The sequence below is a fragment of the Epinephelus moara genome, chromosome 14 (genome assembly GCF_006386435.1).
Source record: "Epinephelus moara isolate mb chromosome 14, YSFRI_EMoa_1.0, whole genome shotgun sequence".
In the NCBI taxonomy this organism is placed as follows: domain Eukaryota; kingdom Metazoa; phylum Chordata; class Actinopteri; order Perciformes; family Serranidae; genus Epinephelus; species Epinephelus moara.
The window spans coordinates 19958984-20095706 of NC_065519.1; the positions used below are offsets into that span (position 1 = coordinate 19958984).

Consider the following 136723-nt stretch of genomic DNA (forward strand, 5'->3'; position numbering starts at 1 on the left):
CACAGATCGACATTTTTCACCATTTTTCAACATTTTCTAAACCATCGACTAATCAATTAATTGAGAAATAATTGACAGATTAATTGACAATAAGAATAATAAAATGGTTTCAACATTACGGCCTATATGAGGGTGGGATTTACTGCAGGGCTCCTGTATTAGACTGCATCAGTTTTTGTAGGAGCTCATCCACACTCAGAGCTTTAAATGGTCTGCATCCTGTCGTGATTTATCTCTTCAGACCTGCCTCACTGTCTCTTTTTCCCTCTCCCACTCCCTGACTTTGACTGTTGCCATGGAGACCAAGCGTGGTAAAAACAAAACAAAAAAAAAAACAGATTGACATGCTCGCTGGCATCCCTGTGTGATCTCTTGGCAGTGAGGTCATGTGGTGCATACAACACAGAGAGAGACAGATGAAGAGAGTCAAACACAGACGGAGACAGACAGGATTTGGGGGAGAGGTGGGAGAGCAGACAGAGGGAGGATGCCAGCAGAGTGTGTCACCACCGACTGGTCAGTAATCTGGCCGACACCTGGTACTACACACACAAAGGAAGGATGACAGAATAAAGGATGAGTCTGTGTCTTCATTGTGGCTTCTGGTGTGAACAGAGGGTTTGTATTTTCCTGTCTTTAATCGTGACTCTTTATGTGACTCCATCAGTACTGTTTACATTCCAACATGACAGCTGTACCAGGGCGTTAACTGGGATGATAACTGGACCGCAGTGTGCACCAGTAGACACAATGAGAGAAACCAGACAGAAACCAAGGCAGGAAGGTGTGTGTGGGAGGTGGGGTTTATGAGCACAGGACAAGCAAACTAAGTTGTATAACATATAGTTACATAAATACCACCAAATTACAGTTACACAGACAAGCAGTGAGAACATGGAGCAACAAAGATCTTGATGACTTGAATAAATGCAAATAGAAAATGACACACAGGTACTGTTTTTGAAGTTTTATATGTATATTTTCGAAAATACAAAAGAGCAAACATTTTATGTTGTAGAAAAGGCATATAGTGGATTTGTTGGTAACGTGGCTTGTTCATGAAACAAATAAAAAACATCTAGTTTGACTTTGGCCGGTCTTTATCATGGTTTAAATTGGAAAGGCATGGGTGGGCCATGATTGGATAATTGCAACATGTTCTCATTACAAATCATAGACTGTAAAATAAAGATGGATGACATGACAGCTCCCAAAAAGTTTTTTTATTTTTTATTTTTTTATTGACAAATTTACAATACAATTTGGCATAGAACAGTGTTATACAACCATATAGGCTACAGGCAAGCCTCAAGATGGGTTTTAACAGTACAAATAGTCAAAATGTCACAGTAAAAGTTTACCCAATTACTGAGAGTAAAGAAAATAAATACATAAGTAAATTAAAAAACAACAACAACAACAACAACAACAACAAAAAAAACTTATTAAGTAAAGAAACAGGAAATAAAGGGGAGAGAGCTAGGGGAACTCTGTGAGGTTAAGCTCCTCTACTAAATTACGAAGCTTCACAGCCGTCTTTTTCTCCATGCATTTTAAAGATGAGAAATAACGACACAACTCCTTATGAAAAACATAGATTTGGGGTTTTGTTTTCATGAATTTGTTCTTATGTATAAAAAAAATTGCAAGGATGATGATTGTATTAATTCCCAGATCATGTATTGGATCTTTTACAGGTATGCCATATAAAATATTCTCTTTTGTTAAATTAGAGAAATTTGGGGAATAACCAGTCATGTAAATCTTCCCAAAAGACATTAATAAACTTGCAATCATAAAATAAATGTTCTGTGGTTTCAATTTCATCATCACAGAATGAGCAATTGTTATGCTCAAAACCAAAACGACATCGTAAAAATTCAGCAGAAGGGTATATTATTGCTCCCAAAAAGTGAAGCCAAACCGTGTTGATCGCCCCCTGGTCGCTGGCTGCAGTGTAAGTCATAAACCCCGCCCCCTAAATTTTAATACTCAAAGCACTGTTTCTGTACCCTGGAAATCCAGAGTTCTCGCGAGAGCGCAATTTGAATTTGCTCAGTGAGTCACTCTGGCAATCAGTAATGATGCTCATTACCCATGCTGTTGGAGCCGAGCTGCACCAATCACATCGGTGTATCTGATATAGGCGGGCCAGAGGTGAGCTAAACAGATGACGACAGCGCTGCGACGGCGAAGTCTGGAATCAGTCAGTAAACATTGCAAGATGGCTACGGATGAACACCAGTTGTTTGAGACTTGGCTTTTTCTCGACCGGCCGACCGGATACGGCAAGAGTCTAATCTATCAGTTAGCTCCGCTCAGTTATCTATCGCTCTATCCGCTGGTAGCGCTCTGGATACGTCACCCCGTGTATTGTTGGTCGTAGTGTTATCCAATTGCGTGCAGTGATATTTTCAAATGTATGCTTGGTGCCGCCCCTCGAGTTGAGCCATTTGCATTACTCATAGCCAGACCCTAAATCTTTCTAGATTTGGATCTGGATTTCCAGGTTACTGTTTCTGTCATCTTCGGTAGTTCTTATCATGCGTTTGTTTTTCAGATAAGTCCAGTTATTTGATGCTATAAAAAGGGGGTGTGACATCATGAGTGACAGTTGTGTGTACCAATCACCATGCTCACCAACAGTGGCACTACTCTCGATTGGTTGAATAGGTGTATGATGATAAATGTAATTTAAAAGGTATTTTCTGACTTGTATACCAAAAAAAATCAACACAAATGCCCCCCAAAAAGTGTATGTTTGAGTATGTGAGTGTTTGGAATGATACAAATATTTTGAAGTTTATAAAATTCAAATATTAGATTGGATGAGAGATGATGATAGCATCATCTTGGGGTGGCAGCAGCTCAGTCCATAGGGACTTGGGTTGGGAACTGGAGGGTTGAGTCCCTGTCCAGTCCAAATGGAAGACTGGTAGCTGGAGAGGTGCCAGTTCACCTCCTGGGCACTGCTGAGGTCCCCTTGAGCAAGGCACCAAACCCCCAACTGCTTAGGGTGCCTGTCCAAGGGCACGTGCAACAAAAATACTATGAATCTCAGCAACTGGGCTGCTGGGACACCTAAATAGAAATGTATTTTGACAATCAAACAAACAAAAAAAAACTGTAGAAAGTGTTTTCCAGAGTACTGTCTTTCTGTCTGTCTTAGTTCAGTTGTCATGAAGGTTGTCCAAGGAGACAAGTGAGCAAACTCTATCCACAGAGGACGACCCTGAGATAAGAAGCTCCATGAAAAGCTATTAAGTAGACCTTAGAGTTTTCTATTAAACTTTCCAAGATAAAGAAGAAGCTTTCTCATACCCAGCAGGACTTAAGATTTTAATATCACTAACCAAGGCAGGAAAAACGGCATTTACATACATGAATATGAAACAAATGGCCGTGATGATGAAATTTTCTCATCTAAGACAAAAAAGTTATTCATTATTAGGCCTATTATGAGAAATTTACATATTAGTTGTACCCTGTTTATTTAACAGAGATGATATAAATAAACATTTCTACATTGGAAGGAACACAGTAGATATAATGTCCATATATTTCTGGCTGTTGAAGACATTGTCTCTCTTAGAAACGTGTCACTCTAATTGAGTTTATAATACATCCATGTGTGCTGTGAGAACAAAAGAAACGAGAGGAGATGTTATTCTTGGACTCAACTAGTTGTGTCGACCACCCAGCGCTCCCCTCGTCATGTGATGAATGCAGCCTCTCCAGTGGGTGGGACAGTCCCCCTTCTTTTTTTCACTCTGTGATTCTTATGAATACATTTTCAAGTGGGCCCGGCATGCAGCAGTTTCCATGGTTACCAGCTGCACGCCAACGTTTTACAAGTGGAGAGGATTGGGAGGGTTAGGAAGTACATGAGAACATCTGTGTGTGTGAGTGCATGGTGAGGAGGAGGAGGAGAAGGAGGAGGTGGAACAGCAGGGGAGGGATGATGTTGTTGCTGCACTTCCCGTCTTGATATCCTGTTTCCTGTTTCCTCTCCTGTGTAGAGGGGAGAATCTGTCCATCCTCCATCTGTCTTGTCATATATATGTCCTACTGCTTTATCTACCTCGGTGTGTGTCTGGAAACAAGCAGCGCACAGTGGATTTCCCCTAATATAGATGTTTGAGTGTGGCAGAAGCCATTTTCAGCTTGGATGGATTACTGAACAGGCCTAGTGAGCACAGGACCAGCGCCCCCCCCGGCCCGCACCTGCAAACTGTCAGTCAAATTAACATGTACTGACCAGGAAGAGACACAAAATGACCAAAGAGACACACAAAATGAATTCAATTAGGCACAAAATGATGACAAAAAGAGACAATAAAAGACCAAAAAAGACACAAAATTACCTCATAGAAACACAAAATGACCTTAGAGAGACACAAAACAACCACAAAGACACGCAAAATTAACTCAATTAGGCTCAAAATGACGACAAAGAGACACGGAACAACCAAAAAGATGCAAAATTACCTCACTGAAACACAGAATGACGACAAAGAGACACAAAACAACCACAATGAGGCACAAAATGAATACAAAGGGACACAAAAAACCCCAGAAGACACAAAATTACATCAAAGAAACACGAGGTAATCTTAATGAGACAAAAAATGACTATTAAGAAACATAAAACAACCACAAGGAGACACATAATGACTGCAAAGAGCCAAGAAAAAGACGCATATTTGCCTCAAATAGACTCAAAACAAGCACAAGAAGGCACACAACAAATACAAAGAGACACAAAATGACCAAAAAAGACACAAAATTACCTCAAAGTGACACAAAACTGCCTCAAAGAAACACAAATTGACCTTAGAGAGAGACAGAAAACAACCACAAGGACACACACAACATCCACAAGGAGGCACAAAATGAATACAGAGAGACACAAAACAACATAAAAAACAACACAAAATTACATCAAAGAAAGACATAGTGGTCTTAAAGAGACACAAAACAACTATTAAGGCACACAAATCAAACACAAATGACCACATAATGACTGCAAAGGGCCAAGAAAAAGAAACAAAATTACTTCAAAGTGACACAAAATGACCTTAGAGAGACAGAAAACAACCAAAGGCGACACACAACAACCACAAAGAGGCACACAACAATTACAAGGAGGCACAAAACGACTATAAAGAGGCACAAAACAAACAAAATGTAACAAAATTACCTCATATAAACACAAAATGACCTTAGAGAGACACAAAACAACTACAAAGAGACACAAAACCACAACAAGATGCATAAAGACTACCAAGTAGAAAACCCCACAAAGTCTTGCCCCTAAGTAGGAGAGGCGGTGGAGATTTTCACCTCATTATCAGCCCATGGTTTTCAGATACCAGAAGGACAGTTTCAAGTAACAGACCCCTGAGTGTTTGGGCAGCTCATTAGTCATCAGTGTTTGCGGGTGAAATAATCTGTGATAATAAATTCTGTTTTTTTCTTCTGCCAAACAGATCAATACCAAACCCCCTCCTCACGCTCATCAGGATGAAAGAGCAGGAGAAAGGAGGGGAGAAGAAGATGAGAGAGGAAGAGTATGTTGGAGAGTGAGGCAGCCAGCGAGAGCAGAAACTCAACAGGGGAATGAAAATGGTGAAATATTCATGAGGGAGAGAGACAGGAGAGCAGAGAGGACAGAGACAAAGAGTCAGACACAGTGTGTGTGTGCATGTGTGTGAGTATTACTCCTAATAGGAGGCCTCCCAGCTCAGAGGCCTTATATATCAAACATTGTCTTTTATCTGCAGCGTCAGTTACAGCCCGCTGCTAATTTCCATAGACAAGAGCGTCTATACGCTGTCCCTACAGGAAGACATTTGCATAAAAATAGAGGGGTCAGAAAAGGCTGCGAGCACATAGAGCCCTCGTTAGCTGTGTGAAGTTGTGTGTTATATGTAGTGGTGCAGATGTGTGTGTCTGTGTGTGTGTGTGTGTGTGTGTGTGTGAAGCTCAGTTTCTTGCCTGAAGGCAGAACAGGACAGGAGGCGTGCTGGAACAGATCTTTGAAAAAGATCAATGTTATACAACCTGTTTCCTTTTACAGCAGAGTGAGAGCAGTGGGTTTGATTGCTGTGTGTTAATCTCACATAATGTTATCATATGCTGCCCTCTACTGGCCTTTAGCTCACACTGCGGCACTGACAAAGATGGTGCTGTTTCCTGTGAGCGCAGAGAGACAGTGATCATACTGATGCTTTGTTTCTAAAGGTCTGGTGTCTGTACAGTGGCAGTCGGCTCAGAGATGCACTCCAAAAAAACCACAATGTTCTGTTCAGTCTGGATCAGTTACCGTAAATTGTACTGAACTGGTCACGTCTGATTTCCAGTTAACTTTTAAGAAACATACTTACCTACGTGTCATTCAGTTCTGTTATTCCAGTGAAGAAACAGTGCTACACTGCACCTCCTCTGACGTTTCCAACCCCTAGAACAAATCATTAGTTTGCTGTCTCCTCTCGTCTTGACCACTGTGCTGCACTGTAGTTCTCTATCAGCCACAGATCTGTGGCACTACTGACAGTTGTTCTAAATTCTGATGCAAGATTAGTAAGAGTCTGGCGCGATGAAGTTTGGGATTGAAAGTTTTAGGGCATAACGCGACCTGGCTCCAACATATATCTATAAACTGTAATCACTAATCAGAGATGACATTGGCCTGGATTGATTTGATACTTTCTAGACACATCGTATTAAAAAGTGACTTTATGTACATGTTGGAAAAAGTGCCAGCACATATATGGTGAAGATTTCCTGGAGGACTCAGAAGACACCTCCCTCTCATTATTTAGAACATGTGCATCTGTCCCCCCCAATAAAAACATGAAAGTAGCAGAGGACTTTTATTTTGAGAAAATTAAAGACATTTACACCATAAATTGATGTATAAAAGGCAAAAAAATTGGTGCATAAAAATTCATCAGAATGTAGGAGATTAAGTGTTTGGTGCTCAGAATTTTCTGGCAGTGGGTAGCATTGTCGCCTTACAGCAAGAGGGTTCCAGGTTTGGATCCCCAGGGTGGGGAGCCTTCGTGTCCGGAGCCTGCATGATCTCCCCATAGGTACTCCGGCTCCCTCCCACAGTCCAAAGACATGCAGGTTAGGTTAACTGGTGTGAATGTGAGTGTGAATGTTTGTCTGTCTCTATGTGTCAGCCCTGTGATAGTCTGGTGACCTGTCCAGGGTGTTACCTCGCCTGTCAGCTGGGATAGGCTCCAGCTCTTCCACAACCCCCAAATGAATGACAGTTCCTCTCAGGTCATCAGAACACTTTTCGCTTAGTTCTACTGACTTCGCTGTGCATTTGTAGCCTAGCTATTTGAGTGCCTCTTCAAAATGTCCTAAATTCATGCCTGGTCAAGGATCAAGTTTAGTCTTTACAGGACTGTAATTTACACCTTGGGTGACCCAACCCTGCAGGGGGGTCTAGGGTGAATTCCCCCCCGAGACATTTTTACAGACTTGACAGCTTAACTGTCCATTTTGGAGCATTTTGAAACGAAACATCATAGATCAGGGATTCTCACTTTTGATGACTGAGCGCCATTTTAGGGAGCCAGCATGTGATTGGAGACCGCACAGGAAAAGTGCACACACTATGACTTTTTCAACACTTTACTTCAAAGAGAGACATTCACACATCCAACTGTCTCAGATGCAGATGCATTGGAAAATATCACTTGAGTCTTTGAACAGAAAATCCTGCACACTCCTCTTACCAGTAACACTAACGATTCAGTCCTCCTGGACCTTCGTCAAGAGTATTCAACACCATTAATTACAACACTGAGCTTGAATAGAAAATGCTCCACCCATTAGTTTCAACACTTTACAAAAACAATAGCAGTCAACAGTGATATAGCTTACATTCATCATAACACTCATATTACATTATAGTTTTCCACTTTTTGATGCCTTAAAAAGTAATGATATAGATGGACAGTACAGTGTTTGACATTTATTCACCACAGCAGTTAAGCAGCAAGCATGTACAGCAACATTTCCCTCCAATATTTATCATAATTACTGCCTAGAATCTTAATGTCTCGACAGTTCAGTTTATGTTTGGAGCAACTACAACAGACATGATCACTTAAAAGTCACTTACAGAGTTAAAAGACACACACACACACAAAAAAAACATGTCACAGACTTTCAGGATTTACCACAAGAACACACAGTTCTGTCTTCCTGTGCATGTGTGTGTGCTCATGCACTCCTCACATCTCTGTGAACAAATCTCAACAGCTCACAAACTGAAACTCTGACCCACATTAATAAAAACAAAGGTGACGGTTAGCCTAACCCAGCTTGTCAACCGCAGTGATTTCTCTGCTCCACCCAGGGATGGACCAGGGACGGAGGTGCTGCTGGTTTGACTGGTCTGTGGATCAGCTAACAAAAGACATCCATGTAAAGAAGTTGTTTTAGCAGGAATTTCACACTCCCTCTGACCTCTGGGCTCTGCGCACACAAGGAAGCATCAAGGAAGTGACAATGGAGCAGATTTGACTGATGCAATCAAATTGTTTATTGACGACATAGATTATATAAACTGCAAAACTTTTATCAGGTACAATTCAGTTTGTGAATAATGTTGATATTGTTTCCCATGACAAAACACTAGCTACATACTGAGATCATGATTTACATCTCACAGTTTTTAGTAATTGGATTTCTCATGTTATCCGGTGAACTGTTCAGCTGCATTTTCTGTATTTGCATATAAGCAAAACCACTTTGAATAACCTCTATCTTAACCTCTTCATCCCCAGACTCATGCTGTGCAGCCAAACATAATTTAAAACTACAGAAGTTTCCAAAGACATCAAACATGCCAAGCTGAATATTTGGATAAATGTGTATAAAACAATGCAAAAACATCCATATTTGCATGCAGTCTTGTGTTTTATGTGTGATAATGTCAGACATAGTTGAATAAGACAATTTGTTTAAAGCTTTAAGGGGAAATAAACACGTAAAAACTTGATTATAAGTGTTTAAAAGCCTGCCTTAGAGCATTTTCTTTGCTGTACCTACATATTACATGCTGCATTTCTTTCCTGGAAATCAAAATATGGCTGTTTTATTTCCCAACAAGAGGCTGTAAATGTCTAAAAACACGTATCCCTGCATGCTTCCAGGAATAACAATTTGTCCGAGCAATACTGACATCTTTATTTATTCATTTATTTGGTCTAAAATCAGTCAAGTTTAAATGCACCAAGTGCACTGAAGCTCATACATTTCTGCAGATGAGGAACTTCCCTACTGTCTTCTACTACACCACCAATCAACTTAATATTTTACTGTAATTGCAATGTGTTACGGAATATTGTCCCAATCTTCCCAGCTTCTCATCCCCCTCAGGCTCCAAGCTTTGGCCCCGGTTCAAGTGAAACTCCTGTGTTTTCTCCCGCTCTCTATCGGGGCCTTGTCATTTGCCTCCAACCTCCTTTTTTTTGTAGTTTCTCAAGTATTCCCCAAAACCTTCCCATTCAGGATGAGGCAAGCCCTTCGCCGTGTTGCACCACAGTTGATGCTTTTCTGTATGTTACAGGTTGAACGGGTGGAGAGGACGAATGAGTTTCACTACAGCGTCTCCTCCACAATATGAAGATCGCCAAAAAGTAACGGTTGGCTTGAAGACAACAGAAACTCCTGCAGGTTTACACATGCCCTCTGAGATCATGTTGACTGTATCGCCACAGAGAAATCAAATCTGAGACTCTGTGTGTGTGTGTGTGTGTGAACATGTGTGTGAGCATGTGGGTGTGTGTTGTGATAAATCAAATCAATAATCCCTGAGTGAAACTTCTATGTGTCTTGCTCTTCACTGCTCTGTTGTCATCTTGACATCCTGTAATTACTGTGAACGCTGATTAAGCAAACGTGTCTTTATTGTCACTTTTTGTGTGTAAAATCTCTACACACAGGTGTCAACTTTTTTTTACCCTTCCATGTAAAAACAAGGTTATGTTTCTAATGTTTAGGAGGAAACAGTGGAACAAAAAGAAGGCCGATGACACTTCAGGCAGAATTGCAACGTCTCTTCCAACAGGCAGGAAGGAGGAACTACATCATGTCTGTGCAAAGTCTCCTCAGTGATTTTAAACATCATATGTTTTGCATGTGGTGTGTCAGGCTGTCCTCATGCACTGTTCATATGTATATTTATGAAAAGTTATGCACCAGAATTCATTTGTAACCATGTGCCAGTAATTTGTATAGAACCAACATAATTAGGAAGGCAGCGATCACATGACCAATGACAGGAGTAAAGAAGGAAGTAGTATTAAGAGGTAAAGTCAGCGTAAGGAGGCCGTAGATTTTAATAATAACAAGATACGGACGCCAAGATGGAATTTGGGGGGGCAAGTGTGGCACCGACTTATGCAGGGGTGGCATGAAGTACAAGCACTGCTGCGGGCACAAAAGTTGGCATAGCTTTGAGTTACTATTTTTGTCTCCAGTACCTATACCTGAGTTAATTACTGACATCGCAGGGTCTTATATTCCTGTTTATAGTGTAGTTTAAAAGATGAAAAAAGACCCACGAATCACAACACGACAGAGTGACATCACACAAATGTAAAATAAAGCTTTTTCAGGAGCCATGGTGAATAACGAGAACAGTGTAGCTCGGAATCTCAAGAGACTTCTTGTCAGGCGGACCGCTCACCACTGGCTCAGCTCCAAATCAAAACAGATCTCACTCTTCTGTGGCTTTTTGGCAGGCAAGACACTCTTGGGCACATTCCTGCCTCTCAGATTTAAGACTGAATTGCACCTATAAACGAAAACTCATATTGGTCCGTGGCACCCCAGGCCACTCCCTAGACACACCCCTGTTACAGATGTGTCTTCTATAATGGTGGCCTGAAGGGGAAATGCTTTTTGTTGCAATAGTGCAAGTGGCCACTGGGAAATATGTGCTGCAAGGCTGAGTGGCCGTCCTGCATGGGGGCCTGAAGGAGACACAGTGGGGTGGTGAATGACTTGCCCCCAGGGAACAAGTGTTTATGTCCTATGTGAAACCAAGTGAACTTACGTTAAGTATGTGACATGACAACGCCCAACGCCCAACGCCCAACCTTTTCCCAAAAACCTACTTTCCTAAACCTAACTTACGTAATTTTACATTGAGTACGTAACATAACGATGCCATTAGTGGGGTGCTAATTTCTTAGATATCATACAAATCGTTATGGGAGGATACGTTGGATGTTTATAAATCAGGCCCGACCCATCGTGTCAGTTTGATAGCTGTGAAAGTTACAAAAAATACTTAATTAATCTAAGAGATGTTTTACTAAACACTACAGGAAAACATCCAACCGAAAGAAACGACTGTGAGCGTCGACCTGTTGTTTGAACTCAGTGCATTTTCTTGAGACATGTAAGATTTTGTCTTTGTTTCCTGCTTCCTCTTGAAGACACATTTCAGGTTTGACAGCAAATCTGTTCAGGAAGGATTCCTCTCTGCTGAGCGGTGTGACTCTGAGGGTGTCACGCAAGTGTGCTTGTTTGAGGGTGAGAATGAACGTATGTATGCCTGAGTACATGAAGGTGACACGAAGGCCCACAGCATGCAGAAATCCAGCTTTTCCTTTCTCTCCTTTAGTTTTTAATGGCTGGAAAAAAGGCAAATTCCTCAGCATAGCCGCTCTCTGGGATGACACGTGACTTTTATGCAACTGTCTACTTCTAGTTCACCACATGCCAGAAGCACTTGTACTTTTTATTCCACATTTCTTTGGCTACAGTTACTTTGCAGATGACGCTTTTTAAAACCCTTCGCAGTGTCCTGAACATTTGGATATTTGCAGTCGAGTGTGTACAAAATTTAATTGTACATGTTTTCCTTAAATTGTGATGTACATACATGTTTTTTTATATGTATTCATAATTTTAGATTTTTTCCTATGCTTTAAACACCTAGGGTTATGAAATAAGACATACAACCTTTGGATTAAATCTCTGGAAAAGAAAGCTACCACAACTAAGAATGCCAGATGACAGCTGTTTGTCTTTGTAGTAGAGGTAAGTACAGATGGTACTGTTGCTAAAATTTATTTTTACACTGTATTATTGCAACATTTACTTCAGTAAATGTGACCTGACTACTTCTCCAGTGCAATAAGAAGTGAGGAGGCTGTGATTGCTGCACATGCGGGTGTGTAAGACTCAATCACAGACAGACACAAAACTGGACTGGGAGGCTGAACCAGGTGACAAGTGGCAGAGCTTGTTTGGTAGTCTCCCACGCTTTCCTCAACAATAACCGCCTTTAGTCACAAGTCACCTCATCCATAAAGCTCCACCGCTCTGCCCAGCTCCCATGTGACACATACATAAGGTGCACATTGTTGTCTTTATGTTTCTGAAGTCACAACACCACAATGAGTAAAGGCAGGGCAATTATCAAGTAAAGAAAAAAGGTGAAAAGAAGATTTTGTTTGATTATGCTGAACCTCAAACTCTGTGAGACTGAACATTGATATTATGAGACATGTGAAGGTTGTAAACATCCAGACAATCAAGCAGATCCAGACAAACCACCCCTTGAGTCTGTGGCCTGATGAGAGATTGAGGGATTTCAACTGATGAGATCTCATCTGATTGGGATGTTACAACAGCACAGGATGATTTACATAATCACACTTAGACACCACTTTGCTAAAAACACACAGATGAGTGCAGGATCGTACAAGAGCGGATTTGCATTTGACAGCATGATCCAAACTGAACAACAGGGCTGACTGTAGACCTTTAAGAGCCCTAAGTATAGGGTTTATTTTGGGGGGCTCACTCATTTTAACATGTTCACATAGCACTGAACCAACTACAGTCAATGCAGTGTCAGTCTACTGCCCCCAAACCTCATAAATATCCCTTCTAAGGGCCTTTTGCTTGATCTGGTCAAAGTTTGATGCATATTTTAGTGTTACATAGTCATTTTGAAAAGGCTGGTTCACCTGTCTTCATGTATAAGATGCCCAAATTTAGAAAAGATTCAATACAGCCAAAAAGATATGATGCACCAGGCAACTATCTGGTGATGAACATACATTTATTACAAATAGCTAATAACACTTTGCAAAGTCTGGTACAGGAATCAAATGAGAAACTAAGACAAAAGGAGCACTGTTTGAATAAAATGTTTACATAAAACGTCCCAGCTGAGGGCAAAATTTCCAGGAACAGGTAAACCATAAATCCACATTTAGTTTGGAAAACTACAGGCAAGTAGTTTAGTCTTATTCCTTGATCATTATTACAGTCACTTTTCACATACTAGAGTTTTTTTTGGGATCCTCATGAGCAACTTCCAAATATAATCATTTGCCAACTCATCAAATACTGATGCTTGCCCTCAGCGTCAGACACCGATGCACTGAGGCTCCCGTTAGCAGCAGTATGGGGCGCATCAGATGGCAGCATTTTTTGACACTCCGAGCAGCTGCAGTAGAGGAGCAAGACAGTCTGCATAGGATGGGTAGGAGGGGAAGCGGATGCGTCAAACAACCTCTGGACCTTCAGCCAGGACACCACTGTTCATGTCCTGTGTGAAACCAAAAGTCAGTTGGATATTTTATTACCAAGTTGTCTGCTAGCATGTGTAGCATACTATGCTACTGATGTATGTCACCTGAGGTCCGTGATAAATGGCACGTGATGCTACATTAATAATACATTTTTTATAATCATTTTGTAGCAAACGTACTTATTTAAAGCCAAACCATGATGTTTTTATTTAAACCTAACCAGGTGCTTTTGTTGCCGAAGCCTAAGAAAGTAAAATCAAAGTGTTTTACCTACATTGTAAGTTTATTTTGAAAGAGAGAGAATATATGCATTTAGCAAGCAGAAACTGTGCATTTCCTGTGAAAACTGAAGTTTATTTTGAGAAGACACAATGCATGTATGAAGCATGAATTGACATGCTGTCCCGACACATTCTCACTGCGACCACGTCACGTATTGACGGTTTCCACGTCCACATACGACGTGCAAGGTACCCTGGGTTCGTTGTTTGTTGACGTCCTGGGACACAGTGTCAAGTTCTGCCTGTTACATGCATTGTCTTGTCATGCATTATCAGGGGAAATTTAATGTTTACATACAGTGTCTTTCAAAATAAACGCAGGAAATTGGTGGTTTTTTTTTCTTTTTTCCTCCCCCAACAAATATCGCATGTGGTTGGGTTTAGGCAACAAAAGCACTAAGTTAGTTTAAGAAAAAAAGAATGGAGTTTGGCTGTATAATCTCACGGGATGTGAACACTGGCCTCTCATCGGATCAAAGTTGGTGTGAAACGTTTGTCCTTGTCCCGTGGCATTTCCCCCCCAATGCTGCCGGTCGCCATTAAACTGTAATGGCAACGGGCCGTGTATCATGCCGACGTTAAAGGATGCCTTTGTTCGTTGGTTTCTGACACCGCAAGTCGCTGCCCAAGCATCAAAAACTGATGCAGGAGGGGTACCCAGAGCATCATAGTTTGACTTGGGGCCACTGACCAAGCGTAGGTATTTTTCAACATCCTCCATGCAGGCACATTAAGACATAACATAGTTGTAGCTAGCTAAGAATTACAGCCTACAACTTTCTTAAAGTGGCCTCTAGATGTAGTTTGATTTAATTTAAATCATGGGCTGCAGTGCTGGTAAACATTCAAAGAATATGTGATGATACCTATCCCAGTTAGTGCTGACTTTCGTTTTTGTTGCATTCATTCATTTTGCTTAACTTATCATGTCTAATACAGCCCAAATTTTATTTATTTATTTATTCATTTTCACCACAGAAAGCTGGAAGTGCCTGTTTTGTAGGGGGACAGTAAATTACTTACTTAGCCTCTTTTAATTGTACATTTTGCCCACTTCCTAGCTCATTGTTTGTCACTATTTGCTGGTAGAAAATGGCACAAAATGTTGTCAGTTTTTGTGAAGGAAGTTTAATTTCTATTCCATTATTGTCTCATGTTTATTTAAAAAAAAAAGTTTTCTAGGGGCCCTAAGCAGCTGCTTGTATTGCTTGATGGTCAGAGCTCTGCTGTTGAGCAGTTTGTTTCTCTGCAGGTGAATCGAAAGATATCTGTCATCGTGTTCTGAGACTCTGTGTGTGCTTTAATTGAAGGTGACAAAATTTCCCATGGACTCAAGTCTTAAAATAGTGCATTGAAGCGATCATGATCACGCAGGAATGTTGTGCGTTCTGTTCGCCTGCATTCCTCAAACCTAACTCACCTCACTCACCTTGCACTTATAGGTGACTGTAAACACAAAAACAGTTAGTACAGTGTCACCTCTAACAGGAATTAAACATGAATCTGAACAGAGACGTACCCTGATAAGATAAAGGCACACACACACACACACACACACACACACACACACACACACACACACACACACATTGTCTTCCAATAACTGTAACAAAATATGTTTTGAGTGTAATTTGGGTATATGCTGACTTCTACGTCTACCCATGGAAATGTCTGGGCCTGTAGAGCTGCTCCACAACACAGCGCTCAGGTTACTGTTAGTTTTTTTACGCTAACGGTTCACAGATGATCTCACCTCTGAATGAACTGATAGGTAAATGAAGCTGAGGTCGCACAAACACAAGGACATGGAAGGATTCATTTGGTTTGCAGTTTTTCTGCAGCAGATGTGTCTGTTGTTTTACAGTATGAGGCACAGGACACTGGAGGGCCTTTGTACGGGCTTTTGTGTGTGTGTGTGTGTGTGTGTGTGTGTGTGTGTGTGTGTGCGTGCGTGTGTTTTGTTTATTTGTTTATTTTTTATTTCTAGGATCCCCATTAGCTGATGTCATGACATCAGCTATTCTTCCTGGGGTCCACAATGCAATTAAAAAAAAAAAAAAAAAAAAAAAAAAAGACATAGTACATACTCACATTCATCACTCAGATCACTGTAACACATCCTTACATACACAAACAACAAACTGTCTAGTCTAAAACTACATGATTAGGTACAAAGAGTACACCAGACATCCCATTACATTACCAGAACAGTTCAACCCACAAATAATTCCTACAATAATTATTCTGCGTTATATTTCTTATTCATTAAATTTACAATTTATTTAAATAGTCTATTACTAACTTTTTAAAAAAGGAGGGGAGATTGGTGGGTGTTTACGGGCAGACAGATCCTTCGCTTCTCTTCCTCCCTTTATATTTATTTATCCCCCCCTTTTTTTTTTTTTATTACTATCATTATGACGATGATGATGATGGCGACGACGATGATGATGATGATTATTATTATGTGTGTGTGTGTATGTATATGTATATATACTTCTGTTATTATAATTATTATTATTATTATTTTATTTTATGTATTCATTTTGTTTATTTTTTTAAATTTTTCTTTCTATTCACATATTTTATTTATTTGTTTATTTTCTATTGTCGTCTCCCCCCTTCAGTGCCTATGATGATAATGTTGTTGTTGATTATTACTACTTTTTATTATTATTATTACTATCATTACTATTATTGTTATGTATGCTGACACGCACGCACCCACGCACTCACGCACCCACGCACTCACAGTCACTAATTGTTGTTTCGTCATGTCGTATGTCTCTTTATGTATGTATGTAGCCTTTTTTACGTGTCCTTACATGTATCTTGTATTGTTTCACAATAAAAATAAATAAATAAAATAAATAAAAATAAAAAATTGTTTTGAATTAATATTTTTGATGTTATTGGGTAATGTGTTCCATCCTATAATGGCTCTATACATTTCAGTATGTTTTAAAAAGTTTGTTCTTGGTTTAGGTGTAAGTAAGTTATCATATCTTGATGTGATGTGATGTGTCTTGGTGTGTGTGTGTGTGTGTGCGTGTGTGTGCTTGGTTGATTTGTGAACCTAAAGACTTCCCAAAGGTCTTTACAAGATTAAAATGTGAAGTTTTCTTTTACATTATAACATCGGGATCTTCATTTTGAGTCTGAAACAAGTGGAAGTTTATTGATATGCGACTATTGATATTGATATATGCTGTTCATATATACGTGATAGATGATGGCATGTATATGTTTAGTGGAAAAAGTGATGATAAGTTGCAATGAGAAGATGCAGCATCCCACATCGTGTTTATCTCTGCCAGCTAAATCTCTTGACACCAATCTACAGCCTGTAGATAATAGATAATAATTATAACCTTTCCACACCCACGCAGCATCTTGCACTTTATTCCATTGACTCATTTGTACTGTGACAAGCAATGCTACGATGTGTTTATATATGCTTTGGGTGGTGCTTTTATATCTTTGGTACTGCTGCTCGGGAGACATTTCACTGCAAGAGAGGATAAAGAAAATAAACTAGAATTTCTTGCATCTGCACTTTTACAGTAGCTGACTTTTTATTTCAACACAGTTTTAAGAGGTTTGATATTTTCTTTAAACTATAAAAATACGATTATATGATGAGGAAAACATGACTCAAAGTAAAGTGATTTTACAGTTAAATTATATTGATCTAATTTAACTAATTCACCTGCTGTGCTCGGCCCATGAGGACAAACTATTAGAATTGCAACTTTGAATTTGCAGTCACTTATTTGGTCAATCAGAATTCAGAAAATGGTGAAAAGCCTCCAAGTGTCTTCATATTCAGGGTTCTTACAGATCCTTTAAACGTTTTAAAAGGTACTGAATTCAAAAATTCTTAAAAAATAAGGCCTTATTTGGTTTTAAAATGTATTAAATCAATATTTTAAAAGCCTAAGAAATGCTAAGACGTGGAATGTAGGAATTTATGAATCATTTTTTCTGATGCTGCATTGTAAAATCTCAGAATATTTGGTAACTTTTTTTTTTTTTTTTTTGTTAAGAATCAACCAAACTCTCGCATCAAAGCAACACTTACCTTTCTGGGAATTTTACGCTTTTCTTTGTTTAGGTTAAAATGCTATTAATAAGCTGATGGCACACTAAAATGTAAGTGAATTCCACCAGAGATAAAAACTCATAATTATACCATTCTCATATGGTTCTAACAAAATGGACTGAATGCAATGATTGGCTGAGCGTCCTGTCTGTCTTCCCTACGTGGAGGCCTCCGACTGACGTAACCGCTCGCGTAACATTGTTGAGTTTTAAAACTCTGGGGTTGCGTTTAACTGTCTTGGTTGTAATGTTACACTCGCTCTCCTCTTCCGTGTATCTAACGTTACCTTGCCAACGCCTACGTCTATCATAGACATAATGAGGACGTAATGGAGGAGGGGGGAGTAGGCCTTTGGAGGGAGGTGGAGTTGCAGGAGAGTGATGGGACTTGTGAAAGTGCTGTGTGAAATGCAAGAAAGGTAAGAGTAGCTTTAATGTCACACAGATCAGGATAGCGGAGACAACAATGCTCATATTTTGTTTCCAGCTGAACTATGCCCAACGCGGAAGAACCACTGTCTGCTGGCTAGCTGTCACTGCACCCTGGGCGACATGCGGAAGTGCAAGTTGGCAACACTGTCTGCCTGATTTTAAAGCTGTCATAAATACAATGATGAATGAGGCGGTTGGGTCTTGAAATTGTGTGAGGTGTTCTACATGTTACTGTGAATCTTTTATGTATTTTTGTGTGGTTGTTTGACTGTAATTTATTGTGTGCTGCTGTCTTGGCCAGGTCTCCCAGGTAAAAGAGATTGTTGATCTCAACGGGACATACCTGGTGAAATATAGGTTTAAAATAAATAAAAAAATCAACAACTAAAGGAGGCTATTTAATCAACACCACGCAGCATGGCTGAAACTGGCAGAAAGCAAAGCATACGAGGCCTGGTGTATTTTACGGAAAAGTTTTTTAAACCCATGATGGGGATCAAATCATTGAAACCTCCCAACAAATGGCAGGTATTTCCCAGTTCTGTTCTACTCTCATCTCTGCCATGAGACAAAAAAAGTCATGTTTTATGTTAAATATTTGGGCAAAATTGTCCTTAACCCTAAGTCATTTATGTAAGTTCATGTTTTCTTCGGTTTTGGTTGTCTTAAATTTCATTACAATCAGCATTAAAACGTCGTGAAAAGTCTTAAATCTAACTTGTCTTAAATTGTAGGAACCCTGATACAACTTCTTTTGCTCAGCATTCCAATATTTTATTTACACTGATTGAAAAAATACCTAAAAAAGGAAATCCTGACAACGGAGAAGCTGACATGACCATATGTTTTGCCTGAAAAATAACTTAAATGATCAGTCATTTATTAAAATAGTTGGGCATTAAAATTCCGCCAGATGACTAACCAATTATGACAATTATAATTATTAAGTTCTCTGCACCATCCGCTTCTTTCTGTGAATAATAACGGTCCCTTTAATTTGGCTGAATGGTCAGTAACATCCACAGCTCAGGGCTAAAACATCAGCAGTGTTGTGAAGCAAAACACACAAACACTCCATCAAGAATCCCAGAATCCCATAACACCTGGAAAAAAGCACTGACCTGTTTCTTCCTGTGTGTGTATGTGTATGTGTGCTCGTGTGCGTGCATTAACTTAAGTGTTGCAGGAGTTTTGGAGCAGCATGCGGGTCTGCCGTGCCCTCAGTGTCTGTGACTGTTTTTACTGTCATCAGTGGGAATCGTATGATACCATCTAACCCCGGCCTCAGCAAAACACTGAAACACACCACGGAGAGAGTCCCAACTGATGAGGACTGTGCAAGCAAATGAAAACCACAGTTAGTTACACGGGAGCAATGACAATCCCACAAAGTCAATATATAATATTTGTGGATCAGACTCATGTGTCATCCAGGAAGAGCTGAGCAGATGTAAATAATAATCCTACGCATCATTCATGATGCCTGTTAACATGTAGTGAGACAACGGCCAGCAGCCTGATAATGATCTTCAAACACATTACAGCACTGTTTCATTGTTCATATAGGCTCTTCCGCTGTTTACCCAACAACAGCAAGATTCGCTGTGAGCTCACTGACTTCAAATCAGCACTGACGGTCCAGTATGACTCAAACAAACCTCAAAACAGTTACAAGCGTACTCGCCCCAGACAAGTGCTCACATGCTAGAAAAGTAGGGATGGATTTGCATCTTATTTCCATCCCGGTTAGATGCCTGGAGTGAAGCGGGACAACGTTAAAAGCCAACTGTCTTCTAGGAGGCGGGAGGTGGAAAAGATGGGAGAGAGGACGAGGGGGGTGAATCCCACTGAGCAAATAGACAAAGGTGACACAAAGAATCCTGGAGGGTTTGAGTCGTTAGAAAACTGTTGGGATCTGCCTCATGTTGCATCCAGGGTGCACTGACACATGCTTGGATGTCCACTTGTCTGTGGTTTATTGCAGCGCCTTTCATTTCTCTCGTGTCTCTCTTGCAAACAGTCATGAGATCATCTCTTTGCCTCGGGCTGTTGAACACCAGCAACTACTGCAAGCCTGGCCTGGGTGTGGGTTCCCTTCTGTTGGAGAGCAGACTTTAGTTAACACAACTACAGCAACAACAACAGAAAGGCTGGCAAATAAGTTTTTATTTTGCCTTTAAACAAAAGTGGATATCAAGATCTTTCTTTCTCTTCAAGACAGGTCTTATTAAGATGGGCTTTCTTTCTCTTTTGGCAGGGTTTTTAGGGTTTTTGTTGGTAGGTCATTAAAGAACAGCTTCTAGGTCAGACATCACAAAGTGTTTTAAAGCTAAAAACAAAACAAACAATGAAAAAGAGGACCTGCTTTTAAAAGGTGTCCAAAATGTCCAAAGGGTTAAAATCCAACAGGAGAGAGTTGCAAAAAAACTTAGAGACATTCTGGTGATTTAAAACTGGAATAGCACTCCGCACCATTTGCTAACGGTTCGTGGAAGTCTAACTGACATAAGACAGGTGAAGAGGGAATTATAGTAGTCTGGATGGGATGAAATAAAAACACGCACAACAATCCATCTCAGTTTGAGACACAGTAGGCTAAGAAAAGCAAAATTCTTCAGCTGGGAAAAAACAGTAACGAATCCCACACTTCAGGTACTAATCAGGAAATGAGTGACCAATCACCAGAAAAAAATGTTGGCAATTGCACGTTATTATGTGGCGGATACGTTGACACTTAACGTTTCAACAAAGCTGTGGTTAACGTGATCAGATTTGGGCACAAAAACCAGTTGGTTATGGTTAGGAAAAGATCATGGCTTCAAATACCTTGTTTGGGGGGTACAATCCTGGCAGGCAAAGCAGATATGTGTCGGTGAAAAACAAGACATGACACTATCCCCACTGACAGGTTGCTACACAACACCCATGATTGAAGCCTAAAAAGCTACTAGAAACAGTAATGACTCACTAAAACACAAGCGGTTTTGTTGTCTGGTCTGCAGTTTGGCAGCCATCTTGTATCAGTGTCACACCATTCCTTCCATCTCCCAATGACTAACTCATCTCATATATTATGTCACTTTATAAATGTTGATATGATACATATGTGCATATGTGCAAATGTAATGTTTTACAGGTTTGCAGAAACATATAATGCCAGCATTTTCTTCTAGCGACTAAGCTGGGTGACAAGTGATACCTAAAGAGGGAAGTGCCATTTTCATGTAACCCAAGGATAAGACCAGCAGGGACACCATTTTATTAGCATTTGTATCAGCCATCATCATGATGTGTTGAGAATTAAGAGAGATGTAGACTGAACACCATCTGAATAGCAGTGATCAGATTACAACTGTTCTTTGATCGTTGCATTGGTTTCCAGTTAGTTTCAGAATGAATTACACATTTAGTCTATAAATATGTTCCTCTCTATCAGAGGTGTAAGGCCACGAAAATCAAATGTGCTAATGCTTTGCCTGTTTGACTGATATATACCTCTAAAACTTCTTAATATGTGTACACAAGGTAAACAAGACAGCACCCAGAACAGGACCTTGGGGCACACCACAAGGCAGAGGTGCAGATGAGAAGTCATAAAACTCCACAGAGATACTTATCAATAAAAGACATTTTCAGACCAGAGGAACTTTTCATAGCTCTAAGAACCCATCTGTTACTGTGTCTGCAACTGCAAGATTTGGCAGCAATTGTAGTTTTTGAATGCCATTTTGAGGGACACTTTCAGCTCTAGAGGAACCCTGAGTGAGGCAAGTGTACATTGATTGGATGAGCACGAGCCACAAGCAGCACTGACAACTGCCATTTTTAAAAAGCTGTTAGCTGTGTAAACAACAAACAACACAAAACACAAACAATGTCTGGTACTTAAAAAAAGGAAGAAAACATAGACAAATGGACCAACAGTGACGTCCAGGCTTTGCTGAGCATATACTATGTGACAGGTGAAATACAAAAACACCTAATGTTATGTTCATCTAATCAACTACTTTTTCGGGTTTCTTTGTTTTTAACACTACCACAACAATTTATTAGTTACAGATTTAGATTTTTTAAGATTTTTTATTTTTTTTTGGCCTTTAATGGATAGGATAAATTTTAAGTGAAAGGGACATGTAAAGGGCCATTGGTTGGAATCAAACCCTTGGCCACTGCAGGAAGGACAAAGTCTTTGTGCTTGGGGCACCCGCTCTACCTAATGAGCAACTGGGTGCCCCGACATTTTTACTTGTGACCCCTTATAGAAAATTAGTGTCTACTTGGGACACGTTGTTACATTTCAAATGTGTTAGCATTTCCACCAAAGATACATTTCCCCTAAAACTTCTCAGATGGTTTCATTGACATAACTATTTAAAATATTCAACCTTTTAGAAATTTAACAAAGAAAGGAAAAAAGTAAAAAAGCTGAATACTAACATGTGTCGCTCCTTATTCTTTCCCACCCCATTAATCATCTCCCAACCCTCCAGATTTATTTTGTGACCCTTTGGAGGGGTCCTACCCCTGGGTCGTGAACCCCTGGAGTTAACTGTAAATTTACTGTAAATAAAGTGTATAGAGTAGTTTAAACTAGTGCCACCCTGAGAAGCCACAACAATAAAATGCCAAATGGCTGCATGTGTAGTGATAGTCTCATAATGTTATATAATACATCAGTCATACTGGCAATTCGTCTACAGACCGAGTACTTTTACTTTTAGGATTTGTATCGGAGTATTGTGTTGTAGTATTCATGCTTTTACTCAAAGGTCTGCTGTATCTTCTTCTTCCCGAGAATATCTCAGCAGGTCTTTACTCAGGTTTGATCCCACGCTTTGGTCCGTACTCGTTGTCTTTTGTCTGTTTTCCCCCGTAGGTCTCTCGTCTCTTTTGTCGACTCAGCACCGAGTCAGACCCACCATCAGCAGTCCTGGCACACATTTCCAGCCTCACGCAGATACAGAAAACCACACAGATCCACATATCCCTCCCTCGCTGTATTATCCCATGTCCACAGTGCAAACACAAACAAGCTCCAGGAGAAGCAGGTGTCCTTCCACTGGGATAAATAAACAGTAAACCAGGATCCAGGAGCAGGAGGTTGTCTCTGTTTGAGAGGGAGAGTGGAGTGGGGGGAGGGGGAATTACTGTTAGTTTCTGTCTCAGTGTCTGTTTGTGGGGAGAAACTTTGAATATTGCTGATAGCATCTTTTAAGCTTCCACTGTCTCTAACAAAGCTGTTTGTTTTCACTCAGGGTGTTTCTTTTTATCTCCTGTTATTGGGTTTTAAGGTTTTATTGTTGAATGCGTTTTTGTGTCCCAATCATCACAGCTTGTTGCAGAGGATTATGAAAAGTAGAGGCAAATACAGTTTGTAACATTAGCTCAAAGCAGCTTAAAATACACTGTAGATAGATAAACTTGTTTAAAGTTGGCACCTTATTGTTTTTATTTTTAATTTCAGACTTCTACAGAAAAACTCTGCACTGACAGTAATTTGCTTCTACTTGCTGTAGGATGCTGTAAGTTGTTAACCGTTAAGAGTGGCCCCCCTGATTTGGTTGCATGTTAATTCGTCGTTTCATTTGCACCCTTTGATGATTCTATAGGTTTCAGGACTAATTTGCCTGTTTCTTACCTGCAGCTGTGCAAGGCGATGGTAATCTGTCCTCCAGGAGAATGTAAACAAACTTTCTGTGTCATCATCCGCGAACAGTGACACAGGTGGGAGTATTTCTTTATAACTGAGGATAAAGGTTGACTTACAGTTAGGCAGGATATAAACTGACTCACAGCCATGGGAATACATTTTTTGGAGAGTTTCAGTCTTTTTCTGGGGATGTAATGGAGGAAAGCAATCCTAACCTTCACAGTTCACCTACTTTTACATTATATTCTACTTCATTTCATTAATTTATTTACTGAAGTAGATTTTTTCAACTTTTCAGGCACACAGAATGCTCAAATATGTAACCAGACAGGTCTAACCTTTCAGTATTTAAAGGTCCCGTGTGTAGTTTTTAGGAGCATCTATAGGCAGAAATAATGTTCATTACAATGATCTTATTAGTTTGTAATCACATGGAAATAAGAATCATTGTGTTTTCATTACCTTAGAATTAGAGATGTCAATGGTTAACCAATAATCGGTTGACCACAGGGATTATTTTTGACTGCTAACCCATGTTGATCTGTAGGTTTATTTTGCTTCCCTTGACTTTATTGCACTGCACACCTCCTGGGTCTTGTGGGCACTAACGTAAGCTGGTGGCACCACTAATTCAGCTATGACTGCTTGTAATGCTGTCCAAGTAAGTGGTCTAGTTTTAACCTGCGAACCCCCTGTAGCATTGTTAACTGTGTTACCACTGTTAGCTTTGTTATAAGGAAGTTAAAAAGAGGAGAAGTCATTGCGTCATATCACATCATACCAGTGGGGTAAAACACATGTGCAGTGAAATCTGGTCTGCGCTTTCTCAAAGACTCAATACCTGGCACACTACAACATGGAAATGACTGATCTGTTTTACTAAGATGTACGCATTGGGTCAGAATATTTTTGTACGAAAAGTAGAGATATACAATTCTGTAGTTATTGAAAAAGTCTGTAATAAAAGACCATAAACAAATGCTTTCTATATGCAAACATTCTATTGTGTATATCGGCCCCCATCAAATTGAGTGTACCCAAAAGTTCTGTTAGTGCATCCAAGAGCACCTGAGCGGACACCGTCACTTGCTGTAACCCTCCACCCTTGCATTTCCAGTTACATTGCATGTGTCATAGCCCATAGATCCCACAGGGTTACAGAGTGTGTCCCAGCCTCCTTTGATTAGCCTTGCCCACACAGTTAACAATGCTAAAGGGGTTTTATGGCTCAAAATGAAGTTGGTTACTTACCTGGGCAACCTGGGGGGAGCCTGGAGGGTGGCCACCATGTTTCCGCAGGTTACCGTCATTAATTGCGAATGAGCAGCTCCATTAGCTATCTCCACCACTACTAGACCTTTAAATACAAGTATTTCTAAAACCATAGTTGATGGTTTATGATATTCATAACTAATGAACTCAAGTGATCCTGCATGTTCTAAAACTTTTAATTAGAGGTGGAGAAAACAATCTCACCACAAGGTCCATTCAGTAGGGAAACTCTCTGTGTAGGAGCTTTCGACTGTGTCACAGGATCTGTATCAGTAGATGGAGTTTGCCCAGTTGTCATAAATTTGTGGATTTCAGATTTAGATTTGTTCTTGCAATTAATTGTGATGAAGTTGCTATAAAGTCACAGTTTATCACCGCAAACACCATAAATTTCTATAACAGTATACAACATGTTCATGGCCATGGTCAGAAAGTTTCACATTTGAAGTAGTGAAGCACCGACCTGATACACCAGACTAGTATTGATGCCGATTCTGACTTTATTAAGCAGACCAAGTATCGGCCATGACGATGAAAGGATACAGTTTTTTTAAGTCTCTCTCTGAATTTCGCACCAAAATAACTAATAATAGAAGATACTCACTTGACTTGTCAAACTTCAGATAAACCCAAGAACATATTTTGTAACTAACCTGTGGATTTTGGCCCCCCATCTTTGAGATCTGAAACCCATACGAGAGGGATTTCTTCATGGCCACAGCAAGTTAAACCTGTTTCATTATTCATGTGGGCACCTGATGAAAAATGCCTATCGTTCTTTGCCTGTTTCATCATAAACATGTTGGTGTTTAGCATCATGTTAACTAACATTAAAAGATATACAGATCTGACATTTGGGGAAAAGTATCGCATCAGTACTTGTTACCTGCAGATACACAGATTTTTTTAATAGTAATAAACTTTATATATACAGCGCATTGAAAAAAAGTTACAAGGTGTTTGACATGGTTGAAACAGAAGTAAAAAAAACCAAAAAACATCAGGATGGCAATGTAATTAAATTAAACAATTGCAACAATAGTTATCAGAGCCAGACCCACCCATTAAGCGATATAAGTAGTTGCTTAGGGCCCCTGGCCTCTGGTGGCCCCTAGAATTTTTTTAATGAACTTGAGACAATAACAAAATAATAATTGAACCTCCTCGACAAAAACTGACAATATTTTGTGCCATTTTTGCCAACAAATACTGACAAAACATTGAACTTAGAGACAGGAGAAATAAACAATTTGAAGGCTGAGTAATTTGCTGTCACCATGATACTGTGGTACCAAAAAAAAACAAAAACCATTGATGATTTCAGTTAAATAAATTACATTTGGAGGTCACTTTAAGACAGTGGTATACTTCTTTACATATTGCATCAGCTACATATTATAATGAACATAATGGATGTTTCAACCGGTCTAGAATTTACTGTCTCACTATGAATTATTATATTTAGAAGTTCCTCTAAAGAAATCTAGCACAAATGTACTTTAAATGTAAAAGTATATGGTATAGTCATATACAAGGTCACTGTAATAAGAACAGAAAATAAATAAAATAAAACAACAAACAAATCCTGTGTAGGACCCCCAAAAGTCTAGGGCAGTCTAGGTCTAAGTGAAATAAGATATGCAAATATGCATATATGAAAAATAAGGCAGTAACATTAATCAGGTCATAAGACATATTGGAAATTAAATTGTGTGCTCACAGAAGTTTTTTGTAAAGATAAGTTTTAAGAAGAAGATTTTGTTTCTGCAAGTCTATGAGTTTTCTTTTTATTCTCTGCAGTGATTGTGGCCAAAGTCTGGTTTCCTGCTCTTCCAGTTCTTAAATTAGCAGCACACTGCTTGCTTGTAAAACATAGATTTTATCCAGTGCCTTTAATAAAGCTTCAGTTGTGATTGTGACTGTTAAACTGTTGCATCCTTAGTTTTATGTTCCTTCTTGTCCTTTTTATCTTTTCATTGCCTTTTCTTTTCTTTTTTTTTTTAAAGAATATAGTTTGAAATGTGATTATTTATCCTTATTAATGACCCATGATGATAAAATCACAGCTGTTAAACCCTGCTCCTCCTCTGGCTCACCCTGAATCCCTCCACAGCTCGCAGGTAGGCCACCAGCCGAGCCAATCACAACCCCACACAGGGTAATTGACAGTGTGGCCCCGCCCCCCCAGTCCACCTGTAATCCAATCCGCGGGCCTGTCACAGGTAAAACCGGCCTTAATTTCTCAGCATAGCCCCAAAAAAGCGAGAAAAGCCGACAAAACCCGTTCTCTCAGTCGGGGACACCTTGTTTGTTGCCGCGGCCCTCATCCAGCGTTAGCGGCGGAGTTTACCACGGTAAAGAAGACGGATCGGATTTTCAGTACCAACTAGAAAGTCCAGTTCGACCGACCGAGATGTCACAGGAGCATGACAAGTAAGTTGTCCTGACTCTCCACTTTTAGCCTGCACCAGGAGCACGAGACACTTTATACTGACTCTAAATATCTTTTGGGGATTTTTACACTTACTTTATAAGCTCATTGCGCACAGGGATTTTAAAAAGAGGCGCACTGTGATGCACCTCTCACCTGCAGCTGCTGACGTATATTTTTCACCTGTATAATTTAATCATCATTATTTATCATAGCTTCTTTTGTTAAAGGGTGAGTTTACTTTAAGACTTGGCTGCCAGGCTGTAGAAGCGATTAGATCTCATAGTTTCCCATGGAGTAACTCCGCTCTCTTCACCTGTCATGTTCAAGCCTGTACAGGTGTATCTCCACCTGTCGTGCGAGCACAGGCGCCTGTTAGAATAAAAACTGTCCCGTGATAGCGATGGGCGGTTTAGTGTTTGATTTTGCTTTAAGCTCTAACAGTTATGTGGATAGTCTTAATGATGTTTGTTCAGGAATAAACATGGAGCTCAGCAGGGAGCTGTCAGCCAAAGAAAAGTGGCTCTGCGGGTGGTTTTATATCAATGTAGGAGTTTTGATCAGTGGCTTTACTCAAATGTGTTGAAATAAATTATTTTTTAAATGCTGATATAAAAGCTTTTACTATGTTGTGGTTTTTTTTTTGAGGGCAATGACACGCAGACTTTTGAGGGGAGTGAAACTGTACACCTGTTAGGCGTTGGCTCGACTTTACTAACACAGACAATGTAAGCAAGCACAGGGCCATATGAGGTTTTAGTGGATTTTACTCTACATGATACAAATGTTTTGGCTGTCAGAAATGAAGGACTGCATGCACACTTCTGTAAATGTTAAAAAAATGTGTGTGTTTTCATGCTCTTGTGCATTAAAGGTGAGATATGTCGGTGAATTCATGCTGCTCCACTGACTGTATGTGAAATCTAATTTTAATTTCTGCCTGAAAACAAACTTTTCTTTCGTTGTTTTGTTGTAGTAATTGGTTACCCTTTCTCAGAGTTTGATTGCCAGTAAATACAGGATCTTATCAGGTTGCCTTTTATGAATAGCACAATTAGATATAGGATTACTAATTATCACTTTGCCTTGACCATTGAAGGGAAAAAGAAGCTGGATTTGTTGTAGTTACTCAGCGTGGAAACTGAGCCAGTCCGTTTACACTTTATCATAATTGCTTTGTTGTGGCAGAAAATCAGGCAGATGGATTTGGTGACAGGGTGATTGTAGGCGTATTATACAGGAGTGTAGTCTCCAGAGTTTGACAAGGAGAGCTAATGACCGAGATGAAACTTTAATAACAACAGCTCGACTAATGACTTTGTTTCAGTCGTTAGGATTAATACGTCTGTGTAAACAGGAGCTGAGTAAACATTAAAATTGACTGTAAATAGGCCAGTTCAGCCCTGAAATGTTTTAGTTTTCACTTCTCAAAATTGTATCTTTATTTCCATTTGAATTAAAGCTCTTTACCTGAGTTCTATGAGCTTAAATTAACACATTAATACCATTACAAGCAGATGAGACACACAAAAACACAAGCTGCTGTGTTCTTATTGGCCCAACTCAGTCCTGTTTACAAAGCAGTGACTCTTAAGGCGTTACAAGATGGAAGAGGAAGAAGAGGGAAAATACGCACACAGTGACTTAGAATAACAACTTTAGCTTCCCTTATGAAAGACAGTAGCATGGCGCAGGAATGTGGCAGGGTCAGGTGCGTCACTTGTGGTCAGCTTCCCAACCAATGAGAATTCCCCGAACCAGAGTTGCCACACCAGACGAGCCTGTAGAGCATCTTTCGCTGGAAACACTTCGGTGGTTCGATGGCTGAGATTTGTTGCACAATCATTGAAAAGCTTGAACAACAGGTCTTACCATAAAGAACATCTACATGGTTGATCTCTCGCTCTTATAACCTGTTTGTCTGTTCTGAACGAGGTCGTGATTGCAGGTCTTGGTTTTGTGAACTCGTGTGGAGTCAGTGAGGAGAGTCAATCTGGAGATCTTAATCCTAGAGGCCATATCTGCTCTTTTAAACATGTACAAGCACTTTCCTTACAGTGTATTTTAAATAATGTCTTTAATTGTTGACATCAAACAAAATATTTTAAATGACATTATCAGATCTCTCCGTTAAAAAAACATAAAGTAATAACTGAAGAATTGCATGTAGATAAATGTGGGTTAAGTCACTATCTATCACAGAATTAGGAAACACGACGGTGAGCAAAGCCCTTGCATTGGGTGTCTGTGGCCAAGGGTATAGGTTTCATTTTAACACTCAGGGGAGCATACATGAAATGTGGTGTTTGGGGTCCTCTGCCAGATAGTTTTGAGCATCAAACGCTTCATTTCCTGCATTCTGGTGAATTTTTATGTCCTAATTTCTGCATTTTCTGCATCAGTTTTTGGTCTAAATGTCTTTAAAGCTGTCAAAATAAAAGTCCTCTGCTATTTGCATGTTTTTTAAATGGGAAAAAATCTACACCTATGTCTGTGGCGACAAGTAGCGTACAGTTAATGACACATATTTCAGCATCCAGCAGTGGTTGCTCCTCCAGAGAGTGTAGGCGGAGCTACATAACAGACTCTTCAGCTCACTGAGTGTGAAGTGGTGGACTGTCTTTTTCTGGTCTCTGCTTGACTTTATGTGTGAATGGTTACTTTGGCTGAACAGTCAAAGAAAAGAGTGAAACTTAAAAAACAATTGAAACTGAGGTGCCATGCCATTGTTCCAAAGCCCATTTGTCCAATAAAAGTCCCACTGAACCTAAAGCCTATTTCTCCAACAGCCTGTTTTCATCAAAAACAAACATCCATTGCTCCGAAATCCCGAGTCTCCAAAAAACACACTCCCTGTAGTTGGTTTCAGTTTCCCTGCTGTGTTTGAGCCACTGGCCCTGGGTATTTTTACTGACCCTTTGCAGCGTTTCTCAGGAGCATTTGAGCCACCAAATCCAGATGTTTTTCGGCGACCCATCCCTGATTTTCTTGCGACTATTGTTCCACCAAACATGGGTGTTTTAAGCCAAAATATGATCTTCTGCTAAGGCTTTTGTGCCTAAACGTAACTACGTCTTTACAACGTCGTTGTTGACAGTTGTAATGTGTCCATAGTTTACAGAGACGTACAATGCAAACATTTTTTTCTGGCGATTATTTTGTCTCACCACACTGAGAATATATTCTTGGAAAAAACAGGACTTCAGAGCAATGGTCATTTGTTTTTGGTAAAAATGGCTGTCTGAGAAATGGCCTTTTGGTCCAATTAGACATTTTTTGGACAGGGCTTCAGAATTTTCAGAACAATGGGCGGTCCCCAAAATGGAAAGAGAGATCCTAAAAACCCACCTGCAGTTACTGGATATTGACATAGTTGCCACCAAAGCGAACAGTCAAGGAGATCTTCATGAATGTAACTTTGACTTCTTATTCATCTGGATAATACACGGTAACTTATGACACTTCTTCTTCTGTTTACAGTAAACGTGCGGTCCTGGTTCTCCAGAACGAGCCAGGCTACGGCAGCCAGCGTCGCTCCTTCACCACAGAGGATGAAGCTTGGAAATCCTTCCTGGAGAACCCGCTGACAGCTGCCACCAAGGCCATGATGAGCATAAACGGAGATGAGGACAGCGCCGCAGCTCTTGGCCTGCTCTACGACTACTATAAGGTAACAGAAAACTTACTTAGGAATTACTGTGGGAAACAATTCTCCATCTTTCTAAGCTCATCATGAACTTGCAGTGGATCTGTACACAATCAAAAGCAAAATCTTGTATTAGTTACCAAATCCTTTCAGGCTTTACCTATATGGTCTTTCTCCATACTGACATCCGACCATGAGGCAACATCTGTGAGGCAGAGCTTATGTCATGTAACTGATCTATAGACAGCGTGATGGACCCAGCTTGTTGGATGTGATGTGGTCAGACGCTGAGCGGCTGTGTTTACCCTCCCATACAGGTGCCCAGGGAAAAGAGAACAATAACCCAGAACAAGCCAGAAGCCTTGGTCTGTGATGTGGATCCCAACAAAAGGTAGGCAGCAGCCCTCACCTAATACCACCCCCCTTTAAAAAATAAGAGCATGAAATGCAGAGGGGAACCACGGCGTGAAGGGAACGGAGGGACATGAGCTGTTTTTGCATTCTCTGAATTTTGTGTAAATTTGCATATATATATGAGGAAACGGTACAGAGTGCAGCCTTAACCGCTCGTTTATTAAAATCTATTTAAAACTGTACACATATACATCATGGAGGAGAACCTGGTGTCTCCAAAAAGTCTTTTCAGGAAGAACAACAGCCTTGTTTTTCATTTGAACCCAATTTATGGGTAACCCACTAGATTTGTTCTTCATTTAAAAGGGGGTCCATGATGCTCATTTATTAATGTCTCACTTGTATTTTCTGTTTCTACAAGGACATTTTTAAACACTTAAATGTAAAAAAACACTTTATTTTTTCCCCCACTGTCTTCGGAGGAACACCTGTATTCACCCTGAGTCAGAAATGCTCCGTTTTAGCAACTGTCTTTTTAAGCTCCTCTCCCCAAAAAGCCTGGTCTGCTCTGATTGGTCAGTGTTTCCCTTTGTACATCACTGCAGCAGAGGGAATGACTGTAATAAAATATAGCGACTCTTTCTACAATGGTACACAATGATACATAATTGGAGAAATTTACAACATCGGTGACGAAGATTGGATGTTTTCTTTACATTAGCATGTAGCTACATGTAACAGTGTATGTAATGCAAACACCTGCACTAATGTGCCTGGAACAGATGAACATATAAAGAAATCAATAACGAAATGAAGTCGGCTTGTCTCAAAAATCAAAAATGAAAGTGTTGGAACGACCCGAAGCCTGAGGTTTTTGCTCACAGGGTTTCCTTTTACATATGTTTACCTCATTATTTTAAACTTTGTCCGCATTTAATATGAGCATTTGACATTGTAACATTAAAAATATGTGACAGAAAATATATGACAGAAAAAAAGTAAAAGCACAATCAGTCTCCTTTAAGGTAATACACAAGGTTATACTAACTTAATTTCATCAGTAGGTCTCACCCAGGTCAAGATGTACTTTTCAAGAGACCTAAAAGTAAAAAACATTCACAGTCACACAACCAAGTGACACAAAACAAATGAATAAAACCAGGCACAGGTGTCATAAAGTAACATAAAGCTTTAAAATCTCAAAAAAGGATCAAATAATTTATCTTGAGAGTTGTGTAATTCATTTTAAGCACATGTGTAAAACCTGAATCTGAGAGTTTTGCGTACGTATTAGTTATGCAAGGGTAATAAATCAATCACTTAAGTAGTCCCCGGAGGGCAAATGGTCGCGAAGCAGTGAAACATAAAACATCAAATTAAAAACACAAAAGCACATTAAACACATATGCAAAACAAAATAGAAAATGTTCTGCATGAGGGGCGGGCTGCTTTGAGTGTCAGGCTGGGTGACAACAGTGACCTCGGCTTCTCAGTCAAATCCACTCCTTGCTCCAGCCTCTTGACCAAACTTGGCCACTTTTGTGTCCAAAAAAACCCAATATGGCAATGGATGAAATTCTGTCCACAGTCCACAATCCAATGGGTGACATTACAGTAGCTATGTCCATTACTTTTACAATCTATGGTTTCTAATCATCTGAACGTAAGAACCTTTGTGTGAATACAGGTCCTGAAGGTGCACATGAGCTCATGTCAGCATTGTTAGTGTTGTGTGGTCAATGGGATTTAAACTATGCTGGACAACATATTAAATCCAGCACTACATATGTGCTGTTTTTCTTTGTTGCAGACACCAGATCCAGGCTGGACACTCATTAGCTCAACTTCAGGAAGCTGGAATGGAGAACAGGATCCAGGTCCTCAAGGGGCCCTTCAATATCCTTCAGCTGGCCCAGGAAAAGAGGGCCCAGTTCCCCTCACCAGGTCTGTTCACAGTCAACAACATAAACAGACACGAGCAACTTAGAAGTAAAAAAAAACCTGATTGTTATATTGCCGTTTGTCCACTCAGACACGACCGTCACTGTTTCCATCGCCGCAGTGCCAAACTACCCGCCCGTCAAGACAGAGGTGCCCACCCACGGCTTCTCAGTGACCGTGCCAAACGACTGTGCCGAAACCGACGGCCACGTGAGCGTCTTTGACCGCCAGCTTGCCCACAATGCGGTTCAGTTCAGCCCCAGCACCCAATCCCGCACGCCCCCCGACTCCACCTTCTCCGAGAGTTACAAGGATGGTTCCCAGGAGGTGTGTGTTTCGATCCCCCTCTTTCTAAACCCCGCTAATGCTCTCCCTACAACCCCCCCTTCACTCTACTCTCCTCTCCGCTCTCAGATCTCTCCCATCACACAATAGGATATTCACCTGATCCCATGGAGCCAGCGGTGGGCTCAGCCTTCCCTGGTTTTATTTGAACATGCCAAAATAGCGGCCAGTGTGTTATTATGCCATTGTCTCACCAACACAATAAAGTGCTGTACTTTTCTCCTACAATAGCCAAAGCCCTTTCTCTCTCCTCTTATTCTATTTAACCTGAAGGGGAATTACCTTAGAATAGAGTAACCCAACAAAACCGCTGTACGGGAGGGGGTGAGGGGGGGTTAGCAACATGAGGGACAAGAAGAAAAGGGGATGAAGTGGACAAAGTAATTAAATCTACAAAAACTCTCAGAACGATCGTTAATTAAAATATTGGTGGTGAATTATAAGTATTTGTTGGTGAATATGCGGAGCCTCACTTCACACTCTGTATCTGTTCTCTTTGTGCGCTGCAGGTGTTTTCCTTCCCAGGGGATCTCCAGTTACGTATGGCCTCCATGGCGCCTGAGGACTACACTCAGTTTGACACTGTGCCGGGGTAAGTCGTGCTGCCGCCGGCCCACCGTCCGACTTCCACCGCCATTCAGCTTTTTGACACAAGACCGCAGAATGGTTTCATTCATAGCGGTCACAGGGGAGACACCAGACTCCCCTACGTGTGAAAGACAAAAGTCTGCACACACACACAGGTGTTATCTGGTCCTGTACACTGATTTTAAGGTCACGGTGTAGCTGCAGCAGCTACATGATGCGTGTTTTTGAATGCTGTTGTTGCATTGTCATCCAGTTTTACAGAAAATAAATGCCTTTTCTTTGTGTTTCATTCTTGATGTTTACTTCATTCCCTTGTATTTCAGGAATAACTTCGAGTACACTCTTGAGGCGTCCAAGTCTCTGCGTCAGAAGACAGGTGACGGGACGATGACGTATCTCAACAAGGGCCAGTTTTACCCCATTACCCTCAGGGAGGTTGACACCAAAGGCATTCAGCAACCCATCACCAAAGTCAGGGTAAGAAGGGAAGATAAATAAACCTGAGAGATACTGACATTAATCACATGCTGAAACATCATTATGACATATTGAGTTTTAATTGTGTGTTATCATCCATTGTCAGAGTGTAGTGATGGTGGTGTTCGGAGAGGAGAAGTGCAGAGATGATCAGCTGAAACACTGGAAGTACTGGCACTCCAGACAGCACACTGCCAAACAGAGGTGTCTGGATATCGGTAAGAACCACTTTCTTTAATTTAACTGATACACAAATGATCATCCTGTGGGGGAAGTGATCCTTTAAGCTGTCAAATACATTTAAAAAAAGAGCACTGCTGCAATATCAAATTAAAAAAGAGTCATATAAAGTCAAATATAACATCAAAGACACTGCTGGTGCACAGATGGTGGTAATTTTAATGATCCACTGATTCATTCCTGGTGATATCATTGAGTCGACTGATTAATCCTCCCGTGTCTGCACAGTTAAGTGGCGGGTTGAAAGGGCAGCTTAGCAGCAGCTGACAGGAAAAGGTGTGTTGCTGGGGATTAATGCTGCAGCCTTTAAAGCTACAGTTGGGAACTTTTATAAAAATAATTGTCATATTAACTGAAATTGTCAGTGTATTATGAAAGAAGTACATGAGACAGATAGTCACTGAAAAGAATCATGTCCCTCCTCCTCTACTTACTGCCTCGGCACTGGAAACAACCAATCAGAGTCGAGGAGTCTCTAAAGCAGCTGTCAATCATGTCAACTGCTCCATGAACTGTGGTCAAAGTGTCAGACTAGGCAAGGCAAAAAAAAAATTTCTTTATGAAAGTTGCCAGCTGTAGCTTTAAGGTCTCATTTACATGTATACAGAGGTTTTTGAAAAGTTATTTTCCCACTACGTTCAAAAAAAATTCTGCCCACATGGCCTTTGTTCTACAAAATGTCTTCGTACACACTAGACGGCAAGAACGTTCGCTAGCATCACAGTCTCCCCTCAAACATAATAAAGCGTGCAGGCTAATGAAACCCTTCTTAAAAACACCTCCTGGAGATCTCATCACAGTTGATTCTCCTCTGATATAAGGATGAAAGCGCTCACTCAGAGATACAAGCTATGGTCTGGACATGCTCATGATATTGTCCCACCATCTGCTGGTTCAAGTGGGCCTGATCCAAAACCAAGAAATTCTGGCGGACCATTAACATTCGGTGCAGCCGATGCCTCTGTGCATCTGTAAGGTGATGCAGCAATACGAAGCTGAAGTGTAAAGTAGTCATTAGATCAAGCAGTGCAAACAATACGTTAGCAAACAGCTAAGTTAGTTCTCTGTTGTTATTGTTTCTGGCTTATGCTTACTACACAAAGCAACAATGGTCATGTATGAATCATAGACTGTATAAATAATCGGTTGGAGGACTCCTGTTTTAAAGCCTCCAGTTCGGCGTTTTAGCTGCCGCCATCTTGGTTTTTTGGAGCCAGGAGTAGAATTTGGCCATTTGAGGAACTGTAGTTCTTGGCAGTTCGGTGTTGGAGGTTGCCACTTGGCGCAAACTGAGAAGCTGTGAACCTTAGAAGTCGTTTTAAAAACTTTAGAGACCTAAGACTCCATTTTGAGCGTGGGACAAACTGTCAAGGAAAACATCTGTTTACAGAAATATCTCCATACATGCAGACAGGGCCTAAAACCTCACTGTGTCATACAGTAACTCATTGACTAGAAGTTTAGAAAGTTTTCAGTACACTTTTACAGTAGCCAGGTTGGTTCAGTCATACATCTCACTCTGCTGCTAAATTAGCCGCTTAACTCTCGTTTTATTGTCACAGCTGACTACAAGGAGAGCTTCAACACCATTGGAAACATTGAGGAGATCTCCTATAACGCCATTTCCTTCACCTGGGACACCAATGAGGAGGCCAAAGTAAGAGACACTCACACACACACAGCTTCACAGGCATCCAACTGATTGACGTTACTTCCACTCTCAAGGCTGCTTCTAACATCACTCATGTAAGAACAAGTGTAGTGTTTGGTCCACAGGGTTTCCATACACTTCCTTGTCTTGAACTCTTAATATCAACACACTTAAAACTTTAAGCCATAAATAGACCAGTAGACTCCATTTTAAGGTCTTGTGTGCTTTTCGCCACAGACCAGACTTAAGGTTTCAGGTGCTGACACCTCTTTGTCGGCGATCATCAGCGGCTTTGTTCATTGTGATCCTCCAAAACAGTCGTTAAAGAAAATTGAGGCCTGTGTAGAGGAGTGAGGATGCTGTCATGTCGTTCCTCCCCTCCTCCCGTGTGTTTGGTCTTGTCGCGTAGAGACGTAGTGGAGATATGTGGTGTGAGTTTTCTTGACTGGTCCAACCTGCCTGTCACCCCTATTGTGATGGTGTGTATTAAGGTATTTCTGCGCACCAGACAGGAGCAACAAAGAGTGCAGGAATGAGGAAACTCAGCGAGGGGGCACAAGGACAGTTAACAAATAAAATCCCGTCCAGCAGGTAGCCAGGAGAGGTGAAAGAGAGGAGGAGCTTCTGTCCTCTCTTGATTCTTATTGTTGACCCTCATGTCAGCGTTCCCTGGCACTGATCCACCGTCAGCCTGAGATGGAGGACGACTGACAGGAGACAACATGGCGCCACAGCTCATCCCCCAGCGTCTTGCTCTCTGTGGGCTTCATTTAACTTAAAGTCACATGCACAAACACATATACACAGTACATACACACACACCAGGATGTGGGTCTAACTGTCTCATGACTCCAGGCCTGTGTCCATAGGATGTTCATCCTTGTGTGTGTTCACTGCCTCTCCGTGTGTGTATTTTTGGAAGCACCGCCCTGCTGCGTTGTTTGAGCGTCTCATCAATGAGATGTTAAATGAAAGATGAAATGTGTGTGTGTGTGTGTGTGTGTGTGTGTGTGTGTGTGTGTGTGTGTGTGGCTTGCCCCTGGGGTAATTGCTCTGCAGCATATACGTATTTGCTGTGTATTTGCACAAGGCAGCCCCTCCCTTATGTTTACCTGCTCTGGGGCAGCTTACTGGTGTTATCACAGAAACATCTTTTGATGACAATGATTTCTTTTCTGCTTTTAACAGTTTGAAGCTTTATATTATTAATTTTTTGCTGCACCATTACATTCCCTAAAACCATTAAAATATTGCTTTACCTGCCTTGTTTTCAAGGTAAATGCTGATAAATAACTTTACTAACTAATCTAGGTCACTTTATCAGCCATTTTAGGATTTCGTAGGTGATGATTTCGCAATTCAATTATGGGCGCAAAAGAAAATTGCCAAAGAAGTTGCAATGCTGTCATGGATTTAGAGCTTACTATTTTGAGCATTCAGTGTTTCTCACAGAATTAAAAATCTATTTGTGATGGAAGTGGAGTAGCAACAGCTGATCACCAACATACCGATGACCTTCTCTGTGAGCTGGTCTCCTCCTGCTCTCTCCGCTGGGTTAGCATGAGCCAACACATCAGCAGTGGCTAACATACGACACAGAGCCATTTAACAGTCCCAACAATGTCATACCTACACCGAAACGGCTTTACTCTGTCATTGAACCCCTCAATAAATGTTGGGTAACATCAGCAGTGTGATGCTAACAGTTATCCCTGTCACTGTGTGTGGCTCTGTCACAGGTGCAGCAGTAGTCTCGTGATAAACAGAGAGAAAGCATCAAGGAGGGGCTGAGTGAATCAATATGTTGTGTGCAGTTCTACAATGAAAAAAGTGGTGCACCAAAATTTGAGTTGTTGTTCTGACTTGAGGGGGCATTCATGTGAATTTTCCCAGTCAGGAACTCATTTTTACAATTATTCTGACACGTCACGAATGCAGCTTTAAGTTGCCAGAAACATAACATACCAGAAAAATCACACCTCTAAAAATGTACAGATCTTTTCTGATTATCACTCCAAATATTATCATAGAACACTGTAGAAAATATTGTATCATTTACACGCACAAATGCAGCAGAAAAAATGAAAGAGAAACAATAATACACTCTGTTTACATGTAAAGTGATTTCACTCGACACTTGACATCACCACTTTCAACTGGTTTTCTCAGCTTGTTTCCACATGATATATGAATAAAGTTTCTTTGCTTTGAATAAAACAGGGTCTGTGTGTATTCACCGATGAAGAGCTCCAGAGGGTTTTATTTAAATTCATGCAATGCATGAATGCACAAATTAATTCACAAAGATCCATTTTATTTGCCTCTTAATAATATTCATATTATCAGTGATATCTGCTGCTCACTCCTCGGTGTCTCTGTGTAAGGTGCTTCCAAATGCTCTGTTATGATAGTGCGTTTTGTTGACACAATGACAACCTGTTTTCAGTACAAGCACCACGAGGACAAAGGAGCATCTCCACGTTTTAAAAAAACACCTAACTTGTGATTACTAGAGTTGGTCAATAGAGGGCAACACAGAACACTGAATGTAGTGTGAGGACTGAAGTGCAGAAAGGCCTCCAGTGTTTCACTATGATGCTCATGTGAATGATAAAGTAAAAAGAAGCAGCCATTGATGAAACAAGTTGCTGTTGACTTTAAGCTAGCAGATATTTTTATGTTAAAGTTGGACATTTTCTCTGTGCTTTAACCACAGCTGTCCCTCCTTCCTCCCTCCGCAGATCTTCATCTCTGTCAACTGCCTGAGCACTGACTTCTCCTCCCAGAAGGGCGTGAAGGGTCTCCCTCTGAACCTGCAGATCGACACCTACAGCTACAACAACCGCAGCAACAAGCCCATCCACCGTGCCTACTGCCAGATCAAAGTCTTCTGTGACAAGGGAGCCGAGAGGAAGATCAGAGATGAGGAGAGGAAGCAGTCCCGCAGGAAAGGGAAGGTCGCTGAGCTCAACCCCAGCCTGGCCTGTAAGTCACTCAGGAGTACTTCACCTTGTTTAACATGCAGAGGCAGGGCAATGAAACCACTGTTGTTTGATTTAGGTTTATTTACTACCTAATCCCAGAGGTTGTGTAGCAGTGAACAGTGATACAGACACTTCATAACGGATCACCCTAAATCACCCATATCAGATTTTAAAGGTGACCTTTTCACCCCCAAATCAAAAATACATATCTTTCCTCTTACCTGTAGTGCTGTTTATGAATCTAGATTGTTTTAGTGTGAGGTGCCCAGTGTTGGAGATATCAGCTGTAGAGATGTCTGCCTTCTCTCCAATATAATGGAACTAGATGGCACTCGGCTTGTGGTGCTCAAAGCGCCAAAAAGATTCATTTTAACAGCAGTGTCTCTTTCCAGAAATGATGACTCGGTCACCCAAGAAAATCACAGACTTTGTTGTGAGCAGTTTTATGTAGGAACTATTTTCTGTCTAACAAACTACACCCGCCAACTGTATCACTGTGCAGAAGGAAGAGTGCATCTACTGCTAGCTCACCTAGCACCACTGAGCTAGCTGATGCTACAGCTCAGCTGAGGAGGACACCATTAATGCTACATCTTGGGCTTGTCACAAGCATGAGTAGATGCACACTTCCTTCTGCACAGTGATATGGTTGGTGGGTGTAGTTCGGTAGAAAAGAAAAGTTCCTGCATGAAACTGCTCACAACAAGGTCTGTGGATTATCTTGAATAACCAGGTCATGATTTCTGGACAGAGTCACTGTACAGGATTGTCGGTTAGTGTTTGTAAACACGCTCGCCAGCGAAAGTGAAAGTAAAAGCCAACCCCAGATTCCCTGTCGTTTGGCGTTTTGCCTCGCTATATTCAGTGTATGGTGGATGCCAGCTGCTAACTTGCTGCTGGTCACCACCTTTTACTAAAGCCCCGACCTCCCCTGAATGCTTTAGGTATACTGTACATGTCCTGAGCACAGAAAATAAGAAAAAAATTGAAAATAAAGGTGTAGGGCAGAGTGTCTGCAGGAAAGATTACCACCAGACACTTGTAATGGGTCATAGGTGATATTTGAGAGGGATTACTTCTGTATGAGTCTGTACTTAAAAAAACAACAACAACTGTATAGTGAATGTTTAATGCAGACTTCAAGACTTTTTAAAATGTCCCTCTACATTAATGGACACGTAAGTCTAACCCGTTCCCTGTTGTGTCTTTTCCTCCCAGTCGTGGACGTCAAAGTTCCCATCCTCCAGAAACGCAACGACGTGACCATCTTCAAGATGATGACCGACCACGAGACCCAGCCTGTCCTCTTCATTCCTGATATCCACTTCTCTACCTTCCAGCGCCATGTGAGTGCCGGTCACAGACACACAACTCTAGCATAGGTTTACATGTCTTGTATGTCATCTCTGACCACGAACATTTTGTTTTGCTACATTTATGTAACACTCGTAGCATCTTTGTCGATCCATAAACAGTTTTATTTTTCAGCTTCCACCCACCCATCAGCCAGCTGGGTCGAGGTGACCTGCTTGTTTGCTAGTTGGCAGGAACAGTGAGTTCTGGTTGCGAGCTCTGATAGGAGTCCTACATACCGATGGCTGTATTTCAGACTGCTTACTCACAAGATGAATCATTTACCAGTGACTCAAAACAAACCGGGGGCTCAGAAGATACTACCTGTTCTGCCAACCTAATGCTCAGAACAAAATAAATAGGCAGATTTAGAAACAGGAGGAGGACTGTGGTTTTTGTTAATGATGTGTAGATGCTGCATGTTGCAGATTTTGCCTGCATGCGTGCAGTTTGTCAGGGTTTTATCTTCTCGGTGACTGGACTCTGAGCTTTGCTTCCTGCACTTAGGATGAACACGTCACATGACACTTACAAAGGTGTGTGTGGCCCGCACACAAACGTTTTTTAGGTCACTTCTGGCACCTTTAATGTCTTCTTTGTCATATGATGAGCTGCTCTATATATAGTGAAAATGACTGCACAGAAAATAAACTTACCTTACCTTTGAGCGCCCCCTGCTGGCCACATTATGAGCAGGCCCACCTGAGTACAAGTCAAATAAGTACTTTTTCTACCTTTCTCTCACTCTCACTATGTTTACTTTGCTACCAGCGAGACTGAGGGACGGACAGGAGGTTATTTTTAGTGTTGCCAGTGACATTGAACCTGACTGAACTGCTATCAGTTTCTGATAAACTCTGGGTTTACTGGGTTTCCTCTTAGAATAGAATTCTATTAACAGCAGAGCCTGCAATCAATACAGTCACAGAGCGAAAAGGCTGCAAAAACAGCTCCTTTCTGAGGATTAAGAAAACCAACAGCAAATAAATAATGATGGATGGACTTTGCTTCTACTAAATTTGACCTAATTTTAGAGTTCTTAAAGTCTATTTTTTTCTATTTTAATCGTTTTTATGTAGCTTTTCATTGTTTTTAGATGCATTTCTTCACCATATGTAAAGCACTTTGAATTACCTCTGTTTTTGTAAGGTGTTGCAAAAATTAAAATACTTTGCTTTGCATAAAAAGAGAATGTGATAGCAACTGATGTATTACGTGTGTCCCTATGTAATTAAACGAACAGTGTGTAAGATTTAGGGGGATTTAGTGGTATCTAGCGGTGAGGACTGCAGATTGCAACCAGCTGAAACTTGTACCGCCTAGAACTCTTAGAAGTCTTTATCGTTTAGGAGGTTTTTACCGGGAGCTGAATTATCCGCAGAGGTCACCTCCTCTCTAAAACAAAGCAACAAGGTGAATAAAACCATTATTAACACTGAATAAAGTAGTTTTACGTCACAAAATCTGTGTTTTTCCCATGCTCTCGTCATGGAGGGGCTGCTAACTATGGTGACGGACGCAAAATCGTGAACTGGAACCAGTGTTTGGTTTGTCATTTCTGGGCTACTGTAGAAACATGGCAATCTCTGTAGACGAGGACCCGCTCCCTATGTAGATATAATCTTCTCGTTCTAAGGTATTAAAGAAAACCTCTGTATATCAATCCAGTTCTGCCAATATATCCCCCTGAATCCTACGCACTGGACCTTTAATAGAAGACCGTGAGGAAGAAGAGGCTTATTCTGTAGTTCTTAAAAAAAAAAACAATAACTCAAAAACATGTTTTCCAACCTTTTGACCCCTGAAAGTGATTCTGTGAACCCCGTAAGGGTGCAGACCTGCATTTGGATCACAGTACCTCCAGCTGAGTTGCCGCTTAGTGTTGAGCAGGGTCAGTTCTCAGTGATAAAGCAAGAGTAAATGGGTCAATAGAGGAAACCTTTGGCTGTTGACTTTATCTCCGACCTGGCTGACTGATTTAGCCGCCAATTTGGCCTTGAGGGCAAACTGTTATTTGTGATATTGGGCTTTATAAATAGAATTGAATTGACTCAAACATGCAGGGTTAGTACTGCAGCAGTCACAAAGTAGTGCATTTTAAACATGCATTGCAGGATATATATATTAAAATTATGTTAAGTGCTTCTTAATGTCAGTTATTGCCACGAGTATCAGGTTCCCAATACTCAGACATCCATATCTGATACTAATAGCAATTTAAAGTAAACTCTGATACTTTGTATGGTTGGTTGTTTTTGAGTTAATGTCTCCGTTTCTGTTTCCTCTGCAGCCTTACTCACAAGAAGATGCAGAGGACAGGTGAGTTCATTGGGGCCCTGATTTCATACTTGCTTTTAAAGTGTTTTTGAACCGAGACAACCTTTGGCACCTTCCCAGTAAAAGCCATACGCATATACATGCTTCTAGGAAATGCCCGAGGGCTTTGTGTGCATACGTGTTTTATAGCCTGCTAACTGGTTGTTAAGGACATTTAAACAGTAATTTGTGTGTTTCTGTGTGTCCACTGCAGCTCGGGCATGAAGAGATTACCCTTCAGTGATGATGAGTTCGGTTCGCCCCCAAACAAGATGGCGAGAGCGGAGGAGCCAAAGAAAGGTACGTGTGTGTTTATGTGAGTGTGTGTGTTGCTGTAGTGCAATGCTTTGACTGTTCACATGCTCATCAGGTGAGTTATGCTCTTCTCATGGGCTAAATCAGCGTTTTAAAGTGTCTGTGTGTGTTTGCTGTGGTCGGCCCCTGAGGGCGACCCACACACACATTCTCTCTCGGCCATGTGACTATTCCAGGTCTTTCAAAACACACACGTGCCCAAGGCCTCCATTGACCCAACAAAATACCACTGATCACTACATGCACACACACGAATGCAAACAAGTCTGTGCCCTTTACCCTACATCCTATCTCTAGGCATACAGCAAGCTTTCTTTTAATATGTAAACGCATTATTTAAGTTTTGTTATAGCCAGAAGAGGAAAGTCTTGATCATTTAAAACTGGTTTCACACAGATTCTGCATGAATACACCTGCAGAAAGTCAGACTTGATCATGTAAAACAAGTTTGTGCTGAGAACCAATTGACCTTATATATGCATATTTTACAGATGTGAAAGCATGGGTAATTTGTCATCTTAAAATGACTTTAAATCAAACTAAATTTATCTATAAAAGTCTAGGTGAAGTTTAATCTCTCCACGACAGCTGCCATGTTTTTCCACTTAGAAAACTGGCAGCAGTGCGATGCGTGAAAGAGAGAACTGCCAATCATAGGAAATGACGTCTGTTTCAAAGTTATCCACGGCAGCTCCAAACCACAATGAACTGTGCCCTACAAATACGTTGTTGCATTATAAACACCACCATACACTCACTTACTGTACTGTTTCACTTCTTTCTTATTGAGTTTCGCTCCATATACAGACATGACACTAGTGAAACTTCCTGTGCACGTACAGTAGATACGTCTTTAAATGTTTTCTGTATTTAGAGGCCACATACATCACACGCTGCTGCCACAGGTTGGAAAACAATATGAGGAAATCTATTTAGAGTCTGATCTATTTTGAGATGGGTCTTGTGAATGAGAGGTGGGTCTGTTCATTTATGATGATTGTGCTTTCTAGGTGTGCTTTGTCTGTGGCACGTCTTTGAGTCTGGACGAGCGCCCATGCAGTCTGGCAGGAGGGGTGTTTTGTTAAAATGGCCTGTAACACTATACTTGAAATTTAATAAAGGATTAATCATACAGTGCACGTGCCTGAGCTTCACTGCTTCAACACTGAGACGTGCATGCAGTAAAGCCACGATTCCTCAAACCCACACAAGTGAACCAACGTGGCTGTCAAGCTGTTCAGACTGACGTAAATACATGCTTCGTGTCTGCCAGTGACTTTTATCTGAGGCCAGATTTGGGGTTTGTTTTTGTGTCCAACCCATGAACATACGTGCTTTCTTTTGACGCCTTCTCGTTTCTTCTTTCCCTTTCCACCACACAGTCCTGCTGTACGTGCGCAAGGAGACGGAGGAGGTGTTTGATGCCCTCATGCTGAAGAATCCCACGCTGAAAGGCCTTGTGGAAGCTGTAAGTGGTTCTCAGTTCATTAAACTGGTAGTGGCTGGTGTTGAACTTCATGTTTCTGATGTATATCAGTGGTCTCGGCCTTGTACCTGTGTTCAAAATCACATACTAACATACCGCATACTCATAGAAGGATTACTGAACAGGCCTACCTGGCGCAGGTCGGCTCTTAACGGCTCTCGCCATCATTTGTAATTATTTTATCCAGCTGTTAATTATTTAAAGCGTCTGCCTCACGGTCTGCCATTGGACAGTCTGAAGAGCCACAGTGCATTTTTGGGCGGTCGAGTATGTCCAGTAAGCTCATGTCTCAAACTCAGAAACTCTTGCTAACCTAGTATACTTCCTGACATATCCCACATATACAAACTCCACATACTGTGCAGTTGGAACGCACTACATACTCAGCTTTACATCACACTTAATATGCATATTGTGTTATTATGTGATTTTGTACACAATCTGTGTGTCTAAGCAGCTACAGCAGGTTAAATAAGCTGTGACAGGACACCAACCCAGCATAGTGTACGAAAGGATGAGAACAAGGAGTGGATTTAGGAAATTGAGAGAGCGAGAAAGGGTGTGTGTGTGTTAAAAGGGGACACAGGGGGACAATAAAGTCAGTAATTGAGGGGAGGGATGGGAAAAAAGTTGTGGAAAAGAGGAAAGTGGAGGCGTCCTGGGGAGAGAAGAAGAGGAGAACGTGGGAACAGTGGAGTTAATGAGGTAAAGCAGATAAGCTGTAACAGGTGTGTAAAGAATAATGCTTTTTGTTTATACTATCTTCCGCCTTTATAGACAGAGATAGAGCTATAGTGCTGTTACAGAGTCCCTTCTTTATGCCCCCTTTGCATTTTTACACAGAACCAAACAATGGTGACATCATGCTGCACTGCTGGGTGTGACATGTAACACAACAGCGTCAGCCTCTAGTGTGACATATAACATAGGCATTGGCAGGGTTTTCTAAACAATAACAATGGCATAACATGTCAACAACAATCAATTACTAACCATGTTGTATGGTGGCTGATCTCGTCCTCTGTTAAGAGGGTAACAAGCTCCTGGACCTTATTGTTTTACCAGTTTGTGGACATTTTTGGCCACTTTTCTTTGCCTTTGAGTTAGCTGCTAACTGCTAACAGCTACTATTTAAATCTCCCATGGTCAAATTGTCACATCTGTCCCACCCATGATCCCATCCTGCTGGCTGTCCCGTTTATACAGAGGTTGTTGTTACTTCCTCCGAAGGGGGAGAAAACTCTGTCCCCCCTGTCCGCGATTGTACCGTCTATACAGAACAGCGAGGCGGCATAATGGCGTGAAATTCCCGCCTAGAAGAGGTAGTGTAAAAGGGGCTTTTGGAAGCTTGAAAGAAGCTTTTATATTTCTTTAAATAATTTGACATTGATTTGTTTTTTTCTTTAATCAACCAGATTTCAGAGAAGTACGAACTACCTTTGGAAAAGGTTGGAAAGGTCTACAAGAAGTGCAAGAAAGGGTGAGTATGAGTCAGTAACACTGCGCCACACTATGTCTGAAACTCTGTGAGGGACCAAATCTGATACCAATTAATAACCAAATTAACTAGAGATTGCCATGGAATGGCATCACTTTAGCCACGACACAGCGATCCACGACTTAAAATGAATGTATACCATGGGCGTAAAGTGGGGGAGCCAATGGTTCCTTCTACCACATCCATCTTCAAACTTAATCTACAATTTGAAGAGTTTGTGACTGCATCTTGCACAGTTGTGACACTATTGCGTTGACAAAATCTGTCCACAGACAGACAAACAGACACAGACTAACCCCTGTCAGAATACTCAAACTTCTGTGGTAGTTCTCACTACAACAGGTGCCACCAGGACCACGTTTTGCCATAATGATACGCACACATAGACTCACAAGGGTAAAACAATACCTGCCGTTGCAACCTTGTAGCCGCAGGTGACAAATGCTGTTCTACCTCATTCAGCAGGATTCTCCTTAGGGGCTCCCTCAAATTGTATCTGTCTAATTGGCAAATGAAGCTTAATTTAGTTCTTCTTCAAAATGCAAATAATGACAGTGTCAGTCAAACCCCTCGCTTTCCCAGATTCATGATTGGCTGATTTATGTCATATCCCTGAAACACAAAACAGCACTCCTTTACACTAACACCAAGCAAAACTAAAATAATTTCTCCTTATTTAAACTTTTAAACATCTTTCTAACAAATTAATATGGACATTTGTGAGTTAACTGAGCATTAGCAAGCTGCTGTTGCTATGGCTGCTGCTGTGATGCACATCAGCCAATCATGAGCTGTAGGAGCAGACTCATACAGGCTTGATTGACATCACCATAATTGGGATGTTGAAGGTAAATTAAACTGTGCGATGATTACATTTGCATATTGAAGGTAAAGCCATGATCTTGAGCAAATCTTGCTGTAGTACAATACATCTTAAAGGAATGTTTGGTGTTTTGGGAAATATGCTAATTTCTTGTCTAAAGTTAGATGAGAAAATTGACAGTTAAAACGTAGTTGCAGCCAGTTAGTTTATCTTAGCACAAAGACTGTAAAGAGGGAAAGTGTTAGCCGGCTCTAAGGGTAAGCTAATGGGCTACAGCTACATTTTCAAGAAAGTGAACAAAGATGTTCCCCAAAACGTTGAAGTATTGCTCTAAAGGTCCAGTGTGTAGCATTTAAGGGTATATATTGGAAGAAATGGAATATAATGTAATAAGTATGTTTTCTTTAGCGTATAATCACCTGAAAGTAAGAATTGTTGTCTTTTCGTTAGCTTAGAATGAGCCATTGATATCTACATAGGTAGCGGTTCCTCGTTGACGGAGTCTGCCATGATGCTCCACCATGTTTGTACAGTAGCTCAGAGGAGACTAACCAAACACTAGCTAGGGCAATTTGCGTTTTCGAGTCGGCCATCGTAGTTAGCAGACCCTCCACGACAAGCAGCATCGGAAAAACACAGATTTTTTAACGTGAAACTGCTTTATTCTGTGTTTTTACTGGTTTAAATCACTTGGTCTGTTTGTTTTGGAGAGGAAGAGACCTCTGCAGATAATTTAGCTCCCGGTAAAAACTTCCTGAACAATGAACACTGGGGGGAATTCTAACTGGGAGTAGTTTCAGCTGGTTGCTATTTGCAGTCCTCACCACTAGATACCATGCTGTTCTTCAACAGAGAAGATAAAGTAAAATGATAGCAGCCTATGTTCAATGTCCTGCCAATCTGTACTCTCAAAGAAAGGCAGAAAAAGTCCACAAAATAATATTTAAAATAATAATTAATATTTTTTGGTATGAAGATGAAATAAAGAGGTTGCTAACACCCATGTCTGTTTTCTTATAGGATCCTAGTCCACATGGACGACAATATCATCAAACACTACTCCAACGAAGACACCTTCCAGATCACCATGGAGGAGCTGGGCGGCATGTACAAACTCACCCTCACTGAAATTTGATTGGATGGTGCGAGGTGACATCACCTAGACCAGAGGGATGGAGGACTTATGACATGCAGCTGTCAGGAGTAGTGGTTTACACGTCTAACTACGCAGTGATTATGGACTTTTTCTGAAACTTAAATCATGTTGTCTTTGTGCTGTATTAATGTCAAACAGATTTTTAAAGTCCCACAGGAGGTATTTAAAAAAAAAAAAGCCATAGCTCTTAATAGGCAGCAGTGCTAATTAGATATGTAAGCTATACATTTTAATTCATTTTAAAACCTTTTTTTTAATGTATACGAATCAACGAGTGAGGACAGACTTGATTGTTGTGACACCTTCTCAGTAAGTCGCAGATAATAGCGCCCACTTTTGTAAATTTTTGTGCAGAGCGTTTGTGGTGCTGCTATACCTCATGCTATGCTAGCAGCAGTGTTTCTTGTTCTGAGGAGAAACGGCCCATGTTCCTAAAGCCATAGCACTGATGATTACAATTCGTAAAGTTGGGTATTTAGCGCACAAAATAAAGACAGCAAATTGTTGATGGAGCCCGAGAGGTTCAGTGTATTAAAACTAAACAACATGGCAGTATTTAGTGTGTAAAACTCTCTTTAAACACCATACAATTAGGGTAGAATATTGTAAATGTTTGTTGTATTTTTTTTTTTAGCATAGGATACATGTTTGTGAATGAAATTACCTTTTTTGTCAGATCGATTTAAATGATGGCCTTTTTTGTAAGTATTAAATAGTCACTAAATGTATTGATAATAATTTTAAAACACCCCTTACCTGTAGAGTAGTTTTCTGAATGTCGATGAAATAGGTCAATGAATGTCTAGTCCAGTCCACGCAGGCTGTCCTGGAAGTGCAATATGATATTTAGGTTCAGACACATTCAGAAAAGAAATCTCCTCTATTGCCATAACTAAAGTATATAATACATATTCACGGATAAACATTTTTTTGGAAATATTATTGTATATATCCACTGAAAAAATGGATCTATATGATCCCTCTTTTGTATCTCAGTACTTATTGTGTATATATTTATTAAAAGAAAGGATGTGGGTCATTGTTGTTGTTTTTTTTATCCATATATATCCAAATTTCTGTTATTCCTATTATTATAATGTTTTTTCTTCTTTTTATATGAAGTTATTCTAACATTACATGTCAAGGGACAAAAAGTAATTAACATGTTTTTAACTGATGTTTTTTGTTTTGTAAAAGACTTGATGCACAAAGTGCCCAATAAAGGCTCTCTAGCAGCGTCTGTTTTGGTTGTCTCAGAGTTTTTCATACAGTTAGACCTATTTTATTCCCTTCCAAACACAAACTTTACAAACTTTCTATTTTAAAACAGACTTGTGATCTATGAATATGAAATGGTTTCATTAGCAGCTCTGTTTGCGGTTGATGTTGAGCTGTAGCAGAGATCATCTGTGCCTATGCCGGTGTCTTCTGTGTCTGTCCACAGGAACAGATGTCTGGGCATCAACCCTAACCCTGAGCACAGGAAACAGGCATGACAGAACAGCCTGCTGCAGAGAAGCTGCTCGGTCGGAAACCTGGCCACAAATTCCTGCACACACCCTCTGGTTGAAGTGGGGTATTATTTGATATTTTAGCCCCATATTTTTGCTCTAGGAATGTAATGTCAATCAGCCGGTCCACACCTATTGGATAGATTACCAGGAAATGTTGACACAGATGTCCTAATGACTCCGGTGATCCACTGACTTTTCCTGTAGTGCCACCATGAGCCTGACATTTCAGGTTTTGAGTCAAGTGTGTCAACAACTATTGCAATCAGAGTCCAAAACCAAGGAATCAAACACAAGGAGCAGGCTGGAAAACATGAGCACACTAACAACAAATCTGGCAACTGAATGGGGGAAACACTGGGCTTTAAATACACAAGGGTTGATTACTAACGACACACAGGTGAGTGGAACAAGACACAGGCGAAACACATGAGGTAATTAACAAAGGCAGGAAAACTGAAGAGGTAAAAGAAGCACTAAACACAATGAGAACACATTTCAAAATAAGACAGGAAGTGGACACAAACACATGAGCATAAACTTGACAGAATATCACAAGATATTTCCTCAGTGTGTTCTTAAGATGTGGAGTTTACGAGAATGAGAAGGACATACGGTCACAGCAACCTTTAACTTTGACCACCAAAATCTAATCAATTCATCACTGAGTCTAAATGGACATTTGCGTTTATGAGAATGAGACGGATGCAAGATCTTTTCCACTAACATTTCCAGGAACTTTCATTTCCAGGAATTTATTTACCTGGGTAAAGGAATTCCTGGTAATCTGTGTGGTTTGGGTTTCAACTTAAAGTTCCAGAAAATGTCTTCAAATCAGGCTGATGACGTAGATGATTCGGCATGTGCCCTATATTTAGCGCCGCCAGCTTATTGACTGGTAACATGGTAACATTAGTGCTGATAGAGAGAGGAGGGGCTGTTTGTCTCTATACTATACTCTATACTACGGTCTTTGATAATTTAGCCCTGGGGCTAATTTAGTACCGGGTTTTGGTACCCATCCTTAATGAAAACACAAATGAAGTGAAGCTTGTAGAAATGAAATTAAGTTTACAGCCACATTGGCACGGAAGTGTGGAACGCTGCCAATGTGTTTTCCACCACTTAGCGTTCTTCAGCAAACAGCCCCGCCCCTTAAGAATTCCTGGGAATCTGAAAAGTCCTACCCCCCTACTAGGTACTTTTTTCAGGGAAAGTTTGGGGTTGAGGGAAAGTTTTTTCCCCGGGTAATTTCGGTGGAAACGCGCCAAGGTTTTTCAAAATCCAGGGTAAATGATAAAAGTTCCTGTGGTAGAAAAGGGGCTATTGTGTTCATGACAATGAGATGGACACAAGGTCACAGCACCCTTGACCTATGACCACCAATATCTAATCAAAGTGGATGTTCGGGCCAAATTTGAAGAAATTTCCTGAAGGTGTTCTTGAGATGTGAATACAACAAGTGAGGTCACAGTGACCTTGACCTTTGACCACCAAAATCTAATCCATTTAATGCTAAGTCCTTGTGTACGTTTGTGCCAAATTTGAAGAAATTGCTGATAGCTCAACTACTTTCATATTTGCATAGTTTTTCAAGTAGTTAAATAACTTTTTGCCATTTCTACAAATAATTTTAGGCCATAAAATGAATTCTTTTTTTAAATTTTACCATTGCCTCTCTGCTGTAATTGTTCTTCCTTTGACCACAATTAGCCAGAAGTATTGATTAGTGCTTTTTATTAACAAATGTTCACAGAAGTTGTTGCAGGTTATTTTAAGTTACCTGGCTAAGTGAACAATCCTGCCTGCTGCAACCCCCCGACATGAACTCTAGTTTCTGGAGGCAGGTGTCTGACAGATGGACATTGTATACAAAACCAAAGCTGGCATTCTTTGCAGTGTTTTATTTTTTTGTGTGTGTTATAAGTTTGTACCACGTGTACATTGTCAACACCACACTAGATGTGTCCCCTGGGTAGCTTTGTTGTAGTTCATCTTCTTCCAGAGGGAAGTAATCGGTACCTTGCAAAGCTATCCTTTCAACGTAGCTTCCCCAACACTGCTGAAAGGCTTGAAGACTCATTTAATAATAATTTGACCAACTAGCTGCACTAATGTTGCCATGCTTCCCTGTTGCCCTTTGGTGCAATGCCATCTGCTCTGTCTCTCCTTTACTGTCTCTCTCAGTTTATTCCTGAGATGTCCTCGTTTGAACCCACAGTTGGTGTCAAGATGCAGCTTCTGCCCTCCGTATTGATGACTCTGAGCGAGGTCAGGAAACTAGCCGAGCTCACAACTTGAACATATGCTCACTCTTTGTTTTCTGTCGTATTTTCCTATCAATGATAAAACATTACATCAACAGAAGGCACAGAGTAAAGTGGGTATTGGCCAAACATTGACTCACTCTACTGATTTCTGCTAATCTGCTTGTTCACTCTTTGTTTGGATAAATGAATGTTTTTATAAGGACTTATTACAAACAATCTTGTCATGAGCAGTGGTATTTTTATGTGTGACTGATTTGGCTGGAGTTTTTCCATTGCATTATTGTTTATAAAAATGAATGTGTGTTCTTTTTTCCTCATTTCATATCCTATTTCCTCCATTTTTTTTATAACCCAACTAACATGAGTCCAGTGAGTTTAAATACTTTTTGGCAGTGTTTTTAAATAATTTTTTAAATGTGGACTGAGAATCTAGTCAGACATGGACAGACAGGGATATCATGTACTGATGTTGAGTGACAAAAGTGTAATTTTAGGTGTCATTCTCTTCCACAAACTCTAATTTAATACATCCCCTCTCAGCCATGTCATTCCAAACATGTGAAAACATAGTGTGGACATAAAGAGTACAGTGTGGAGGAAAATACAGGAAAAATCACACATTTTCATTCAGTAAGGGACAGCACATTTCATTTTTCAATATGGGACAATCCGGTATTAACCTTATACAGAAAGAGTGGCAACCTACTCCTCTCTGTAGGTAGGCTAGAGCACAGGAATGAGTCCTGAAACTAGGGAATGTGTTAGCATTTTAACGCTCCTGGCTCACTCTTCTCAAAGTCAGTGTTTCTTTAATGGGTTTTTGGTTAAATGCCTGAATAAGGTCTGTGGTTAACACAAGTTTCATGTTTCAAGTTTGAAGCTGATGGTTGCTAACAAGTGCCTAAATGAGACTACAGAACATCATCATGCCCAACACAGCTTTACAGCCTTGTTGTGGTAGGGACATTAGGTCATGTGACCTTTTGTTTATATCTAACTTTAGCTTTTTATTTTTGGAGATTGCATTATGACTATATAAGTGCTGTGCAGCCAGTGATACAAAAGGAAAAGAAAGGAACACAGACAGGTGGTGCAGATCTTTGTCTGTGTTGGTTGACTGTGCGGCGATCCTCAGGGCTCCAGTAAAGGGACCGTGTTCTTCTTCCAAACTCAATACAGTGCTCCAGGGATGATGTTTTTCTAAAGGCTGCCCTGTTTACCCAGTCAAAATGCCTACGGGATTTTTCTATTTAATTTTGGATTACTGCAGAAAATAAGCTCTGTGGCAAACAAACGCTCATGATACTTACACGCTTTGTTCAGCAGGATAATGAACACCACTGTTATGACTTCTGTAGCGCAAACGCAATCGCCAGAAGTATAAAATGCTATAAACAAACTACACCACAGTTGCATGACTTAACGTCCCTACCACAGCGAGGCTTTAAGGCCATGTCTCATTTAGCAACTTGTTAGCAACCGCCCTTTTAAAGACACATTAAAGCTTCAAAATTCTCGAGTGTTGTATTTACTGATGTATTTTATGTCGTAGAACAAAACATGAACGTCTCTTCAGCTTGTGTTAACCACAGACCTTATTTCAGGCATCTCACCAAAAACCCATTCAAGAAACCCATTGACTTTAAGATGAGGAAACCAGGAGCGCTAAAACACTAACTTATTCCTTGGTTTCAGGAATCCTTTTTGGGCACTCTATACAGACTAGTGAAGGCGAGAGCAGTGTGTGGGTTTCTCTTCCCCCTGCTAAAGGTAATTACGTCCAAAAAGCACTGTAAACCTGTAAACACATATTGCTAATAATTCATAAAGCTTTATTGTTGGTCATTATAGGAGAAATGTAAATGAGCTTTGTTATATATGATGGGATCTTTTGTCTTATTGAATTAGAAGACGTGATGTGTATTTTGCCACTGCTGTGACACTGAACTCAAGGGGAAAAAGCTCAGTGGGTCTCCATCTGTGCATAAAAGCAGCATATAGTCCTCTGAATTATAGCTATGAGGGCATTAACATTAAAAACACACAGGAGATGATGAATAGAACAGTGTGTGCTTCCTCCATTGATCATTGTTTGATGAGCCATTGCAGAGGAATAAATTTTCCCTGCAGCCAGACGACCACACAGACGATCATTTAAAGTGTGTTATTTAATGGTATTCCAGATCTCCGAGCCTTCATCATTAGGCACCACACATGCTCAGACCATCTCCAGGGGAGCTCCTCGAGGGAGCCGTCAAAACCTGCCTCCTGTTGCTCATGTTGCCAGGACAACAGAAAGCGAGCTGGCATAGGAGTCAGCGTGTCATAGCAACAGATTGGCTTCAGAATCCCACTCCGACCAATCAGGAGCCAGGTGCCTGTAGAGGAATCCCTGTTGTCGCTCCGCTGTAATGTGTAGGAGGAGGAGGAGAGAAGGCGGGGCCACGTGTGTTGTGTGGTGCACAAAGCATTGTTCCATGTAGTGTTGACAATAGGAGATGCTCCAACAACAAGCCATCTGTGGTTTGTTGTCAGGCAATATTTACTATCTATGACACACACACTCACACCAATGTGTTTCATTGATTATAAATATCCAGGCAAAGCTGATCACGACTATTTTGAGATCAGTTCCACACATAATGTTCTTATAAAAGTACAGAAGGCTCACAGTTTAATCAGGAACAGGAAATGAAAGCTTTTCTTACGACTCTGCCAGATGGAGTGGTCGTGCTTTTGTACCACTAAACACATTTCAGACATTGACATTATGGGCTGTTTTATTTTTCTGTACTTTTAAAGCACTGAGACAGAGTTTTAATGAGTCACATAAACATGTTACTGTCAGTGTACTTTGACTGAAACCACACCAAAGATTGTCCATGTTTAAGAATCAGAGGCTCTCTATAAACCAGCCCACTTCAGTATTAAAGGCTCTCTGCAATATTAAAGTGACAATATGATCTATAAACCCTTAAGAAAAGCTTAATTCCTCTCATCGTTTAAGAGCACCAGCCCTTCAATTATTTCACATAGCTTTTGCAGCATTAACCGTATCATAGACTGTATAATTAAAGATCAAGCAGCTCTCCAAAAGTGAAGCCCAAAACATTTTGATCACCCCCTAGTGGCTGGCTGCAGCACAGGTCATATACTCTGCCCCCCTTTCAGGTCAGATCAACCTCTCAGATTTTACAGTGTACAGTACAATAACACATTTGTTGTTATCAACTTCCAGAACACACATGTGCATAGGGTTGATAGAGATGTTTCTCAAGTGAGAGAGGGAAAAAATATGGCAAGCCTTAATTACTTTATACATCTTCAGTCACATGATGCAAGGATACGCAACAGTGGTTTTAAACAATAAATAGCTTTGTCTTTTTCTCAGTGGAGCTGTGAACAAAGACACATAATAGTAACAAAGAAATGTTCATACTTGTTTCAAGTTTGGGCAATCCTATGTTGTCATTTCAAATCCCAAATATCACAGCACATCATTGGTTCCTTTTTCACCATTAAAACACAAGTCAGTAACAGAAGAATACAAACAATGAGCTAAAATCATGCATATGATACATAAACTAGTGCATCACTACCCATCCTCTATGCTATGGTTAACATAAGATTATCTGTGGGGTTTTTTCTTTTTCTATATTTAATTTTAGTATTTCAGTGTTAGAAATACGTTTGGCTTTTTGGCTTTTGACAGTTACATGTTGATGGATGGGACATGGGAAAAAATAATACCCCTTTCCACCCAAATTAGCACGTGTAGGTGGCAATAGACTGCTTTACTATTGCCAGTAGACCAGAGCACTGTCCACTGCTCTGCTGCAGATGATTATGCCTTTCTGGTTTTGTTTTGTTTTTGTGTGTGTGTCACATTCAATGTCTCGGTCAGGCCGGAAAACAGGTTAGTAAACAGTAGAAAGCAGCATGGAGGCCAGTGACACTGTTATGGTGGTTACCTCTTTCTTTTTATATCCCTTACGTATTCAATTTCCAACTCATGCTTGTACGGAGATGGACTGTGTTGCATCTTGCCGGCAAAGAAGCTAAAATTGGCGTCTCCATGTGGGTGTCATATTTCCATCACTGCCATTCGGAGCAGATAGGAGCTTTAGTCGATAAATACCTGTGACTATACTGCAGTCATTTGTCCTGGGAGTGAATTGTGATAGGGATCTTTCCCAATAAATACAAAAGCCATTTGGAAATGGGTCTAAAAGGTCAAAGTACTCATCAAATATATTTTTACCAAAGGTGGTCTTTGTCATTTCAGGTCAGGTATCACAGTGATGCGTTCAAATGTTTGTTTTTGTGATAAGTTTGGTTTTAATTAGTTATTTGATGCTATAAAAGGAGGGGTTGATGTCATGATTGATGGCTATGTGTGCCAGTTGGTGTGCTTGTGATCGATAGCGCCGCTCACAATTGGTCGGATGGCTGTATGGGCTGATATTGTTACTGTGCAGACTTTGGCTCCACGTAATGTCACCAGTGAAAGATGGTAGCAGCCGTATCTGGGTTATTTTGGCTTCATTTGTGTACAGTGGAAGTGGATGTGTCATTCATCTTTGTGTTTGGTTGCTATGTAATTGAATTGTGGGTTATTGTGGGTCTAAAAGTCCAATATTTACCTTTTTATCTCTTATATTTTCATATTAGTGCTAGTTTTTCATGCACACATGGAGACGAATGCAGTAAATATGGATTTCTGATTCATTTGGTGGCCATTTTGTATCCTTTTAGGCCATCTAAAAATTAATGCACTGACATTTATGAGCTGAAGTAAAGGCTGAAATGGGTTTAAACCATCGAAGTGAGTCATTAAAGATGGAATTTCCATGCTGCAGTTTTCCTTTAAAACCCTCTACCATCATACACTGTGTCCATCACAAACAGAATACACACAGCTGTGACTCTTTGATTCCATTTTCGCCCATGTGTAAATAATACATTGAATGCCAAAATAACTTTGTGACGTAAAGAAATCTGGAAAGAACACGCCATTTCATCTTTTCAGGAAGAGCACTTGCACGCATCAGCTCTACATATTTATTGTGTATTGTGGTCTGCCTGACCATCAGATGTCTGCAATAGAAAGGCAGTGTCTTTTTTTGATGTATGCACAGAGCAGAGAGAGAGTTTTTCTATTCTTTTTTCATCTGTGTCCAGTATTTGCATTGATCTGAGATTAAAAAGCGATCAGAGCAGGCGACAAAAAGGGGCATAAGAAGTCTATGTCTGGGGTCGGCAACCTACTATTAAAAGAGGCATCATTGGCCCAAAAACAGAGAAAAAAATCTGACTGCAGCCACAAAACATATTTGAATAAGGGTAACAGCATATTAAGTCTAAATTAGTCCATCAACATTACAAATAGGTCTAAATGAGCATTCATAAAAGTGATCTTCTACAAGGTGGCTACTCTGCAGTGGGCTATTTATAATTATTCAGTACTTTAACTTTGCAGCGTTGGTGGTGAAAGCAAATAAATCTGTCCACACACTATTAAATCCTCTGTTTTCCTCCAAGACTTTTCCTTTTTTGGATTTGGAAGCCATAGATATCCATACTAGAGAGACTTCAGGCCTCCACTACTGAAGTTCAGCAAAATCTAAAGGAAAAGGCACCAAGTTGTAGATGTATGATGCATGTTTTAGTTGATGAAACACTGAAACATGTTTTAATTTGATGTATAGGCTGCACATTTTTACAGTTGGAGAATGCAAGAATCACTTTAGGCCTACAACAATGACAAATGAAAATCTGATTATTCATTTCCATATTTTATCTCAATGTCACAGAGAGCCACTGGAGATGGTCTAAGGAGCCACAGGTTGCCCACCCCTGGTCTATGGGTCTTCCAAATTCTCTTTGCTTGCTGTGTCCTTTCACCCAGATGCTAGTTTGTAGTGATGATGTGGAGGAGCATTTAACTGACAAGTGTTTTCCATGAGTTCAACTGAGCTCACAGACCATTCTGGACACATGTATAACACTGGCATCAGCATCTGTAATTAAACATTATCACCAAAGCTTGTAAAGTTAAAATAAAAAACGTAAGTCAGAGGCATAAGAGTCAAGTGCAACAGCATCTTCAACAGTAATCTGCACAATCCATTTTGGCTCTGCATAAAATTAAATTAAATTAAATTAAATTAAATTAAAAAAATAATAATAATAAGATAAAATAAAAATTAAGTTAAATTAAATTTAATTAAATTAAATCAAAAATTAAAAATGTAAGCCTTTTGAAGCTCTCAGTGAAATTATGTATTTTAGTGAGGATATGTTTTTCCAGCTTTACGCTTTAAATGTTAGTAATATCCAATCTTTATTCCACCCCGTCAGCTCTCTTAAAACATTTATTTAAAACCTTTCCAAGCATGCATTTGCCTCCTCAGTGGGAGCTTAGATTGTGAATAACAAACTGTGTACTGTGACATGAAACCATTTAAAACAATGTAAATTCATGAACTCAAGACCTCATGTTACCCCTCTCAGCAATCTGCTATTTTCAAATTATATCAATGCATAACAACATTATAATAAATTGTGTTGATAATGGTGGCAGTCTCCCTAATATGGCAGCATTTTACATTTAGAGTAGAAATACTTCACGTGGAAATAACCCTCTTTTCTAGATGACACAGCCCATGGGTGCCTGTCAGAGCTCAGGGCCTGTTAGTGAAATATAGCCTTGGGGTGATATATTTAACCCTGCAGGGGCAACTCCCCCCTTTCTGAGTCCGCTCCTGGAGTTCCTGAACTGGGGGAGTTGGCCGAACAGGGGAGGTGTGCATGCAGAGGCCCAGATAGGGCCAGTGTAACCTTTCCTCCAGATTCCCTCACTAAGTTGAAACGGCCTGCCCCACTTATATCACAAACTGGCTGCTGTGCTAAAGCCCGGGCTGCCTGTCATGCCGGCGTGCTAACTGGTTTTCCTCGTAACTCCTCCCTCTTCCTCTCACTTCTCACTAACTGCTGGCACTGCACTGCTCCAGCTCCAAGCCCTCATTGCTCCCTGAGGTCATGCTTATGTGAGTCATACCAAGGCATGGCCTTCCTTAGCAGCTAGGTGCTGCCAGGGTCCGCGCCAACACACCTGCTCCACTCCCATCTGCTGCAGGCAAGCCACCAAACAAACAGTGGTTGACTGATCTCATGCAAGGTGTGAAGGTGTCATCATAAAAGTTTTGTTTTTATGTAAACAGGAAGGAGCAGGGACAGAATATGAAATGCAAGATGCTAATGAAAATGCCACTGGGCCTGCTATTGTTTGCACTAAACACATCTTGGTTATATTGGATTGTCAGTATCTCCAAATTTCAATTGGACCCTTTGTCATATCGTGCTTCCAGAAGTTTACTGGGACTTATCTTTTCTTTCCTTCTTTGTCCAAGTGCAGTTGGTGATATAACAGCATATGTGGGTCAAGATCGATTTGAATTCCCTGACATGCACAGCACTTGCGGGAATGATCTCATAGCAATGGTCACACAATAGGCCACAGGAAGAAACAGCCCAACATAGGTTAAGGTTTATATAAAGTTTAAGCAATATATTTAGTATCAGGAGAACAAAGCACAATGTCCTTTTCTCTGCACCCAGGACAAAAGATTACCAGTGCATGCAACTGCAGACTTAAATGCTTATGTAAAATCATTTGTCTGCAAATGTAATACAGAATAATACACAAATCAAAAACCTTATATAGTCCATGTGTATATAAATGGGGCAGTACGGGTGGCTCCACCCCAGACAAAACAAGTGAGATGACCAAAAGTGGGGTGCATTAGTCAGGCTGCATGTTGCCCAATGTGTTGTCATTTAAAGAGTTTAATTTGCAGCCCTCTCATGGGTGAGCAAACAATTTGAAGGGATTATAATAAATGATTGCACTCTTAAGGGCTGAAACAAAGCATTTTACTCACCTTGTACCTGAGTGACAATGTGTTTGTGCTACGGAATATTAAAGTGATGGCAGTAAATCATTTGCTTATCAACTTTTTCTGTGAGAAAACTGCACAAATATTTCCAAAAAACAAGCCAGAAACCCGCGCTTCATCTGGTGGTAGTGTTGCATTTAAGTGTTATGGGAAAGGTGGTACAAAATAGTTTTGTCTAGACCCCCTCGCCTTGTAGTTGACACTAGAGCTTGCAAAACCGAGGTTACTCTGGATGGACTTTTTACATTAGCTAGTTAAATGCAATCAAATACAGGTGAATATGACAGATTCTAATAGCCTAAAACATGATCAAGTGTTTATAACCTTTATTAAGAGCCTACTTAATCCTTCCTCCTGACATGTTTTTCAAAGTGTAAACTATGAACTCAACTCACTTCTGCAAAAGCTGGTTAAAATGATCTAAAGTAGTCAGCTAGATATGTACCTTTGGCCATAAATATTATTCATTTTATTAAAAAATATAATAAAAGAATGCAGTGCAACATCAGTGATTGACAAATGGACCACGTAAAATTAAGCTATTTTTAATGCAATCCTTGTTTGTTTGTTTTTTAAACATTCTTTCCAACAATACAGAAAATAAATAAATGAATAAGTAAATATTTTTCTCAGTAAGAGAGGCAACACAATATTCTGTAATCCACACTTAAGACGCCACACAGTAACAATGAAACAAACAGACATACTCTTGGTTCAATATATTATACTGTCTCAATTTTCCACTGGGAAGCAGTCAGAGATGTCTTTATGTCATGCTCCCAAGCCAGCTGGACAGAAAAATATGCATTAGGGGCAGCTATAGACATTAGGTTACAGATAGAAAGAGCAATCAAATTCTGCAAACACAGAAAAACAAGTGGCCTCAACTCCTGCTATTACAACTCCTACTATTACTCATTGCCAAGAGGAGAACACAGGGAGGCCTCTCAGCCAGCTGGTCCTGAGGCTCACCTCCTCTAACAGCACAAGGCCTCAGGACAACCCTCACACAATCCAGCCCAACCAAAGTATCGCCAAAGAAAAAGAAAACTACATCAGCTATTGGACATCTACCACAAAAACCCAAAACAGACTTCAATGGTATCTGGCTCTAAACAGGAAGTAGACAATGTCACATTTTCTGAGCACTGTGACAGAACAAAAAATTGAGAAAGATACAAACTATGCACAGACTCAGTGATCACAGCCTGGACATAGAGACAGACAGACACCTGCACACCTGGCTGTGTCAGCTCTGTCCTCAGAGACACGTGGAGACAGAGCAACATGTCCTGCTATAATGTAGCACATATGAAGGCATCGGAACAAAATTTCTTATAAAAATTAAATGTAAACTCCAAGATTTTGATCCACTCTCTGACCAGACTAACATGCAACATATGCTTGGAGAAAATACTTTCAGAGCCATAGGTGCAGCAAGATATGTCAGTGCATGTCACAGCCAACAACATAGAGTTCATCACCTCACAGCTCACACCCTGCCTTTTTATTCATTTATTCAGTGAATGGGTTTTTTTGTCTTTAAAGTTTATGTCTATAATTTTGCATTAATGCACTGTTGTTAATTGTTTCTGAATTTGTCAATCAAAAAGTGAAATTTAGATATTTATTTCATGTAACTGTGTTTTTTAAAAATATAAAAGTGTCTTTTAGCAGAGAAATGATTCTCTGTGTCCTGCCCAGGGACTACAGATGGAAATTAGCTGTGCACTGTCCCTCTTAAATAATAATAATGATAAGTTTGTACTTCCTCCCACTCATTTTAGGACATGTAGTAACCTGTTTTTTTTTTGTTTGGTTTTTTAAAAGTTGTCTGTCTACTACTCTACACACCTCACTTCTCACTGTGTTGTGTATATAATTTATCTCTTTTTTTTACTCCTGCAATTTTATATATTTTTCATTTTATACCTGTTTATATTTTTCTTGTATATTTCAAATTTTACTACTACTTATTTTTGATATAAATTTTACTTTTCCATATTCTCATTTATTTTTATTTTGATCTGTTTTTGTCTTCTTGCATTTACATACTGACACATACTGTTTGATTACTTGCTGCTGTAACACAAGAATCTTCTAGTTTGGGATCAATAAAGTACTATCTATCTATCTGTTAACTAACTAAATAATTGTGTTTTGGCAACAAAAAAAAGGAAATGAAATGTCATGCCAGTAAAGCTTATTAAATTGAATTGATATTTGAGACCTTTAACAACACAATTGAATACTCCACCAGTTGAATTCTCTTAACAGTGTGTTGATTTATGTATACATGTCAAAACATATGTAAATGTCTTTTTAATTTTACAGTTTATCGACTTTGTTCTTACGGGGGCCATCTTCCCCCATCTTGCCCTTTGTTAGTATAATAATTTCCTTTTTTGGAGACTTACAAGCTGTTGCCTGGAGCCGTTAGCTCGTTTTCTCCAGGTCTCTCCCACATTCCGTGAACGCCTCATAGACTGGATCGACCTTTCGCCTAGTTTAGCGGCTGGCAGTTCATCGGGTTTACCCTGACACTGCTGACTCTCACGGCCACGCCCACCAACGGCCACGCACCCTATTTCCTCCAACCGTCCAGCGAGCACGCACTGTTCACGCGCTCTCTGCTCTCCGATTGGCCGGCGCTCCGCACACACTCAATTGTGATTGGCCGAGTGTTGCCACCCGCCAGTGCGTGTTGTGAGTTTTGTTTTTCTTTTTTTTTCTCCTCCTCCCCATGTTTTACACACACAGCTGAGAGAAGAGGCAGCCAGTCAGAGGAAAAAAACGACCTCAACCCTACCCCAGCTCGGGCAGCAGCACTGGCAGCCGCCGTCTCTTTGTTCTGCTCTGCCTTTGACAACACTAAAGTGAAATTTAGACATTTATTTCACCAATGCCATCGCGAAAATTCACAGAAATGGACTCAAACGGGGTAAGACATTTTTTAACAAACTGTAAACGTCACTTCATCTGTCCTGTAACGTTCACTTGTTTACTGAGGGATTTGATATTTCAGTTAAGCTAAATCATTAGCTAAATCATCTAAACAAATTTATTAATATTATTTTATGTCACTTTAACGTCCCGGTGTTGCCAAATTTTAAATTTAAATGTTTAAACTTGATTTTATGTGACACTTTTATTCAGGAATTTTGTTTGTTATTCCGTTTTTAAAAATTAATAACTTTCATATTAATGATAATGTGAAATTTAATGTGAATAAATGCTGCCAGTGTTGACAAAATGTCTAATAAAGGTGAGTTTTAGTGGAGGATTAATGATATGCTTTGTTACAGTAAAAAGGTATTATAAAGTTATAATGTAATAAATGCACTTCCTGATCCAAACCCACAAATGGGGATTTCACATGGCTCATCTCGGCAGCACGTCACTGTTTGGTCTATATTTGGCAATGGGAGGTGTTCTGGCTCGGAGCCAAAGGCAGTGCATGCTGGGCTGGGGTGTAGTCACCAACACCCCCTCTCCCTTATTGGCAGCACCGGTGCAGTTTGGCTGGGAACTTTGAGGGAACTGTGACAGAGCAGATGAAAACTGGAAATGGATTGTTTTTAAAAAATCCAAAATAGATTAGAAAGCTTCCCTTGTTTGCATTCATGCCCTGATCAGATGTGAGTCAAAAGTTGAATCAACACCGAGTCACGCAGTTGAGAATAATCGTGATGTCCCAGTGATGTGGCAGCACTGACTGATGTACAACATTTTCTTTGTCTGACGTTTATTTATTATTCTTTTCAGACTGAATGTGTGGATCGTTATGTGAAGAGGAGGAGGCATGACAGCGAGCAGTCCTGTGCCCTGGAGTACACGGACCTGGAGGCAGCTGAAGCGCTGGTGTGCATGAGCTCCTGGGGCCAGGGTCACTTCCTTGGTAGCAGCAAGCCAAACTCCTGCAAGCCCAGACCTCTCACCCCGGCTTCAGACTCCTGTGACTCCCTCATGCCGCCAGAGCTTCCAGAGCCGCCAAAAGACTTTGTGTCCCTCTCCTCTCTGGTAAGGGTTACATCACGTTCTGCCCCCTCTTAATAAAATCAGATTTTTAAGTCACACAGAGCTGTTAAACCTTTTAGATTACAGATGTTTGATAGGTAAACATTCCTGAGAATCCAGGTTTGCATCAAACCCAATGCCCTTTCGATGTGCATGTGTAAAGATAACTGGAGGACAATGGTCAATGACATCACACTGGGACAGGTGGAAGGTGCTGCGAGTAAAGCTTTGATACTGTAGGTTGTTTGACCTTCAGATAGAGTTCCTCCTCTCAGATGCAGGGTCATAAAAATCACAGTTTATAGCTTTTTATAGCTCAAGAGTGATAATTATTGTTACATGTAGCTGCTTGCCACCTGTGATACTCATCCCTGCACACACGCTCCCCCTGTACAACGCCATATGACAATGGTGTTGGAGTTCACTGGTTAATTCTCCTGATGTTCTCCCCTTCTTTCCAGTGTATGACTCCCCCTCACAGCCCCAGCTTTGTGGAGACATCCACTACTGCGCTCCAGTCCAGCTCTGGCATGGCTGTGTCCTCACAACACTGTGCGTCCGGGCTCCATCAACCTGCCCTGGCACCCATTGCCGAGAAGCCCCCCTCCCTCCTACCTCTCCCACAGCCCTGCAGAGCCATGGCGACCAGCGTCATCCGCCACACTGCAGACAGCACCCTCTGCCAACACCGCATTCCAGTGGCCCCCAATCCAAAGAAAACTAGAGATGCAGTAACGCCTGCGACAGCCTGCCAGCAGCAGCGGCAGCAGCAGCAGCAATGCATTACAAAGACTGAGCAGATAACGACACCTCCATCTCCTCCTGCTCCTCTCGCACCCACATCATCCGCCTCAAGAACACAGCAGCACGCCAGTCCTTCAAAACCCTGTTTGAACAGTGTCTCCACCCCCACTCCTGTCAATATGCAACTGCATAACAGCCCAGTCACTCCCTCTGCTCCCGCAACCCTGTCCCCGCCCTCAGTCCCCAGCCCTCAAATCATCTGCCAGATGTTCCCCGTCAGCAGCCAATCGGGCATAATCTCAGCCTTCATCCCTGGTGCGGTTCAGACAGCCAATACTGGGATTCGGACCACCACCACGCCCATCCTCCCCCAGCCTGTCCCAGCTAATGCTGCCCCTGTCCAGCAGTCCCTCATCATGGGCTCAGCGGTGCCGCAGGGCACGGTCATGCTGGTTCTCCCTCAGTCCTCAGTCTCCCAGGCCCCTCACTGCCCTCAGACTGTCATGACCCTGGGCAACACCAAGCTGCTACCTCTGGCCCCGGCCCCTGTGTACGTGCCGGCAGGGCCCAGCAGCGGCACGACAGCCACAAAGATGGACTTTTCCCGCAGGAGAAACTACGTCTGCAACTTCCCGGGCTGCAGGAAGACATATTTTAAGAGCTCACACCTCAAGGCTCACCTCAGAACACACACAGGTGAGGGATCACTACACACACAAGTGTTTGCTTGATACTGGTGCGGATGTGGAATAAATTGGGACCACACATGAGTGCTGCATCCTGTTTGTAAAACATTCCAGTCTTGTAATCCTTGATGGGAAGAGAGTGAGCTCATTGTTAAATCTCAGACACGATAGGGTGATGTGTGAAGTTTTCATGACTGTGATGTGACTCACTTGCTGACTCCTTACTCTCCCTCCTCTTAGGTGAGAAGCCTTTCAGCTGCAGCTGGGACGGCTGCGACAAGAGGTTCGCCCGCTCCGATGAGCTCTCCCGCCACCGGCGAACACACACCGGCGAGAAAAAGTTTGTGTGCCCCGTGTGCGACCGGCGGTTCATGCGCAGCGATCACCTCACCAAACACGCCCGCCGCCACATGACCACAAAGAAAATTCCCTCCTGGCAGGCTGATGTTCGGAGCCTGAACAAAATGGCTGCTGGCAAAACACCTCCCTCAAAACCCGGCCTTGCTACGCTGAGCATGCTGGTACCTGCTGGCTCCAAGTAGACAATGAACACTGCCATCCTACCCACTCCCGAGATACCACAGGGACGCAGAGAGCAGCCGCGCACACGAGGCTGCTGCTATTTTACTGGGAATGATGACAACACATGCACTGGACTCTTTGTTTCCTCTCTACTGCTCATTTGTACATTTTCTTTAAAGGATTCTTTTGTTTACTTTGATATAATTGATAATATTAATGCACTCTTGCCAAAGCCTTTTTATGAAGTTTGTACATTTTACCTTCTCTGCCCCTCCTGCAACACTTCCTCATTGTGTTGATACTGATATATATATGTGAATGTATTGTTTGTCGTATTATGAAAAGCATTTATTTGTCACATTTGGGGAAGCACGAGAAATGATGTAAATATGAATATTAATCATCAGTACTATGATTATACCTTGATTATATCACCCTGTCTAACTTTTCATATTATTTAATACATATTTGTAATAAAAGAAAAGATCAAATGAGTCATTCTTCGTGAGTGTTCTGATGTCTAATCTGGGAAAAACACAAGTGTGGGATCTCGGGATAGTCAGCAATCTTTCCCGGTTGTCTCATGCAGAAATGCAGTGAGTGGTGCCTGCCCACATCCTGCGTGCGTCACACTGTGACTCCCCCCCTCCACCACCCTTCACCACCGCCCTCTTTTGGTCTACGAGCTGAATGAATTTTTGGTGTTATAAAAGCTCTTCTGGTGATACCATCTGGGGACATTGTGTGCTGTTCATTAGCTCAGAGCTGGAGTGCTGATGAGTCAGCAGACAAGACAGACGGAGAGTTGTTTGCCCTGTTTTGGAGTTTATTAACTGATCATTTGAGTCCATTCAGCGCTGTCATGTGGGGAGAAGGAGGCGGTGGGGCTGTGGGACTCTTTCATAATACATCGGTCTTATTCATTCAAAAATATGCTATCATTTAAGGAACACCTCCTGCTCTTACAGGCTTCTAGTGTGGTCATATGCGCAACAATCACAGTGAAGCAGACATTTCAATCAATCCTCCTACATATATGTATAAAAATGAAAATCCTGTAACTGTAATCTAACAGAAAGACACAAAATGGTGCAACAGTTGGAATATAAGCATATAATATAGTATAAAATACAGTAATGTTATTTAAGGTAAAGTAAGGTTATGCAGTGTAAGTAAGGGACAAATGAAAGGAGACATATCTATATAACAAAGTGTTTGAATAAAAGACATTCAGATGGAGAATTTAGGAGGATGCAAGTGGACATTTTATAAAGTATTGTTAAGATGCTGCTGCCTCCATCCTCCATCCTCCTCTGCCTCTCCCTCTCCTACACAATTCATAAGCAGTGGTCCCATACCCAGTAACAGCACACCTCTTCCAATCAGACAGGCAGAAATATGAACTGTTGGGGGGTGCGACCAATCACTCGTCTACCCTGCACACCCGCCCCTTTGCCTTACTGACCGACATACTCACTGGCTGTGCGCCACCCGAGCGCTGATCTACAGCGACACCCAGTGGCGGATTCATGTCACTACACCGTTGACACTACAGCTGAGGAACATCCTAGTTTGTCATTTTTAGACAGGTATAACTGTATAATGAATGAATGACTGACTATATTTCGAACTAGAATATATAAAACATACAGAAATAAAAAACAAACAAGAAAAAGATGGAAGTAAAACGTATATGTCTCTACCCCTTTCTTAACATTTCTACCTTTACCTCTCAAGGCAATTGAATCAAACGCAACTGGACTTAGTTTTGTCTTAGAAGACGTTTCACCTCTTATCCAAGAGGCTTCATCACTTCATGCTTGTCTGACTATGTTTTTTCCAAAACTATCTCTCAACAGAGGAGGATCTATCCCCCACCTATAATGCTGTCCTTTCATCCTTGCCCAGGAGATTTAACAGCTTAACCTCTAAAAAACAATGGTCGTTCACAAATGGCCTCCTGTGACTCCATCGACCACCGCTGCAGCAGGAGTTTCAACGACCACCGTTGACACACCTTGGAGCACTAACGAACCAATGACATCATTGGCCTTTTGATGACCTCCTCAGAGGTGAAATACCTGGGTTTCCACACAGACTAGTTCCAGCCTAGTCAGACAAGCATGAACTGATGAAGCCTCTTGGATAAGAGGTGAAACGTCTTCTAAGACAAAACTAAGTCCAGTTGTGTTAGATTCAATTGCCTTGAGATAACTATGACCTGGATAAATGAGAATATCCACAGGCATGTTCCTTTAACTCATATATTATACCAACAAATGTATTTACAACTAATATACAACCATCCCCAGTCTATTTACCACCCAGTTGAATAAATAAGTAATAAACCCAGTTTATTTACAGTCCAAATACCACCAAGTGTTCCATCCATCCATCCATTTTCATCCGCTTATCCGGGGCCATGTTGCGGGGGCAGTAGGCCAAGCAAAGCACCCCAGACGTCCCTCTCTCCAGCAACATTTTCCAGCTCCTCCTGCTGGACCCCAAGGTGTTCCCAGGCCAGGTGAGATATGTCATCTCTGCAGTGTGCTCTGGGTCTACCAGTGGGACGTACCTGAAACACCTCCAGCACCAGGTGCCCAGGAGGCATCCAGATCAGATGCCCGAACCACCTCAACTGACCCCTCTCAAGCAGCAGCTCTACTCCGAGCTCCCTCCAGATGTCCGAGCTCCTCACCCTATCTCTAAGGCTGAGCCCACCTCTCTTGTTGAAGGATGTATAATGGTTGTAAGTTGCGTCTGTGAGTGTTGCCCCACACAGTAATTCAAATATGGTCATTTAAGTGATGAATGCAGAACGTGCTGTGATTTATGGTCCAGCATGTGTTTTGTTTTCCCCAGAAGTGCAATGCTTGGCCAGCTTTGTTCTTACATAGTTGATCTGAGCTTTCCAGTAGACTGAGTCGTCTAAAATCACACCCAGAGATGTAGTTTCATAGACTCTTTCCACATTAATTGTCAGGCCCTCTACCTCTGCCTAGCTGGCAGCCTCTCTCCCCCTCCCTTTCCCCCTCTCTCCCTCTCTCTCTCTCTCTCTCTCTCTGTTTGATTGCAGGAGTGGAGTCAGGTGTGTCGAGTCAGGTCACCAGCTGCCAGTCATCATCCTGCTCAGCTTCAAATACCCGGTCCCAATTCACTCCACATTCTGCCAGATCGAAGACAAAGTTACTTTGTCAGTCAGGGTCCAGCTCCTTGAAAATCTTTACCTGTCGAAGCCTTTAGTTAACCCTTGTTTCTGTTTGCCTGCAGCAATTCCTGGCCTGACTCCTGCCTCTGACTCCCTCCTGATTTACCCAGAACCTGCTCTGGATCTCCTCCATTCCCTCCAGCCCTGTGGACTCTCCCTGCCCTGCTTCATCCTACCCATTCCCCTGCTCTGCATGTTTTTTTGTTGTTGTACATATTTATAATGTCTGTGGTGTAACCACTGTACTGTCATGTGTGACAGTGTATTGCTTCAAGATGCTTACAGCTGGATGAAGCAACATTGCCCACCTTCTCTTCTCTTCTCTTCTCTTCTCTTCTCTTCATTACATGTTATTATGGAGCTCAAAGTAGAAGAAAATTCAAGGGGGAAAAGTTTGCTGTACTAAATATACTTTGACAGAAGACGAGGGGAAAAAATAGGGAGTGCTGTGCTGGGTTAAGGCACTATGAAGTTAGTTATACAAAGTCAGGTGCTGTTTGAGGATGGGGCAGATAGTCACAAAGATAAAACAACAACTGGCCAGCTCATCTCGTGTTTTTCATCTTTATGTATCATTAAACAGAATTTAGGATTCCTTTTGTAATAATAGCAAGTAAATTTAAAGTAAATTTTCTGATGAGTTACTGATGTCAAAAGGCCACTATTTCATCCATGACCTCAGACAGTTTATCTTAAATTGATGTCAAGCTGACAATCTGGGTTAGTGGTTTTCACATGCAGATAGATTTAAAGGCCACTCCTCTGTTCCTGTAATAATACAATACAGCGTGCCCTGGGGCATAGACATGCAAAGGCTCCAACACCTCTCCTACATAGAAGCAAGACACACAGACATTGTGGCGGTTTTATCTTTTTGCTTCTTTTTGTACTCATTATGTGGCTCCTTATGTATGTGATGGTTGTTTTGTGTCTCTTTATGGCCACTTAGTCTCTTCGTAGTTATGTTGTATGTCTTTGTGATTGTTTTGCCCCCTTTTGTAGTTGGTTTATGTCTCCTTACAGTCTCTTTGCAATTCATTGTGCTCTTGTGGTCATTTTAATTTGTCTAACATTTTGCAGGTGAGGGTCTGGGGGCAGCACAGATTTATTAGGGACTGATTGATAGATTAGGGACTATTGGGGACTGTCTTTTGGTCTCAAAAAATAATGTACAATTTTGTATTATTCTTCATTAATAACTCATTAGACTAATGTCAGCAGGGGTTGCCATTTATCACGGAGATAATCATATGAAGTTAAAGATATTTAAAGCAATATGTGTTGATATGTCAGAAAGTCGGTTGTGAAATTTAGAAACACACAAACCAGTCTATATATGAGTCTATATAATCTACACCAATAAACAAGCAACTAAAAATGAGATTAGGAGCTGTACAGGGTGGTCTCCAAAAAAAACAAAAAAAAAAAACCTACAAATTTGAATTATTTTTTATGAAAAACTCATTTAACTAAGGGCCTGTTTGTTATTTGTGAAAGGAGAGGGGGTGGTGCAAACAGGGGAGTGACTTCAAATAATTTCTAAGCACTGGGGAGGGAGTTATGTATTTTAATTTGGCCTAGGGGAGGGACATTTAACTTTAAATAGTCCTATTTTGTATTTAATTTAATCACCTTCAGAAGGCATGTGTGTTTGTTTGCAATAACCAGAGCCTGTAAAAAACATTAGGCTAAATTTTGTGCTTCTGTATGCAGTACTACAGGCTTTTTTCAACCTTAGAATTTTATTATTAACTTTTGACTTTTGACCATCAGAGGCTAACTTTTTAAAATCTAATAACAGCCACGGTGCCATGTTACTGCTATTTTTGACACGGCTTCCACTGCTGTGTATGCTACGGTTTTATTTGGGGAAACGATCATTATATGCACATGTTGCTGTCAGCAACATAATTGTTTCCAAATAAAGTAGCTGTTTGTTTTGGTGACAGCTCCCTCCATGCTACGTGCTTGCTGCATTTGCCCCATACCTACATTTAGTGTCTATATATGGTTAAGTCACTCTTAAAATTTGTGAGGCCTATGTGTGTAGTACATGGGCTGAAAAAATGGGCCCTATATGGGATTGTGCATGGGTTCCATGATGGCCACATGCCCACATGGGTGGGTTTACCTGTGGGCCCAGTATGGGTTATGCTACAGCTACCTGGGTACCAAGTAGGTATGAGCCCAAAATGTGCATCTAATCTGGGGCCTCCGGGTAAACCCACCCATGCGAGGCATTATGGTATGCGGCCCCATACCAGGGCCCAATTTTCAGTCCATTTACTACCCACATGGGCCCCACATACAAACAGTGGCTGGGTTGGTGGGTAGAGGGTCATGCATTTTCTCCCAGTCACTCAGGGATGCTCAAAGGAAAAAAATATAGCTCCGGGGAATGGTTAAGGAAAAAGTCAAAAGTCAAGTACAGTCCCTAATCTCGGGGGATATCAATTTAAATTTAAGGATATTTAAAGCAATATGTTTTGACATGTCAAAATGTCTCTTGTCTGTGAAAATAATTCACAGTGCCAAAAAGTAAGCTAATCAATCAAAACACAATTAAACCATGGCAGGTGTTTTCTTTTTACCCTAAACGATATAACTGTAGCTATGTTTGTTTAACCAATCTCAATTATATTAATTTATTCTTACTGTTATATAGGCTGTTAAAGTATTTTCATAAATGAATTAACATCTGACGGACGAAGGGCGAGAAGAATGTTTCCCGGGGGAAGCGTTTCCTTGTTGCACCCTGGTGTTGCTATGGTTACATCAACACAACTAACGGTAGGACGAGCTGTAACACATGGAAATGGACATTAAACGACACCAAATTCAGTTTTTCCAGACGAGGAGAGCCTGTAACACTTTTTATAATTAAGATAACTTCGCTTCTGTCATATTTTTTTGTGCGTTTAGCTTATAAAAGTTGTGTTAAGTTCATTAAGATAAGTTATTATTTCTGTTGGTCATCAGAACAATGGAGGCTGGAGATAAGATGAAAGAACTAAACATGTCAGCGGATGAAATGGACAGACTGAAAAAAGCTTTCAAAGACGAGAAATTCAGGGACATGCTGCGGGATTACGCACAAGAGCTGTCAGACCCTGAGAATAAGAGAAGATATGAAGAGGAGATCAAACTTTTGGAGCAGGAGAGAGGAAACACTATTGAATTCATCCACCCGGAACCATTCAAGGCTCTCAGGACGAGTGTTAACGGCAAGCAGAAGTGTTTCATCAATATCTGCTCCAGTGAAAAGGTTGGGAAGCCTGAGTGTAAATGGGGGGAGTCCGAGGAAGGCCGCAGGGGACAGTGCTGGTCCCTGCCTCACAGTCTGCACCCAGGGAGACAGGACACAGATCCAAAGGGGAACAAGATCACCATCTATGATGTCATTTTCCACCCTGACACTCTCCACATTGCAGGCAAAAACAAGAGATTCATGGACATGGTGGACAGCACTGCCACTCAGGGAATCCAGGATGCTTTTAAAGTGACTCTGGATAAAAACAACATGAGGCAGATTCGCACAAAATACAAAGGCAGCCCACAGCCTTGTGTCATCCGAAAACCAATACCTGGATATAAAGCCAGGGAGCCCTCAGAGGAGTTGGACCCTCTTGCATTCCCATACCCAGATGAAAAAAGACCTCCTATGTCCCTGCAAACCAAGCCCACAGAGTCACCTGCAACTAAAAACAGCAGTGATACACCTACACCTAAAAGCTCCAGCATCCAGCCCCAGACAGCCAAAGAACCTACCAAGCCAAACTACACGGTGAAGTATCGATCTTTTGTGGATCTACAGGACTTCAGGTGTTCTAGAGACTCTGCCCAAAGCCCCAGGCCCAAGGAGATAGTGGTTACCATCGACCTGCCACTTCTGAAGGCGGCCACAGACGCCAGCCTGGAGGTGAAAGAGAAATGGCTGCTGCTGGAGTCCAAGAAACCGGCCTACAGACTGGAGCTGCCCTTAGCCTACCCTGTGGATGAAGATAAAGGAGAGGCCAAGTTCAACAAACAGAGAGGACAGCTCACAGTCACGCTGCCTGTTCTTCCTTCTAATGACGCTTTTGATTTTGCTGTAGGGCATGCTCAGGCTGGTGTTAGCGATGATGGGATACAGGAGGAGAAAGGTGAGGAGGAGGAGCAAAGAAGTGGTCAGGGGGATTTGAGGCAGCAGACAGAGGTAGAGCAAAGTGAAGAAGAGGGCGAAAGTGGTCAGGAGAAAGGAGAGGAGAAGATGAGGGAAGGCGTAGCAGAGGAAGAGCGAGTCGGTGGGAATGAAACATGGATTAAGCAGAAGAGGGAAGGAGAAAACAATGAAGATGATAAAAGTGGTGTGGAGGAGGAGGAGGAGGAGGAGGAGGAAACGTGGAAGAAGCAGAAAACAAAAGGCCAAGAGGGTGTGGAGGAGGACAGTGAAGTGGAGGTGGAGAAACTGAAAGAACAGGAGCAGGACAATGAAAAAGAAGATGGAAATTGTAACCTGCAGAAAAGGCAGCAACATTCAACATTCAAGGATTCTGGCGTAAAAAGTTTAAACTGTGATACTAATGATATTCCTGCTGAAGAAGATGATGATAGCAGACTTGTGTCTTCACCTGAAACAGAGAGACAGCCTGTTGTAATCACAGCTGAACATTCAAGCTGCTTAGGAATTGAGGGAGACTCTTGGTTGGAGTCAGCACCCAAAATGAAGAGTTCAGACGTCAAAGAGGAGCCTGAGAAGACAAGAGAGAGTGCACATGGAAAGGAGAAGGTGAGATAGATCCACAAATCCTAACAATCATGTTGAGGAGAAGGTAAAAGTGTGTGGCTGCAAATTACATTTCCATTTATCTGAGTTTGCCTAAGCACAGATCTGAAGAAGATCCTTAAAACACTGGTCAAACACTTGGGTGTAAAAGTGAGTTTGTCTGGTCATGCTATATCTAGCCCTCAGTCACATGGACTTATGTTTTTTTCCTATATATTCCATGACATCTTAGGAAAAAACAGCAATCCAGTGTTCCCAAAGACTAAATATGGTAAGATAAGACTAGAATTACTGCCTTGCGGTTGTATGCCTCTGCAAACCAGTCAAGTTGCAGTCTGTCCAGACCTACAGTCTATGGTCCAGACTCATTTGTAGCCATGAGAGTAGGCAGTGCTTCAAATATGGATGCTGCTGCAAAGGAGCTATATATTCTAAAACAGCGGTTCCCAACTGGGTCCAGATTTCTCTTTAGTCATCAGTTCAAGGTCCACACAGTTCAGTATATTCAGCGTCATAGTTGTGTTCGGCCATGTGTTAAAGCTAGTTTGCTGTCTCTGTTAAGTAGCTGTCCATTAGTCACTCACTCTACAGCAGGAAACAGCACTTCAAAGTAAAAGCCCTGTGCTGGAAATTCACTGTACTTCAAAATAAAGTGTCAAAATATACCAGGGGTGTCAAACATACAACCAGGGGGCCAGAGCCAGCCCACCAAAGGGTCCAATCCGACCCACTTGATGACTTGGCACACCTAATATTGATGCTCATGTGATGGCTAAAAGGTTTCAGGAGCAGTTTAAACAGTGAGCAGATACTTCATGTAAAATGCTGCCTCAGAGGCTTTTCCACCCTGACCACAATACAGCTGTCTGAAATAGCAATGACTACTTACTGTGGTCATATTTAAAGACACTAAAAATTGTGCAACATATTGTCAATCAGCAGCTTCAGCACAAAATAATCTATAGAACCCTGCTGCTGAGGCACTGACAGGGGAAGACTTCACCTGCTTCCTCAACAGCTTCACTTCAGTGGAAAATTACGAAAAAAAATGCACATTTAATGACAATGCGTAGTCGACTGACTGAATGTGGAAAAACTGAGACATACAGCTGAATTTGCACGTCATTTTTCTGAGAATATCGCAGGCTGTTCATCATTTGTTTTGTAAGTGGATGACCGTTTTCGGAATGTACGTCTTTACACTACAAAAAAGAAAAAAATATGAAGGGGTTGGTATTCATAGGTTATTATGCAGTGGTTTTACTGGTCCGGCCAACATGTGGCCCCCCAACTAAAATGAGTTTGACACCCCTGATCTATACAATCAACACAGTTTAGTTTAGATTAGTGTCACCAACTCAGAGTCCGACCAATTGTCTCCACTTCTGTTCCCGAGTTATGATGTTCAGTAACGGCTAGCAAACATAATGTCAAAGTGAAGTTGACCTTTGACCTTTTGGAAATAAAATGTCATCACTTCATTATTTTATCCTATTAGACAATTGTGTGAAATTTTTTTTCTTGAGTTTTCGCCAACAAGTGTTGTGAGGCCACAGTGACCTTTGACCACTAAAATCTATTCAGTTCATCGTTGAGTCCATGTGGATGTTTGCACCAAAGTTGAAGAAATTCCCTCCACGCATTCTTGAGGTATCGTGTTCAGAATCTGATGGACAACCCAAAAATGTAATACTGGCCATGTCTGTTTCCAGCACGGAGCCATAAAAATGGCCTCAAACCAGAAACTACAGGGAAGTATTTGGTATCCATGAACTCATAACAAGTTGAATATCAAAGATATGCACACGTACGCTGTGTAAAAGAATATTTTGCATGGAAAACATTTAATGAACAAAGTAGTAGCATTTTTCCAAATTTTTGAGTATTGATAAAAGTGTAATTATTCATGTGATCTAAAGATTATTTGCCCCAAGTTTGCCTGTATCAGATTTTTAAGACTTTGGACTAATCTGAACAAATTGGCTGCTTATATTTTTGTGTTCTAGGTAGAAACAGGTGCTGCATTTCTACAACACATATCCAGCGAGGAATCCCAAACTTCCGTAGCAGCCGACACTCACAGCCAGCACATTAAGGACTGCTGCGTTCCCCAGGAGTCCAGCGAGATGCCTGCAACAGTTGAAGATAACATGTCAAGCAGCTCTGAGGAGCTCGCCATGGGCTCAGTGAAGCCGGAGGAGAGGGACGACGTCGATGAAGACGACCTGCCGATGGAGCAAATCTTCCACACTACAGAGCACGACAACAAGCCGCCTCTTGTGCTGTTGAGGGAAGTAGATAAAGATGGAAATGTACAGATCATCAGTGATCACTCCACCTCAGCTGGGTTCACTTTCCAAAACTGCCTGATGTATGAGCTGGACTGAGGATGTTGTGCCAGGAGTCAGATGAGGCTGTGAAGAGGTTTTTATGTCTCACAGCAGGTTTGAATGCAGCTTATATCAGTATGTGTAGTTAATCTGCAGTGTGTCCAGCAATATTAAACCTGACCTTTCTCTTCAGTCACTCAAGTGCTGTACTTAAGTACAATGACATACGTGTACTTCACTAGAGTATTTCCATTTTATGATACTTTATACTCCACTGCATTTCAGAGGGAAATGTCATACTCTTTACACTACTACATTTGACACTTGTGGTTATGTTTTACATAAAAACATGATATGGTTATATGATGTAATGTGGTACTATTCTACCCTGTGGTACAATCCATCTAAAAATGGCTCCACATTGATGAGCTAACAACAATATCACAATGTTCTTACATGAATTTGTTCGTGATGAAAGCAGCATAATGTAATATTCTGTGACATAACACTTTAAAAGGAGCCGTTCTTCATAATGAATACTTTTACTTTTGATAATTTAAGTACACATTGCTGATACTTGTGTACTTTGACTTAACCTTTTGAAACCTGGACCCTATTTTCCAATGTTTTTATGTTGAAGTGACTAATGGAGAAATACGTTCTTGAAATTGGTCCAGTTTTGAGAGAGCACTGCAGCTGCAGGTCATTGTACAGTCAATTTATGTCCATTAAAGTACTTGTTTGTCGCCACTGACAGGCTCAGATTAATATTATAAGTTACTGACAGTGTTACAGAAAGGAATCTACAGAGTAATCAAAGGTTTGTCTTAACCTTTAACTTGATCAGGTCTGTTTTTGTCTCACTCTGAGAGGTCTAGCTTTGAAATTTCAGACTTTTCCACTTTGTAGAAATTGGCTAAATATTCAGCCATGACACTGCAAAGTTTTTGTAGTTCATTTTTTGTAGTCCTACAACACAAACTCTTCGTGGCACTCCTCTCTCCAGCTCTATCGTTTCCACTGTTGTTATTCCTACAAGTCTCGCGAGACTTCAGAATGAGACTTCTCCTTGAGTGAGTCACACTCAGCACATACTTAAAATAGCATACAGAAGCCAGGTTGAAATCATTTAACATTACAGCATGGTGCGGCAACCTGTGTGCAAAGTGCAAAAACAAGCTCTCCAAGACTGTCAGCATTGCAGGGAAGGTGAGAAACAGCTCAGCAATGTATCCGACAGTGCTGTACGCAGGAAGGCTAAACACAATTGCCAATGCCTCACATCCATTACACTCACAGTTTGAGCTGCTCCCGTCTGGGCGTCGATTCAGGGTCCCTAGAGCCAGTCGAACATATATAAGAGGTCCTGTATTTCCTATGCGGTACAAGCGATGAACACAGACTACTATTATTTTTTTTAAAGATATTTTTACAAGATATATAAGCACAACTGCCCGTAGAGCCTCTTTTGACACTGAGTGCTTCTTCCACCACAGCTTAATTCAAATACATGACACATGAATCATTTCAGTGCTCCAGAATGAACCGCTCAGGGCAACATGATGAATACGTTCATTTTATTGAATTTTTTACACGTATATATAAAAAATGTGGGTCATTAGCACAGTAAAAACCAACTCCCTTCAGCTGATGCTCACGGACCCTGAGGCACTGTGTTCAGGAAAAAACTCTAATTCATCTAATTTCATTATTCCCCTGCCTAGTCGAAGTGGGTCAGTAGGAGAGACTGTGCTTCGCTCCGTGGGTCTATTCACACCTGAGAGTTGGAAAGGAGGTTTGCATTTTTGTTACATTGCAGACATTTGATTTGGTAGGTGTGAAAGGGCCCTAAGAGGCAGGAGGAACATGATGTACGGCACCAGCAGCGATGTCAGACTTTCACTTTGTCAGTGTTGCTGCCCGCTATTGTTACATAACGTCAGTGCCACTCAGTTACAGATGGAGCAGGTCAGTGTGAAGTGCATTGTAAGTTGAATGGAAGTTTAAAACAGGCAGCTTGAAGCACTTGTAAAAAGCTTAATCAGTCATTCGATATTCTCCGTTACCAGAAAACTGTACTATCCAGCACTATGTCATAACTTGTGACCCATTGCAAAACCCACAGCGGTTTCCAGCTGTTAGTGTGTTTCCCGTGAAACAAAAACAAAGTCTGTTCTTCCTCATCTGATCCCTCTCTGGAGGGAGTTGTCTAAAAATTCAGAGTAGCAGGAGAGGGAGCAGAAGTGCCGCTGCACCGGAGCATCCGTGCCCCCCATGTCGTCCACCAGGACTACTGTGTGGGAGACTTGGTGCAGGTTCATGCTGACCGCTGTCTTGATGTAGAAATTGATGCAGACACGCCCGCAGTCGCAGGTCTTGGCTACTTCGAGGTCGCGACACAAGTGGGCAGGGAGGAGGTGAGGTCCGTATGGTAACCTGCAAGGTGAATCACAAAGGATACGGTTAGGAGGTTGGTGTAAGAACCACAGTGAAGATACAGTATGATACACCGAGCGTGTTTTATTCTAACCTGAGGTTGGCCACAGCTCTGGAAGCCATCTCTTGAAGTGGAAGGGGGAATGTAAGTTTCATTGTGTGGTCAAAAGGGTTAGGTTGGATAAACGGATTCCCAAACAGGTCCAGGTTCTCCAGACTCAGCTTACGGAAGTCACTGGGCAACACCGCTAGCTGGTTATGCGCCGCTGACAGGAACCTCAACTTTGAGAGCCGGCCAATGTGGAAGGGCAGACAGACGAGCTCATTGTCGTCCAGTTTGAGGTTCACTAGTTCTCTGAGCTGGCAGAACTGAGCGGGGAGGGACTGCAGTCGGTTCTGGCTGAGGTCCAGCAGCTGGAGCGTGCGCTGCAGGGTGGACAGGCACAGGGCCTGGCTGAAGGCTTCTAGGTGGTTATTGTGGAGGATGAGCTCAGAGAGGCAGCTGAGGTCACCGATGGTGGCAGGGAGTTTCTTGATGTGATTGTTACTGAGGTCTAGCTTGCGGAGAGCTGTGAAAACAAAGAACAATACCCGTCCTTAAAAGGGGCAATCCAGCTATTTAAGTATGGCACATCAAAAAAGTTAGGGCTTTTGTAAGAAACAAATTTAAAACACAATGATCAAAATCAAAGCAACATAAGCAGAAACATCTTGCCTTTTCATTCCAAGCTCCTAAAACACTGGATCCTACAGCTTCCATGATACAACTCATCAAGTTTATCATAAATTTTAAACACAGCTGATTGACTGTACAGACATTTCATACTGCTGACATACTTAAAACAGCCTCACTGATCCACATCCAACCCACGATGAGTCAGTGTCTCGTTTGTCACTGTTAGGAAATTTCCACCAGCCGCTAGGCTAATTTATACAATGTAAAATGTCATAGGCTTATGCTAATAGCATTAGCATGTTGTGTTTAAGGGGTAAAGGTGTCTAGCAAAAGAGGGGGGTTGTGTTACAAGCGGACCAGATCAAATGCCTTGTGTGAGACAGCTGCTCTCGATTGGTCAGAATTTCCATGTGGGAAAAATCCAGGAAGTAAACAAACCGCTGAAGAAGAGTACACTTGCAAGATAAATGTGACACTTTCTAATGTCACAATGGAGGGACAACTACACAGGTTGATTTTAGCGCTGCTCATCGTGGACTATATTGCTGTCATTGTTCATTTTAGTCAAACCATACAGTTTGATAACGAGGCGCGGCTCCAGCTAGAAAACAATGTTTTGATGCATTGGATGTGCTGAATGTGCATATTAAGGCAGTACAGGAGGAGGTGCACATTAATAATCCTCCAGGACTGTAACATGCTCATGTTTAACACAAACAATGTGTCATACGACTGCAGTTGGTTCGGATCAAAGTCAGAACACGTTCTCACCACGAACAAACCGCACCAGAGTTCGTTTGTAACCGGACTGAGACCACCTCTTCAAGAAGGTCTCGGTCCGGTTGTTTTGGTGCACACCTGAGTGTGATTGCTGTGTTCACACCTGCCCAGACGAACCGCACTTAGGGGGCAAACCAACCTCAGTTTGACTGAACCGAACCAAATGGCAGGTGTGAAAGCACCCTAAGACATACCAGCTTCTGGGAAGGCAGGCTGCTATACTTGCCCAGAAGGTGGAAGAGCAATGGTTCATTGTTACTGCAAATGTATATCGGTCCCAAATATTGGTTATCGGTCTCCTAGATTAGTGATGATCAGTATTGGAATCACACCGAATGTAAATCAAGCACTAACAAACTCTATCGACCAAAATATAAATTGGCTCGCTCTACCTTTAAGGGACAGCATCCGCATGTCCACCCGTGACAGTTTGCAGTAGGAGACCTGCAGCTGCTCCAGAGAGTAAGGGAAGTTGGAGGTGAGGGGGTAGTCCTTCTTGGAGACAATGGTGAGCTTCTTCTTGGGTTGCTCTACATCTTTGGCGCGAACAGGAGTCAGCGTGGAGAGAGGAAGGCTGCTCGCGTCACTTCCTCTGTCTGCCAAACGAGCGGCTGAGAGGAAGTTCTTCAAGCTGTTTGCATCGGCCTACGAATAAAAACATGAAGAAATAAATTAAGTTACATGTGAATTAATAGGTTAACAGGTAACAGAAACAGCAGGCACACAGTGACATTCAGGTGGTCGAGTTTGACCGGATTCCTTGAAATATCTAACCTAAATTCACAGGCCTGGAATAACTTGACACAGTTCCTTTGGATGAACATGATATGCTTTTTGCTGCTGGGAATAAATGTGTGAGTGACTCAGCATGTAAAGTACAGGGATTAGACTCAATTTTTTGAATACCTGTACAATCCAACACAGTCCAATATAATAGACTGTCAACCAGTAAACACCCAAAGACATATTGGGGTGTGAACTTAAATTCATAGTCAAATATTGTGGCCCTGTAGGTCAATTGAAGGTTGGTTTACACATTTCCCACAATTTGTTTCCCCTGTTTGCCTGCCTACTGTGGCGTCAGACTGTTTGTGGGTGTGTGAGCACATGTCTTGTCAACAGGACAAGTAGAATCTAGGTGGAAGGTCACCCCTGAAATCAAAACAGCCAGGACGGCTTTACAGCAACTGGAAACAATGAGGCTGCTATGGTGACTGTCCAGGAATCAGCTGCAGTCAAAACAAGCGACTGGGTCTGTCTGGTTGATAAACAAGTGGGTAGACAACTTGACTCTTGTGGCAGAGTTTTCAAGGAAATAAAAATGAAGTTGCTTCATCATAAACCTGAAAATCTTGTCATGCCCTTTCTTATAAACGTCTTCATACTCAGACGGTATTACACCATGCTGGATGTCATACCTTGCTCAAGCAAATGTCAACAGCGGGTTCCTTTAATCTCACAGTGGCCTTGCCCTCCTCCACAAACCAAGTGAAGAACTTCTCTATGTTGTCTTTCAGCTGCGAGAGAAAGTTGGCAAATGTCAGTGATGGAAAAATACATGACACAACAACAGGGCGGGTGAACATTTCCACTCGACCAAGTGTAATTTTGCTGTCTCAACAAGTGCAGACAGGACTGCTGCAAGCATTTTAACCTTTTCGTCAACATGCAGGTTTATATCTTTACACAGCTGTGGCCTTTTAAATCAGAAGTGTCTGAGGAGCACCTGAAGGCAGCATTTGAGACCATGAAAACAATACTTCTAAGGTTTCCAATCTAGGTTTTCCTGGGAAAGATAATGATGAATTATTAAATAAGCAGATTTATTGAGTGACACAGGGGAGTGAGCTACTTGAGAAGCAAAAATACAGTCTAAGTTGCTGGAATGTGTTGTTAATGCAACGTTTGAAACTGTCGTTTTAAAAACGAAACTGTAGCATAAGATCTGATGAGTAATATAACACAACCAACTAATTTTCTGTCTGACTAAACTATACTTATACAGTATGTGTGGGCTAAGAGGAATGAAGCATGTAAATTGGATGCCCTAGTAGAAATGAAAATGCTTTGTTATAATGTGACCTATACACTGGGTGAACCAGATTGGGTATCAAACTGTTACATTACAGTGAACAACAGTTTATTTTGCTCTTCTCTTCATCCAAATATTATTTTACTTTTTTAAATTATAGTTTAACCCTTTGAAACCTTGAGTGACCTCACTTTTCTCGTGCTGCCTTCAGATACCTTTTGCAAGTATTTAAGGCTTTGAACCTTGAACAAATTGGTGTGATTTCTTTTTAAAAAACATGAGGAAAAAGGTGATGAGCAACTTACTAAGAAATGTCCCACAAATTGCAAAAAAAATAAATAAATAAAAAAAAAATTAGAAAAATATTTTCAAAAAACTACAGAAAAATAGAAAAAGCTTAGAAAAACTACAGTATATTTAAAAATTATTATTATTATTGTTCTACTTTAAAATAATGTCACAGAATTACTATAATTTTTAAGCACTATTTTCAGGTCATTTCCTTGTCATGTTCTGTGTTATTTTGTAGTTTTTAATCTATTTTACCAATTTCCTGCTCATTTTTTGGGTCATTTCTTTTTTCGTTGCTCATGTTTTTAAAAGAAATCATGCCAATTTGCTCCGGTTTCAAGGGGTTAAGGAGCCAAGCAACAGCAACAGCAACAGCAACAGCAACAACAAAAGCGACAACACCAGTGAATCCAATCCAGCAAATTATAATTATTTATAATTTTAATACACACTGTAAATATGTAAATAAATGTCTGTCAAACATAATCCCAGCATGCTATATACACTGTACATACTGTCATATCCACCTATGTCATGTATTTAAACAACCTGTTTATACATACACTTATTTATTTTTGTACATAGTAATCAAGTGTTTCTGTTTAAGCACTCTTGTCAGTCTTAGATTATGGTGATATTTTTGTATATGCATGCAGCTCAATCCACACTAAAATCACAGTTTACCACAGTTCTTTTCGTTTTATTACAGGTGATGGTTTTAGCACTCACCATCGTGAGCTATATCAGAATGTGGGATGGTCGTCTCTCACTAATAGAAGGGAAAACATTGTCTCCTTTTTCTTTATAAGGCACTGCTTGGAAAGCTGCCCTTCTACCTCACTTCGCTTTTAAAAATCCAACCCATCTCTTATTACAAACGTTGACAATAAGTTTTATTTCTTGAAACTCCTCAGATCAGATCAGAGCTCGGTAAACTAGCTTTCAGTTTTTTTGTACCAAATAAGTGGAACAAGTTACAAGAGGTATTTAAATTAGACAGCTATGTGTCGTTACATCATTTCAAGTGTATGCTAATGATATGGTTGTTTTACAGTGTTGCTGTTTGATTTTCTACATTTTACTGTTTTTATTGTTGTTGTTGTTATGTCTCTGTCCTTTACGGCAGACTCTATTCTTAGTATCTGTCTTTTTCATCTTTATACTACTTTTTATTGCTGTTTATAACTCTTGATAGATATTGCTGCTACTTGTTTGTTTTTATGGACTTTTTTCATCACTTTATTGTGATTACTGTTACATACTTGTATCCTAACCCACTGAATGTGAAGTCAGGGCATCGCTGTAAAAGAGCTTAACGCTTGATTAAATTTCTTCAGCTTTCTTGTCCTTGTTTTTAGCTGTATGTCTATTTTGTGTATGTACATTGAAAGAAACCAAAGACTGAGGTGAAATTCCTGGTATGTGCACCACAAACATACCACCCCAATGCAAGAGAATGAAACAGAGGAGGGTGATTTACTAATTCTCCTGAGTTGATATTAATGTGTAAATGTCTGTCCCACCAGATCAGTCACAGGATTCATGACTTAATGGAGCTTTGCTTTCTTATCCATCTTTGTAAATACAAACTTTGCTCTTTACGTCAACCACAGTGCTGATTCAGGTGAATTTAATCTTTCTGTTTACTACCAATCTGGACTCACTGGTGTTTTTAGCACCTTGTCAAGACTGAGCTGCACATAGCTGTAGCTATTCTGCAACTATCTTTATGTTTAAAAAAGAAAACTGGAGAGGATCCAGTTCAATGCCTGGCTGGAGGGACTGAAATATGAGCAGCTCTTACATACACTGAATAAGAAATGTAAAAGAAACTGTCATTTAATGCAGTATATAGACTGTTAAATGTAATCCATGTTTCAGGAACTTAATTTTGTATTATACTGAACATGTAGGCATTGGTTAGAAGTATGACTGATGTTGTCTGATGAAGTTTTAAAACTCTAACTGGTCATTAAATGCTATGTGAGGGATGAATAAAGTACCCTGAACTAAAACTGAATGTAATTTGGAGATAAACAGAGGCCACACACCCAGGGATACATATGAATGTAACTATAGCTTTAACAGCCTCTACAGTCCAGACAATAACAACAGTCACTGACCTTGTACTTTGAGCCTGCTCTGTCTTTAGCTGTGCAGATCATCATGTAGATGTTACACCGTTGACTCGTCTTGTCCAAATGCTTCCCAATGGACAGCACAGCTCTCGTCCCTTTGCCTCGACTTTTCATCCCAAACGTGGGCAGCAACCGATTCACCACCTCGACATCACACTGCAGCTTCATTGTAACTGAATATTATAAAAATAAACCCCACCTAAAGTCCGGCTTAACGCCGCGTCAGAGCGAACTAAGGGTTTAAATGCATACCAGTGGAAAAAAACTTCCGCTAAGAAGAAGTAGCTAGTGCTGTAACGTTAGTGGAGCTACTGACACAACACATCCGTCCTCATGGATGTCAACAACCGGACCAGCCCTCCGTACCGAGCCGCAGCTGCGTCCTAACGGCCGGGGGAAACACTTCAGACGGCGGGAGTGCTCTGTCTTTACTGGGCTACTGCGGTGAGTCTGACAGTATGGAGACAAAGTGTAAAAATGTCCTGGATAGTTGTCGGATGTCAGTTGGTTGGTTAGCAGCCGTTAGCAGGATCGAGCGCGCGTGGGAAGTGACGTCATGGAAGGGCTCGTTCGTCTTGGCTCAGGGCAACAGAGCAACAGAGCCTTCTCTGTTTACTTTAACCATGTTTTTAACCCTTATAAGCTTTTTAAAAGTGGTTGTACATAAGTAGAAGTAAAACTACCTCGACCAAAATTGATTTATATATTTTTTTCCTCAAGTTTCTTTGGGTATTTTTTGTCTTTTTATTACCCTTTTTCTCTTTAGCAGAGGATATTGCAGTGTAAACCCCCTGTTTTTTGTTTACCCTCTCATCCAGGTCATCCTCGCTGTCATAAAACTCCTGACAGTGTGAGACTGTGCGTCCCACATGATCTCCATGTACAGTAGGTCTGAGAGTTAAACTTAACACACTGGGCCAGCTCCAACTACAATACACACACACACACACACACACACACACACACACACACACACACACTACCACATATCTAGTAACACTCAACTCAACTCAAATTTATTTACACCGATCAGCCAAAACATTAAAACCACTGACAGGTGAGGTGAGGTGAGGTAACTTGGGTCTTAGCATTCATGTGGGTGCCACTTGACACGTAGCACCCACCCAAACACCACTGGAGACCAAGCAAACCCCCTCATGGCTATATATCTATATATATTATATGAAAATATAAATAAATTAATGAAAATATTAGCCTATATGAAAATAAATTAATAAGTGTAGTCCTTTGCAATTGTGACATCTAGTGGTTGCAAAAAGAAAGAGCTCCTCATGCTTCTTACCTCACTGCATGTATTTGCTGGCTGTAGTCACTTTGCTGCTTCAGATTTTCCACACGAATCACACAGCCATCTTAAAAATATGACACATTGTTTTTCTACTCAGTAGTTTATAAAGTAGTTAAAACTGCCAACAACATTAATGCTGTTTACTTATTTATGCATCTGTAATAATAATCGAGAAAAGTAATATACTGTATAATGGGGATATTTTTCCTTTGCCTGGGGGCCATGTTTGCCAGATGACAGGAGTCCAAAGGCTCACTAGCACTAGCCCCGCACAGGTCAGGTGAACACAGGGTGGTTGCTAAGAGCTGAAGACATTCAGGACTTAGCCCAGAAAGGTTCTGGAGGGTCAGAGGAACCTCCACTTTTTAAGTTTGTGAATCAGTTTAGCAATCAATCAACTTTTATTTCATAGACTCAAGGTCCATTTAAAAGACATACACACAGATAGATTTAAAAAAGGCACTCATACCAATATTTCCACATAGGTGACTGGTACTGCAAAGAACTTAGACGGGGATTTGACAGCAGCATAATAATGGAGTTGTGGGACCCATTCAGTCGACAGATAAATCTGTACATTAGATTTCTCAACAAAGCATGAAACGTATTGACTCTTGCGTTACAAAACAAATCACTTGCACTGCACCACCTGGGCTTTCTAAGCAATATGCGCATACCATCATTATAAGCAACGTGGAGCTTCTGGATGTTTGCTTTTTTAAATTTAATCCACAGGGGGGCAGTATAAAGAGGAGTACAATAAACTCTAAAAGATTAATCTTAACATAATCTGAACACCAAGAAAATTTCCTAACCAGCATGTTAGCTTGTGCATATAACATATGGTGTTGCCTATATAGGTCATCATCATCTGACATTTCATCATTAATAATGTGTCCAAGGTACTTAGTTTTACTGCAGACAGACAAAAGCTGCCCTGCCAACCAAAAAGAGGGAAAAACAAGGTCCTTATCCCCTTTTACCCTGCAGATCATAACAGCACTCTTACCATCATTGTACTTGACATCAAAATTAACACCATAATTAGTACATATATTCAACAGTTGTTGAAATCCAGCACTGCTGGGAGAAACAATAGCCAGGTCGTCAGCATACATGAGATGGTTAATTAATGTATCACCAATCATACAACCTGTTTTACAGTTTCTTAGCTGGTCTGATAGATCATCCATATACATGTTAAAAAGGGCTGGTGAGAGAAGTCCTCCCTGGTGAACTCCATTACCCACACCAAATGGAGCAGAGAATACATTCCCCCATTTTATCTGCATGCTCTGGTTAGCATACCAATAAGCCAGAATCCTAGTTACACTGTCAGGCACACCCCTTTGACTCAACTTTAAAAAGAGCTTATGATGGTTGACTCGGTAAAAAGCCTTAGAGGCATCAATAAAACCAATTAAAACAGAGGAGTTCTGTCTTCTATAATTTTCTACTATTTCCTTTAATGCATAGATACATACATCAGTACCATGCTTGGCCGTAAAACCAAACTGATTGTCTGAGGTACCTAGAAATGCACATCATTTATCTAATAATATTATTTCCAGGACTTTGGATACCACACTGGCTAGCGCAATAGGTCTGTAATTATCCACGCTCCCCACTTTGCCCGCTTTGTCCTTAATAACAGGCACCAGAGTTACAGACAACATGGAGTCCGGCAAGAGACCATGAGTCATAAAGCCAGTAAAACAGATAGCAAGAAGAGCTGCAACCTTCGGGCTTGCCAATTTAAGGTGCTCTGCAGTGATTTGGTCTGAGCCGCTTGCTTTGTTGTCAGCTAGCTGTGTAACTGCATGATAAGCCTCATTGGCTGTGATTTGCACTATGTCACTTTGAACAATATTGCCCACTTTATATGGGTCACTTTTAACACAATTGAATAGAGCAGAGTAATGTTGCCTCAACAGCTCAGCTATGTTGTGAGTAAGAAAATGGTTGGGGGGCCACCAAGCACCCTATCGTGGGCCAGATTTGGCCCACAGGCCACAAGTTGAGTATCACTATATATTGTAACATTTTTGGTCTGATAATACTTTCATACTATTGCTTAAATTTTGGGGGCAAGACCTTCACCTGTAATGGAGTATTTTTGAAGTATTGCTTTTACCTAAATACATCTTCCACCACTGATACAGTTCTCCTCATCACAGTCTTAACAAAAATCTTCTCAACTCTGGTTCATGTGTTCAAATTAGCCAGAAAGTTTAAAAATACAGTTCTTGGCCTGATATGTAAAACAACTGTGTCTAATTTCATAACCACTTTTTGTATTCCTTTACAATTTTAAGCTAATTCGGGGTTCGTCTGGACAGGGTCAAGTCAAATTCAATGACTTTCAAGTACTTTTTCAAGCACTCATTTTTATTTTCAAGGATTAAGTCGTTTTCTCCACAACCTTCTGTTGCAAGAGAAATGTGCAAATTCATATATGGTGCAAACACATGCTACCAGGGCCTAAAATTAACTTATTATTAATTAACTGGCTATTACTATTCAGTAAAGGCATGCAATAGCAGGAACACTTATAGAGTGCAGAGCAGGATGCAGCTCATATGGTATTAGAAAATGATTGCAAACATGGCTATTTTTGGCTTCCTACATTTTTCTAATGTTTTTTTTTTTTTTTTTAAATAATTATCATCCTGTTATCCTGTCAATGTTATTCAAGTACTTTTTTTTTGAAGGAAAAATGTCTGATTTTTAAGGTATTCCAGTGCCAAATTCAAGTTATATCAGCACCTAAACCCCCTTGTGCCAGCCCTGATATGTATTTTAATATTGTAAACAAGAAAATCTATCAGGTCCCACAATGTCATGAGACACTGCTTTAGCTTTAATAATAATAATAATAATAAAAAAACAGGTTATACTTCCTCTCTTTCCTCTCTTCTTCTGCTGTATTTCTTTATTTACCTGCTGTGCATTTCCTCAGATTGCACTCCAGGTCAAACAACACACTGAACTGAAACTTTTGTTTGCCTCAGTGGTTTATTTGGACCGACCAGCCTCCGTCTAGCAGCCACAATGGGAAGTTGTCGTCTGAAATCAGTGACTGTCAGTGTGGTCCTTCCAATGTTTTCTTCCCTTGTAGTTGTACTCGAGGACAGCAGAGGAACCAGTGAGCTGTGAGCCTGAGAGTGTCTGACATCGTCGCCTCAGATCAACGTGATCACAGCAGAAACTTAACTCCTAACTTCTTCCATATCAACACACATACACAAGGGACTGTTTGTGACCTTAAATAAAACAATATAAATCTACCACAGTGATATAATTTACTGTAAGATTTAATCAACCAGTTTGAGAGAGTAAAACCTCACAACCCAGATGACTCATCATACCATTTATAGGTATGTTCCACTTTGAAAGTATTCCCTTCACTATGTCGGGGTACAAGCGACTCATATACTGTTGTGCAATAATAATCCTTCAGGACCACTTTTATTGCTCACATTTTGACATTCAATTCACGTTCCCACTCACACACCTTCATCAATAAAAGCTTTGTGGTGTTTAATAAAATTATTCGTACAAAGCAAAACAAAGAAAACAAAACACTCATGTCTTTGGTTTTTCTATGAATCACCTAAAAGACGACACTTCTTGGTAGAAACATGCAACTTGTCTTTTTTCTTTGTATTATTCTTACACACGCCTCTAAGGGGCACAGTCCTCACACACATAGTAACACATACAGGTCAATGTGAGAGCGGGGGACGTTTTCCATCCTGTGACTATTTCAAACATATGAAAACAGAAGGATGCTGCGGTCGTGCAGTTATCAGTGACGTGTGTGCACTGTTAAATCAGATTTGATAGTTATTAATGTCATTACACACTCTGTGTCTGACATACTGTTGCTGCCATGAGGACGGTTTGACAGTACAGTGATGCATTCAAATACACACTGTTTGTCCCACACCTGCAGCTGTTTTCATGATAACTTTAATAATATGGACATGTGCAATTCAATACAAGAACTCTTTGATCTTTTGGTGACTCTGTTAAAAAATAGAAGTCTGTATTTAAGTTTCTTTTACTTCATATTTACAGTGGAGCTCCATAAAACTTAATTAAAGGGACAGTTTGGATTTTTTGAAGTGGTGTTGTATGAGTTATTCATCCACAGTAGGGGTGTTGCGATATACTGGTATTGACAACCGTTAAATTAAAAAAAGTAAATGTAGATATCATGTTAATCATACACATATGATAATATCATGTAAATAAATCAGCACCTCTTAAATCATCTCCATTTTATTTCTGTTCTTGCTTTATCTCCTTCCTCCTGCCAGACAGTATCCGCCTCCATCATCCTGCAGATTCCACCACTGTATGTAGAGTAAGTTGCTCAGCCTGCTAGCCCTTAAATCTGAAATGTTACATGTGTTTTTAAAGGTCAGTTATCATGGCATCAGACCCGACAGTTTTTTCTCTCTCCTTGTTATTTGTTAGGCAGCGTCAAAGAAGCGCAAGGGATTATACTGATGGCAGATGTTCAGCCTTTTGGAACATTTGTTTATCAGTTCATCTTGTTGCTTTTTCATTATCCAATAAGTGTAATTGCTCTTTTTGTAAGCTTTTATACATTTATGGTTACAGACTCTCTCTCCACCTCCCTACACTCATATTTCAGTTATAATTCATTTGGCAAAAAAAAGAGACATATTGCACAATAAACAAAGTTAAATATGAATTTGACTGATAGCATCTTTTTAATCAAAATTTTTATGGATATTGCGACACTGTCATTATCATGAATTCTCTTGACAACATAACTGGGTTGTGAAAATCTGGTATCGTGCCAGCTCTAATCCACAGTCAGTGTATTACCTGCAGTAGATGGTGGTCAGCACACCCCCAAATTGGAGAAGCAGACTAACCGACACAGAAGCTAAGCGATGTACTGCTGTGGATAGGGACAACAGCAAAATGTATTTTAGCCACACACAAAAAAAATAAGTCTCAGTTTATCTGTTCATTATATTAAAAATGTAGTTTCTTTTTTTACCTTACCGTCAGACAGCCCTTTCCAATGGGGAACTAAAGTGGTTATCTATGCTCTCTTCATAGCCACCAGACTCCTTTGAGAAAAACAGTAATTTTACCTCACAGAACACAGGCATTGTTAGTCTACCATTGCCTCAATCAGTTAGTTTGTTTGTGTTATGGTGTGGCAAACTAACTCTTTAAAACAGTGATTCCCAACTGATGGGTCGCGGTCCAAAAGTGGGTCACGGGTCCATTCTGAATGGGCCGCAAGTGACTGGCAAATTTGTAAAGTTTGTAACACACTTTATTTTGAAGAACAATGAATTTCGGGCACAGAGCTTTTATTTTGAAGTGCTATTTTCTGCTGAAGAGTGAGTTAATAAAGGACAGCTACTTAGCAGACAGCAAACTAGCTCAACTACATGGCTAAGTATGACGCTGAATATGTTAAACTGTGTGGACCTTGAACTAATGACTAAGGAGAAATCTGGACCCTGTGACTGGACCAGTTGGGAGCCACTGCTTTGAAACACCAAAGTCAAGTTGGTGTTTAGTTTTTAGCTGAACCTTTATTTTTTATTTCATTCTGTAGCTTTGCAGTAGCGTTCTTGATGTATCCAAATCTGAAAAAGTGAAATGTTGGGCAAAGTTTGTATGTTTTAGCCTCAAAATGCTATTTTCCTAAGCCCTTCTAAAAACATTTTCCCATGTGACCTGATGTAGATTTCTATATGATGTCATTACTATATATAAAACCATGGAGTGCTGTGGACTCAACATTAGTTTGGTTAGGAATGTCACACAAAACAAGCCAACTAGGCAGCGGGTAGACTAGCAACCTCCATGTGCTGTGAGGTAAAATTACTGTTTGTCAAAGGCCTCTGGTGTCTTTGAAGAGAGCGTAGATGACGGCTTCAGTTCCCTGTTGGAAAGGGTTGTCTGACAGCAAGGTAAAGCGATGAAAATATTCAAAATATAGTGTACACTTTAACTGATGTTGATTTTTTTAGGTGGTCCTTTTTTTAGGAGGCTAAAATACTTTGTTGCTGCTGCTCCCATCCACAGTCACCAGACTCCTTTGACAGAAACAGTAATTTTACTTTACAGGAGCTCAGCAATGTAACCTTTGTCACCAGTTTTTGATAACGGCTGAGTAAGAGTTTCAATTTGAAAAAGACAGAAAAGAACGCAGATGGACCTGCCCTTTAAAACACGATTTGCTGCTGCCCCCCTCCACAGCAGTACACTGCTCAGCTTTCATGGCAGTACTCCTGTCTGCTTCTCCAAACTAGGAGCATGCCGACAGACATCTACTGTAGGTAATACACTGACCCCAAGTCAAAAAACCCAAACTATCCCTTTAATGTTGTTCTGTCTTTAGAGCAAACAGGGACCAACACCACTCGTCATGACTGATTTGAATCCCCCTCACTAACAAGTGTCTTTATGTCCTTCACAGAGCCGTCTCCACACAGGACGACCCTCTCCGTATGTAATACCGCCTCACTTCTCTCCCGTCTTCACCCCCACACCCCTCAGCCCGATGCACAATCAGCACGGGAAAGAACCGAGCGTCCCTATAAGTCGGTGGACTGTCGCTGAGTGCCAGCTGGCTGGAGTCCGACCGGCAGCACTGCTCGTCCACGCAGCAGGGGTCAGTCAGGTTGCTGCTGCGGCTCCTCCACAGGGCCACGGTGTGATGGGAGCCGTACATGCGGCAGAGGGAGAAGCGGGATGTGTCCGAGGAGAGGTGCGAGTGGAGCAGCGCTCCCCGGCAGGAGAAGATGGAGGAGCAGCTGGAGCTGGTGATGGTCCTCCTCCTGCCTCCTGCATCGCCTCGTCCGTTTGGCTCCCTGCATTGCTCGCAGTCCTCCTGGCTTTGCAGGGCGCCGTAACTCTGAGCAGTCTGGCTGCTGTCCAGGAGGACGCAGTTTGAGGACGAGGTGCAGTCAGTGTCTCGTAATGAGTTTGAGTCTGCTGTGCTCATGTTTATCAGCATGGCCTCTGAGTAGCTGGGGATCAGCTGACGGTTACAGCGTATGTGCCACTCCATCTCGGTGCTGTCCAGTGTGTCTACTCTTGGGATAACGCAGCCAGTGTTGTTACCCAAAGGCCTGTCTTCATCTAGAGGAGAGGGGCTGCTGTGGCTGTACTCTAACCCAAATAGTTTCTCTATGCGGTAGTGCACATAAGCAGTGCGGTACTCTATCAGCACTCTCAGAGGCCAGGACAACATCAGCAGAGCTGCCAGCCAGAAGGCCACCTGGGAACTGTACCAAGGCATCCTATCTGGGTCCACATAGGCTATCAGGTTTTCTCTGAAGTCCACATTCTTCAGCTGCATCCCCTCCCTGGCCTCCATGTAGTCGTCCAAACCCTCAATTTCAGAGAAGAACCTGGCTCTCTGGTTGAGGTAGTCGTTTTCTGGTCCGGCCTCTGTGAAGCTGAAGCATTTGGTGAAGCGCAGCCGAGTCGCCGGATGTCCCTCTAAGCCCCTGAGGTCACGTGACACATCTTTCATCCCACAGTGGCTGTAGTCGAACTCGCCCTCAGCCACATGGGTGTTCACTCTCTCATGGTACACCTGCGTGGTGGTGTAGGCGTCCCCGTTGCGGTATCGAGTGACCTGCCGGGTCCGTCTTACAAAGTGGTAGCTGATAGCCTTCCACCATATGCAAGGTTGGGCCTGTTTCATCCGCAGCACGCGCTCATACACGCTGTCCACGTCTGCTTTGCTCTGCAGCTCGCTCCTGGCTCTGCAGTGCCAGCACTCCACCATGTATAGGACGTAGAGCATGAGCAGGAAGGCCAGAGGGATGTAGATGTAGCCGTCAGAGCAGGGGCTGTCGTGGTAGATCATTGAGTGTCCCCCAACGCCCATCCCGGAGGCCCCCCGCAGGGAGGAAGTGAAGGAGGCGGTGAAGGATGAGGTGAGGGCGGTGTTGAAGCTGATTTTGGTGACCTGGGTCAGCTGACACCAGGCCACCACGCCCAGGCAGCTGTACATGAGCAGAGAGAGCAGCAGGCAGCGCCAATGGGACTCCCGGCAGACACAAGCACCCAGAGACTGGTTCACCGGACGCTGCTGCAGAGAGAGACAGAGAGTAATGAGGAAAAGGCACTTAGAGCGATGAGGCCCTGAAACCTGGCGGTGACATGCTGTGGAAATGCAAATGAATGTGGCTGCACTATAGATCGCCGAGCTTTTCCATAGCTAAGCACAAAGTAAATCAAACCAAAGAAAGCTCAGTGGAATTAAATTAAAACACGCAGTGTCCCTGGGAGGCTGTGAGTCAGAGCAGCTGACATAAATAAATATTAACTGAGGTGTTTTCACACATCTCTCTTAAATTAATTGAATTTATATTGCATGAGGGCAAATGTACTGGCTGGTAAAGTTGTCACATTAATATCACAGGGTAGCACTTGTGTATATGTAGACAACATCCTAAAAACCTTGGAGATTAAAGGATACTGTCTGAGTCTTCGCACATTCTCCACACTGAGTACAAGGTTTAACCCTCAGGCAGACAATACAGGATGCCCAAATATAAACTCAACTGTTTTAAAAATTAATTTGTGCCAACCTCAATTAAGATTTTAAATAATGTTGCTTGCTGCTTTAGGGGTTGTGTTGTGCTTTGCTTATGGTGCTCTGTTGTGTGCTGGTGTCTTTAAGGTGTAGGCTACATTTCTCCTGGACTATTATTTGTAAGGCAGCAATACTTGTGCAGCTCCTGAGTCCAAGACGAATTTAGCATTGGCCCCGCAGCAGGACAATACACCATGCCAGCCACACCACAAAACCTGCTCAGGAGTGGCCCGAGGAACATGACAGAGACCTCAAGGCATTGACCTGGCCTCCAAATTCTCCAAACCCCAGTCTGATCAAACATCTGTGGGACGTGCTGTTACCCCACCTCACAACCCACAGGACCCAAAAGATCTGAAGCTGTGTTCATGCCTTGACAGGTCAGAGCCAAGTCAGGTCCAAGGCCCGTAGATCGGGGTTACTTCTGGGGTACCAGCAGGTCCCTCAAATGTTCAATCAGATTGGGATCTGGGGTATTTGGAAGCCACGTCAACACCTTGAGCTCTTTGTCCCATTCCTTGGGCCATCTCTGAGGAGTTTTTGTGCTGTGTCATGGTGCATTGTCCTGTTGAGGGGGGCCCTGCCTTCAACAAGCATTTACATTTACATGAATGCCAGGACCCAAGGTTTCCCAACAGAATACTGCATTGTAACAAGACGATCAATGTTATTCATGCTGATCGGTGTATAACAATATACTATAAAATAATATCATAAGAACAAGGACAATTCTGATTCATAGGTGGTACTCTTGATACTTTAACATTTTGTTGATAATACTTTATTACTTTAATTAAAGGTCCAGTATGTAGGATTTAGGGGGATATATTGGTAGAAATGGAATATTATATAATAACTGGGTTTTCTTTCATGTATAATTACCTGAAAATAAGAACTGTTGTGTTTCGTTACCTCAAAATTACCTGTTTATACCTATATAGGGAGCGGGTCCTTGTTTATGTAGTCTGCCATGTTTCTACAGTAGCCCAGAACAGACAAACCAAACACTGGCTCTAGTGAGGGCCACTCGCATTTTTGTGTTGGCCACAGTAGTTAGCAGCTCCTGCTGGATGAGGGCGTTGGAAAAACACAGATTTTTAAACGTGAAACTGCTTCATTCTGTGTTTTTACTGGTTCAAATCAACGAGTCCATTTGTTTTGGAGAGAAAGAGCTCTTTGGATAGTTCAGCTCCTGGTAAAAACCTCCTGAACAATAACCACTGAAGGAAATTTAACTGGGAGAAGTTTCAGCTGGTTGCAATCTGCGGTCCTCACCACTAGATGCCACTAAATCCCCCGAAATCGTACACAATGAATGTTAAAGTAACATTTTAGGACTTTTACTTGTAATGCAGTATTTTTTAAAGTGTGATTTTGCAACTTTTAGCTAATAAAAAATCTGAATACTTCTCCCAGCACTGCTTGAACACACACACACACAGACACAGACACACAGACACAGACACACACACACACACACACACACACACACACACGTCTCTGCTCTACACTTATCTGCTGAGTATTGGGTGGTTAGCTCAGGGCAGACAAACAGAAACAGAAAGTGCTCACATTTGCAATACTGACCAGAAGTCAGATTGTCCCATTCAGCAAAGACACACCGGCCTAAAGCCATTTCATCAGTAACACTAACAGTAAAAGAAGCTGGAGCGTAACCCGTTACGCACAAAGACATCAGACCAGGACTGCAACATTTACTGTGCTGCAAAGGAGGGTACAGCATTCAAAATTAATCTCATCCCATCTTGTCAGTCACATTTATCAGGAGCTCAAAATGACTTCATGGTCCTGTCTAATATTTCTGTCTGGATGTGGTGGTGACAATCGTCCCCCATGAGATGCTGCGTTCTCGTGGACTACCTCTGGTGTTTTATGGAGTGAAACGATTTATGCTGACAACCAGCCCATCCATTACTGCGCTGACACGGGGGTGAGGACGTCACTTTGCTGGTTCCACCTCAGTTATTTATGGAGCAAACAGGGATTCAGTTCTTGTGTGCCACAGGAGACGGACTTTCCAGTTGAGCAGGCCTCCTCCTGACTGCAGACATTACAGACTAAATACAGATTTTATTTATCTGAAAAACACTGTGGGATGATTTCTGTATATTTTTTGTATGTTTTTATACATAAAACAGTCATTTAAAAGAACATAAAAGCCCTAACTAACTGGATCTTATGTCTGCGAAAAAGACACAAGCAATTGTACTTTAATTTACCCTGCAGTATAAAACATGACTTAGCAGTTACATGGACAATGACTCTGAGGTAAGACAACTCGCGCTCTCTTACTATCCATGCATGGCTGGCTGCACACAACCAATCCCTGCGGATGGGATCACAGTAATTACTCCATGACAGTAAAGACAGGGGGCATGGTGAAGCAAACACACACACACACATGCATGATCAACACATGAAAACCAGGGTCTGACTTAGCAAAAATAATAGCTTGCTAACTTAACAACTGTCTTTGTGAATGCAATGCATGCTTTTGTGATGTTTCCACATCAGTGAATTGTAGTGGCACTGTATGAAATGGACTATTCTGGCAGTTGAGCAAGCAGAGAGGCTGTTTGGCTGCAGGTGGAAGCGGCTGCACTGAGAGGATGTCAATATAGGATTTATGGTCCCAGAGAGCACAGAAATCAAAGTGTGTGTGCTTTAAATCTGAGTTAGCTGCATAATTTTAAAGGAATTTGATAAAATAAGCTGAAGAAACTTGCATCAGAGAGTGGGCTCAGAATTGCTGTTACACTTCTCTAAAACTAATCAATTGATCAGTCTGTTTCCAGCTGATGTTTCTTCATGTTTCTGCTTCAGAATTAGATAATGCATGTCTCTACACCTACCTCCTCCAGGACATCACTCTCAGCCGGTGAGTCCTCCTCCTGCTCCTCCTCCTCCTCCTGCTCCTCTCCCTCAGCATCATTGGGAGCACTGGCCGCCGTGTCCTCCGCAGAGTCCAGATCGGAGGAGAGCATGCTGCACTTTTCGCATGTCAGAGCCAGATTATAAAGTCACTCCTTTTTATTCACTTGCTCCGTTCACTCCGGTCTGCTCCCCCTCTCTGTGGCCCCCTCAGCCCCACACGGTCTGGGCCGGAGCCAGCAGGCTGCTGCTGCTGCTGCTGCTGCTGCACGGAGCGGGGATCCCGCGGTGGTCCCGCCTGGCCGGACGGAGGGGGGCGGGGTTGAGGGATTTCACCGCAGCAGAGGCAGCAGAGGTTGACCATGATGCAGTCAGAGAGGAGGCCTGCTTCCAGTGGTCAGTTTAACTAATAAAAATATGCATAATAATACATCATCACTGCACTGTGTTCATCCAGATGCGGGTGCGCTGCACAATGTCCTGGATGATGGATAACGCCCCATGTAGCTGATGTGATAAACCCTGCGCGTTACACGACATAAATCAACCAGGATGCATCAAAATATTCACTAACAACTACTCAGATAAACAGTGCATACCTTCTCAGCCTCTATTACCTAATAATATATAAAAGAAAGAGGGATATGTGGGTAAAAATAGCCGCCGCGCGCTCCCTTCAGGTTATTCAGGGACAGCTTTTATTTTGAAGGTGGAGTTTGGTGTCACATTAAAACCCTTCCGTGTGGTGCACTGAGAGTTGTGTATCACGGACCCAGCACTAACTGAAGGTAGCTAACACTAATATGAATCATTTTAAAACAGCAACGTTAGTCTCGTTGTAGTGATACTATTTGGTGTTGTGTTGAATTATTTTAAGCCTCAGCTGAGTGAGGTTTGACATTTTAAAAATAATGCTAGGTTAAAGGTAACGCTACGTTACGTTCATGCCCGGTGCGTGTCGGATGTAAACTGAACTGCACGTGAAAACGAAGAAGGAATATGTAGCTAGTTAGCTAACGTTTAGAAATATATAGTTAATGTGACTAATTAGTTAAAGCTGGTCGCTTTCTGTGCTTATTTTACACTCTTTGACAACGTTAGTTTGCCGTTTTATCAGCCAAGCTAACCAAAGTTCAGACTGTACTCGAAAGCAGGTGAGATAATGTTCAATTCATGGTGTTTTAATTTACGATGCTCTCCAATCTGACGGATCCAGCTATCAGCTTAAACACGGTGTAACCAGATGACAGCTTGAATGAGTCTCAAATCAGTTAAAATGCCATCCTTTATCTGTCAACAGGGGCGTAACAGTTATATTTGTGGGCACCCAGCAACCTTGGGCCCCTTGAATCATTGGCTGCACCATTTAATTCGTGTTTGTGTTCTATGTTGTCTTTCTGTAACCTATGTTGCTGCCTGTCTTGCCATCGAAAGGTTTTTCAGGTTCAATATAGGTTAAATAAATAAATTGGCTGCATCCAAATGTCCACCCTTTGGACTTCAGTCATATGTGCTGTGATGAGTTCACCGTTTAATTATAAATCTCATGTATAGGGTTGTTTCATGAGTGAACAAAATACATTTCTGTAAAACATACAGACTGAAGACACTCAGATACAGAGATGGTTGCAAATAAGGACTGAGGTATGACTAAATAAATTGGGTAGGCCTATTAATTACATCAGAACTTCTTTTGTTTTTTTTCTGCCACTTTTCTAGCCTATATATTTGGCACTACAGTGCGCAACGTATAGGGTAGGCTGCGATAATACAATGCATTTTGATTAGCCTCTAAAGCCTATATTTCTACATATTTCTGTGCCATGATGTTGTTGAATATCATTTCTGGCCTATACAATTCAAGTAATGTTGTAATAGGCTACAGAAATTCTTTTATCATCACGCCCAACATGGCTTTACAATCTTGTTGTGGTAGGGATATTAAGTCATGCAACCGTGGTGTAGTTTATTTATAGCCAAATGTTGGCTTTTACTTCCGGCGATTGCATTTAGGTTTTAAAAATCATAAAAGTGGTGTTCCTTTGTGAACTCAATGTCTCTAGGTATTGTACGTAAACTTTTGTTTGCCACAGGGTTTAATTCCTGCAGTAATCCAACAGAAGAATTCTGTAGGCTTTTTGACGGGAGAACCAGGGCAATGCTAAATTCCATGTTGGCCTACAGAAAAATATCATCCTTCCAGCACTCTGTAGTCCTGTGCAGGGTTCCTGCAGATCCTTAAAAAGTCTTAAATGGTAATGAAAATAAGGCCATAAGTGATATTGAAATGTTCTATTTTGGTTATTGTTAAATTGGTCTTTCATTCTGATTGGCATCAAAGAAAGTCTTAATCTAACTTGCCTTCAGCTGTAGGGACCCTGCTGTGTCAAAGTAATTTTCTCCATGGAGTAGCTGGGTTCAGGTGGAAGTATGGAGGGATACAAATGGATAGGGAAATTAGAATTAGACACAACAGTGGGAATATATTTAACATCCTCTTTTGTGTCCCCTCAGAGGGATGTTGCGGCGTCCCAAGCCAACTGACTCTGAGGCAGACCTCCTGAGAGAGCAGGAGAGGTTTCTGACCTCCGGTGCCCAGTCTGCTGCCAGTGTGGTCCGCCGACCTGACAAGAGGAGAGGCGAGGCTGGAGGAGAAGGAGGGGAACATAACGGGGAGGATGAAGAAAGACAGCGAGATGTTGTCACCATAGAAGGTAAGGGATATGTTTTTGTTTCTTATTGAAAAAGGCTCGACACAAGGCTAAGATGATACTTAAAATGCATGGGTTACACACTTAAAGATGTCTAACAATGGACTGTATATAAGATTATTTAACACCTAATGTTTTATGTTTCCTCTAGATCTTCCAGACCAACTCCCGTCTCTTACGCCAGCCCCTCCCAAGAAGTCTCGCTTTAAAGCCAGCCGTGTCACTTTCGAGGATGAGGATGCTGGACAGACGCTGGACAGACACGACACTCACATCAGTGCTGTCCTCTCCAGGATTGTTGTAAGTACCTGCTGCAAAAGAATGGAAATGTAAAGTGTGAATCAGTGACTGTGTGCTAATTAAAGTATACATGCACCCAGTGTCAATGTCATATCATTTTGAGCTTGACCCAATACACAGTTTTTTTTTTAATTATTTCATAAATGCATCTGTAACATTATTCTTTGTTTTAAGGAGAGAGACACCAGCTCCACCCCAGTATCTCTACCAGCATTTACAGGAATGGCTTTCCCCAAAGTATTGCACCGATCAGAGACCAGCAGTCAGGTAAAAAGACTTTAATGCCCGTTCTCATTAAAAGTATACTATTTTGGAATTATTATTACTGTTTATGAACAGCATTACCAGTGAAAGTGAAACTAACCCCAAATTCAGTCTTGTTAATTTTATTTGCTTTTTTCCGTGCTGTGTTCACAATTTTGAAGCTTCCTTTTGGATGTGTGCTACTTACGGTCTGGCAACTGGTCGCTACCTTTATTTAAAGTTACAACCTCACCTGCCTGCTGTGCCCAGGAACGTCCTGAACACAGCAAACTAAGAAGAGGATAAAAAAATACAGGCAGAGGGCAGAGTCTCTATAGATAAATACACCCCCACAAAATTCCAGTGGGTTATAAGTGTATGAGTCTGTACTAGGGTTGGGCCAGTGTGAAAGTTCAAACCGGTTTGATAATAAGCCAAACACCGGGCCAGACTGGTACACTGAATTTTACCAGGTGTCCCACTTTACTCAGCAGCCGCTCCCAAGTGGAACACAATGACGCTGTGTCCCAACAGAAAACTAACATCTGACTATCGCGTAGCATTGGATACAATTGGAGCTCTTTGTCCACACTGAGTACATTAAAGGTTATTAGGTTTTAGTGGTGTCATAAGAAGGAGTCGTGTAGATAATTCCTCATTTCAACTTCATGAATCAGCCGTTCTTCGTCCATTGTGGTGCTTTCAAATCAAGCGACAGGAATTAATGGAAACACGGCGTTTGAAGAAAGTTAAGCTCCAAACTGCGCTTAGTTTGGACACCTCTTTTGTTGGCTTCAAATCCAAAATGTTGTCATGTATGTGCAGTTTTAGTTTTCAAGAGAGACTAACTCTGCAGTTTTTCCTCTCGTCACCCCAAAAAACACATGAACATTCATGTAAACAAACACAACGTAGCCGTTCTGCCCTTTCAACACTACTGAGATTTGATCTCCTAAATGTTGCCGACACCAGCCTGGGCTCGGCAGTAGCCTGTTAGACACTAGTGGCTCCCTTAGTCCATTTATAAACTTCATATTATATTAATCACATTGTCATATTGCTTTTTACTAATGCAGTAAGAGTTGTATATAACAGTGTGATGCCATCACCACAAGTTGCTGATGCAGATTACTTATTATAATTTGCCAGAACATGTCATTATCACAAATGCCAGTTCAGCCAGTTGGCATAAAATTAAATTGTTTTAAGCTCCAACACCGCACGGGACCAACAAAACTGGAAACTGACCCAACTCTAGTCTATGCAGTTTTTTAGGAAAATCATGCATAGTATAGTGTATAAACCCTTTAATTATAAAAGTGGCAACAACTCTGGCCATCAGCAATGAAGAAAAAATGCTTCTCTGTATATACAGAATTATGTATTACTTAAAAATGGATTTTTTAAATGTATTCATGCTCACAACCAGGTGCCGCTGTCTTCAGCTGGGGGAAAGAAGAGTATCTTTGCACGTCAGATCGCAGCTCAGAGACTGAAGGAGGGAAAGACACCTTTACATTGTGCGCCTGAACACAGGGAGCAGAACCTGCCTCCTGAGACCAGCATGGATACAGATCAGCGCAGTGCCGCACATGATGGTGAGTAAATGTAATTCATATGTCAGCAGATGTGTTGAAAGTCTTAAAGAATATGCTGATTGGTTTAAACCTCCTCTTTACATTATTTTTGTCTCCACTTTCTTCTTGTCTCCTTGCTCCTCTCCACTCACCAGAGCGGACTGCAGTCTCAGGTCCCTGCCTGCTGTCTGGTGAGGGACTTGAGTGTCCAGATAGCTCAGGAGAGACCATGAGGATCCACAGAGAGAACCAGGCAAAGCTCCAGGCCATGTCTCCGTCTGAGATACTCGAGGAGCAGAAAAAACTCTTATTACAGCTCGGTAAGCAGTGTTGTTGTCCACATGATAGTTAATTAAGATAAATGTTGAGGTGAAGACATGATATGTGTTGAGTTTGTATCCTAGCTAGTTAAGAAGATCTAAACTTTTATTTTTCATTTTGTCGGTACCACTGCGGATAACACGATTATTTCTGCCTCCCAGATCCTAGACTGGTGGAGTTTGTTAGGTCTCGGAAAGCCCAGAGCGTCCCATCCTCCGCCTCCCCATGCAAACAACCCCAGGGCAAAAGCAGCAAGGACAATTTTCCTCTTGAAACTGTGAGCAGAGAGTCAGACTCCTCCGGTGCTGCTGTGCTGTCTCAGAAACCCCAAGAAGTGGAGATGGAAGGAGAGGAGGAGGAGAAAGAGGAGGAACTGCCACCGCCGCCACCACCACCTGCTGTGACGGGTATGATGCATTCAAAGGACCCTTTTTATCATGTCTAACTTGTCAGTTGTGTGGTCTCTGCTGCTGCTGGTGATATAAATAAATCAACAGCTATAAAGTTATGTGGATGACTATGCTATAGAATATTTTTCAAATTACTTTGTGATGAAGTGGCGTGTAGTATAGCCATATTTTTAATTGTTTTGATGGCATCTCGGCACACTGAACTGCCAGCTCTGTCAAATATGTTGTGCTCGACTTCACCACACTGCAGACTGTATGGGTTGTAGCTATATCTGCGGCAGTGTGAGCTCAGCGCAGGGGACAGTTAAGAGAGTCAACCTCGCACACACAGTGACAGGGCTAACTGTTAGCATCATTCGGCTAACGTTACATTAGGATTATTAACAGGTTTAAGAACAGAGATTAGTCATTTTGGTGTCAGTGTGAGTTTGTTGGGACTGTTGAACAGCTGCTGCTGTGTAAGCTAATGCTAATTGTGCTGATGTTCGATTCCCTGGGAGGAGAGTGGCTCCAGAGGCAGCAGCAACAAAAAGTTTGCTGATATGGCAGGGAGTCAGGACAGTCCAGGATCAGGTTTAGATACTACTTGGTTTCTGGTAATACCTTAAAGCCTGGGTCCGCAACTGGGGTTCCTCAGAGTTATTGCGAGTCGGGGAACCAAATTTCTGTTACTTTTGTTTTTCTGTTGTTGTTTTTTTAAATTAAAATATGTCTGAAATACACATTAACATGAATCTAACATATTATCAGCAAAGATAAATTGGCCTGTTAAAAAAGAACAATTAACAGTATACAACATCAATGATAGGTTAACTGTTACCCATGAATCCTTGTGCACTCATGTTAACTAGCTAACGCTTAATTCCTGTGTGGCATCTAACCATAACAGCAAAGTGAACTAGTTTGCTAACAGCCGTGTACTATTGAAACATAATTGACCAGTTAGCTGTATTATTATTTCAAGTGTATGTTTCGTCTTGTGAGCCAGAATGAATAGTTTTGTAATTTTTCAAGCAAGGGACTCTGACATACCGACCACCTCAGAAACGATGTATAGATAAATTAATCTGCCGATAATTATTATTGTAAAAGCTTAGTGTACGATGCACCACAAAAGAGTATCTTAATATATGGCATTTGAGCCGCTCTGCATGTTATTGTAGGCCTAGTTTAAACTTAAAGACCCCTGCCTTAAGGCCTTAAAGGTATCAAGTACTGATACCCATCCCTTTTTAGTACAGAGTTTAGGTTTACTTGTACTTTACTTAAGTATTCCCATTTTTTGCAACTTTATACTTCTATTTCACGACATCTCAGAGGTAAATATTGTACTTTTGCTCCACTACATTTGTCTGACAGCTTTATGTACTGTTCAGGTTATAATTTTAGATCGCCTTCCTGTTCAGTAAATCAACGGATTTCCAAATTTGGTAATGTTTAATTTGAAGGTTTCTGATCAACTGAGGGATAAAGTGTTTCTTCATGTTTAGAGGAGATTCTCCTACTTCTTGAGCTTAACAAACTCTTTAAAAACCCTCTTGGATCAGCAGGAAAATGCATCAACACAGATCTGTTTTTCTGACACCATGAAAAGTTGACTTTTTAGAAATAAGTGGTTCTCACACAGAAGTGATTCTGCAAACTTATGATGATCTTATAGAATATGATGCATTGCTGTAGATTAAACTACCCAACAGTGTATAAAGGAGTAAAATTTAGCACACCTTAAACATCTACAGCAGTAAATTGCAACATACACATTAGTGCAGCAGTGATATTAATCTAAAAACTAAAAATATAAAAGTAAAACAGTGACAGGGAACATTTTACTGCACACTTTATACTTTAAGTAAATTGTGGTATTCGTACTTTTACCTCAGTAAAGGATCTGAATACTTCTTCCGTCGTCGTAAATCGTACCCTTGTTGCTGAGACTGTCAAATTTTTCGTTTAGTGGTATATTTTGAGGGAGAAGCCTTAAATGCACCACCTCAAGGAGACGTCACATCTGACTTTGTGCCAGCTGTCTCTGCCCTCATCTCCCTCCTGATTTATGTCACCCACCTGGTTCTCTCCCCTTCACTCTCTCTGCTCTGCCCTTTCTCTGAAGCATCCATTCTCTAATTGTGTAACTAATGTGTGATGCTTCTGCTGCATGGCTGATATCCCGACATAAAGCTGATCATTGATTTCACTTTGTGTGATTAGCAGAAAAGCCAGGCTGAGCCAGAAGTAGCCACTCTCTGCAATTAAGTTACTGCAGATCATTCAAAGAATACTCCCAGTCATGATGAAAGAGTTGCTAATGGATCCTATGGAAAAAGATCCTGAGCATCATTTATACCGTTGTCTATTTTGCACAAAAAAAGTGTTAGTAGAGCTGTTTTTGCCCTCCTGTTTTCCTGGCCAAAGATTATTTATTGCCTCCTCTACCTTCCTTTTTAGAAAAAAACTATGTATCCTCGTTGTAGGTTGAAAATAAATAACCAGACGTTGCCTCAGGTCCTCGCAAAAAACTTATATCATAGCCGTGGGCAGCAGGGTGACTGAGAATTGTTTATTATATTGTTGCAAGATATATATATTTGTCACATTACAGCCCACCTCTCCCAGTCACTGTTATACGTGTTTTATTCTTTCAATCATTGAGAGAAGCACAAGCTGTGCAGATGGTTATAGTATGATATGAAGTGTTCCCAAGGTCATGAAATTCCTGGAAAAGTTATGAAATTAGATAAAGTGTTTTCCAGGCCTGGAAATTGTTTGAAATTAACAATGTTTTGAAAAACATGTTGCGCAAAATACAATCCTCTAATTTAAAATCTAGTGCTCTGCCGCGTTACCATTAAATGTTAAATGATGTTACTACTGTCACTAGTATCACGTGATACACACTGACCAGACTGGCATCGTGTCATCGCCAAAGCCGTGCCTCCTTAGCGGGGTTAGTAACGTGCTGTCACATATGGAGAGAAATGCTGAAGCTGTTGTCTAGTATGAGAACCAAGACTTTCACACTGATTTTTTTAAGGCACATAAGATACGAGAATATTCACTGTCAGTCAAAAAAAAGTATTCAGCCACTCTGTTGGGTCATTGGTCCACTTGGACGGGGGAGACTAAAGGACAGTGACAATGATCAACCTTGATTAATTAAGTAATCGCGAATGTTCACAGTCAGGCAAGGTCACAAAACAGTTATGACGTGTCGTTAAAACAAGAAATAAATGCATACAGATGTGTCAAAATTAAACACGTCAAATTGTATCTTAAGTTTTCTATCCCCCCAAAAGGGGCGTGGCCTTAATGTTTAGTGAAGGATCTGTATGTGCCTGTCTGTTGACATGTGCTGCAAGTCCCTGTCCTGGTGGGAATATCTAACGAGCAAGTAAAGTTAGCTGGGAAGGCACTCACTGGTTCGTCCAGTACTCACTGTATGTCCTGGCATTTCACTGGTGACACAGAGGGAGGTCTGCAACAACAGAGGGGGGACCAAAAATGGGGACGGTACAGAACTGTTCCATTGGTACCATGAACAACTTTTCACAGTGGAAACAGACAAGAAGCGTACCGAACTGAACTGAACTGAACCGTACTGTACTGCTCTGTGGAAGCAGGGCTTATTTTAAACATGCGTATTTATGTTTGAATGCAGTTTTCAACCAACAGCAGCACTTTAAAAAGTTTGGTATTTTCATGATGGTCGACTCCTGATATGTGTAAAAGTAAGTTTGTGTTATACTAAAAATATGACTCTGTTCAAAAGACTTTCCTTTTTTACTGTAAAATAGAAACATCTGTAGCCCTACTGAAAGCGTGTCCATGTGTCTGCACTATGTCATCAAGACATCAAAGAGCTCGGGAGGAAGCACATTTGCTGTTTTTGTGGATTATTTTGTTAGTGCAGCGGTAGTTGGTGTTTACAGCGGTGGCACATGCTGCAGTTGTCACTTTATTTGTGGATAGTCAAAACAATAAATACCAGCAGTCACACATGGTTACTAGTCTTTTTTTTGCCCTCATGTGTGTGTGTGTGTGTGTGTGTGTGTGTATGTGTGTGTGTGAATTCAGAGAAGGATCTCCCGCTGAAGCCTCAGAGGGAGTGGGTCCACATGGATAAGCTGGAGCCAGAGAAGCTGGAGTGGATGAGAGACTTGCCTCCACCCAGAAGGAAAGGAACGGAGAAGGTAAGGAGATGTTTCTGACAATAACGGTAGATACCAGTTTCATTTATTTAAAAGTCTTTAAGTTCTTAGTAACAGGTGAAAAGTGGTCTTGAGTTGAAAAGATGTGTGAGCCAACACTGTCTGTGGTTCTGTGTCCTGATAGGCCATGCAGGCTCGCTTTGACTTTGCAGGGACCTTGATTCCACCCACTGAGGATCTGCCCACACATTTAGGCCTGCACCATCACGGAGAGGAGCCCGAGGTCAGTGGGCAATGAGTTGAATGTTTTCCTTTTGTGTCTTTTAATGTTTAAAATCGATAAAATGTATACAACACCTTCGGGTCTATTCTTCATGTTTTCCTTATGTATTTAAAGTTCTGAACTTCACATTTTACCTGTAACTTTAAGTGTCATTATCAGAGTTGTTACGAGTTGTCCTACCAGACTAGGAAATGCCTCCTATGCTGCCTAAAATGTTGGATTGAGTATGCAAGTCTATGCACTGATCCAATACCACATAATTTATGAATGAACTTTAAAGTACTTTGACACTTGGATTAAAACAACAGTTTTTCCAGTTCTTCGCTGCTTTAAAACCGTAGCCTACACAGCAAGTTGCACTGTAGCCACTATTTTTAGGAGGGGCAAAGAAGAATTTATTTCCAGTAAATAGTGTGGTAGCCATTAGCGAAATGTCAGTGATTTGGCAACTTCTGTCGCATCCATTCTCTGCATGTATTTGTTCATGTTTTACAAAGGCTGTCAGCTGATACACAAGTTCAGGTATCAGAGTTGCCAAAGAAAAAATGGTATCGGAACATCTCGAGTCATTATAGTGTCTCTTTACTCCAAGTTCAGTCTTTTAAATGTTCTGTCCTATTCATGTGAATGCAGTGTTTTGCTCATATCTGTTTTTGTTAATAAAACTGTGGAGTCACAAAGAAGCATTGATGACATTTCCTCCAGAGAGCATATTTGTAAAGAGCCTTTAGTGTGAAAGCTTTACACCTAACCTGCTCTTAAATTAAATTTTCCCTTCAGCTTTGACAGAACATTGTGCCACTTTTAATGAAACCTGTTAACAGTGACGCATCATTGTGACTGTGACTGAAAACCAAATTTAATTTAGCTTTACAGACGAGGCTTCAGGTCTTTTTCCTTGTAATGATTTTGCTCTTAACACTGAGGCTTTCTCTCCAGCGGGCAGGTTACTCCCTGCAGGAGCTCTTCATGCTGTCTCGAAGTCAGATCATCCAACAGAGGAGTCTGGCGCTCAGCACTTTGGCCAACATCCTCTCAAAGGTTGGCAAACAAACGTCTACATGCACACTGACATTCAGAATAAACACCATATTCCATTTGAAAATCCAGAATATTTTGTGCATCTAAACATATTCAGTGTCACATGTCTGTAGTCATGTTGCTGCATTTCTTACCTGCAGGCACGTGCCGGGGAGTACCTGTCAGTTCTGCAAGGCAGCGTGGTGTCCACTCTACTCGACGCCGGCCTGCTCTTCCTGCTCCGCTTTGCATTGGACGACAGTGTGGAGGGAGTGATGTCCACAGCTGTGCATGCACTTAAAGCCCTCCTTGTGTGTGCCGAGGATGAAGTAAGACAACGCGAAGCATTACAGCGTGTTTTTCTTGTGATTGCATCATTTTATCTGCAAAGACTCATTGAAGTTTGGTTAGGAAGTGATTCTGCAGAGTGCAGAGCAACATCACAGTAATGTTGACATGCTTTCACAAAATATAGAAGAGGTAATCCATTATCTGGTCCCTCGTGTTCATATCTCATGTGTTTGCCCTCTCAGGAGTGTTTGGACTGCACCTTCTCCTGGTTTCGCGGCCTGGCCTCCTTCCCTCTGCTGCCGTCTGCTCAGGAGGAGGAAGAAGAGGAGGATGAAGGGCTGCCTGAAAATATGAAGTTGACAGCTAAGGAGAAAGAAGAGAGGAAGAGCGATCATGATGTGGCCAGGCAGGATGTTGTCAAGGTGAACTTGTTTTCCTCTGCTTTTTTAGATTTCCTATGTGATGTAAATGTACAGTAATTAAGACGTTCTGTAGATGAGTGATTATCGTTGGCTCTCTGTGTGTGTTTCAGGGTCTGCTGAAGATGAAACTGCTCCCCAGGCTACGTTACATCCTTGAGGTGGTCCGACCTTCTCCTCGAGTGGTCCAGGACGTCCTGGAGATCCTGACTCGTATCGCCAGGCACTCCTCCTCATCTGCCACCCAGGTAGCAACAATAACAGTCACGTAATCTCTCAACTATTCGTCCTCCATACCTGCTGTTCAATAATTATTATCTTCTGTATTTTCTTGTGGACAAATTCAGTAAAAATGTTTTTCACTCTCAGGTGCTCGACTGTCCTCGCTTGATGGAGACGGTGTTGTCAGAGTTCCTCCCCACTTCCTGGACAGCGCCATCTTCTTCGCCTCCTCAGTCTGTTTACGGACTCCCACAGGCCAGCGCCATGAAGCTGTTGAGAGTGTTGGCTACCTCTGGCAGACACGCCTGTGCCAGACTGGTGAGTGCAGCTGTGGAATCTAACAACAGAGTTTAATTGGTTGATAATGTATTAAAGTAACTGCGCCCACGATAAGTACCATATAAGCATTATCTAAATTTAAATCTAAATTACTCCTCTTGTATAAGCATTACCATCTAACCTTCTTATCTGCTCTCCCCAGTTAAACTCTCATGGAGTGGCAGAGCGTCTGCCTTGTCTGCTGAGTGCTGAGCCCAGTGAGCTGCTGCTGGAGCAGACTGAGGCCCTCAGGATCACTACTGAGGCCTACAGGCTGTGGGTTGTAGCAGCCGGCTACGGACAGGCCTGCAAATTATACATGTAAGATAAAACAGCTGACCAACAGGGGCAGAAAGGAGTGGTAAAAAGCGGGTCTATCTGTGTTTCTTTCCAACTGAGCTGCGGGACAGTGAATCAGTGTAGAACAGTCTCGTACTTACAGTACCTACAGTAGCTTGACACAGTCTAATCCTCTCCTCTGCTCTTCTCACACTGTCATTATGTCCCCACAGAGACCTATATCCAGGCTTAGCGCAGGCGCTGCAGTCCGTTCACAGAGTCCTGGCTCCCTCAGATCCTCTGCTGCCTCTGCAGCTCCCACGGGTCCTGGCTCTGCTTTCTCTGCTCACACAGGTCACACACACTGCTGGTTGTCATCAGGAGCTGCAGGCTGGCATGGTCAGGTACAGATGAGGATCAAAGTGGTTTTATGAAATCATCACACAACACACCTGAATCCTTTTTTATCCACACATCACCCTCTCTGTTTTTACCACAGCTCTCAGGGAGAAGAGTGCCCTCCTCCTCCTCCTGTGTCTTGGGGTCACGTCTCAGGGCTGCAGACGTCCTTGTTGGGACATTTGAAGGGTTTCGTGAAGAACCTTGATAATCCAGTTCAGACAGAGAGCAGCCTGGCTGTGATACCAGCTTACCTGCTCTACCTAGAAGCCTACTACCACCAGCTCTCCAGACAGGTACTGCTTCCTGCCGTGTTACCAAGTGATACTTATTATAACAAATGTGTTGTTCAAGTAAATGTCTAAAAAATGACAAGACAGTGAAAGTCTGTGCTTTACTGAGCTATGAATCCAGGAACTACATAATAAATTAATAACACAACTAAGCACTCATTCTGCCAAGGCTGTAGCCACATGAACGCTCCTCACATCTGCGTAAATTAGATCCACTGCACCAGTTTTTTTTTTTAAGAGTTTTGTGCTTTTATTTAGTTTTATTTCATTTTTTCAATTTTTGTTTTCAGTTCAGTTTAGTGTCAGTTAGTTTTTATTGTTTAAAAATGTTTAGTTTCAATATATTTTTTATTAATTTTAGTATTAGTGGGTTTTTTTTGTTATAATATGGGTGTATTAGTCAGGGGCAAAATAAAAGAAGTTCAGAATAGGTTTCACGATACAAACTTGTAAAGACATTTCCTGTATATATTTGTTTTATTTTAGTTTGTCCTGTCAGTACACAATAACATATGAGTCCGTTTTTGTTTTTTCTAAGTCTAGTTTTTATTTTAAAATCAGAAACTAAATTGTTTCTCACATCAGGTTTTAGTTTTTAGTTTAGTTTTAGTTCACTGTAGTAATGTTACACCGCACAGCACTTATTCAGTAAGAAAATACATCACTTTTAAAGCTGGTTTGCCTGTTTCAATTCTTCCAAAACAGTGGTGAAGGACATCTGGAGTAAATCCTGAAGTTGGCTTTTCTTTAACATGAGAACAATGACAGGAAAAAAGCATCGCTAGTCAGTTTTAACTGAATATTCTCTGATCAAGCTCAAATAAAAACACAGAATGCATCAACACGATACTGTGTCGTTCACCACCAAACCAGTCTATAACCAGGAGTTATCTTCACGTCACCTGTTCAGCTGACTTTATCAGTTTAGTTTAGTTCAATTTAATTTTAGAGACGCTCGACTACCCTGCTGTTATTGCTTACACGTGAACTAACCACAGACACTTGCCTCATTGAGGGACTCTCAGCGGTATGCAGCTGCAGAATGAATACAGAGGAAACACTGGGATGGATATTTGGTGTTAAAAAATGTATTTGTCCTGGTGGCAGTTAACACGACTCTCTTCCTTAGAACTGTTTCAAGCCTGTAGAGACCCTTCAAGAACTGGAGCTGCTGACGTCTGAGGTCCTCCTCCCTCTGCTGTCCCACCATGTTGTTCAAGGCCTGATAAAGAACCTGAAGTATGTCTGAGTTACTGTGAGAACAATCTTTGTAGTTCATGTTGTTATTCCTTGTTATATTTTCAACTGCGGTCAATTTCTAAATACTGAAAAGAGATGATAGTAGCTTTTTGTTCTAGAAAAAACTTTATCAATTGCACATCTAACAGTACGTTCTGTGAGCCTGTTGACATTATTTTTTTCACTATTATTAAATGTTTTCTCCCCAGGTCTTCCTCAGTAGTGTGCAATGTCCAGTCTGGTCATCAGGGCCCAGAGATGACTCCCAGCCTCCCTGGTTTGGCCTGCCCAGGATGGAGGGACCGCCCGGGGCTGGTTGTTCCCAGCTCTCCCTTCCCTCTTCTCACAGGCCTGGGGCTCCTCCTGGAAACAATCACAGGCATCCACAAAGGCCTCAGCTGCAAGGTAAAGTTTACATACTTTCTCTATAAAACTAAACACACTTTGAGCCAAAGATGAGAAACTAATTGGTAAGGTAATTTCGTTAAGTCTTTAATGGCAGCCTTTTGGCAGTCTGGTGGCCTGTCACTGAGGCAGTAAGGTATATTTTGCTGCCATCTTGTGGTGACATACACAAAATCCCATGCATTTTTTTACCTCAAAATTTCCATTAAATGCCTGTCATGTACTAGAAGACTTTGAAAATACTTTTGAAAGACTGGAGCCTGACACCTTCTCACATCTAGAGACAGCATGAGTTTTAGTCTCACACTATAAAACTTTACAAAGACTTGGGATCATGCAGGGTCACTATTTGCAAGACCACAACTAGATTCTTTTTAAGGTTATTTCCCATCCTACTCCTGGTAGAAAATATAACACCAAACTCCCTCTGAGAAATACGACATTTTAACAATTCATACTTGTTAGCAAGAACACATAACTCTGGGCACACAAGATAAAAGGCGTCATATGTTGACAGTATTCTTTTCAATTCGGCATCAGTATAATCTATAAAAACAAACTGTATTTGCATACAGACTTTACCTTTTGGGAGTTTGTGGCTTCAACTCGCCACCAGCCTCCATTGGTCAGCTGCACTATTTTTTAGTGGGAGGAGAGTGTGAGAATGAGAGGCGAAATGCTTCAGGAATGATTTGTCACTAAAATAATTTTTGGTTGGTGGATCAGATACACGCTAAATACAACACCAGTTTATCCTTTTCCACAGTCTAATAGAATGAGACTTGCTCATGTTCTTACGCCTCCTCTGCATCCCGTCCATGTTTACTGTCTACTTGTTACTGCTTTTTGTTCGGCGCAGGAGAGAGCACACCTACTGGTTGTTGACAGTGCTTTACGACCACCTTACACCAAAAGATTGAGATCGCGGAAGCTCACACCTGCTCGGGAAATGTGTTCTGCAACTGTGAAATCACGTCAGGCCAGCATCATGTGTCTGACTTTCTTTCCCACTCTGCAGTTCACTGGTCTCCTCCTGCCAGAACCTGTGATTGGTTACCTGAGAAGTTGCAGTCAGGCTACGCCCAAGTTGTCCCACACCAGAGCCTGGCTTCTCCGTCACGAACACCACCTACTCTACCTGCTGCTTTGGCTGGCACACAGACTGGTAGGCTCCAACTTAAATCACTTGCACTTTAGGCTTAGTTTCACACAGCAACATTATCCTCTGTTCTCAACTGCTTCTCTCTCTCAGGTTGTGGTAGTTTCTGTTACAAACCAAATCTAACTCTCAAATTAAAGCTTAATATCACATCCTAATTTTTACCTAACCCAGCATTTGGTTTCTTCTCAGGTTCCTGTTGAGCCAGAGGTAGCCAAGCATGCACCACTGTACCACCAGGTGGCGCTAGTTCTGCTGCCATGGTTGCTACCAGGCAGTGAGTACCTGGCGCATGAGCTGCTGTCCACCATCATCTTCAGCAAGGACTTTATATCGTGAGTAAACATGTAATTTACAGAGTTTAATTTGGGATTGATTACCAGTAAGTGCCAACACAACCAAGCTTAACGCTGCAGTTGGTAACTTTCATGGGAATAACTTTGTGTCAGATTTGCTGCAACTTTCACTTTATTCTGAAAGAAGCACATCAGAGAGATGGTCTGTTAAAATGAATCATGTCCCTCCTCCTTCCTCCTCTAATGGCCTTTACTAGAATCTACTGTGGTGCACCAAAAACAACCAATCAGAGCAGAGGATTCTCTAATATAGTGTCAATCATGTCAGTCACAGCTTGTGAACTTTTCCGATGTTTTAGATGTCTTTCCTCAGGAGATGAGTTTCTTGTGTCATGACTACATCTGCCTTATTTCTGGCGAGGATATCAAAGCAACAGGCGTGTTTACTGGGGCTGTTAAGGCCTCTCAGGTTACAAGAGAAAATGCTAAGTCTCGTCAAACATCTGAGGTGAGAAGTAGGCTATGAAGTAACAGAATCTGGATTCATATTTCATCAGTGCTGCCTAGCCTTGTCTGACTCGTCTGACAGCTGCGTTAGAGACTCTTCAGCTCTGGCTGGTTATTTTTGTTCACATGCAGTAAGGCCATTAGAGGCACTATAAGGCAGAGTAGGCAGAGGAGTATGATTTCTTTTATAGATTATTTTATCTATCTTATTTTGTGCTGTGTGAATATAGTGACAGCTTCATCTGAAAAAAATTTCTTGTTAATAAAAGTTACAATCTACAGCTGTAAGAGCCTTTGTTTTGTTTACATGTAATACATTCCTTCAGATAATGATTTAGTGCTTGAAAAACTGGGTCGATGATTCCAATCTAATTTCGCAAATTATTGTATATTGTAATTATTGCATGTTTGTATTTACTTGTTTGCTTCGCAGAGAGGGCCACAGCGGAGGACCTGAGGCTGTTGAGCTGGGAGAACTGAAACTCCAAGAGGACACGCCACACCACACCGCTCCCTCGCTGCAGACTGTCGGCGCCCTCCTGAGAGAAGCCTGCGTCCAGCTGCCGTCCATACGAGGCTGCTTCCTCACTCACCTGGCCCATCTGGAGTCATCCGTGCTGACGTCCCGGGACGCTCTCCTCGGCCGCAACCCCTGGATCAGCTCCCATCTCCTCCCAGAGCTCACTGGTCCCACCTTGCCCTCCGATTGGCCTTACCTCCCGCTCGTCAGCCTGTACGAGCACACAGGGGTGTCTGACGGTGGAGGGTCGGCGGTGGAGGAGCTCCCACAGGGGGCTCTGCAGGCGGTCACCCACTGTCTGCAGTGGCTGCTGCTGCTGGAGGTCTGGAGAGAGGAAGCACTAAAGGTACAGAAACAAGTCGAGGCAGGTTTCATCTGTGCAGCAGTCATCACATTAGTTACTGTAACTAATCCATTTCATTTTGTCATGTCGCAGGTGATCCCTCCTGTCGCCAAGTTCGCCCGCCTGTCCTGTGTGTTCCTGTGTTCCAGTGACTTGTTCCTGGAGAGGCCTGTTCAGAAACTGATCTGGGGTCTGTTCAGACTGCTGACCAGGTCTGAAATGTTTGAAAACCTTGTTCTTTTGGTGCAAAATCTAGACTGAGCATAGAGAATGGAGTTAAACCCAAACTCTTCCATTTACAGGCAGTCCAGGCTGGACTCTTTGGACCTGGATGTCCCCCCTCCAGGCCTTGCCTCCTTCCAGGACTTGTACACTGCTCTTTTAACCCAGTACGAAGCTGTGTCCTTTGGAGACCGGCTCTTCGGCTGCTGGGTCCTCTTACCGCTGCAGAGGAGGTACAGCGCCACCATGAGGCTGGCTGTGTTTGGAGAACACGTGGGAATACTGAGGTCACTGGGGGTCACTCAGGAACAGGTGAGGATGAGGATGTTACTCAGGGGTGTAACGGTGCTCAGAGGTCACGGTTCAGCGGTTTAGGAGTCATGGTTTATTGTGAGTTTGGTACAGCACAAAAAAACGTAAGGGATAAGGGAAAATATAAGGGATAATTTTTTATTCAACTTTATTTATATAGCCCAATATCACACATCACAATTTGTCTCAATGGCTAAAAGTCTCCTGGCAGAACTCATGCTTGTGAGTTTGGTTCCACGTTACATCCATCAGTCTACATACTGTGTCTCCTGCGTGGAGCTGCGTGCACCGAAACGTGACCCCCGTGTCGTGATGGTTTGGTATGAATACCTGAACCATTGGAGCCCAAATGTTGCTTTTTATTATCATTAGTTTATGAGTTAATGTGCCTTTTTCAAGTGACTTTTTTGGAACATAAATATTCTTTGATCACATAACACATGTTCTGTCTCTTCATTTGAAGCTCTCCATCCCTATCGAGCGGTTCACCTCCCCCCCAGAAGACTCCCTCCCTCTCCTCCGTCTCTACTTCCGCACTTTGGTCACAGGGACCCTGAAGCCCCGCTGGTGTCCTCTTTTATACGTGGTCGCCTTGTCTCACGTCAACTCCTTCATCTTCTCTCAGGACGCTGCGGCTCAGGTACAGCACTACGTGGCATCCTCTCTTAATGAAGTCTATCCCCACGCCCTGTCGGAATTTTCTGATTATGTATGTATGATAAGATCTTGCTTCATGGCTTTTTTAAATCAGCCGCAGTGAAATCTAAGACAAACTAACATATGTAGTGATTTAGCAAATCCAGAAGGTGCTGCAGCTGCACCGAATAGGACGTTGGACTTGTGAGAAGTGCCCAGTGGATTTATGGGGATTTATGCACATTTCGGCGCCAAACATGAGCTCACTGGATGCAAAATCTTGATTTTATGCATCTTCAAAACTCATGTGTTGTTGATTAACTGTCAAAGGAGAAGCCTCTGAGTTGGTCTCACAAAGTCAACTGTGCTCTTTCATGTTTCTAAATATTGATTTTAAGTCATGGTATGTGACTTTTATTTAACTGTGAGGTCCGCAGGGTAAACACGCCACAATAAGAAACACATTCAGTGACACAAAGTGGAATAAAGAACGGAGTCAGTTCTATTTGCAGTTATATTATTTTAGAGCAATGCACCCAGAAACACTCATGCATGCTGGTGAGTTTATTAAGTAGACAAAGAGACAGAAAGTGCGTCAGTGCCGTATATCAATGAGTCCTTTGATCTTTAATCCCCTCGTCCTCTTTATAGGAGGTTGAAGCAGCTCGACACAGTATGCTGAGGAAAATCTACTTCCTGACAGATGAGGTACACTTCTTTCTGTAAACCACCTCTTTTTCTCTCTCTCTGATCTTTATACGCTGCGAGGTGTTTAGTGATTGTACCAACGCTTCCACTCGCCTCTCACGTAACTTTCCAATGATGTTTTTTTTCTACAATCTCTCAGACAAATGTGTCTGTTTCTCATCTTGTGCACCATCATCCAAGTCACTGTTGGGCTGCTGGATAGTTTTTCTTATCATCTAAGGTTTTTATGTCTCTGTGTTAATTATGCACGTGGCGATCCTTTTATCTTTATTTTTTTTATGTAATTGATTTTACATCCAACGGTCTGTGTTGTTTTATTATCTTAGTTTTCTGTGGTTGTTGTCTCAGTTTCAGCTTTGCTGTAATTTCAGTATCACTGAACACATCTGCAACATACACTCGGACCAGTTAATATTCTGTACGCCATCTTCAAAGGGAAACTTCAGTATTTTTTGACAGGAAGGCAATCCAGGCAAAATCTAGGTAAAAAAAAAAAGACTGAAAGGAAAGACACGACTGGTTGCTCTGTTTATTGAAACGTAGATCAAAAGCTTGTGTTGGTGTTTGGGGAGAAGAGGAAACAACAGGATCCAGGCACTCCGAAAAAATATAGAAAAACGAGGAAAGAAATATTAAAAAGCCTTTATTGTAGTGGCTAAATCATTAAAAGAGCCGACATGTTTCAACCACTGCAGGTCTTCGTCAGGGCTTTCAAACCTCACAACACAGGTATAACCACACCTATATAGTGGCAGGAGCCAATCACACCTACACACCTATCCTCTTGACCTGTCTTGTACGTCTATAACAAGATCAGACCATATCTCACCCCCGCTGTTCCTGACACATACCTACATGCAATCATTATCTCTATCCTACTGTCTCCCCATATGGTCCCTCATCAGAGAGGAAACCATTGAACCTATAGCAAGATAACAGAGCTAACAATATCCATGGTAACCTCCCCCTTTAGACTCATCACTGCACCGCACTCTCACACTCTAACGCCTTCACTTAACAATAACAATCCTACACTTACTGCTCTACTTGCTCAACACGAGACAGCAGCACATCACTAGATCAGTTTCACATGCACTTATTCCTGTGCCACCTCACAAAATGAATTCCAGTCAGAGATCATTTTGTCACACTAACACTAAGATCTGCAACAAAATCCTGCACTACATTAGAGCAATAACCTCTATTACACATTTCAAGCACTCATATAAACACTATCTGATGGAAGGACAGACCTGCAGCCACTGATTTAAACCTCATATCCCATGTTTCTCCCTCCACTTCAGTCCGCCACTCTGCATTGTCTATGTAGCTGCCTACACAACAGCAAAAAAAAGCTGTTTGGCATTGGCAGAGAAGGTTTGGCAAATTTCTCATGGGCTCAACCCACATACTCAGCTCTGCTGCTCATCCCACAAATGCATGTTCCTTACAAATGTGGCACCATTTGAAAGAGAAATAAACAGGCTTTCCAACGGAATAAGATTTATTGCCAAGAATCGTTGTTACAACTACCAAACACAAATTTCCTTACTTTTTGTGCTTAGTTTAGATAGAGGGAATTGTATCTTTTAAGACTGATGGGTCCCCAAACAGAAAAAGACGGATACAAAAGGGGACTGCCTAACCAGTAATTCTCGGAAGGAATCATGAGCTGATGTCCAAAAGTCACGTACTTTAGGGCGATCCCATAGGACGTTGTTTAATGTACCTTCGTCAGGGCACTTCCAGCACCCGGGGTCACCTTTGATCGTAGCCCTATGCAGTCTAGAGGGGGTCCAATACATTCTGCTGGTATCCTGAGTTGAATTAACCTAGCGCGAATATCACGGGACATGCATTTTATACAGGATGTTAGTCAATTCATTTTCTGTGAATGTGGTTCCCACACGATTTTCATGGAACTGGTAGTCTAGACCGGAAGTCTACATCCACATTGAGACCAGGATACTTTAAAGCATCCTGCTGATGGATCCAAAAAGCTTCCCTTTGATTAAGTTTCCATATTCTGTGTGTAAAGATAGGTGTGTATATTTGTGTTTATTTTTTCTGGGTACCTCATGTCACTTCATTAACTTGTTATTTTTTCATTATTGTCTATTTGTTTCACCTGTCATGCCATTATATGGGTCATGTGACGGCCTCCAATTGGCTTCTGCCAGCATATAGGTGGGGCCATACCTGTGTTGTATGTTCTGAAAGCTGTGATCAAGACCTGCAGTGGTCGAAACATGTTGGCTCTTATAATGATTTGCCTGGATTGCCTTCCTGTCGATCCTGTTGTTTCCCGCTCTCCACAAGCACCCGGCACAAGGTTTCGATCTATGGTTGCATACACAGAGCATCAGTTGTCTCTCGCTTTTCAGTATTTTTTTTACCTGGATTCTATTTTCACTTTTTTGTGTGTCAAAGTGACCAGTGGAGACAATAATTTTAGGTGTTGAGAGAGAGAGAGCGCTGCAGCCAACAGCAGTAAAAGCAGGCTGCAATATAGTCTCCATGTGCTCTGTCGCTTTACATCAGTTCACTGGAAGTTTTGATTTTGCCACCGACAGGCTCCAATTGTTATTATAATTAGCTGACAACATTATGGGAAGCTACTGGTCGCTCTGTCCTCTTAGCTAAAGCTAGCAATTTTTGTGGGCAGCTCTGCAGTTTAATGTGAAAGTGAGATCGAAAAGCCACCATGGAAACAAACGCTGTGTGATTGAGGAGAAAAGGAGGTTTCAGGACACACTGATGAACTCATCAGACCTCTGCGGATAGATGAAGTGATCGGCCTTCTCTGCAAAGAGGTGGATGCGGTGCTCTAACACCATTATGAGCTCAGTCATAAATACTCTGACTTCCACGTCCTAAATCATATGCTGGCTCTACATCAGCACTCAGTCGTCAAAACTTTGAGAACCTCTGCTTTAAGCTTTGAATTTTAACCATTTATCCAATACTAAAGCTATTTATTGATTACTTATAGCTAGCTATAAGCTCACTGTTCACTGATCTCTCTAGTAGTAGTAGTAGAGTAGTCTTCATGCACTCTCAATGCAGCACATGATGTTCTGGTGTTACAGCTGAATCCATGTGTCTGAACTGCTCCACAGTCTTCCTACATACCTGGCAGCCACCACCTCTGCTTCTCCTCTCACCTCCTCCTCACTCTCTTTGTCTCATTTCCAGGTGTTGAAGAACCACTTGCTTCTCTTCCGTCTGCCACGAAAGCACTCAGAGCTTGGCTTCGACATGTACGAGCAGTTGCCTCCCATTAGGGCCAAACGATTGGAGAGCGTCCTGAAACTGCAGGACAGCAGCAGTGACAAAGGAGACTGAAGGCAGCAGGGAGTGGAAAATAAAAAAGTAGTGAGCCAAGAGCAGAAGATCAGAGGAGAGACAGTGTGGGACGGAGAGGAAATCGAAGGAGAGATTAGAGTGCGAGTAGAAGACGCTGAGAAAGAAAGGAGATGTCAACTAATAAAGGTTTCCCATCAAGATCGGCTTCGGAATAAGAGCCATCATCGTCACAGGACAATTTTCTGTGGCTTCTTTTCTTGAAGGAAACCCAGCCGGAGGTAAATCTGGCCAGGCCGCAATTTCAAATAATCTTTAGCACCGATTCGAACCAGAGTCAGTGCGAATGATCCGAAATTAAGTGCAGATGCAGCGAAGTACACATCCCACAAACCTTTCCTCTGAGCTAATGGGAGGGATCAGATGTTTTCCCTCGCAGCACCAGAACTTCGCCAGAGTTACTGCTCGAAAAACAGACAATGATGATCCTTGGCGTCTCAGAGCAAAAACAAATGTCCTGCTACACAAGTGCCTGAAATTGTCTCTTGTTTTGTGAATAAATAATTTCAAGTTTGTGTAACCTTTAATGTCTTTACTCTTAAATCACAACCACTACAATTATAGCCCATAAAAATAGCACTCAACTAGCTGAGTGTTTTATTTGGGGAGCCACACCGCAGATGTAAACACAAACACTTTGATTAAAAGGTGTTGGTGGGAGGAAATAAATTTAAATGAGGTTAAAGACCCACAAACATTCAGACTGGGTTTCTTGGGACAATGGAGATAAGCATTGTTCCTTCTCTGTGTCACTGATTAATAACACTCACTGAAGCACTTCACAGACAAAGACCCTGCTTGATTTCCATTGAAGCTGCTCTAACAGTTTCCGGTGTTAAATCAGATTTGGAAAATACCCGTGAGGGACCGATGTGTTTTTCTGTCCGTGTGCTTGTACTTTCACTGTTTGTGCTGCTCAGTGAAACAAATTCCACTGCATAACATTAACTCTGTCGTACATACTGATGAAGATAAATGTCCTACTTAACTGATATATTCCACTTGGATTTGCCTTTTTTTTTTTTTTTTTTTTCTTTTTTTTTTTGTTTAGAAATAACTTGAGGAGATGAATTTAGTTTTGCATTAGTTTTGCATCTTATAAAATTTCTGATTAATAAAAACTATGTGTACCACAAAAAAAAACAAATTGTAAATCAGGTTTAGGTGATTTTATTAATCAAATTTATTTAAAGAAAATAAAGAATAAATCATTTATATACAGAGTAATCACTGCCCAGCCTCCCACATGTGAGCACGACTTATTTTTAGCACTTAAAATGGGTAAAATCACATTTAATTAGAGGGCTGCGTGCAGGGTTTTGCTTCGCTCAGCACCTCCTTGCTCCGCTGTTGCTCTCAGCTGTTTGCTGATTAACTATGAAGTAGGCTGATTAAAACACACTTGTTCAATACATGAATTTCAGATTGCACTTGTTTTCTGTCGCTGGCCAATTTTCATCCTATTCATATGTTAGTTAATGTTAATGCGAGTACTTGAATATGGAAATTGCTTCAAATGGACGTCACTAATTGCAAATGTGCTGCAAATGTCAGTTAAATAATGATGTGAATTTTTGTAAAGCACTCTTTAAGATTAAGAACAAAGTGCTTTTCAGATTAAAAGATTTACTGAATGAAAATTTACATAGATCAGAAACCCTTTTGTATGAGATTTTTAAAAAAAAATCAGGAACATAGGAGCACATATGTCAAGCAGCAATGAGCTCATACATAAACAACTGGAGGTGCAAGTGTAAAATAAAATAAACAAATTAGCATATAAATAAGTAAAAATAAGAATAAGAGAAACAAGTTTATATAAAGTCCAAATCCAAAGTGCTTTACAGAGCAATACAATATAAAACATAATAAAGGATACAGAAAAGAGTAGAGAAAAAAATATTCAAAATTTAAAATTAATCACGAAATTATTTACAATTTAAAAAATCACCATTGAAAGTAGCATAATAGCAACATAAAGCAGATATAGAGAAGAATTTAAAACAAAACTATAAAATACACAGATGGAAGTGCAAATAAAAATACTAACACAATGATACAGAAACAAGCACATTTTAAATATGTAATTTAAAGATTTAAGGATTACAAACTCCTCTGTGGGTAAAACAAAAAAACTTTTTATCCACAGTATTTCCATCTGTCTAACAAGTGACTGTTGTGCAGCAGCTTGAATTTCACAACACCATCTAATCCCCGAACAGGGGCGGATTCACAAGTAAAAACTCCTCCGGGTTTGCACAACTTGCACAACCAAAGCGGGCTGCTGCTGGACAGGAGGTCTGCATTCTTGTCGAGTGTTTTCACCCATTAAATGAATGCTACTGCCTCTGAGATGATGATCATAATACACAGGAAATAATTTCAGGACGATAACCTTCTTCCAATGCTTGCAACACATCTCATGATTTAACTGCAGCTATAAAACCCACTCTCTACCTTCCTTGTGTCGTATTGAGAGATGCTTTCAGAGTGAGATAGTTTATTCCAGGAATTTCATAACACACTGTACACGTCTCGATGTCCCGTGAAGCTTCTGCTGAAACAAGTGGAGTCAAAGTGAGCAGGATGTTTTTAAGTTCAACTCCAAAAACAAATTCCTTTGTGTGCTACGTATAGAATAACAGCAACCTGATACTTCAGGCCCCACGCCAACGTCACAACCCCAAACATAAACTCAAAATGAAACATTTGTCTTTACGCCCGCTGTGCAATAATGTGACTTCCTCTCATGTTTTTAAGTTTGACCGTCGTCTAGGTTTTTACACCGCCTGTCAAGAGCACCAGACAGCTTGATGTCTCGTTGTTTATTTGTTCCTTTGTCCGTCTCTGTCTGATAAACCGCACTGACCTGACTGTGCTTTTAGTTTGAAGACAAAACGTCCATTGATTTATTGGCGAGATTCCTGCTCCCCAGTGAGATTCCTCGGCATGCTCATTAGCCGATGAGAGACAATGGCATCTCCTGTGGGTACTAATACTGGTCACACGGCTCGCTCCACATCTGGTCTTTATTTGGTCTCATTCACGGGGAAATGTGCAGAGTTGTTCTGTTGCTAAAGTGAGGAATCTGCAAACAGCTCCACTTATTGTGAAACTGCCTAGTGTGATTTAAAAGTACAATTTCTACAGGACAACTACACTTGATTCTAAAATGTCCAACCTGCTTTTTGTAACATACAGCTGCCATTTCCATTTCTACAAGAAGACCAAACAAATTATCTACACACAGTTTTGGAGACAATAAACTGTTTTTCTCTGTAGAAAAAAAACATTGTCAGTGAACTTTTACACGACCTCCATTTCTTTAGATCTCCAACTGCTGCCATGACAGTGCAGCCCAGTGGGATCTTATATCCTTCTGTTTTGATTACACTGGATGATTTATGAATGTGACCCTCAAACATGGGTCAGTGTTGAAAGATAACAGACCTTAGCGCTGATTAGAGGAAAGGAAATGAAGTGATTGCTGTGCTGGCATGCAAAATCAAGAGTTAGTTCTTTTAACTGTAAAAACCCTGATTAAAGGAACAGTTTGACCTTTTGGGAAGTAGTTTGTGCTCAGCCTAATCGCCAAGAAAGAACTGCACATTTCTGCAAACCACAAATATGTTACATTCACACATTTCATGTATTTATTGCTGTGTGTATGAGCAGTATAGGTAGTATTGTATATATTGTTGTGCATATGTGCAACTTTTGTTTTTGTTTTCTATCTATATCATATCAGTGTTTCTACAGTGACATGATATATGAGCTAACTTTGTCATTGGGAGCTGGAGGGGATGGTAGATGCCGTCACCTTGGCGAGACACCCGCCAAGCTTCACACCACTGTTTGAAACCAACAAATAACAACACCATTGTTGTTTTAGCGTGACATTGCTGTGTTTCTCAGCAGTGTTTGTGGCGCGGAACCTGTTTTTTACCAACAAATCACAGCATTAGAGCCCCAGAACCTGTATGTTTTCAGCAGCACAATGTAGCGTTTCCCAGCTTCATTTGTGGCACTGAGCCTGGGTGCTTTTTACCAACAGGTCATGTATTTTGAGCCACAGAACCAGGGTGTTTTTAGTGGCACAATGCAGCGTTTCCCAGCATCGTTTGTGGCACCAAACCTGGGTGTTTTTTTACCAACAAACATGTCGTTAGAACCACAGAACCTGGATGTTTTCAGCGGTGCAATGTGGCGTTTCACAGGGATGTTTGTGGCACCAAATCTCAAGGTTTTTTACCAACAAATCAGTGTTTTTAGTGGCACATTATGGCATTTCCCAGGGGCGTTTATGGCACCAAACATTGGTGTTTTTTACCAACAAATCATGTTGTTGGAGCCACAGAACCAGGGTGTTTTCAGCGGCACAATGTGGCATTTCTCAGGGGTGTTTGTGGCATCAAACAAGGTTTTTTTTTACCAACAAGTCCTGTCGTTGGAGCCACAGAACCTGGGTGTTTTTAGCAGCACAACGTAATGTTTCCCAGGGGCGTTTGTGGCACCAAACCTCAGTATTTTTTACCAACAAATCGTGGCGTTGGAGCCACAGAACCTAGGTGTTTTCAGTGGCACATTGTGGCAATTCCTGTGTCATTTGTGGCACTGAACCTGGTAGTTTTTTTTGCCAATAAATCAAGGTGTTGGAGCCACAGAACCTGGGTGTTTTTAATGGCACAATGTGATGTTCCCCAGGGATATTTGTGGCACCAAATCTCAAGGTTTTTTTTTTTTTTTTTTTACCAACGAATCAGTGGTTTTAGTGGCACATTATGGCAATTCCTGTGTCGTTTGTGGCAGTGAACCTGGTGTCTTTTTGCCAATAAATAACGGCGTTGGAGCCAGAACCTGGGTGGCTTTCTCCACTTTTTGGAGTCTTGTTGACATCTCAATCTCCTGCCAGCTAGTAAAACTTTAGTAATTTTTTGGAACTTTTATTGAGCACTAGACAACTATTTCAGCATCCAGCTGTTGCTTGACTCTGTTTTACTTGGCCCAAACACAACATATTAAAAGGAATCAGAAGGCAAATACACAAATCCCTCTGAGCTCAAACCTTTGAATAAAGATGCTGAATAATTGGCAAATAAGTGGGCGCTTAGTTTTTATTTCTGTTTTTAGAGAGGCATAAACCATTCGCCACTGCGGGAGGTTTCAAAACCCTGGGTAATCATTACTACAATAAAAGTCTTGCTTTTAAATTCTTCTCGGGTCTGAAAATCAGAGCCAGTAAATGGACTAGAAGAGAAATATAATTTAAAACTGTTTGCAGAGGTTTTTCCACTTATCTTGGACAGTCCGGTCAGCACCTATAAACATGAAAACAGAATCCAAGTACTCACACCACACAAGAAGCACACTGTCATACTGTGATGACATATTACACTTCATACTCCGTACATTATTTACTTTAGTTCGAGTTGCTTTGCAGATTCTAATTAATATTACAGAATATAATCACCAAATAAAATACGATGTATTATTGTAAGATAAGATAAGTTAAGGATTTAAAACCTAAATTAAAGTGATGAACACTTAAAAACTGAGGTAGGCAGAAATCTGGAAAAGGCCAAAAAAAAACAGCTTTCCCCACGCCAGACGACCACGGGCATATATACTTCATTAGCTGCTAGCCACCTCACAGTCTCTCTGCCTGGCTTCTCGCAGCCTGCTTTTCCGAGAGGAGAAAGTTTGCTAATCTGGTGCGAGTCGGGACTGCCCGCTCTCTGGTGTTTGCTGGATTCTAGTTGCTGTACCACTGACTGGAGGTCTGGCTCCGGAGCAGCTGCCCGCTCTCTGTCCAGCAGAGTGGTCTGTAGCAGCGGGGAGTGAGGCGGAGGACACCCTGTGATTCGAGGCTCTGGCTAACTTTTGCTACAAAATGTGAACTTTGGCTCCAGTTAGCAGAAGGCTAAACTAGTAGCAGCATTTTTCGTTCCATCTCTTTAACACTTCACTAATACTGACACATATTTCATGTAGTTTTTTGTCAGACTTTCTTTAAGACTCTTCTCTGATACGTCCATCTTCCTATTTTTGGTTGCTGTGCAGTGTAGGCAGTCATTGCAACTGCATTTGTACAACAGCCAATAGGAATGCCCTTGGCCAAAGTCTCCTGTCATGGGCTGGATTTTCTAAAGCCTGACAACAGAGCCAAGAGAAAGTGCAGAAGTCAGATTTTCTCTCAGACTACTTGAATTACAAACTGCTCAAAATTTAATATGAGGTTTTTACCTAGTGAAGCCAAAATTACACTGCCTACCTGAGCTTTAATGCATCAGTAACACAAACCAATAATATAATGTACCTTATTCTGAAATGCAGCGATTTGCATCATGAGCACTTTAAATACATTGTGATGCCATTACTTTATAACTTGTAACACTGTAGTACTGATACTTTTACTTCACTAAAAGATGTGAGTACTTCCTCCACTGATGTGCATTTCACGGGTGGAGTATTTGCTGACGTATTTTATGTCATAGAACAAAATGTGAAAACATCTTAAAGGGATAGTGCACCCAAAAATTGTTTCAGAAAAAGTTTTAGATTCCTCACAACACTTGTGTAGATCCCAGGGGAGAGGGGTTAGCAACAAAACTCCACCTTATGGAGGCTAAAAACAAGTTCAAATTACGTTTTTCCAAACAACTTTTTATGTCGGGGCTTCAGGACACTTGGATCACTATGGACGAGCAGTATGGAGATATTTCGTGGTTTCAATTATGTGTTTTTGGACGTTTGAATCTGGGGCGCCGTAAGCCTCCATAGGTGGAGTTGTGTTGCTACCCTCTCTCCCCTGGGATCTCCACAATGATGTGAGGACTCTAAAACTTCACCTGAGCCTCCATCGGCATATGGGTGAGTAGATAATGGCTGAATTTTCATTTTTGGGTGCACTATCCCTTTAAGCTTGTGTTAACCACAGACCTTATTTCAGACATCTAACCAAACACCTGTTGACTTTGAGACGGGGGAACCGGGACTGCTAAGATGCTAACTCATCTCCAGGTTTTAGCACTCATTCCTGGATATTTGCACAACAGTAGTGGATAGGATAGCGCATAAATTAGCATTTTCTTGTGCAGATTTTCAGTTAAAACTTGAGCTACATTTGAGTGGATACCCAACCAATGATGTTTATTTGTTGCCTCTACCTGCTGCTGTCCTTTCATCAGGTCCTTTAATGCAGGTTGGGAAGTAGCCTATGAGAGCATTCACATCATAAAAAATGAATACATGACTGCTGCTCCCTGAGGGGTTTGTCCATGAACATGCTGAGTCAAAGAAAACTGCCCACTTTTTCACATATTAAAGGCTTCATTAAATATTCGACCCGGATCAAAAAGCGGGATTAGATTTAGTTTTAAGTGACTGCAACGCAACAAATGTTAGATGTTCATTCCTGCTGGAAAAATGAGAGACCATGTCCAAGAAAGTGGCTAATGAGGCCTCTGTGATAATTAAAAAAAACACACAGCTGTACAGCAGTTTCTGACACAGGAGGCATCCCACTGTGTTGCTCCCTAAGTGATGCACAAATAGAATAATAATACGACCCATGAGCTCATCGTCATTAACTGTATTCTTTTCACTTTTGAAGCCAGAAGAAGTGAGCTTTGAAGATGATTATTAACTGTTTCTGATGTTGTGTGTAGCTCAATCTCATTAGTTACAGAATCACATGCAGTGCGCCTTCAAAGGTATGAGGGTCATGAACGCTGTGTTAAACATGCAAAGAGCAAGCACTGTGCACGTTATCAGAGGGCTGTGACAGAGGCGCAATGCAGGTATGAAGACTTCGGCGTGGGGATTATGTTAGACCCAAGCAGCAGTCTCTTTTTAGCTCTCTTTATTTCTTGGTTCAGAGTTTTGACAAACATTCCTCTTTCTCCGAGGTTTGTGATTTGCATTTTTGGACGAATATGTTTAATTTTTAATGTGACCAAATTGAGCTCAACTATCTTGAACACCCCCTTCAGACAGATTATGGTATCTTAAGATTCAGAGAGCGCCTCAAGTCAAGATAAGATATCCTCTTTGAAGAATTTGACAGCTTTGTAGTGAGACTTTTATGCTGAGAAGTTCTTCAGCATGAAAGAAATCCTCATTGTAATTCTCCTGTCTCACCAGGAAGAGATGCTGTTAGGACAGCTGTCACTCTCCCAGCTCCAACTTTCCAAAGTCGGAGACATGCAGGGGCTTAAGTGGACCAAATGAGTGTCACCAGATCCTAATGCCATTAGGCACTGTTGTAATTCACTGAAACTGATTTTATTAGAGGGGGGACATGATGCTCTCACGATGTCCCGCTAACAAAGCCCGCCTTCAGGCCACGGCGACTCTGATGGCGGAATGAAAAACAAGAAGAGAGAGAGTAAGAGGGAAATGCAAATGTGGCGGCTGGTGTGAAACTTTTCTGAAAGGGGTGTCGATAAACAGCTCAGCAGGCATGTGTTTGACTTTGCTAATGCATGTTCATTTGTAGTGTGTAATTAAATGCATTTATTAAAATACATCCCACAAAATATTTATCAGTGAGTATAAATTAATGCCTACCACAGAGCCTCGCTGAATTCAGCGCTTGAAAAAGAACACACTGAATACATTAATCTTAATGTTGAGGAGCTGCTTCAACAGTGTGTGTGTGTGTGTGTGTGTGTGTGTGTGTGTGTGTGTGTGTGTGTTACAAACTTGCAAACATGCTTTCCTCCCTGGGCCATCCATTAAGCATGAAACAAACCAGACAGAAAAAGGACAGAGAATATTCACCACTGACTGCTTTTACACACATAATGCTTTATTTCCCCCCCAAAAAGCCAGCTGACGCTCAGACTGCAGGCACAACTGGCCAAAATCAGATTTTTTGCTTTTATGTGATTTACAGTTTTTTTTCTTAACAGTGTAAACAGCACTAATTGCACACAATGCGATATTTGCAATTCAGATTTAGGACACTCTTGTATGTGGTCCTAAATCGTATTCATGGGACTTTTACGTCACTCTAGATCAACATTTGTCACAATTCAGTGTCGCTGGGACTCACTCTGCGAATACAAACAGCTGCAATGGACTTATGTGGTTTAAAGTTACCTTGGACATCCTAAAATTTTAGATAAACTCTGTTTCAGTGAAGGCAATCATGTCACAATCCCCACTCCTGGCTCCAACTCTGCATCCACCCACACCTCCGTACAGACGTAGCAGCCATTGCTCCACATAAAGCCATATTTAAAAAGTTAGCTCTCTTTCTCCTCGTCCTTGTTATCATCTGCTCACAAATTCACTTGCTTCACTGCGCAGGAACCAAATGGTTACCTCTGTGGCTGAAAAGTGAAGCCAAGGCATAGTGCAAAAAACTGCAGTTTCTTTAACGGCCACTAGAGGCTGGCTCCAGAGGCGAATCAATCCCCATAGACAACCATGTTAAAATGCCTAACTTTACAGCACAATTAAACATGCTGACAGCCTGGGGAGGGGGGTTGAGTTATGCTGCGTTACCTGTGTTTACACTATGAGCATCAACGTAACAGTGTGACCAGCTGTATTATCACAGAGTTGCTGTTGACGCGCTCATTAGCATGTCGTCACCGGCTTGTGTGTGTCTGCTACTTGCAACTAAGCACTTCAGTTTAACGTTAACTTTGTGTCTGGTAGAAAAACAACATTCTGCTGTCCCATTGCATCTGCATACACCGCAATAAACAGAAAACTAGCATAGCCTCAGCTAACTAAGCTAAATAACCCAAGAATGAAGTCAATTTACTGTAAAATTTAAAAAAAAATACTTTGATATGATTTTAGCGCATGCAGGGTGATGATGGATAAATCAACACACTGTTGGGAGAAATGAATTAGTACAGTAGCCAATTTTGTTGTTAGAGCACAAAAATGAAAGTCTTGTAAAGGCACATCTCGTCTCGCTTTTGGGTCAAGAAGCCCCCAAGCTTAGAACGAGCTATCTAACCAAATAAAATAATTGCAAATCCCAACCCCTGATCATATAGAAGCCTTGTAGCCTTTTCTTTAGGCATTTTTATTTCAGGATGTCTTCCTCCAGCAAGCTTGCTAAAAATGTTGGCCAGTTCTAGATAGCTTAAACAGTACAAAAGACACGCACATCCCAAAGTCCAATGGAGTGGATGCTGGACCAAAGAAACATCTGGCAGAGTAGAGAACAAATAAGTCTGCACCCAAGCAGCTCCCGTTTAGAAGGATTTTAATGCAGAGTTACATTTTGAGCCCATGGCTCTTCCTCAGGAGTCTGCGATAGTTAGCAATGCTAATGATTGCTAGCTAGCTACTAATGCTGGCAAGCTGTTAAAATGTGTTGAATGTGAGTGTGAATGGTTGTCTGTCTCTATGTGTCAGCCCTGTGATAGTCTGGCGACCTGTCCAGGGTCTACCCCGCCTCTCACCCAATGTCTGCTGGGATAGGCCAGCTCAACTTTAATTTATAGCATGTCATGCCCATCTACAGCAACAAGTGTTGTGGTCAGTTTGGAGCGTCAAGTCACTGCTTCCATTAAAAATGACTTGTAGCCTGTTGCTGTGTTGCTCATAGAGTGAGCACAGCATTACAGGCCGTCTGCGAGGGATCACCTGGGGTGCTCAGTCAAATACATCCCTCGCTCCTTCGCGGCTCCAATCTCTCATCTAAATATGGTCACTCCTGGCTCCAAAAGTCCAAGATGACGACAAGGGAAATGCACAATTCAAAGCTTCAGAACAGGAGTCCACAAACCAGTGGGTGACGTCACGGTGGCTACGTCCATTATTTTTATACAGTCTGTGATATCAGCTTATAAATGAAACAGTAAACACTGACTTCAGAAGCCTCCATGTTGCAGTCAACAGCGTGCTGCGTATGACGTCTGTGTTATTGTTCTTTTGCGCAAATTCAGTTCAGAACCGTCACCAGTTCACAATGGAATCTGAAATCAGCCAACAAAAAATGCAGCTCTGAGCAATAAATCTAAATTGAGCACCAAAGCTTGGGGTGTGAACGCAGCCTGAATGTGCACTAAAGCCCTTAGACTTCGTCATCTTCATGCATTGCAGCTTGCATCTCCTTTCTTGTCCACTGTCTCATCTTCCTCTGTATTTTTGAGGAAATTAAATATTTAATGTCCAGCTAACGAGGGGCCGTGCCTCTTGAGCTGGGCCTGAGATGTTTGAAGCTGAAGGGGGGCCTTGAAAGGGAGAGAGATTCGCCAGATTACTCTTTCAAAGGCCCCGTCAAGCGAAGAGAAGCTCATTTTAAAAGTTTTTTTTAGCTCAACACCACCTGGGAATTCCTCCACTTCTGCTGTCTGTGATGTGTGTGTGGGGGGGGAAGCAGAATGAAGGGAAAAACACTAACAGATGGAGAAGCAGAAGCAGAAAAGAGCGGAGAATATTGTTGCCACAATCTGGGTTTTGTAACTTCAGTGTTCCTTATTTGCCTTGTAAGGTAGAGGTTATGAAGCCAGATTTATTGATTGTCAGGGTGGGCTGGAAATGGGGCAACTTTTATATGTTGCACATGTACACCAGCAACCACCTCGTGAGAACCCTGCGGAGCGTGACCACCAGACTCTTCAGTTCTACGGAGCGTTTTAGCACCATCCAGGGTTGTAATATTGATTTACTCATGCCTGCAGGATGTGTAAATGCCTGCAGGATGTGTAAATGTGTAAAAGTCTTGCCGTAGCAACTTTTTAAGATTTTATTATGTCAATGTTGTGTTTCCAGCTTGTTGTACTGCCCCCATGTGGCCAAAAAAGACTTTAAGTGCATGCTTAAACACTTTCTGAGATCTCAAAAAAAACGAGCGACAAAAATTGAAGTACTTAAAGTCAAAGTTGAACTCAGGAATCTGTGAAATTGTGCTGATACATAGGGTATGATTTCACTGTATTTCCATCCCCAATCTGGAGGTCTGTTCAAAACATGTATGTTTTTGTTCTAAATGTGTTTTGAATGTGAAACATGTGTAACCTTGAGCGTTGTCAAAGGAGAATATCTGTCACTGTTGGGACAGACAATAAAGTCTATTCATCCATGACTACCAAACCACTAATCTTCCTCCCAAGTGTGACCTCTTTTAAAGCTACAGATGGTAACTCTTATGAGATAACTTCTTTCATATTTCCTGAAACTGTCACTAGATATAAGACAGATAATCAGTGGCAAAAACCATGTTCCTTTGCCGGCTCTGTTGCCTTGTAGCACTTCTGATGGCCTAGCTGCATGAGGTGTTAATCGTGACAACACTGCGTTAAGTGCAGTAAAACTCGGGTGTCGGTAGTGTAGTGGATAGTGCCGGCGCCCCATGTACAGAGGCGACACCTCGCTGCAGCGGTCGCAGGTTCGATTCCGGCTTGCAACCATTTGCTGCGTGTCACCCCCTGCTCTCTCTCTCACCCCATTTCACTCTGTCCTGTCCATTAAAGGCAAAAGCCCAAAAAAAATCTTAAAAAAAAAAGTGCGGTAAAAGTGTGTGAAATTAGGCAGTGCTGATCAGCTATGAAATTATAATTCTGTTAATGCATTGCCTTTTTTCACCTCAATTGTTTTCAGAGACATACACTCACAGGCCACTTTATTAGGTACACCTTGCTAGTAGGTACACTTTTGCCTTCAGAGCTGCCTCAATTCTTGGTGGCATATATTCAACAAGGTGCTGGAAACATTCAGAGATTTTGGTCCATGTCAACATGATAGCATCACGCAGTAGCTGCAGATTTGTCATCTGCACATCTATCCACATCCCAAAGGTGATCTATTGGATTGAGATCTGGTGACTGTGGAGGCCACTGGAGTACAGTGAACTCATTGTCATGTTCAAGAAACCAGTTTGAGATGATTAGAGCTTTGTGACATGGTGCGTTATCCTGCTGGAAGTAGCCATCAGAAGATGGGTACACTGTGGTCATAAAGGGACGGACACAGTCAGCAACAATACTCAGGTAGGCTGTGGTGTTTAAACCATGCTCAGTTGGTACTAAGGGGCCCAAAGTGTGCCAAGAAAATATCCCCCACACCATTACACCACCACCAGCAGCCTGAAGCGTTGATACAAGGCAGGATGGATCCATGCTTTCATGTTGTTTACGCCAAATTCTGACCCTACCATCTGAATGTGGCAGCAGAAATCCAGACTCATCAGACCAGGCAACGTTTTTCCAATCTTCTATTGTCCAGTTTTGGTGAGCCTGTGTGAATTGTAGCCTCCGTTTCCTGTTGTTAGCTGACATGAGTGGCACCTGGTGTGGTCTTCTGCTGCTGTAGCCCATCTGCTTCAAGGTTGGACGTGTTGTTGGCTCAGAGATGGTCTTCTGCAGACCTTGGTTGTAACGAGTGGTTATTTGACTTACTGTTGCCTTTCTATCATCTTGAACCAGTCTGGCCATTCTCCTCTGACCTCTGGCATCAACAAGAACTGCTGCTCACTGGATGTTTCCTCTTGTGCGGACCATCCTCTATAAACCCTAGAGATGGCTGTGTGTGAAAATCCCAGTAGATCAGCAGTGTCTGAAATATTAAGACCAGCCCATCTGGCACCAACAACCATGCCACGTTTAAAGTAATTTAAATCACCTTTCTTCCCCATTCTGATGCTCGTTTTTAACTTTAGCAGGTCGATTAGCTATTTGCGTTAACAAGCAGTTGAACAGGTGTAATGTAACCTAATAAAGTGTCTGGTAGTGTTTAGCTGTAACGTGAAAGTGTTGGTCCGGAGCGTGGGTACTTTGGTCGGAGCAGCCATGTGGCCACCTTGTTGAGGATAGGATATGTTGACAATTAAGTCATTCCACAACCAGAAACCATGGATTATCAGAACCACCTGGAAACATGGACAGATGTAAAGCAGCAGCCAACAATATAAGAAGACACAAAAAGGACTAAATTACAGTGTGCAAGTAAGGGGGCTGATGGGATCACATTTCTCTGGAGTTGTACTTTGTATAATTACATGTGACAGATAAGTGATTCATTGATTGATTGATGTGAACGTCTTTAAAACATTTCCATATCACACTTTCAGCAGACACGGAGCATTTGTTGTTAAGATAAAAAAATATTGTTTATTGCAGCCTTAAATACTATTGTCATATTCCCAGGTTTCAGCATTTAACTTTAATAATTACCGCCGGTAATATTGATATGTTTGCACACCGAGTCAGACTCTAAAACAGGGATACTCAACTTGCTTTGCCCGTGGGCCACTTTTGCAAAAAAACAGGAGGCCAGAGGCGGGTTAATAAACAAACATTAATAATATTTATCAGTGTAAATAATAAATGAATTGCCTGTTTTCAGCCTTTTGATGTTTGCTGTCTTCACTCAACTTTGCGATGAGGCAAATAAAGTTACAGCAGCTCTGCACAGGTCAGATATATAAAGGGCCGATTGTAGGCATAGGCGCAGATTTTAGGCAGGATGCAGGAGATACGTACTCCCCAGTAAAAGCATGAAAGTAGCAGAGGACACTTTCACAAAGCAATTGATGCATAAAATCCACCAAAATGCAGAAAATTAAGTGTTTGACACCCAAAATTTCCTGAAGGATGATGCCAAACCCTTTTGTTTTATAAGTTTCCCCCAAATGTTAAATCAAAATCTACGCCCTTGTTTGTAAGATTTGAAGACATTTGAGGACAAAAAAATAATCCCAGTGTGAATCAACTGATATTTATTGTGAGTTGGAAAATGGCGCGCCACCTGGCAACCTGGTGCAGGCCAGATTTTAACCACAGGACACAAATTCAGCGCAACAAATAAATTATCCTCATAAAGTCTCTGTAACTACAAAAACACAGCTGGATCTTCCATCAACACCCCAAATGTTTTCATTTTCTTTTTGATGACACTTCCTGTTAAACAGGGTGGATCCTACGCAGCTTGTGGATTTCTTCTGTGTGAATTTGACTCAGTCCTTCATGCTTCATGAGAGTGGCTTGACAGAGCTGTCTTTGGATTTAATACGGCCACATACATGAAGCTTTGTGAAGCCTTTAAAGACTGTGGGAATGTTGTGCATCAACCCAGTGGTGTCTCTTAAAAAACTGACGACTAGAAGTCTTTTGTTTTCGGTTATATTTAACCCAATTGTCTGAATAAATGTTGGCATTGTATGTTTTGGCAAACCACTGAAATGTTGCAATTTTACATTTCAATTTTATGTTGCGACAATGCTGTGGTTAGGTCTAGGCCCAAAACCCCCTGGTTAGTGTTAGGAATAGATTATGTTTTGGCTTTCAATATCGGGTATGGTTGCTACAAACATTGCAGGACATGTCCCAAACTCTACTTTCAATATTCCCACTTTTATCGCTTCAAACACGGTGGGATATGTCCGTATCTGTCCTTAGAAAATACCAGGTGTTAAATACCAAACTTAACAAGGCTGGTAAAACACCTCGTATTTATGTTTATTTCCTTGTGCAACGCATGCATGTGGTTAGCTTTAGAGAGAAACATCATGGTTTGGTTTAACATTCAAATGGGACATTTACACCTGTCTGTTAAAGGCGCTGTATGTAAGAATGTGGCCAAAACGGTTACTGCACTCAAATTCAAAATACTGCCGCGAGTCGTGTCCGCTCCCCCTCCCCTACAGATTCGAGGTTGCTGGACAGCGGCATGCTGGAGACTGATTTGTTTGCCCACGGGCGGCTGCCGTGGCAGGGCCG

The 136723-nt window shown here is 41.5% G+C and overlaps 6 protein-coding genes and 1 long non-coding RNA gene across 10 annotated transcripts; 5 read left to right on the forward strand and 2 right to left on the reverse strand.

Moving 5' to 3' along the window:
- Positions 1-27564: 27564 nt before the first annotated feature.
- On the forward strand, positions 27565-50160 carry grhl1 (grainyhead-like transcription factor 1). The gene is made up of 16 exons (XM_050062309.1): positions 27565-27749; positions 31228-31417; positions 31711-31784; positions 33558-33691; positions 33780-34015; positions 34543-34625; positions 34945-35098; positions 35205-35316; positions 36901-36995; positions 39731-39974; positions 41192-41319; positions 43617-43645; positions 43857-43942; positions 45340-45425; positions 46859-46923; positions 48785-50160. Exons 1-16 carry the CDS (start codon positions 27730-27732, stop codon positions 48897-48899), a joined length of 1851 nt encoding a protein of 616 aa, XP_049918266.1. The 5' UTR covers positions 27565-27729; the 3' UTR covers positions 48900-50160.
- Positions 50161-63410: 13250 nt separating this feature from the next.
- klf11b (Kruppel-like factor 11b) lies at positions 63411-67125 on the forward strand. Its single transcript, XM_050062243.1, has 4 exons — positions 63411-63600; positions 64425-64679; positions 65138-66116; positions 66347-67125. Exons 1-4 carry the CDS (start codon positions 63562-63564, stop codon positions 66646-66648), a joined length of 1575 nt encoding a protein of 524 aa, XP_049918200.1. The 5' UTR covers positions 63411-63561; the 3' UTR covers positions 66649-67125.
- Positions 67126-72635: 5510 nt separating this feature from the next.
- dnaaf2 (dynein axonemal assembly factor 2) lies at positions 72636-78352 on the forward strand. Its single transcript, XM_050061154.1, has 2 exons — positions 72636-74604; positions 76608-78352. The coding sequence occupies exons 1-2, from the start codon at positions 72820-72822 to the stop codon at positions 76986-76988; spliced, it is 2166 nt and encodes a 721-aa protein (XP_049917111.1). The 5' UTR covers positions 72636-72819; the 3' UTR covers positions 76989-78352.
- A 137-nt stretch (positions 78353-78489) lies between these two features.
- On the reverse strand, positions 78490-85995 carry lrr1 (leucine rich repeat protein 1). The gene is made up of 5 exons (XM_050061156.1): positions 85270-85995; positions 82242-82340; positions 81216-81468; positions 79462-79936; positions 78490-79367 (listed from the first exon to the last, which is right to left on the reverse strand). Exons 1-5 carry the CDS (start codon positions 85450-85452, stop codon positions 79112-79114), a joined length of 1266 nt encoding a protein of 421 aa, XP_049917113.1. The 5' UTR covers positions 85453-85995; the 3' UTR covers positions 78490-79111.
- On the forward strand, positions 85603-93199 carry LOC126400456 (uncharacterized). Its single transcript, XR_007570974.1, has 3 exons — positions 85603-85728; positions 89553-90962; positions 93072-93199. It is a non-coding gene; the product is annotated as an uncharacterized LOC126400456 (long non-coding RNA).
- si:dkey-13p1.4 (transmembrane protein 151B) lies at positions 93066-98209 on the reverse strand. The gene is made up of 2 exons (XM_050061155.1): positions 98078-98209; positions 93066-94697 (listed from the first exon to the last, which is right to left on the reverse strand). The coding sequence occupies exons 1-2, from the start codon at positions 98207-98209 to the stop codon at positions 93066-93068; spliced, it is 1764 nt and encodes a 587-aa protein (XP_049917112.1).
- A 155-nt stretch (positions 98210-98364) lies between these two features.
- Positions 98365-121552, forward strand: rpap1 (RNA polymerase II associated protein 1). 4 transcript variants are annotated; one of them, XM_050061152.1, is made up of 27 exons: positions 98365-98492; positions 100611-100810; positions 100959-101107; positions 101282-101374; positions 102780-102948; positions 103083-103247; positions 103410-103655; positions 107730-107845; positions 107988-108086; positions 109026-109127; positions 109268-109435; positions 109640-109819; positions 109930-110064; positions 110186-110356; positions 110520-110677; positions 110869-111039; positions 111135-111330; positions 112457-112566; positions 112776-112971; positions 113990-114136; positions 114323-114465; positions 115367-115799; positions 115890-116008; positions 116099-116330; positions 116794-116970; positions 117618-117674; positions 120870-121552. In XM_050061152.1, the coding sequence occupies exons 2-27, from the start codon at positions 100615-100617 to the stop codon at positions 121017-121019; spliced, it is 4278 nt and encodes a 1425-aa protein (XP_049917109.1). In that variant the 5' UTR covers positions 98365-98492; positions 100611-100614; the 3' UTR covers positions 121020-121552. The 4 variants fall into 4 exon arrangements, with proteins under 4 accessions (XP_049917109.1, XP_049917107.1, XP_049917108.1 ...); XM_050061150.1 differs by lacking the exon at positions 98365-98492 and adding an exon at positions 98814-98884; XM_050061151.1 differs by lacking the exon at positions 98365-98492 and adding an exon at positions 98900-99250.
- Positions 121553-136723: the final 15171 nt, after the last annotated feature.

Bases quoted from the DNA above. Each gene is read 5' to 3' on its own strand.
- grhl1 (XM_050062309.1), top strand. From the start codon at position 27,730: ATGTCACAGGAGCATGACAA. The intron at 31,418-31,710 runs GTAACAGAAAAC...CCTCCCATACAG, and splicing joins TGCTCTACGACTACTATAAG to GTGCCCAGGGAAAAGAGAAC. The intron at 34,016-34,542 runs GTGTGTGTTTCG...TGTGCGCTGCAG, and splicing joins ACAAGGATGGTTCCCAGGAG to GTGTTTTCCTTCCCAGGGGA.
- klf11b (XM_050062243.1), top strand. From the start codon at position 63,562: ATGCCATCGCGAAAATTCACAGAAATGGACTCAAACGGG. The intron at 64,680-65,137 runs GTAAGGGTTACA...CCTTCTTTCCAG, and splicing joins TTGTGTCCCTCTCCTCTCTG to TGTATGACTCCCCCTCACAG. The intron at 66,117-66,346 runs GTGAGGGATCAC...CCCTCCTCTTAG, and splicing joins TCACCTCAGAACACACACAG to GTGAGAAGCCTTTCAGCTGC.
- dnaaf2 (XM_050061154.1), top strand. From the start codon at position 72,820: ATGGAGGCTGGAGATAAGATGAAAGAACTAAACATGTCAGCGGATGAA. The intron at 74,605-76,607 runs GTGAGATAGATC...TTTGTGTTCTAG, and splicing joins GTGCACATGGAAAGGAGAAG to GTAGAAACAGGTGCTGCATT.
- lrr1 (XM_050061156.1), bottom strand. From the start codon at position 85,452: ATGAAGCTGCAGTGTGATGTCGAGGTGGTGAATCGGTTGCTGCCCACG. The intron at 81,469-82,241 runs GTATGACATCCA...TTTTATTCGTAG, and splicing joins TTGACATTTGCTTGAGCAAG to GCCGATGCAAACAGCTTGAA. The intron at 79,937-81,215 runs GTAGAGCGAGCC...TTGTTTTCACAG, and splicing joins GCGGATGCTGTCCCTTAAAG to CTCTCCGCAAGCTAGACCTC.
- si:dkey-13p1.4 (XM_050061155.1), bottom strand. From the start codon at position 98,209: ATGCTCTCCTCCGATCTGGACTCTGCGGAGGACACGGCGGCCAGTGCT. The intron at 94,698-98,077 runs GTAGGTGTAGAG...CTCTCTCTGCAG, and splicing joins AGAGTGATGTCCTGGAGGAG to CAGCGTCCGGTGAACCAGTC.
- rpap1 (XM_050061152.1), top strand. From the start codon at position 100,615: ATGTTGCGGCGTCCCAAGCCAACTGACTCTGAGGCAGACCTCCTGAGA. The intron at 100,811-100,958 runs GTAAGGGATATG...TGTTTCCTCTAG, and splicing joins AGATGTTGTCACCATAGAAG to ATCTTCCAGACCAACTCCCG. The intron at 108,087-109,025 runs GTCAGTGGGCAA...CTTTCTCTCCAG, and splicing joins ATCACGGAGAGGAGCCCGAG to CGGGCAGGTTACTCCCTGCA.